The sequence below is a fragment of the Carassius auratus genome, chromosome 25 (assembly GCF_003368295.1).
Source record: "Carassius auratus strain Wakin chromosome 25, ASM336829v1, whole genome shotgun sequence".
In the NCBI taxonomy this organism is placed as follows: Eukaryota; Metazoa; Chordata; class Actinopteri; order Cypriniformes; family Cyprinidae; genus Carassius; species Carassius auratus.
The window spans coordinates 16,805,759-16,949,937 of record NC_039267.1 but is presented as its reverse complement, the minus strand read 5'-3'; the positions used below and the strand labels follow the sequence as shown (position 1 = coordinate 16,949,937).

Sequence of the window (144,179 nt, the reverse complement as noted above, 5' to 3'; positions counted from 1 at the left end):
GTGTCGATACAAGTGGACCATCTGACAATATCCTCAGCAGTGGATTGTATTCATAAATCACTCAGCACTTGAATGTAGAAGAGCTGTTTCTTGCAGATCTAGTTGACATTCAGTATGGTGCAGTTCAACTTGCAGCCTATTCTGGCCAAGAACTTAGACAGGAAGACTGCTGTCTGACAGCAATGTATAGTTACACCCAACTAAAAAAGTGCAAAACATATAATCAAGAGTAATCTTAAGGAAATGTTCTTTAACTGATTTTGTAGAATTTCAAGATCAGCCATTTATTGGTTATCAGCTAAAAAAAAAGGGAAGATGTCCGAGTGGTTGTGTATCGCTATGGGAAATTTCAAAATTCTCGAATTTGTTGCATTGATGTGCTTTGAACGAATAGGAACCATGGAGGACAACAAGTTAATTCTTGACTATTTTATGTGGAAATCTTTTTACAGCCAAAATACACTGAAGATCGACAGTCAAATTTCTGACGGATTTTGAATAAATGGTTGCATCTCATTTGATGACGACAATGTAAACTTTAGCTATGCTTTACATTTACTAAACTTGATAGCCAGTAACATAGACAATGATTCACTGATCAACATAGTTGGCATGCTGATGATGTTTTGGGCAAATAAAAGCAGTTTTTACTGAGCAAAATACATACATATAAACATAACTTTCCTTTACCATGTTTAAACTTGGAAACTTGGGTATCAAAATTATTCCTGGTTTTCCATTTGTAAATACGACTTGAGAGGCTGTTCAATGTCTAAGTTGTCTACATCGGCTACAGAAACTCGAGAGTGCTGATTACCATCAGTGGACAACAGGTGGAGGAAGTGGCGATTTTCACTTATCTTGGTAGCATCATCTCCTTGGCCATTGACACAGAGCTAGATGCCATTTGCCAAATTGGAAAGACATGTGCTACGTTTTCAACAACTTGCCCAATCTAGAGTTTTCTCTCCCTGCAGATTAAATTGTGGTTCCTGAGCCACGATCGTTATGCGAAACCTGGAAGCTAGATGCCATTTGCCAAATTGGAAAGGCATGTGCTACGTTTCAACAACTTGCCCAATCTAGAGTTTTCTCTCCCTGCAGATTAAATTGTGTTTCCTTAGCCACGATCGTTATGCGAAACCTGGAAGATGACGGAAGCGGTCACTCAAAAATGTAAAAAAAATTTCTTTTTTTTGCGAAGCCTTCGCAAGATCATTTACTGGGATGCCGTTATCCTGGCAACCTTCACAATGCAGATGAAAGGATGACCGAAAATTACATGACAAAGGCATTTAATAGATGGCTTGCCGGCTGTTGACATTTCATGGGATGAGGCTGAAGCAATCACCGTTAGGGAATGCTTGCCGCCCCATGAGCCAAACAGCATCAGTGGAATAAAGGTTAAGGTGAGGTATACAGTGCAAATGGTCCAAAGGCCAAAGTATACTTCATTCAAGCTAGAGTATGCATAGCCTACAGACAAAAACATAGCCTGTCAAATTCTACACAAAGAGTTCATTTTTCTTGCCCATCCTCTTCAAAGACATGAGCTTAAGTGGAGCACCCAGAAACTCACAATTACATATGCACACCTGTGTCTGCCACAAGTCCACAGATAGCATGTCAAACCCCACAAGCACTCTAGAAAAACATCGCTCATCTTCATGATGGTACCATTCCCACCTGCTCCTCACAGATCTCTCATTTCAAGACAATGTTGTGAGAGGGTTGGAACAGCCAATAGAAGCATGCATTGAATCCAAAATGAAGAAGCTCTTTAATCCTATTAATTCTCTGTGCTACCTGTGCTGACTAATGTAAGAGAAAAAAATGGACCTTTTTCCAGTATATACCGTGCAGATGGATTTACATTGAAGATCAAATACTCCAGTGTTTTCCAACCCTGTTCCCTTGTCTGACCCATGTATTTCAGGGCCATTTTGTATCCAAAATCACATCCTCTTTGCAATTACCACAAATATGTTCTATATAGTATGAATGTGTGTGGTATGAATGTACACCAATGTAACCAATACGCCATGTTGTCACATGACCTACAACCATCAGTTGCACTGTGTCACAGCCATTCATAAATCCTCTCCTGTGGCCACATGGTTTAGTAAATTATAAATTGTACTCCCACTTCAGAACAATGTTGTAAGTTGTAGGTCATCCAGATACTTTTTTCCCTAGTCTTCGTGAGTACTGTGATTTCTGACATGCTACTTTGGTAACGTACTGTTTTTTGCCTACTACATAAAAGACAGTTATGCAATTTCAGATGTAGCCCAGGGGCTGGTTGCTAAAACCATTAGAATTGTCTTAAAAAGTTAGTCGTCTATTTTTCTTTTTCCAGTTTTGTCAGTTATGAATAGGGAAAATTATCTAATTTGAATTCAAAAAGTAAGTCTGATTACCTCTTGGCTTGCTACTAGGTGGTCAAACTAGCTCATAAGACACAATCTTAACATAGTGATTACATTTATGGAACTGGTTCCAGGTCTTAAAATAACAAGCTAGTTAAATCAGGTGTGTTTGTTTCGGAAGAGTTCGAAAATGTGTACTGTTGGTGTGCCTCTAGGAACAAGATTGGTAAAAACTGGACTTGCTCTTTCCATCATCAACCCCTGCATGGGATTTCTAAATGAGTCTCAGGGAATCACAGTTACCTACTGACTCCACCTGAGGCTCATTATTGCCAGATTGTACCCAGCAACACAACTTTATTTCTAGGGATTTTAGTAATTTAAGAAAGTCTAGTATATTGGGCTGGAGTCAGGTTTACCTGATACTCATTGTCCAGCTACGTTTCTTTGGAGTGTACAAGTGTACAGCCAGTTTTTATCATTTACTTTCAAATTTGAGAAGACTTTTCTATATTCTAGAGAACTTCTCTCAGAATTTCACAGTTACCTATTGACTCCACCTAAGGTTAGAATGGGATCCCAATCTCCCATTTTCTTGTAAGCATTCATTGTAGATACCCAATGCCTTGCAAACAAAATATTATTTAAGGACATGCAAAATCCGTTTTAAGCAAGTTTTAGTTTCACCTGACTTAATTGGACAAATTTCTTAGGGGATGTTTGCAAGTGTACAACCTATTAATAAGTTCACATACGAATGTATTCAAAAGACTGGTTAAACAGCACAGTCCACTATTCCAGAGTCATCTGAATGAATTCCAAGAATGGATTCTTGACTCTGCCTTGGGCAACAAAGGGTATGCCAGTCTTCCAGCTCCTCTCAAATGCTGATTGTAGCAGCCCGGTACATTCCTGGGATGTACTCTGAAGATCGACTCGACAGCATCTTCCACTACAGCCACTTCTGAATGAACTCTCTGAATTTTACAGTTACCTCTTGACTCCACCTCAGGCAACAAGGAAGATTCCAGTGTCCCAGCTCCTCTCAGCTGTAGACTAAACTAGGCCACCTCTAGGCCAACGCACCTCTGCCCCAGCTGTGGACCCATTTGTCTGCCACAAACCCACAAGGTCATAACAGCCCCCATCATTTACGATACACACACCTCAAAACTTTTTGCATTTTTTTTACAAGTTCCTGGCATCCCTCTAGCAAACTACTTACCTGTCAAAACTGGTGGAAATGATGAGTTAGTCCTGAGAGTCATTTTTGTCTGTGACTACACAGTTTACTCTCCCTATTTTTGCACGGTGAGAATGTTGTCGGCTTGGCTGACTTCTTAAGAAGTCTCTATTTTAACAATCACCTTTAACGCCCAAAATGATCTGATCTAATCTCATTAAATAAATAACTATTATTCTTTGTATTTAACCAAATAAATTCAGAAAATAACTACTCCTGGAACTTCAGCAGCTGGTTTCCTTTGGGAGAAATCACTTCTTGGCAGAAGTGGTTCGTGTCAATCTCTTAGATGACCTTGGTGAATAATTTGTCAATTCCTTCTTTCAGAAAACGGTGAAAAAGAGCAGTCCTCCTTGTACTGCCTACTTCAAGTTTTCCTGCAGCTTTTCCATTAGGTTCATTTCTGAGCTTTTGCTTGTCCTTGGTCAGTTCTTCATTTTTGCTGTTTGAGATATTCTTCTGTAGGTTTGCTAGAGGGTTGTGCGTGATTGTCTTGCTTCGGGGTCACATACAATTCAACTTTTATAAACTGATAGCATTGCGTACAGGTGTGGTACAGTGTGGAAGTACATGATGGCTAGCTTGCGTGTGGCAACAGAAGACCTTTGACCAGCTCCATTGAAGTTGGTATAATTTTTTTTTTTTTTTTAATAATACAAAAATTAAATAAATAAATATCTGATATTGTTTTAGCGGATTGAATTTTAAACTCGACCTTGGTAAGAATGATCAGCAAATATTTATTCAAGCAATCTTAAAGACGTCCTGAAGGATATGTTGGTTAAACATGATGAAAAAGCAATGGATGTGAATTGCGTTCTTTATTTTCTGTATCTCAATTTTACTTTCTTTTAGTGCTGTCAAACAATTAATCGCGATTAATCGCATCCAAAATATTTTATGTTTTATATATATAGATTTAATATATAAGCATACATATTTTTCTTAAATATATACATGCATGTATTTGTATGTATATATACATAAAAATATACACAGTACACATATTATGTAAACAACAACTTTTATTATGAATGCGATTAATCATGATTAATCGTTTGACAGCACTAGTTTTCTATACATTTGATAGCATAAGTATTATGGGCTGTTCAAACAAAACACATTTTTCCATTGCATTGCACTAGATTGCATTGTGCATTGTGTTTTTAGATGCAAAGATGCATTCAGTAGCTCCCTTATAGAGTGCATTAAGATTATAGCAGAACTTTGACTGCTATAAAATATTATTTTACTCATAATTTTAAATGATGGTTTATTGACCAAAAAGATGGTAATGACTGGTAATTTTGCCTCCAATTGTAGGTGGATGAAAGCATGCAATTACTTTAAATATCAAGTTAATGTCGTGTTAACAGTGAATTCAATGATGGATAGAGGACATTTGGTCCTGTCATTGCCCGAACGATATCTTATCATTTAGATGTACCTGGTACAAATGGACTTCCTTTAAAGACTTGTTAGAGACAAAGGACATACCTAGTTATTAAAAATGTATACAAAACCATTAGTAATTCACATCACCTGCTGTAATGGGATTAGACAAGGTTAAAATCCTTCCTGTCTGCTCAAGTGACTCGCGGTACAGACTCATTGATTGTTTTATTTACGAGGTTAAGGCTCAGTGTTGCTCTGTAATCGGATGTGACAGTAAAGGAAGCGTGCGGTTACTTTCGCCCGCCACACATTTCATGCCTCAACAAACCCCTTAATATAAGCTCTCCTCCAAAGCTTCATGAGCTCCCTACATAGAACGTAAAGGACCAGAAGTGCACTTCCAATGATGGCTACTCAAGAAAATCGATATTATAATGATGCTTCATTTTCACGTGTTTAAACCTTATGACGAAACAATCCCAGAATGCATCACATTAAGTTTATTATAAAATTTCAAAGCAGATAAACCACAGTTTTAGAAAATCGTCTAGTAAAATTTTACCCACGCCTTTGAAAAACAAGTGCACTCTAATAAAAAAAGTTATTATTTTAAAATGATTCACTTTAAAAGTAATGTTTTCAGACACTTAGTTGCATGTTATTTACAACTAAATGGAAATGTATTACTTTAAATTTATATTAAATGCAATTAGTTAAGTGAACTTAAGAGTGTTTTTGACTCAACATAGTAGTACATATTTATATGTGATTTCATAAAAATTTAAAATATGGTTAAAGTGTACTACCAAATATACCGGCAAGCATTTATGGTAAACTAAAATATACTTAAGTGTAATTTTTTTTAACTTTTATTTAAATATATTTCTAATGACATATTTGTAATGATGAAATTGCATTTTGTTACGTGTGTGTGTGTGTGTGTGTGTGTGTGTGTGTATATATATATATATATATATATATATATATATATATATATATTTTTTTTTTTCTCTTCAAAAGAAGAAGAAGTCTCTTAAAAACAGTCGTAAAAGTGAACTTTAAGTACACTTAAGTGGCCTTTTGTTTCATTAATATGATCTGCAAATACAGATTTCTTTTGAAATATATCTTTTTATGATTTGAGGTACACTAAAAGTGTGATATTGTTGCATTAAGCATTCATGCAGTATTTGTGAGTAGGCTACTATGAACTGATTGCGTTTATTAAAGTGTCATGTTAGCTTAGCAACATGCTAATGTCAATCTTTATTGAATTTAACTCTGTTAGCAGGTGTTAGTCAGGTCTCTGTTGCATTTCACACGAGCGGCGCTATTTTTATTACATGTGGAGTTGCTGACAGCTCACTAGCTTTAGGCACAGAGCTAAAAACCTCATAAGTGACTGATTTGGAGCACTCTATAGGCAGCGACACGAATAGTGCTCGAAGTGAGAATCGAGTCGCATGTTGACTTCAAGCTAATGCTACAATAAGCATATACATACATAGCACACAAAAATATTGGGTAAATCAGTCCTGAACTCTTTCATTTATATGTTTTTAGTATTGAATTAAAATGTATTTAAGTTTATTTATTCACAGATTATTTTTAAACTGCAAGCTAAGTTTTCTGATGAGGGAGCATTATTAATTTGACTTCTTTTTATTTATATAAAGAATATAAATTATACATGAAATAAATCTTCTGTGCTTGCTAGTGAGCATTAAATACATCAGAGGCACAGAAAGCTTGTTTTACTGCAGGTTATGTAGACACTCTCTCCTCCTTTGTCTTGCGTTTGCGATACAGACATCCATTCTTCATTCTGACAGTTGCTCGGAGCAATCTGAGGTTAAATGCCTCGCTTGATGGCACAATTTTTGATATCTCAGTGCCAAGACCTCAGCAATTCTTTGCTTTTTACATTGGTGGCCCAGATCCTCAACCATCATGCTGTCACCACATCAGTGATGCTGTTACTGCTGTTAAAACACATATCTACATAAAGCCATTTCATCATTTTCCTTCTGACAATGCCTCACTTTGGGTCACAAAAGCTTCCACCAACAACTGTTAAATAATGCATCGCTATAAATGATTCAAACGGCAGGACACAACCATGGTGTTTTAGAGGAATGTGAATGCAATTACAGCCAATTAGAAGATAATTGTGATATTTGTTGGTTTATCACTTTGTTTAGTTTGTTAAGTGGCAGGATTCTTGACCAATGAGATTACAGAATGGGCGGGGCTATTAAAATCAACTTGAAGTCGGATGTTTTTGTAACATTAGGCATTTAATAATCATTAATCAAGAGTGCTAGATATCAGAAATCACATTACTGAAGGTTTTTGATGCTCGTCATGTGTCACTTTTACTAGAAATTACAATGTTTTTTTCCCGATTTTATCGTCTTTCACAGAGACATACAAACGATTTTTTTATCTTTGTGTTAAAATACAGTGATAAAATCCTATTTTTAATCATAAACAGTATTTTAATCAATATCATTTTTTTAAACATTCTAAGCTGAAAAATGTGATACAATATAATAGTAAGATTTGTTTTCAGAGAATTTATCTTAAATGTATGTTTGTATTTCCATTTACTGACATTTCAAGTGTTTTAAACAAAACAAAAAAAAATCATTATAATTAATATTAACTTATATAATAATAAAATTTTCTTACAAATCTGAGTGAAATCAAACTGAAATTCAGAATTCTGGCCTTTTTCTCAAAATTCTTTGTTTACATCTCACAATTCAGATTTTTGCCACTGAATAAAAAGATAAATAAAAGTTAATTATGGGCATAATTCTTAGTTTCTTCCTCGCAATACTGACTTTATATCTCCAAATTTCATCTTTTCTTGCAATTATTTTATTTTCGTGAATTTCTGACATTATATATCACAGTTTTGACTTTGTCTCTCAGTTCTGACTTTTTTCTCACAATTTTGACTGCATCTCAAAGATTTTGTCTTTATATTGCAATTCTGAGTTTATATATCATAATTTTGACTTTCTCTCGCAATTCAGTCTTTTTTTTTTGAATGTCTGACATTATATCTCACAATTTTGACTTTACAACTCGAAATTCTGACTTTATATCTCATCATTCTGACTTCAAGCAGTTCTCAAATTTGACTTTATATCAAAATTTTGTTTTTTTTTCCTTGCAATGCTGAATTAAAAAAAACAACAGAATTTTGAGATTTAAAGTTTTTTTTATTTTTATCACACGATAGAAACAAACATCCATAGTTTAGCTTGTTTATACAGTATTCACTAATATAAAATGCACAAGCCATACAATGATTCATACAAGTCATTCAATAGAAGAATGTAATTATAAATATTGCATGTGTTTGCTGCGGCTGCATGCATTTTTGCATGTGTTTATGTGTGAGAGAGGACTGGGAAATACAGTGTGTGTGTGTGTGTGTGTGTGTGTGTGTGTGTGTGTGTGTGTGAGAGAGAGACATCCTGCTGTTATCTCTATTCCCCCCCCCCCATTCACACTCTGAATGGGCTCACGACCGGGTTCCTGACCGCCGTTGCCACAGCGACCGTGTCAGACACATGCTACTTTCTCAATAATTACTCAACAAGGGAGAGGAGGTGAGTGGAGGGCTGGAGAAAGGAGGGGAAAAAGGCAGAGGAGAGGATGAGAGGCAAAGCATGTGGGCCACGAGCCATTTGCACAGAATGGATTATTAAAAGAGAGATATGAATGGAAAGAAGAGAGATGATGGGAGGAGAGGAAATGGAAATGACCCTGTGCATGTCTCAATAAATTAATGTGCCTATGCATCATAATAAATCATATTCCATACATTGTGCACAGGTGGAGGAGCAGTGATTTTATGTATTTATTTTTATTTTATTTTTTATTTTGCATGCATAATCTCATCAGAAACATGTTTATGATCTTATGCCATGATCGTTATGGAGGACCAAGCCTTGAAAAATAAATCACACACACACACACACACACACACACACACACACACACACACACACACACACACACACACACACACACACATATATATATATAAATGACCGGATAAATTCAGCATAACTTTCCACATAAAAAGTAAACAGTTTAATTAGTTAATTTAAAATAAAAGTGAAATGCAATTAAAATACATTTATTGCTATGTTTAATAGAACATTTATTTTGATAGTTTATTTTCACTTGTTTTTACATTTTATTTCTTATTTTTATGTATAATTTTATTTATTTTATCTTGGTAAATTCATATTAATTAATTTAAAGATTAACCTGAAAACAAATGTAATCCTTTTATTTATCTGTTTAATATTCAGGTTTATTTTATTTATTTTTATTTTATTAGGGTTATTTCATTATTTAGATAATTCAATTTTTTTTGGAATTGATATCTTCAAATGTATTGCAGTATTTTATTTCATTTCCTAATTTATTTCTTCATTTTATGATAATATTTAATGAGAATATATGATAATAGGAAGTGACTTTCACATTCAGACATGGCTTTTAAGGCCAGATTAGTGCATTTGGATAATAAAATAAAACAATTAGTTGTCTGTTTACTTATTATTCATATTAACATGCAATACCCAAGCATGCATATTAGCAGATGTGGTCAGGACAGCGAGTCTGATTATGTATTTCAGTGAAGAGAAATGCAGCAGGTCAGTGTATACATTTAAAGAGGAAACCCATTGTCAGAAGAACAATAAAAGCATGAGCTGAATTATATATGCAAACTTGACATGTTCAAAAATACAATAGCATTATTATACGAAATAAAAAGGAAGCTGTTTGAACTGGTGCTAAAGAGGAAACGGCCCTAAAGTGGCATCAATAAATCCAAAATCTGTCAAATGTATGTCAGAATTTGTACAATGAAGCTAAAATGAGAGACAATGTAAAATAAAGCAAAGGTTTACTTTGACATATGAATATAAGTGCAAAAATGACATGAAATGTTACAGTTACAAAGAGCTTTTAAGATGGTGGATACATTTGCAATGCTTGATATTATAAATATTAACTGGAACAGGAAAGACTTTGATGTTGACTTGATGAAGACTTGTAAAAAGACTTTTAAAGCATGAAGTCTGATGACTTTTTTAGGCATACAGTTAGCATTAAGGGTTTAGATATATACATATATTCTGTGAAGGCCTCCTCAGACCCATTAGATCTCATCTGACCACATCTGACAGACAGACAGACAGAATAGTAACATCGGTTAAATTTGTCAACAAACAGGTCCGTGTTATTTCCTATTTAAACCAGCGACTTTTCAAAACCAGAAAATTGTGGCACAAACACTTTCTTGCAGTCATTTTCTACCAGAATTTATTTTCATTCGGACTCTTAGTATCAAATATTATAATTACACATTGTTTTCCAGTTACATTGCTGTTACTGCATTGAGTTTCAAATTTGCACATAGTGCACTGATCAATTATTTGAACCGGAAGCAAAGGTTTGAAATGAAAGACATCTTAAAGATGGATTTGTTTCTTACAAACACACAGATTGTCGCTTCACAAGACATTAATTGATGGACTGGAGTGGTGTAGATTATTGTGATGTGTGTGTGTGTGTGTGTGTGTGTGATCTGAGCGTTTTGGTTTGGACCAAGGTCAAAGCAGTGAGGTGCATAAATGCATTGTGGGATTGTGTTCCCGCTGAGTAGAGTTAAATCATGTCAGTTCCACACACACACACACGCACACACACACACTTAAAAGCAGCAGAAGCACATGTGCCACCCCACAATCCTTCCTTCCTAGTCTCTCTTCATCTTCCTCCACTGTGTGTGTGTGTTTTACAGCTGCAGGTGCCTCGGTAATCAGTTAACTGTCATGCACACACACACACACACACACACACACACACACACACACACGCACGCACGCAACAGACACAGATTAGGCTGCAGGTAGCGTTTATACCACACACATAAAAGCATCCTCTTCTCCTCACCATTAGCACTGTGGTGTGTCATTTGATCACACATTAGACACACACACACACACACACAAACATGCATACTAACTCAAGGATGCCCTGCAGGTGTGTGTGTGTGTGTGTGTGTGTGCCCAGAATCAGTTGGAAATGGAGGCTTATATAAGCTAGGTTTTAAACACTTCCTTGTCTTGTTTTTTTTTTCTGAAAGAGAGAGAGAGAGAGAGAGAGAGAGAGACTGTGGTATCAATCTTAAGGGAATACAGACGTACAACATCATTTTTACATCTTCATTTATTTTTCATAAATTACACTGCATTATTTACCGTACAGAGAGCTTGTTTTTGTTGTTGTTGTTTTTCATTTGGGATTCTGTTGTTTAAGACCCGTAAACTCGAAGTCCTTGAATGTTGTATTTGTTCGAAATATTATTTTGATATAAAGTATGTAATATTTATTTTAAATGCAGACAATAGTTTTAAGCATATACTTTACTGGATGCTTTTTTATTTATTTATTTTGCATTTATTGTGGTAGCAAATCTTGTAAGCATACTCTAATTAAAGGAGCTGTATGTAAGAAATCTATTTTAATTAATCATAAAATGGCCCTGATGTGTCACTAGACATTAAGAAAACATGTTCATTTCATATACGTATATCACTGACAACAGTAGTCCGGCCAGGATATTGTCATTTAAAAAGTGGACTTGCAGCCCTCAACTGATGTTGTTGTTGTCATTTTGTGTTTTGGCCTGACGCGCCTCCCTCCTCCTATCTACCAATCACGAAGTCAGTAGTGTTTCGGGATCCGTGTTGCCAGCTTTGCTGTAACTTACTCTAACTCCAGTCGGATAAAAATGTCTGTTACTAAATCAAAAAGACCTCGTTATAATTCTGAAATTCGTCGTGACAAAGTCCGAAATAAAACCAGAATTTGTATTGGAGATGCTTTTGAACGATGGAGACGGCTGAAAACGGAGAAGAATTTGAACACAGACGCCAACGTTGCTAATTTTCTCCTGGACAGGTAAGATTCATCTATGCTTGGCTAGCTTGTACTTGATGTCGATGGACATTTGATATATTAATGACAGTCGAACAAAGTTAGGCATGTTTGTGCAAAGTAAAATAACGTTAGCTCACATGGACGTATGCTAAGCAATGCATTACAGTAGCCCGTTTTTCTGTCATTATGCTGAGAAGCTGAGGAAAACAACATTAGCACGCCCATTATGGCAATTTGAAACATAATTGAGACAGTAGCCTAATGTTACCTCAGTAAAAATGATTCGTCATTTCTTCTTCACGTATATCATGGACCAAGTTACACATGCTGAAAGTTGACCTTTATGACCATTGCTAATGTAATTTAGTTACTATAACAATATTTTCTGATGGAACTGAAAACAACCCTGTGATAGCCATTGGTGATATTGAATTTGGCCCGCATTACAATTGCTGTGGAAAATGTTTTGGTTATTTGTTAGCGTACTTATTACAAAAACTTTAGTACTTGTAAATCGATTTTTTTTTTGTTATTGAAAAAAAAGGAATTTTTATTTTGTTGTTTATATGTTTTTTGTTTTGTTTTACTATTATCTTTTTTTTCTCAAATTTTTTTTATTGTAATTGTATTTATATGTTAAAAAAAGAAATCAAATCAAAAACGCTTATCTCTTCAGCTATTATGGCCCCAGCACCTCAACACCCAGTAAGAGAAACTTGAAGAAACACCACCTGACTGCACCATCACTTTCCAGTATCGTATGTGCATCATCTGAAACACTTTCAAATCGGTCAGTAGTCAGTACCACTTTTATTTCTTTTTTTTATTTTCATTGCATATTTTGAAACAATTTGGGTCTTAAACAGCTACACCATTTACAGAGAGGACCTGTCGCCTATTGAGGAAAGACTGGAAGATGATGAGCGCACCATGGATGCCTCTGAGGTTCTGGAGGAAAGGTAGATAAAGCCTCTCAGGCTTCCTAATATGCCAAATGATAAGAAATGTTTTGTAAGTAAAAATGTACTTAAAAAAAAAAAATCTTTGTGACCTCTGTATTGTTTTTGTTCTTAGTCTACAGAACATGAGCATCCAGGATGCTGAAACCCAGGTCATGAATGAGCAGGAGATAAATGATCTAATGAACAGTGTGTAAGTTCCACTGGGTTTTACTGAACATTGAGTAACAAGATGTTCTGCTTTGTATTAACAAATATAATTTTCTATCACATTTGCCAGAATTGATTGGGGGGACAGTGAAGGTGTTAGTAATGAGGAGATTGAAGCAGATGACAGTGAAGATGAGGACTATGTCCCTCGTATTTGTATTCGGTATGTTAACATTGGATCCTCTAAGATTATGCACAATACATTATCGAACATTGATTCAATTAAATATGTAAATATAAAAATAAAAGATGTAAGATTTTTTTATATTTTCTGGTCCCTGTATTATCTCAAAGATAACCCCGTCTTTGTATATGCCATTTTTATTTTATTCATCTGATTGGATATCTATCTGTAAATGATATATACAGTATATATCTTTCATGTCTTTAGGTTGGGTGGAGCATTGCAGGCACCACCATGCATTGATAATCTGCCTGTGATAGATGCCAGTGAGACAGTACATGACATCCCGGATGTAGAGCCTCCATCAGTCACCTTACCTACACTTCAACAACCTGGCTTTCCTGATACACTGGAGGTCATGACTGAAGATGACCTAATCGGGAAACGGGCCTCCATCACTTATGAGGACTGTTTGAGGCAGCTTGCAACATTACTTGTGCTTCCGGTCCAAAAGTGCCCATACACATGTGACGTCAGTAAAATGGAGTGTCAGTGTCGCCCTCCATTTGAAGTTTCCATTACACGCAGGGGTACTGCAAGCATCATGGAATGGGTATGTGTTGTAATCATACTACATTGCAAATAAGTGTAGATCGGTGTTGGAGGCAATGTCAATACGTTGACAGTGGTTTTGTGAAACTCAATCAAGCTTCCTGAGTTGTAGTTTCCACTTAGTGGAAGCAATTCTATGTTTGTATTTGATAATGCTAAATAGCCTAAGTTGTGTCCCATTTATTGTCAGACCTGCCTTGTTGGCCACACTGTATGGAGATGGAGCTCACAGCCCACTTTGAGGTACGGGATGCTAGCAGGGGACTTTATGTTGGCAAGCAACATACTACTCTCCGGAAGCAACTACGCCAAAGTCTCGCTTCTGTTCCAGTTTATGAACTTGGGGATGGTGGACCGTAGTTCATTTTTCACAATTCAGGACACATACGGTGTAGACACTGTGAAGGAGTTTTGGGAGGAGAGGAGGGCTGAGGCAATAAATCGGCTAAAAGACAGAGATGTGGTAATAGTAGGTAATGTACATTTTTTATTCATTTATGCTACAGTATGTTAAGATGTAAATTTTATGTTCTGTGTTAATCATTGATTCTTGTTTACAAATTGAATAGCGGATGGAAGAATGGACAGTCCTGGACATTGCGCCCAGTACTGTACATACACTGCCATGGAGAACGAATCCAGGGAAATCATCTCTGTCATCACTGTGGACAAAAGGGAGACTGGGCGAAATTCTGTGATCATGGAGAGAGAGGCATTTGTGCGGACAGTCGACACTCTTTTGAATGAAGTGAAACTAGTAGAGGTCTGCACTGATGCCCATGTCCAGATCTCCGCACTAATGAGTAAGTTGCCACTGAAATTTTGCGTTACTTGTAGAATTACAACAACTTTTTTGGAGGGGTGGGGGGACCATTACTGTACTAATTATACATATTATTTTTTCAAATAAGACAAAGGAAAGTACAAAGACCTTGGGCTGCAGCACAGCTTGGATATGTGGCATGGGGCCAAGAATTTGGCAAAAAGGATCCATGCTGTAAGTTCAGCTGTCATTACTATGGCTTCCTTTTCTGCATGGCAATCTACCCTAATTTGAGCGGTGTAATCATGATAACTGTTATGTCTATCCCAGGCTTCACAGGTCAAGGGTCAGTCCAGTTTGAGCAGTTGGCTAAAAGACATTGTCAACCACTTTTGGTGGTGCTGCAAAACAGCAGATTCTTACCAAGAGTTCCTTGTAAGTTGATATGGTTTGAAAAATAGTTGTCATCTAAAAATAATATGCAAAACTAACATGCAGACTTATTAGACATGCCTTGCTGGTAAAGAGAATAAGTTAGGATGGTTCGTTGATGTTGGATATTTGTTGATTTAGTAGCTAACCAGACATGTCATTGTGGTAAATAATGTGACCCACTTAGATTATAGTACTTACAAACAGAATCATCATTAAAAATGAATTATGTACAATATGCATGCTTTTTTTTCTGTACATTATATTTCTATATTATTTCTAGGAGCTGTGGCTTGGTCTCCTACATCATGTGACAAATGAACACAGGTGGGTCCTGGGAAGCTGCCAGCATGCAGACTTAGAATCTGGTGGAACTCAACAGTGGCTTGAGCGAGGCTCCATGGCACATGAGGCCCTGAAGAGCATCGTTAGAAACAAGCGGTGGCTTAATGAGGTCCACAAATATCTAAATTTTAGGTAATATTTTGAGTATATACACATACTGTAGATAGAAAGATATTTTCAAAATCCCACTAAATGTCTCTTCTCACACACACCCCACAGGTCCACTGCTGATCTGGAGTCCTTCCAGAACCATATTTTAATGTACGCTAGCAAGCGCACAGCATTTAGCCCTCCTGTCTTTGAGGCCAGGATGCTCCTTGCAGCGATGGACTATAATTACCACAAGGACCGCCCAGAGTTGTGTAAATCTGATGGAAGCAAACAGTAAGTGACTTGCTCACATCTACATGCTATTGTTTTATACCAGATTACAACACCATGTAAGGGATACTCCACCGAAAAATGAAAATTCTATCAACATATACACCATGAGGGTGAGTGAGTATGTGATGATAGAATTTTCATCTAACACTACAGAAGAACACTACAAAAAATGTCCCTTGGAATGTAAATGTCTTCTTCCCTCCCCTTTTTGCTTTTAATACAGGTACAGGAGGCTGTACAAGAAGAATGCTCGCAGGTATATGCTATACACTCGGAAGACATCCAAGACGTATGGCTACATCCCAGAACTGCAAGCTATGATCCTTCAAAAGAGATTAGCTGGTAAGGGGATGCCCAGACGGAGGACACTACGACCTGATGACCCCAGAAGGTACGGCCCACTTCCCCCTGTGCCGGCACCAACCATTGAGGAACTCCTGCACACCCAAGTCAGGAGAGGTCTTGGTAGGTTGAATGCAAATTTATTTATTTTGCACCTTGGGCTACATGCCACACACCAAGTCAGATGTTATGCATAACACTTCCAAGTTTGAAATAAACTAACTTCAGGTTGTATTTTGCTCTCCTCAGTGTCAACATTCCAGACTAAAGACCTGTGAAGCCCAGTTTCCAGAGCCTCACAACCCTGACCATCTTCATGGCCATGTAAACTTTTGTGTCACAAGCTGCTTATCAACAATTTCAGACAAAAATTTTAACAGTACAGAACAGCTGAGTCTAGTTTTCTATTTATACTGTGTAACATTTATCATTATACCATTTTATATACTGTTTCTCTACATTGTAAAAAGCATAGTATTGTTATTATAAATAAACTTTTTTTATTGAAAAAATGAGGAAGGCTCTTTACAAACAAACAAACCAAAAAACTGAACAAATCAAAAAACAATTAGTAAAACTATATATACAACAATAAATAACTTGAATTTAACTGTTCACGTTAGAATGGTATCAAATGGTGGGTACAAAGCCAGTGTACTGGCCTTGGGGGTCAGGGTATTTGTCCCTTATTTTCCATATACAGCAGCTGGGAATAACACGACGGTTACCCAGACCCAGTGACCCATGCTGCCAAAAGATGTATTGACGATAAGCAGCATACCTAAATTGTCTGTTATCATCTCCTGGCTCTATAACTTCAGCTACCACCAACATATCATTTCTGTAATCTCTGTGAATACGCAAATAACCATCTTCCAGACAATACAGATCAAAATGTGCCAATTTGCTGATGCAGTAGTCAGGCCCCTGGCCACAGCATTTCCTTTCAGCGTCTGTGGCCATTTCCCTGCAGTTCCCACAGGTGCACCATGGAAGAGCAGCGTTAGGTGGGGTTGTGCTGTCCAATTGAGGAAGTGCATCAAAAACTAATCCAGGATTCCGGGAGAAGACCTGGGTTGCTAGTGCTCGTAGCCTCACTTCACTCATGCCCTGAATGAGTGCCTAAGTAAACAAACCATAATAGAAAATGTGATATTTACATTTGATTAAAAATAACAAAGATGCTAACATTGATTCAAATGGTGGCTACTTATCACAAGCCATAATTTTACTAGAATCTATCAATTGTGTAGCTAGCATATTCTGGAAACAAACCTCTGTCCGGACCCTTCGGTCAATTTGGATCATCTTAACTCTGTTCTCTTCCTCTGCATCTCTGCCTCCTTTCCCTGTCCTTCCTCTGCTGCCAACTCCAGTACTTGGACCTGCATTATCTCCTCTTCCACCTCTCTGACCTCTTCCACCTCTCTGGCCTCTTCCACCCCTCTGGCCTCTTCCACCTCTCTGGCCTCTGTCACCTGGTGCAGGGCCCACACTCTCTCCTTTTCCACCTGAAACATCTGCACTCTCTCTTCCAGCTCTCTGGCCTCTTCCACCTGGTCCATCTCCTCCCTCTAAATTCTCTCCTTCTCTCTGCTCTTTGTCTCCTGGACCAAGACCTGCACGCTCTACTCTTGTCCCTCTCCCCTTTGCTCTTCTTTTCCTTTGTCTGCGCCTCCTCTCGCCTTCCCAGCTCTCATCAGCCTCACTTAGGACAGCGGGCACCTCATAACTGAGGTCTAAATCAGGCTGCAACAAGTGAGAGCAGTACAAGTGCTAACTCAAAATAAACATTCTCTACCTTTTAGGCTATGTACTATATTAGTATTGGTTTGGAAGCACTACAGTAGGTACAATTCCAAGGAAAAAATACTTTTTCTAATGTCCATAACACTAATGAAAAGCACAGTGTAGCCTATGATGTGAAAAATTTGGGCCATTTGGAACGTTTTGTAGCCTACTTGTTTTTCATGCAAGTTCTACAGCCAAAAATAATAGAATGTCATGTAATCCTTCACATCACATATTTTAGCGTTATGGACGTGCTGCAGGGTAAGTAAAATAAAAATAAAAAATACAGCTGGCCACTTTCACTTATATCATCAGCTAATTGAATAACTGTATCTTTGATATTGGTTACACAGTGACAGGCTTGTGCTTGTATTTACATTAATGACAGATAAATAACGTTACAAGTTAGACTAACAGTTACCATTCTGTCTGTCACATACGAGCATACATGTTTACGATTATACTGTCACATACGAGCATAAATCTTTACGATTATACTGTCACATACGAGCATACATATTTACGATTATAATGTCACATACGAGCATAAATCTTTACGATTATACTGTCACATACGAGCATACATCTTTACGATTATATTTAACTAATGACAATTAGTAAAATTTTTAAATACATAATTACTTATCAAAATATCTCTCATGAAGCATAAACATAATTAACAGAAAACGGAAAAACTTACTGTGTACGTCTGTTCGTCACCTGCCATTGGAAGCTCGATGAAGCAGCCTACGTTTCTGCTGAATCCTGCAGCTTATCTGGCAACCTCGAGTCAGGGGGAAGGGGGAGGGGATACACCGCTCTGCAGTATTTTTATAGTGACTGCAGTACCAGTTTAGGCCACAATCCTACACACGGTTCCTTTAAGTGCATGCACTCTCTCCGGACGAGAGCAGCATGTCCAGTTTTGTGTAAGAGCAATTAAAATCTGTGTGTGAATGGAGAGATTTGCGCTTGCACATTATATTTATGTTCTTTCATGCTACAATAGTGTGCTCTCTACATTTGTCATTAAAATATGCCATAGTTGTTGCAAGCAGGGCCGGCCCAAGCCTTTATGGGGCCCTAAGCTGAATTTTACCTGGAGGCCCCCCAGTGTCGCCAATATGACTGATTATTGTCAATGCTTGATTATCCGCACACCTATTATCAATTTTATTCGTTGTAGCTGTGTTTCTTACATCATTCCAATGTCTGCCTGTTATGTTTTTACCCTTCTACGATTTTTAACTGTAACAGTAGCAAACCCACAAAAGTGGTCAGGTGTTAATTTGCTATTTAACATTCAAAGTCTTACAGTACTAAGTGGCGTACTTATCGTGGTGTACCGAAAGTAGCACAATTAACCAGCTGACAATGCATTTATGGAAAAGAATTTTATTTTAACAACATAAATTATTAAACACACATCTTAAACAACAACTCTTATTCTATAATTAGCTAATTGTGGCATAATGCTATTGGAATATAGCAAGACTCAAAAGGTAGGCTCAGGTAAAAAAAAGTATATACACAGAGAGTGATTTTTACACAGAAGAAAAAAAAATATTAATTGAAAACTAGCCAAGTAGGATATTATAATATATTATGATATCAAGGCTAATTACGGATGAACTTTCCTGAAACAAGAAGATACCCTATCTAGGTTACAATTAACTAGTCAGTCAGGACCCTCCTACCCAAGGTTGAATATGTCCCCCCTCCATCCCCGAAATGCGATAGATTTTAACCCTTTTACACTTCGTGCCCCTTTGGCTGGCGCTGAGCCAGAGAAAGACAAGCTTGGTGTTTTACATATATCAAAACTGTTCAATGTTTTCAACCGCTTTATTTAATTTATTTGAAGATTTCAGACATTTAAATAGACATTTCAAGTAAGTACTAGCAAAAAAGGAAATTTATAGTTTGCTAAATGCTCGATTTCTATGGAAAGCGTCAATAATAAACCTTTACATTAAAATTTGACTACGTTTTATTCCTATCAAATACACATTGTGTAGGTATGTAAAAGAGTCTCTATATGTGCTGTGAATTAACTACTGAGAATCTGCTGAGAATAAAGTACAAACTCTAAGTCCATGTCCACATGTACACGTATTTTTATAAACTGAGTTTTTCCTTCTTCCGTTTTTTAAGGGGTCATATGATGCTGGTAAAAAGAAAATTATTTTGTGTATTTAGTGTAACGAAATGTGTTTATGCGGTTTAAGCTTCAAAATACACAAAACAAAACATAACATAACAAAACATAAACATTAAACCCAGGGAGTACAGAGTGTGCATAATATTAAACAAGTTGATATTCTGATCGTATTTTTTTCCAATTCCAAACCGCAGCAATCTTAATAACCTCTATTAATTTTGTATTTAAGTTGTGATTTTAACGTGTCCACAAATTCCTTATTGGGAATTGGAGTAAGTGTATAAATTAAACAGGACAGAAATTGATAAATATTATAAATATCTATAAATAGATATTACTGAATTCACAACAAAAGCAACAAACTTGATAATGCATTTTTGTCACATAGAAAAGCACTTGACAGTAAAGCATTTTCATCATTGTTTCATTCATTATTTCTTGACATTTGTATGAATCAAATAGACACAGCTGAAAATACTTTTTTATATAATAAAAGAGAAAAATTACAACATCACATAACATCACAAGACTGCTACAAATAATAGATTTACAGCTAGTATTTATAGATAAATGCATAGATAGCTGCAAGAATTACAGCTAGTATTTATAGATAAGCTTCCTGATGTGATCTGTGAATGTAACCACTGCCTGAAGCCTGAGACATCATCAATAAATAACCAGCACCTTTTGATCAGATTTTCTCACAAACACAGAGTTGCAACAGAAAAGAATATCAAGGATCAAAGGCTCAACTGATACAAACACTTATCTACATAACGGTGACTTCAAAGGTTATTATTTTTATTAAAACATAATCTTAACCTCAGTTAATTGTTAATAAAGTTTAGTATGAAAGAAATAAAGCCAGACTGAATTGTAATAAGTGAGATCTGTTTGTGTTTCATTTATTTTATGTTTTATTTTTATTGTTTTATTTTTTGCTGCCAATCATGTGACGACAGCAAAGGCAACAAAATAAAGGCCACATTTTGTAATTACTAGCTAGCAAGTTAGTCTAATTAACATACCAATTCCTTTCATTTAAATTTTGCGCATACAGTAGAAAATTACATCCTTAAACTTGATTTCATTTTATGAATGCTAGATTATAGTCCTAGTCATGGTCTTTTGTAAAAGACATTTAGAAACTTTTGTTTTTGGTGAATTAAAGTCAGTAATGTAACTGAAATTAAAATAACATTACAGAAGCTTCAATTTATTATAAAGTAAAATTAAATAAGCAGTTAACTCAAGCAAAAACAATCCATGGTGTCAGTGTTAAGATACATAAACATCACGGGCTGATACACAGTCATTAATGTTCCACTAAATTATCCGATCATATGATGAGTTTCAAGCGGGGAAGAAATGCCATCACAGTGATTAAAAAAAAAAAAAAAAAAAAAATTTAATGAGTTTCTGTTTTTTTTTTTTACATAGCTATGCCTACGATATAGGACTTAGCCTATCACACAAACAAGAGTCTTGTTTTTTCTCTCTCTCGAATATCTGCATGATCGCAAATGTACAATATAAACAACAACTCACAGAGCAACTTTCACACTCACAGAACCGCTGGATCTCCGAACAACAATGTTTACACTTTAACCTTTGACTATAGCCTAGACGTTTTGCATATTAATTATACTATTTATGAACCTCAAAACATATGTTTGTGTATTTTGTGTTACTTCATAATGGTTTTCTATTTGAGGGCATTTTCTAGTGTAGGTTTAGGCCCAAACATAACATTGTCCTGCCCTGGGTACTCTCTAATGTTGTGCTGGGAGAAACAAGATTCGAATGCTTCGAATCAATTGAACCAATTGCTTCGCAAAATGATTCACTGTGTCGAAAACACCACACGATGGTGACTCCTGCTGGTCAAAACTGTGTAAATGCAACAAAATCTCAGACCAAAACGTGCATAAAACATTTTTTTTGAAAGTACAATATATGAAATGCAATCAAAATAATAAAATACTATTAAAATGAAGTGTCTGTAAAATAGGCCTATGAATAATAATAATAATAAATTATTATTATTAATTTGCAAGGGCTTGTTTTGTTTGTTTTAAGGAGAGCTTGTCTAAACAGGTCAGTAAGAGACTATTAACTACTACTCATTCTTTTAATTACACGTCTATGTAATGCAATGATTTCATCTAAAATATCTTAACTTGTGTTCTGAAGATGAACGAAGGTCTCACGGGTTTGAAACTACATGAGGGTGAGTAATTAATGACAGAATTTCATTTTTGGGTGAACTATCCCTTTAAATTAACCTGACAATAGCGTCATAAGAGACAGGTTTAATTTTGTCTGCATCCATACCACAAGGTGTCAGCATAATCCAGCACTAAATATCCAGCCAGCACAGTAAAAGGCAGCATAATAACATCAGCCCTTTATTAACATGTGACTTTAACAAGCTAAAACAATGTTTAAACTTACACAACCTGTATATCATTTACATCAACAATTACCATTACATATATTATCAAAAGATATTAGGAAATTTGACTGTGATGGATAAAATCACCAGACAGCTGTGTTATTAGTGACAAGTGGCATTATTTAAACTTCAAGTCCTGAATGGAAGATTAATGACATCACTTCACTTTTTCTTCAAAAACTGCCGTCAGTCAACACGAGCAAAAGAACAGTTTGTGACACTCAGTTAAGGGTGTGATGTATACACTGAATGTTTTTTACCCTGTAATTTGCCGAGGTACATAGCTCGTAGCTGCCCTTTATATCGCCGGGAGCTATTTGACGTCGAGGTCAAAATAATGTTAAACATGGCAGAACTGAGAAAGGCATTGTTGTGATTCAGATGTCACCGATGCATACTTTTACTCAATATAAGAGTCTATGATTTAGAAATGTTGAAAATGTGGCGGCTTGTGAAGAAGTCATTGGGTTTTGCAGTAGGGTGTGGCAGATGATCGTTCATGTCGAAGCAGAGAAAGTATGTAAATAAGGGCGGGCCGACATGAGAGGAGGACAGAAACAGTAGCAAAACGCAAGAAAAAAGGACAGGCTGGGATAAAGACATTTTAACCGTTTTTGCTGACTTATGACAAACACAAACTGGGCTGAAATCAGCATGGTTTTTTTTTTTTTACTTTAAAGCAAAACATTTTTTTTTTTTGTGTGCTGTCTCTTTAAAAGACATTTTCCTTTCTGGAAAAAAAAAACTAGTTTGACAAAAACAAACTCTTTATTTCCTTTTTATTGCTTTTTATATGAACATAGATCTATGACACTCACGCACATGCATTTTACAATGAAATTGCGACTATATTAAAACGATATTAAAAAATATTCTAGACATTCGATCATCAAAGACTTTGAAAAGAGAACATTCAATGCATTCTTAAAGGTCAGGAAGTTCAAGACCTCTCTGCAGAATCAAGTCTCCATCCGGTGAAAAAAAAAAAAAGCATGTCTCAACTATTTAAAGACGGCAAATCCCTCATAACAGTCTATTTCATACACACCAGATTAACTATCTTCTGCAAGCATACCAACCTAAACCAAACATTCAACATCCATAATAAAAGTTTATACATAAAAAAAGAACACTACGTGTAAGTAGAATTGCTTACTATCAAATGAATGCACATATTGCACCATACACAATTATGAAAAACAGAATAATTCATAAGTGAACAGAAATTATCCATATGTATTTGGCATATCTTGATGTTTCTTTGTTAAAACATACAGTGGGTTTAAATGCAACATTTCCATTCAAACATTCAGATGGTATTTCACCAAGTGTCCTCATATCATTAGAGTTAATATTTTTACACTTAATAATGACACATACTATCTGTACATAGCAAAACACCAAAAAAAGAGAGAAGAAAACCCACTAGATTTTAAAACAGACTAGTAAGAAATAAGCAATTCTATTATGACAAGAAGGCTGATTAACAGCCCAAATCTCCCCAGAGACATTTACAGCATTTCTGTGTATTATAAAACATATTACAATCTCCTTATATCATCTATCCCCTCACATTTCCAATGTTCCAGCTAAAATGTCTTCCCTACCATCATAATACAGATATTTTTCTACAAATATCAACAAAAAAAACTGTTTTTAAAGGATGGATTAAATTCCCAAGATATAATTATTATATCATGGATATTCTGTGTTTCTGTATATTAATAGACAAAAATATATATATATATATACAGGCTACAGCCAGTATATAAATAAAAGACATATTGCATTAAATCCCTGAGGATTTTTGGGGAAAAATATAAAAAATACTAGGCTAAACAGGAAGTGTTCATCCTATACAGTAGCAATAAAGTCTTGTGTGTGTTATCCACTTTTCAGAATATTTATTTTGCTGGTGATCCGGTTATATTTTCTTTATCCATTGTCCTTATTAAATATCTTCTTGTTTGACATTATAATCCATTCAGAAGCCCAGGTCTGAAAAGTCTTCTTTCAGGAACCCTTTCTGTAAAACAACAAACCAAAAACAACACCATGAGTGAGTGACGCTTTTAATCTTACAGGCACATAGTTGTTCCAGGTAGCACACTGGCTAGCCTCCCAGATTTGAAGTAGAAGACAGAACACGTTTTTTCTTTTTCTTTTTTTCACCCATTGGCGTTGTATGGTGTGTTAGGACATGCTCACGAGGAAATCACCTGCAATCCACATCTTTGGGTGTGGCTGAACCTCTCCTTCCCATATCAACACGCTTTAGCTGTGTATGTTTGTGTGTTTTGGAAATAAGCAACTCAAATATGACTGTGTTAGTTCCCATCTGATTATCCAGTGTGATACGTATTCATTCGCGTGTTTGTGTGTTTATATGGGCTTTTAAACAGTCTTCAAATAACTGGAAAATGTCTAGAGGGCAGAGCGGACTGACGGCCATCGTGACGTGCAGCTGTACTAGTTTGTAAAGACACAACACAAAGAGACACATTCTGAGGGTTTTATTTTCTAAGCTGAATAAAACTAAAGTCAAAATGGTAACAAATATAGATTTGTAAGATTTATGAAGTAAATGTGAGTGAGTCACATCAGGTATAGTTGCTGTATGGTTGCGAGAGTGGTCCCTAGATATGGCTCCAGTCAGTGAGTTTCACTTATTTTTGTAATCGATAATTTGACCATTTAGAAAAGTGAATGAGTTTGCCAGTCTGCGTGATTTGAGGTTATTTGTGTTGGTAGTACAAACTGTGTGGGAACAGCTATGTACTGAAGTTTAATTAGTCTGCAGGTTGAAGCGAACCCCAAGGAACATGATTTTGGAGGGATTTTTATAGCCCCTTCTCCTTGGTATAGGATTGGGCCAGTTTTGGCTGGATTGGGTTAATTTTGGTTGCGATCGGGAAAGCTTGGGCTGCGATTGGGCTAATTTTGGCTGCGATTGGGCTAGTTTTGGCTGCGACTGGGCTAATTTTGGCTGCGATTGGGCTAGTTTTGGCTGTGATTGGGCTAGTTTTTGGTTGCGATTGGGTTAGTTTTGGCTGCGATTGGGCTAATTTTGGATGTGATTTGGCAAGTTTTGGCTGCGATTGAGCCAGTTTTGGCTGCGATTGGGCTAATTTTGGTTGCGATTGGGCTAGTTTTGGCCGCAGTTGGGCCAGTTTTGGCTGCGATTGGGCTAGTTTTGGTTGTGATTGGGCTAATTTTGGCTGCGATTTGGCAAGTTTTGGCTGTGATTGGGCTAGTTTTGGTTGCGATTGGGCTAGTTTTGGTTGCGATTGGGCTAGTTTTGGCCGCAGTTGGGCCAGTTTTGGCTGCGATTGGGCTAGTTTTGGTTGCAATTGAGCCAGCTTTGGCTGCAACTAGGCTAATTGTGGCTGTGATTGGGCCAGTTTTGGCTGCGATTGGGCTAGTTTTGGCTGCAATTGAGCCAGTTTTGGCTGCAACTAGGCTAATTGTGGCTGTGATTGGTCCAGTTTTGGCTGCGATTGGGCTAGTTTTCAGTTCCAGTTGTTATGCAGACTGGACAACCCTTGATTCAATTACCCATACTATTGAACACACACACACACACACACACATAATTAACATGGTCCTAATACTTACGCTTCTGTAATCTTTGTGTAGTTTCTTATACTGGAACATGTTGCTCAGCACTGTTGCCGCAGCTTTAGCAGCTTTCAGTTTAGCAGAGCTAAAATGTAAAATTGAAATTGCAATGTTAGTTTGGAAGCAATATAATATTCTATTCATTTTTGTAGTAAATTTGGATGTCTTTTAGTTTTACCTGCTGTCATGAGACGTCTTGATGCCCATCAGCTTGGGCAGACCGTCGAAGAAGGTGATGTCTCGTGCAGCCACCATGCTGCTGGTCACCAGGTTGTTGAGGGCTCCACAGATGTTCACCACCACATCACTGGACGGCTCCTTCTGCCGCCCATCGGCGGGGAGTTTGGAAAGCAAGGGATTTACCACCTTTGTGGCTAAAACAAAAGACACAGTACAATGAGCTCCTCTAAGGCCACAGAGATGAGATGGACTGAAGTTGTGTAGCTGAGGAAGGAAGCCTCACCCATGTCATTCTTGTCCTTGGCGTGACGGGTCAGGTTTCTGAGGAAGCCGGTGAGAGAACGCAGCTCGAGATCGTTGTTGGTCCTCAAGAGATCCAGAATGACAGGCAACATCCTATTCTGCTCCAGTGCCACACGACTCAAGATGGACGGCCACTGAAACATAAGAGAAGTTTTGTTAAAATAACTGCTTTGTAACTAGCTGCAGTTGTGTGATTGCAGGGGAAACTCTTACCCGCTTCTCTCCAGCTGTGATGTTCTGCAGGGCTCCGGCCGCGGCCTCTCGCGTTGTGGAGTTGATCTCGCACTTCTGCAGCACCTGGTTATACACGTCCACTATCTTAGGGTGCCAGAGCCACTCAATGTCTTTGGGCTCCCGTGACACTTCTGTAAATGTGGAGAGGTCCTGATTTTGTCTCTGGAACAAACGACACAACATGAGATGAAGCTGAAGTTTGAGAATAAGAAGTGAAATATGAATTTGAATGCAGCTTCTTACATCTTTGGCCTTCTTGCTATTAGGGGTGAAGCAGCCGATAGCTTCTGCTTTTGAGGAGCTCTGAGCTCGATTCGGACCCTCCAGCCGCAGAAGTGCTGAAGGGGGCATCTCATTGTACAGCTGAAAGGACAGATTCCTCAAAACACACACTGCGTTCTCCACACCCTGAGAGAGGAACACACTCATGAATGGCCATGTGAACACACACCTCGCAGGCGGAGGCAACAACAGAAGCAGAATATAAAAAAGAGGGTGTTACACAATTACCTTTTCCTCCACTCTCTTGTCCAGCAAGCATTTCTGAATATAGCCAACCAGAGCATTTATAAGGCCACTTGTCCCTCTCATCTTCTCTCTGGTCTTCTCGTTCACCGAGCTCAAGTTCCTGTACAAGAAAACAGAAAGATATATCAAAGGTTGAATCTCACAAAGACCTGGTTTTACAAGAGAAAAAACGTGTATATAATATGTACATTTAAATAAATAAAAAATATATATTAACTTAAAAAAATAATAATTGTTAAGATACACTGATTGTCTAAATATAATTGCTGTACATTTTATTTAATCTTTAACAAATTTTCATTAAATAAAGTATTTTCAAAAATAAAGTCACAATGAAATAAGGCCTAATAAATAATCCTAAAATCATATAAATATAATTAATTTTCTATCATTTTTAACAACTACAAAATAAAAATTATTTTTATACTTTTTCCAAAACTAACAGTTATAAAATATGCATAATTTTCAAAAAAATGTCCTAAAAATCTAAAACAATTTTTATAATTTTCTAAAACTAATAGGCCTAAAAATTTATTTTCTTTCTACAATTAACAAAAATATTAGTCCTAAAATATAATAATTTTTATATAATTTTCAAAAATATGTCTTAAAGAATTATGAAAAATAATAAAAAAAATTATGTCTTAAAATATGTCTTAAAAATATAATTAATTTTCCATAATTTTCTAATAACAGTCCTAACACAGGCTTAATTTTCTAAAGAAATAGCATCCCTAAAAATATAATATTTTTTGTTTTTCTAAAAACAACTGTCCTAAAAATAGATGTCTTTTTATATTATTTTTTAAAACTAAAAGTCCTAAAATACATTTTTTATATAATTTTTTTCCCTAAAAAATCCTCCTAAAAACAGCATTAATATATTTTTTATAATTTTCTAAAAATGACAGTCCTAAAAAGGTGCTTAATTTTCTATAATTTTTCCAAAAATAACATTCCTAAAAATAGACTTTGTGTGTGTGTGTGTGTGTGTGTGTGTGTGTGTGTACCTGAGACAGCCGGTGGTGTTGAAGAAGATGTCGGACTCGGAGGGGTTCAGCTCAATGATGTCGTCTTCCCCGGTGCCAGAGAGGGGAATCAGAATCTTATCTGTCAATTCGGGAAGAGTTTCTTGTGCCAGCCTTTGTTTCAGGTTATCCTTAGAAGACAGATTCCACAGAATACCTACAGGGAATTCGAGCAAAGGGAGAGAGAGATCAAGAGAATGAGGAAAAGAGCATGGGAATGTGTCGTGGGAAATAGATAAGAATTTGAATAAAGATAAAGGAAAAAACAAAGTGGGGAAAAAAAAATCTGTAGCCTTTCAACCAATTTCACAAATCGAACTTCCGTGCAAAAGATTTACAACTTCCTTTGCTTTTGTTATGATGTCATCTTCTTAAATGCCGCAATTTTTAGTGGTGGGATTGGTATTGGTAGATTTATTTGGTTTATTGGAGCTCCTGCATATCCAGACACGCACAGCCGCTAGACCGGCATAAACCTGACACACCAACCTTCGCTACAGGAGTCCGCTCATTCCACTGCACATGTCAAGACAGCGTCGAGCAATAATTAAATAGTTTGATGCAATACTGAGAGATCAGGCAACGCCCTGCGTACAACACATGCAGATCCACATGCACACATATAGTCCGATGATGAAAAGCTCTTCGTACGTCATATCCCGAGTCATTTAATGGTCTACACTCACTTCTTCACAGCAATGCCACAGAAGAACCATTTCTGGTTCCACAAAGAACCGTTCAGTCAAAGAACCATCTCTTTCTTATCCTTTTGTAATCTGAAGAACCTTCTTTCACCACGAAGTTCCTTTTGTGGAACAGAAATGTTCTTCAGATGTTAAAGGTTCTTTTTTGAAATCATTCAGGGAAAAAAGGTTTTTCTATGGCATCATGAAGCACCTTTATTTTCAAGAGTGTACATGGGCACTGGAGCTCATTAGCATGAATTAAAAAATGTTCTATATTTTCTACACGTTATATACTGTTGAACTGAATAAAAACGAAAAACAACATCAGCTGTATCTTTGGCAGAGATGGCCCAGTACGCATTGGAAGACGTGTATTTGTTTCTGAAAATTTGCATAAATATCATTCTGTACAGCAAAGTAATGATAAAAACTGTATTTAAGATAATTCAAATGTAATGTTTCATAGAATATTTTTGTGTTATGTTTTTTTTAATGCTAATTAGAACAATAAGGGCCAGATTTATAAACAGGTTACATCACCACAAATCCAGTTTAGGCGTTAAAAACTACTGTAAGGATTTACTAAAGACCCACAGTGGAAAATTAGTAATTATACGCCCCAAAAAAAAGCATGTCTAAACCCATTTTGTGCCTGTGTAGTTAGTAGATTTCACACACCCAATTATGTTTGCTATTTGATCAATTTTGTTGCATCTGTGTTCTTTAATACGTGCATTGTCAGTAGATCAACCGCATAACTTTCCACTCCCATCAGTACTTCTGCGGTCTCACGTTAACTTTCTCCGTTTAGTAAATCTGCGACCCAAATCATTAGCCTAGCTACATGCAAACTTGAAACTCCACAGCAATTTCATGGTAGGAAAAAACATTTCCCTACGCATATTTCGCAATGTTTTTACACTGATTCACCACGTTGACCAACCGTAAGCAGCTTGGTTTAAAAGTAATAAACTTGCACCCCCTGCAAAATCAAAGGGAAATCTTTCGGCCTTTCGCGTGTAACCCAATGGTGAGTGAAGTTAACCAGAACAGCGTGTCTGAAGAGCCCCACCTGTGATGTTCTTGCGGAGTTCGTCGTCTTGTTCTTTAAGGGCGTCTATGAGTTTGGGGATCCCGCCGGATTCAATAAGGGCCACTTTGTTGTCCATGTTCTCATAGATGAGGTTTCTGGTGGCGCCAGTGGCGTAGCGCTGCACCTCTTCACTCTGGCTGGTGAACAGGTCGACCAGGAGGGGAATGCCCTTCAGCTGATTCACCTGAAAGAAAGAGGACTTCTACTTATATCCAAAACACACGTTTAAACATTTCACTTTTCTTTGCACGTGTAGCGAGTACAAACCAGTTTCTTTGCATCATTGTTATGGTAACACTCATGCTGAATGTAGGCAGCCCCCAACATCTGAAGATTTGGATCGGGATCGTCAAGATAGGTAATGGCAGTCGGCATGTCCAAACTGTTAAGTCTATGGAAGAAAGTATGAATAATTAGCTTAGTAGCATGCTAACATCAAACTTTACTGGAATTAATTGTGAACCTATTCGTGTCTTGAGCTGTTGCTAAACCTAAAGTGGAGCTTAAAAAAGGGCTGTTTCTTTGTCAAATAATTCATATATCATCTTATCTCAATTTCTTAACTAGTACTAATTCATTGTAGGAGTCTTTTTGCTCAACGGGACATTCCTTCATGTGTGTTTATGTGTGCTGGTGCCTGTCGCTGGAGTGCTAGGAAGTGTGTGTTTCTTTCCCAGGGCGTGTGAAGTGTGAGGTGGCCGGACTGGTTTGGGTGTGCCTGTGCAACAGACTCGCTCTTCACTTTTAACACACATATAGGCAGGACTGGGCAACATCAAACAATACACAAGTGTGCACACACACACACACAGTGCACAGATAAGCTAAGTATGGGTGTACTGACAGGCTGTTAAACACATTATGAATAATTTTATGCTTCAAAGGTCAGTCCTGCCCTCACTGTTATCCAAACTTACACACCAAACTAAGCTTTTTTATGAAAACAGCTAACAGAATTATTTGCAATCAGTAACATGCAGTGTTTGTGGTAAAACATAGTACGCCTCAAATAGCTACGGTACATAATTCAGGGAATTTTTGACCGACAGTAATAAGGAAGCGTTTGCTTAGAAACATGTAATTTGTGGTGGAACATGTTATTTGTGCATTTCAAGCAATTAGGCCTATGTTTGAGTGGTGTTTTATGCTAATGGTGCTAGCATGCTACTTTTGTGCACATCGTAAGTCATTCAAGCAAGATGTTTTGACACCAGACATCCTTAGATAGCAGTCACTGCAAAGTGAACAAAATCTTATTTGTATATGTGCCAATTTCAAAACAATTTTGGAATAATGTAGTGAATAAAATACTGGAAAATAATTGATTAAATAAAAGGTACTTGGTATTTGACTGTTTCCTCGCTTAATAATCATTAACTTGATGGGTGCAAACCAAAAGATAAGATTGCTCATAAGATTTGAATGCAAGTCTGGTATGAGCACAAAAGAAAAATACAACTTCATGAACCTTATGTAACACCAGAGTGGAACAAAAAACTGCAAACAATAAAACCCATGCTGAATTATGATTGGATGAGTCACAATCAACAGCCTTTACAATAGCCAATATAAAAGCACATGTGACTGCGCTTCAGTTCAACATTTCAAATTTAATTTGGCAAGTTTCTCTCTCAAGTTAAACAAGTTTCTGCTATGTTCAACAACACCCTTAAAGAAGCCATGAAATGCAAATTAATCTATTTTCTAAATGTTTTCAATGTTATAGTGACCAATTCATCATTGCAAATGTTCAATTTCTTAAATATTGTCATTTTAAATAAAAAATCTTTAACTTGATCTTATTCATCAGTTTTTTTCCTGGTGACACATGCTGGACTTTTCCAATTAGTTTGTCCACATAAATTCCGCCCTATTCTTACAATCGGCTTCAGATCTATTTCCATCCAATCAACAGTTGATGGAAAGAACCAAGTCTACACCCTACTTTTTAAATATTTACGATCACAATGTACAATACAAGATCTGCCGCTACTTTCTTCTAGTGCTGGTGAAATAAATCGATGCATCGCGAATCCAGAAATGATTCTGCGCCAATTCTGATGTTTTCTAAATGCATCGCGATTCTCTCTCAAATCGATTCTGAGCTTTGTTATTCACAACAGATGGCACTGCATGCTTTAGAAACAGCTGTACTCTGCTTGATTCCTGTTACTTACATACACTTGAACCTAAAATAATAATTCATAAAGTTCATAAGATTAGAAGCAAATTACAGGGGTGTTCACAGTGAGCTTAATCTCATGTAATTAAAGTATTCTGAGCCGAAGTGTAATTACATGTCGCTATTCAGCACACTTCTTCATAAGCATTAGAGTGTGCAGTTAAAAACTAAATTAGAGCGCCATCTGCTGTTAAAAACTAAGCTCAGAATTGATTCCAGAGAGAATCGCGATGCATTCATAATTGATCCATGAAACGCGATGCAACGATTTATCGTGACAGCCCTACTGTCTTCCTGGCCTTGGCTCATTTGGGATGCATTTCGCTCAGTATTTTGAAACACTGAAAGCACATGTGTTCTTACCCGCTCAGGTTGCCCATGCTCCCAGCCATATCCATGCCATCAAACACATCCTTGCCTCTCCCGACGCTATGCATGCTCCTGACAGATCCAGCGCGTGACAGCCGTCCCTGCTGCATCATGGCCAGGTTGCCCTGGGAGCCACTGAATCCAGCACTTCCGTACATGCCTGATGATATGCTGGCCCCGCGACTCGTTTGCCGGTTGTTGATTCGGCTGATGGTGCGGTGGGCGGGGCCTTTAAAGGATGTAGACTTAACGTAGACCTCCTGCTCCATGCTACCTCCTCCGCCGCCAGTGGCCAGCGTCCCACTGAGGGAGCGTTTCATGGCCGGCAGCGTCATAGAACTGGCCTGCTGCTGTCCGCTTTCGAATCCGTTCACCCTAGAGGTCGAATACACGGACTGACGTGGGTAGGTGTTGGCGACGTAACCGTTGCTCATGTTCTGCATGGAGGCCTGTTGTATGTAAGTGGCATCTCGTTCTGAAACCAGGCTGCCGTCGCTGTCATCCTGCGCCGCCCATGAGGAAGCCACGTGGCGTGGTATGGATGCCACACGCATGGAGTGCACGGACTGGGTGTCCTGGTCGCCCCCCATTCGGCTGAAGGATCGAGTCATTGCGTTGACCTGCTGCTGTTGCACTTGGCCCACACCACATTGGTAGCCACCACTTTGGTAGCCACCACTTTGGTAAGCACCACTTTGGTAACCACCACCCTGGAAACCACCACCCTGGTAACCTAAATCTTCTTGGTAATACGCCCCGCCTCCACCACCACCACCACCTCCTGTGTAACTCATTTTGGTTCTTGGGGCAAAATCAATGGCAGAGCGGGATGAGTAACCACTAGAGTACTGGGATGGACGCGGGGTCTAGATGAAAAGAGACATTGAAGAAAAGAGACACTAAATATATATAGAAGAAAAGAGAAATTGAATATGTAGAACCCTATCAACAATAGCTATCGATTGATTAACATTTTTTATCAAATTGCATGTGTCAATGAATTAATCAATGCAACTCTACTTTTGACATGGTATCAACAGGTATACACCCTATCTGGAAGTGCTTAATGCTTAGACATTTCTAAACTTGTGATCTTTCATAAGTGGCTGTTGGTTAGAACTTACCTGTGAAATTTCACATCTAACTAACACAATCCCCATTACTCATTTTCAATATTTGGACAAGACAAGATGGATGTCCATAAAGCCACACACACACACACACAAGTACAAACAAGACTTCCTCAACTTGTCTCAATAAGTGCTATGTGTTTCAAACATGTAAACTACTGTAAAATATTTATGAAGAAATCGAAAGACTCCTACCGTCATTGGTCTGCCGGAGGAATAAACAAAGGATTTAGAGCTGAAATTTGGAGTGAAATTCTGGCTCGTTGTTGAATATTTTGTCATGGTTGAGTAATTCCCAGACTCTAAGAGAAGATACATTAAATGCAGAGAATTAATATAAATGCACATATAATCTTGAAAACCAGTGAAAATGAATGAGAAATAACATGGACTAGTTTTTACGGCCTGAGTAACCCTCCCAGTGAACTTTCTCGATGTGCCATCACATTCAACACGTTACTCACAACTGACTAAGAGCTCAGCAACAATGTATTTTAGTCAGAAAAACAAAACTCATGATGTCAACTCAGTGACTGATCTGAACTAGTGACTACAACCAGCTAACATTAAATCAAAGATTCTCATTGTAAAAATATGGCCTTTGATCTTGTACTGTTTTCCATCAGTTAAAATATTTAAAATATAAAATATATAAAATATATAAAAAATATAAAATATATAAAATATATATAAAACATTTTCTTCAAAAGATATATAACCAATCAGTTAACAGCAAAGAACTAAAAGAAAATAGAAATTTGGTTTAAACCAATAAATTGCATTTGTTTTAAAACACAAAATTATTAACTACCTACACAACTCAGTAATTTGAAAACCTATTGTAAGCGCTGAGTGTTGTAAACATACAAACTATGCAGCAATTAAACAAATAACAAATTGTTTATTGAACAATTTAACATAAAAAAACATTAAATATCCTCTTTTGTTCCACTTTAGTTCTTTGGTGGAACAATTAAACAAAAAAATGTTTTATTTTGTTTCACTTTAATCATGTTTACTACAGCTTTATGTGAAACATTTTTTTTTATGTAAAGGTCCATGTTTGTTTTCTGAACCACTAAACAAATGTGTTGTTTTGTTTCCCTTTAGGTATGTTTATAAAACCTCTCTACAAAAATGCATGTTTCTTGCTTTAAACATTAAAAACACATTAAATGTGTTTTTGTTTCACTTTAATCATGTTTATTATAGCTTTGTATGTATGTTTTGATGTAAACATGCATGTCTTCTCAAATTAATTAAACAACTTTGTATTGTTTCATGTTTGTGACACTTAGGCTTGTACATAGATTTTTCTACTTTGTGAACTTACTGTACATGCAAGTTCTTTTGCTTCCTTGTAGTCAGGTTTATGACACATTTGTATGCAAGTTTCTGTGTCTTATTTGAATGTAATCTAGTTGCTGAATGGATGGCATTACAGAGTGCCTGCATTGTGGGAAATAAGTTACAGGTGTTCAGATGTAAAGCCGAAGATTTACTGCTCCGTAAAGTCGTCAAGTCTGTAACTTAACAGCTAAGCCAGTATGCTCGGCATGTGTCTTTGATGACACTGCAAGTATAAAGCGAACTACTAGAGTTACATGAATTACCGCAGTGCAAGTTTACCACAGGTTTACAAGGTTTTTTTTTTCTGGATCAGAAGCAGACTTGGGGCTAAGACATCCAGGTTTGTTTCATCAAGGTCTTATTTATGTATCTACGGGCATGCAAGTACACGCACATTAGTGTATGTGTGTGTGTATTTGTGTGTGTGTGTGTGTGTGTATGAATAAGGGAGTGGTATAAGCGTTTCATAAGTGAATAAGTGTGGAGTGAGTTGAAGACAACAGCCAGCAGAAAAGACAGAACCGGTCTGATGACTGAGACACTCCCAAAGTCCCTACCCAAAAAAACACACACCCTGCCTCACCCTGTCCTAGTGCATTGCTTCAAACTAGTGGAATTAAACACAAGCAATCACTAAGTCAGGACTAACACTTTAAGTGTTCAAATGAAGTTTTGTTTTAAAACAATCCTTTTGGCATACATCTCTATCAAGCTCCTAACTAATGCTTGGTATTTTAATGTCAAATCTAATTTTCAGACTTACAAACACTTTCAAGACACGATATTGATTCCTGAAAGCGAGCTTGTAACAGGGAAACACAGGGATTTTCTAACTTGTCAAACACAGGTAAACCTCATAAACTGGGGTCCGGTTAACGTGTCCGCTATAAGCACCAGAGGTTAAAACCCTGGAAACAGTAATGGTAGACCCTCATAAAGCCAGGAATTCGATCACTTCTGGCCTTAATCGCTCACAGTAACCACAAATTCTTGAACACTTTGAGGATTTAAGTAATTTCAAGAGCACACTAATGTGTTCTAATGTGCTTTACAGTAGTACAGTAGTGCAAGTTTCTTTTGTCTTTAAAAACTAAACTTTGAGTAACTCCTGGCTATAATTCTGAGGATTAAAACAAGTAGTTTGGATTTCTCTGAGGTTACATTCTTCAGCTTTTCTGTCACACCAATTGATATTTAAGCCATTATGATTGACAGATCTAAATTCCCTTTCTTTTGTGCAATGCTAAGCACTTTTTTTTGTCTCGAGTGGGTTGGGTTTTTCTAAGCAGAGCTTTGAAACTTTCACTCTCACTCAGTCATGTAACAGGAACTGAGATTACACCTGAACCTTGCTCAACTCACTTAATTATTAACACAAACCACAAACCAGAAGTCGCACTGTGCCACTGCCACATAATATATATCATAAATGATACAGAAAAAAACATTCATATCCGATTGTAATTCTTCATTTAAATCACCACTGCTAAAGTTTTGTTAAAAAAACAAAGGTAAATGCAAACTAGTTTAGGTCAAGTCACACTAAAAAAAATAAAAAATAATAATAATAAAATAAAAAAGATACATTATCTACCATTGACGTGGGATATTTAGTCTTACTGTATATCCAAATAACAGAAACCATTTGACCACAATTTTGCTCCTGGCAGTTTGTTTCTGATAACTATGTTGTTTTGCATACTTGCCTGAACCAGTACAGTACTAACCTGTGCGTGTGAACTAAATAATAATGCTTCTTCTATTGATATCTAACAAATAATGACGTTCCCAAAAGTCAACCTGGCAGATGATGAGTAGATTAATAATTCAAAGCTGTTGTGTTATTGTAGATGTATTACAATGAGATCCGAGCGAACAGTGACACACACACACACACACCTGAGGCTGCGTGTTGTGCCGACGAGCCGTTCTGGCGCGGGAGCGTGGATTTCTCCGCCAGTCTCAAAGTCACCTGCTGGTGCACGCGCTTGAACCTCGCCTCCTCCTTGGCGTAGGTCCCGCCGTGCGCGAGCTCGGTCTCGGAGGGAACCGCATAAGTGCTGACGGACGTGTTGGGCTGCAGCGCCGAGTGAAACACGTTCTCCGAGGTCATACTGACACTCATGGCGAAGCGACGATTGAACCACCGAGATTAAAGAGTTAAAGTTCCTCCAGAGAGCGGGAAAGTAGATCCCCACGGTGCGAATCAATAAAGGCGTCTTCAGTTAGTCAGCTTGTGTTGCTCTGCGCTGATGCTGAAGTACTGACGGCTGCTCAGAACCCCTCGGCTTTTTCGCAGGTGGGAGGTAAAGTGGGCGGGGCTTCGAGTTGAGTCATCAGTTACCTGATCCAGGTAAACTCAAGAAGGCACGAAGTAGGGTCTTTTTCATGATTGTTTGTTCTATGTAATTGCGTTCTGAGTTAATAAATAGAAAATTATGTCCACTTTTCATGTTTTTCTATTTCCCGCCTGTCTGTTTCTGTGATGTTTCTGGACTTAACTATTATTATTGGAACCTTGAACATCGATGGCATTTTTCAAAAGCAGAAAACGTTCTTTATAGTTTTCAAATGTTCTTCAAAATGGTTATTTTAGGAACTGTTCGCTGAAAGGTTCTTTGGGCAACCAAAAAATGGTTCCTAAATGGCAACACAGAGTGTAGACTTTTTGGTAACACTTTATTTTAGTGTTCGTTAGACGTGTTACATGTACTTACTATAGTCATAACAATAAATTATGCAGAATTACGTGCAGTAGACTCCAATTCTAACCATAACCCTGCTGCAAGTTGTTATTACTCAGTCCTTAAGTGTAAAAAATCACTGTAAAAGAAAGTGTAACAACGTAATGGGATTTACAACAAATTGCTGAGGTTACACTTTATTTTAAAGTGTCCTTTTTACCATATAGTTGCAAATCTAAGTATTGAGAAATATTATTTAACTATAAACCTAGGTTAGGATTAATTTATTGTTAATGTTATGGTAGTAAATAGGCTACATGTAGCGTGAAACAAGGACACCTTAAAATGAAGTGTTACCATTATTTATTATACAGTATAGCAAGAAAAAGAAACGTTTTTAACGTTAAACGTAATTAATGAAAGTATTTGAATAGGCTGACAAATTTTAGGACATGACAAACATTATTTACAGTGTGGATTTTGAAAACAACCAAAAAAAAAAAAAAAAAAAAAAACTTAAAAAAGTATCACTTTTATCGTGAATAAACAATATACTTTTGAATAAGTCACACAAAATTCTTTCATTATTGTAGACATCTTGTCATCGTTTCGGCGGGAATGTGCTCTGACATGTAGGTGACGTGTGTTTAAACAGCGTGTTGTTATTGTATCTTAGCGTCGCCTAGCAACGTTAGAACCGCGCAAGATCATGCTGTATCAAGTTTCACCTTTTTCTAAAAACTCATGCATGGCTTGCTTTCTATAAGACACAAAAACTAATATTACGATACTTTCCAGCTGTATGTTACCAGTGCCAAATAAACTCAGATTTGTTACTAGATTTCAAATAGCCAATAAACTTAATAAATTGTGATAATTTTTAATTAAGTGTAATTCATCTATCCACTTACAACTGTTTGTTAATACAAAAAATGTGCTTGTAAATAATCTATTTATTTAAAACCCCGAATTGTGTTCATTTTATTTCTTATAATTATTAGGTGTCATCATTTATAAAATATGCTAAATTAAGGATCTCAGCTGTCACATGCACACAAAAAAAACCCAAATCAGCATCTTTCTCAGAAAGTTAGTTATCAAACTCGCTCACTCAGCACTGAGTCACTGTGACTGATACTGATTTCTGTTCAGACAACATTTGCATGCTCACTGACCAAACTGAATCATGCATTGTTCATATGCCATCAACAGTGTTAATTTATTCTGAGATGAAAACAAATAGAAAGTGTTTGGCTGTGTCTTTACTCACCTGTAGGCCTATCAGGATTTAGCGTTTAATTCCAGAGCTGAGAAAATGTATTGAGCGTGCTGTCTCGCAGATTGCTTGTGGAAATCTGACAGGTGTCAGAGAGAGGCAAGAAGTTATAGAATCTGCAGTGACGACGCCCTTCATCACATTAAAGAAGATACATGTGTGTGCATTGCTGGATCCCTTTCTGGTTACCAAGCCCCTGAATTAAGAAGGTGTGTGTGATAATGTGTCAGATAGTTACAGCAGAGAGAAAGAGAGAGACACAATGGGCGAGTCTGCAGGTGGAGGTGTGATGCAGACGTCAGGAGGATCGCAGGGTGCGAGCAGGGCTGGACAAACCTACAACCCCCACAAATACTATTACGTGCACTGACCAGCCAGATTAATCTACGGACCCTAAAGCATTTGAAGGGTAGAGCGTCCTATAAAACAATATATGACTTTATACAACGTCAAACTAACCTTCGGCTGGTGAACTTTAATCTTTTTAGGCATGGTTTTGTTAAGTCAACATGCAAAGTTTCCCATTTTATTTGAATGTGTTATAGTGTAATCATTGCCATTAGTTAATTGGAGCACAGAGTGAAATATTTCAATTGAAATCGTCCACTGCTGTTATTTAAATCATGTTTGTCACAGCATCAGGAGCTCGGGTGGCATCCGCTGCAGATTACAGTAGATGGTAAGTCCTGAACTTACACGTGAGTCACTTTGAGAAAGAAAGTCACATATTTAATAGAGATTTCCTGAGGCCAGGGCATGGATTCGCTTTCAGTCGAAAGCAGAATCACTTGCCCTTCCCTATGAGAAAGCATTTTCAACGTACAGTACCACCTTAAACGTGGTGTGTGGCAACTCTTCTTTCTTCAGATACGAATAGACCAGAATGCCCTGTGAAATGTGCTGTAGATCCAGTATGCTAATATAAACTGCTGTCACAAATACAAAGCATAAAGACACTGTCTGAAAATCGTCAACTACTTATGTATGGCTGAACAAATTGACAATCTGCCATTATAAAAGAAGTAATTAGTTATGGTATACATGTCTTTGTACACTGGGGGAAAAAATGGCGTGGAAACCATTTTCACTCACAAACTGCTAAAAAATTTATGAACAATTACAAAGAAATGGCATGGCCTTGAAAAATCATTTCAATATCATTTACCTCAAAATTTATTTCATTTAAATTGATTTAGCTATTTGATTTTTTGTTTTGTTTTGATATTTGTTGCAGGTTTGTGTTTTTGATAGATTTTTTGTGAGATCATGTATTATTTTGTTGTTTTGCTTTTGTGTGTGTGTGTGTGTTTTTATGTTTGTTTTTTGTTTAGCATCGTTTTGTTTATCTTTTGTTTTTAGTTTATTTTTTCTTGTTAGGTTTTACATTTTTTGTTTCGTTTTTTTGTTTAGTTTTTATTTGTTGTTTTGTGTTGTGCTTTGCTTGTTTTTTGACTTATCTGTTTTTTTTACTTTTGTGTTTGGTCCTGTTTTTTTGTTGTTTTTTTATCATTTTGTGTGTTTTGTTTAAGGTTGTGTTCTGTTTAGCTTTTTTGTTTTACTAGTTTTTGTGTTGTATTTTTGTCAGTTTAGTTTTTTTTAAAGATTTTTTTTTATTTATTGTTTTTGTGTTTCTGGTTGTCTGTTTTGTTTTGCTTTTTTTTTTATGTTTTTGCGGATGATATTAGATAATCTTAATTTTTTTTTTTCAGGGATATGACTAATGCCATGATTAGTTTCTTCAGAACTATATTACAGAACAGTAACCACAGAATTCCTTCACCACCCTAGTTATGGCACATGATTATTGTGGTTACAAAAATTAATTCGACATTAGACAATTTAATGTGAACTCTCTTTGAAATTTTTGTGTTAAATAAATCAAGAACAATGCAAGCATTAAAAATAAAAATACATTTGAATAATAAATCAAAATAAATGCACATGGACTTTATGTGCAGTTATTATGATTACAATATGCACATGTGCAATTATGATTAACGTACACATTATTAATTGAAATGTCTGATAAAACACATTTCATTTTTCAGTTGTGACCAAGTATTATTTTTTACCGAATGCTTTGAGAAGAGATTGTATGGCAGTGTCTATCAAGACAAAACATTAAACTACTAGGCCAGAGATCCAGACCAAGATAACCGTTTTATGATCCTGAGTGATATGAGACATGTGGTTAACAAGGTGCAGTGAAGACAGAAACTGTAAAACAGTTTATAATGAGTAATTAAAAGGGAATATAGAATTAAGCTAAATTTTGCAACAATTATGAAAAGCAGTAGTTCAGAATGTAATAATTTGGAAATACTGGCAAGTCCAGTTGTGTCACCAACTCCAAGTCCAAACAACAAAAACACTGAGTGGACAAACGAAACTTCCTAATACTCACATAACCTCTTTTATTATTATTATTATTAATTAACAATAATGATGAACTCACACCTAGCCTGGGGCGTTTTATGTAGATTTAAGCTGTGATTAATTCTCAATAACTGTTTTTACAGTATGTTCTGAGTGTGTTTGTGTATTTACCAGAACTTAAAGCAGTTTGCGTGCTGTTTCCACGGGTTTCACTGGGTGTGGTTCTGTTAAAACGTCAACAAAACACAACAAATACAATGAAAGGACCTTGCAAAACCCATCACATAATAATAATAATAATTCTAAATGTTAAGGCAAAATCGTCATTAAAATACATATTTATCTTTAAACGATATTGATCAATTAATAAATTGCTTAAGCGTCAATAAGGTCTTGCCACTCCTCGTTGTGAAATTGAGTGCCATGGAAAATTATAAGCATGTTAATCACAGTGATGAAATCTTATTTGAGCATTTGTATGAGTCATATTTTGTCATTGTCACGTACAGTACAGCATTTGGCATTTCTACCAGTGACATTCAAAGAACTAAAAGAGGGAGTAGATGCTGATTGTGACATCAAATTCAAAGGTTACACACAGGGAGGGGTTTCCAGATTGGAAAGGGGGTGTGAGAGTGATTATACACATCTAACTGAGAAGCCTTGGTCAGCTCAAACAACTAGATACATTACTATCAGCTACAGAATAAAGAAAGTCTTGGGTTTTAAGAGGCTTCTTACCTGTAAAGCTTAAAACAAAGCTTTATTTTTCGTTTACACAGGTTGTGTCTGTTTAGGTTGGCCACATGGGCTTTGACTTCTACCCTGGATAATGCTTTATTATTATCCAGGGATGGTTGTTTAATAGCCATTACATAATGTTTGCTTTTGATCGAGGAACAATGGTGTTATGACTGATGGTAATTTAATCCACTTAAGTGTTTTGGGTTTTCAATGGTGGTTACTTGAAATCAGATGAAGTCGTTCAAGTGATCTTATTAGATGTACTGTCCTATCCTCGGTCACAATACAGGAAAACGTTTTAATACGGAGTCATTTAATGTTATTAGTCAAACGTTTAACCAAAATAATGATCGTTTAGGGTACCTTTCCCAACGTTACTGAAAAGTTGGTTTAAGTCTACTTATTTAATAATTTGTTTCGCTGTATAATAACGCCCTCTAGAGGCTTTTTCTGACTCTTAAATTTAGTTTTTAATTCATAACATATTTGATCAAAACAAAAATAAACACAGTGATAAATAACAATTATGTAAGTAGGCTAATATTATAATGTAACGCAGGTTGTTTCTTGTTTCCACTAATAATAATATTAATAACAATAACAACAATAATAATAATAATAATAATAATAATAATATATTGCATACGGGCGATAAAATAAAATATAAAACAATATTAGACTATTCACAATCCTTTCGCGTTTCACAGTTTCTTCAGATAAGGAATCGGAATCGGTAAATTAATCTCTTTAATTTACTTCCCCTTTGATGATCCTATGAAAACCATCCCGGAAATAGACCGTGTGACTCAAGCTGAGCCAATGAGAAGCCAGCTCTCCTCAGATCAGGTGAACAAAAACACTGTCCTGTCACATGACTCGTGTTTTGACAGTCTCAGCGCTTTTTAATGTTTTCTCGTTGTGTAGCTGCAGTTCGCTGTGAAACACGAGCGAGGTGTCCGGTAACATGTCCCGCTCGGTCTCGCAGTCTCGTCAGGTGCGGTGGTGTTTAATAGTGGCTGTGGTGGCTGTGTGGGTGCAGCAGGTGGATGGGGTCTGGCCGCTGCCGCAGCAGCTCCATCAGTCCCCGGACAGAGACCCTCTGAGTCCACGGCTCTTCTCCTTCACTTACGGGAGGGACTCGGCTGCGCAGACCGGATGCTCCGTCCTGGATGCCGCTTTCAAAAGATACTTCTCCATCATATTCCCTGACTTCACGACAGGATCAGGTCGGTTATGCCTGAGAATGAGTCAAACAGATACTTCCGTGTAGGAGGATGGATGTGTGTACTGTGTAACAAGTAAACAGGACGGCAACGTAAAACTTGTTTGACAATATAAAATGATAAAGTTTTTAAATAATATGTATTACTAATAAATGCAGTTTGTTAAAAACATCACCCAAAACAGTCGTTAAATGTCATTAAATTGGAGCTGTTACAGTATACTGATGCTGTTTGCAAATGTTAACTTTTTCATTTAAAAGTATAATGGAAAGCCAATACATTTTTTTAGACCAGTAAGTTTTTATATATTTCCTATAACGTTTTCTTTTTATTTATGTTATTTTATTTAGCTTGTAAGTCATCATTTATTTATTTTTTCGTGTTATAAGAGGAAAATAAAATGAATCTATAGATGTGTTTTTAAACTTTATTAAATGGAGAGTTTCTAGCGGGAACACAATACTTTGGAGAAATATCACAAATGTATCGCAAGAAAATGCAACATTTCAGTGATGGAAGGCAAAGTTTCTTGTAGGAATAAAATCATGTAGCAATAGAACACAAATGTTTAGCAAGAGAACGCAAAGTTTGTTGGGGGAACAATACTTTTGCTATAGAATGCAAATGTTTAGTGAGAGAACATGAAACTTTAGCAATAGAACAAAAGTTTAGCGAGAGTACGTAAAACTTTTGCTATAGAATGCAAATTTTTATTGAGAGAACATGAAACTTTAGCAATAGAACAAAAGTTTAGCGAGAGAACACAAAACTTTTGCTATAGAATGCAAATGTTTAGTGAGAGAACATGAAACTTTAGCAATAGAACAAAAGTTTAGCGAGAGAACACAAAACTTTAGCGATAGAACGCAAATGTTTCGCGAGAAAACGCGAAACTTTAGCGATAGAACACAAATGTTTAGTAAGAGAACGCAAAACTTTAGCAATAGAACGCAAATGTTTAGCAAGAGAACACAAATGTTTAGCGAGAGAACCCGAAACTTTAGCGATAGAACACAAATGTTTAGCGATAGAACACAAATGTTTAGCGAGAGAACCCAAACTTTAGCGATAGAACACAAATGTTTAGCGAGAGAACCCGAAACTTTAGCGATAAAACACAAATGTTTAGCGAAAGAACCCGAAACTTTAGCGATAGAACGCAAATGTTTAGCGAGAGAACCCGAAACTTTAGCGATAGAACGCAAATGTTTAGCGAGAGAACCCGAAACTTTAGCTATAGAACACAAATGTTTAGCAAGAGAACACAAAACTTTAGCGATAGAACGCAAATGTTTAGCAAGAGAACACAAAACTTTAGCGATAGAACGCAAATGTTTAGCAAGAGAACACAAAACTTTAGCGATAGAACGCAAATGTTTAGCAAGAGAACACAAAACTTTAGCGATAGAACACAAATGTTTAGCAAGAGAACACAAAACTTTAGCGATAGAACGCAAATGTTTAGCGAGAGAACACAAAACTTTAGCAATAGAACGCAAATGTTTAGCAAGAGAACAAAACTTTAGCGATAGAACGCAAATGTTTAGCAAGAGAACACAAAACTTTAGCGATAGAACGCAAATGTTTAGCGAGAGAACACAAAACTTTAGCAATAGAACGCAAATGTTTAGCGAGAAAGCACAAAACTTTAGCGATAGAACGCAAATGTTTAGCGAGAGAACACAAAACTTTAGCAATAGAACGCAAATGTTTAGCGAGAAAGCACAAAACTTTAGTGATAGAACACAAATGTTTAGCGAGAGAACGTGAAACTTTAGCGATAGAGTACAAATGATTAGCGACAGAACACGAAACATTTGCTATAAAACACAAATGTTTAGTGAGAGAACACAAAACTTTAGGGATAGAACACAAATATTTAGCAAGAAAACACAAAACTTTAGGGATAGAACGCAAATATTTAGCGAGAGAACCCAAAGTTTGTCGGGAAACACAATTCTTTAGCAATAGAATGCAAATATTTAGAGAGAGAATGCAAAACTTTAGTGATACACAGAGCTCAGGGGAACAAAATACTTCTTTGAGAGAAAATAATTTATTTATAAATGTATATTATTTATATATATGTATTTTTCAACCAGGAGAAAAATACAACAGGAAAAATTAAAAAAATGGCAAATACAGTAAAAGAAAATTTTCCTTGAAAATATTATGGCCGTCTTAATATCTCTTCATAATCAAATGAAACAAATTTGCACTACAAAACAATCTGTGTTGATATGTTAATGTTTATTGGAACAGAAAATGTGCTTCAGTACATGTGGTCGGAGCATTCACCCTTTGTCGTATCGGTGAGCGTCAAAACCAGAGGATGTGACGGCTACCCTGACGAAGATTCAGATGAGAGCTGTGAGTATCTCCTGATCATGCGATCTTAGTAACCCCTGGTGACCTTTGACCTTTTAATTGCTCCATTCATGTCACAGAAAGTCCACTAAGTTATAAGGCGTAATTACTGTACACTGTCCACATCCAGTAGGGGGAATCATTCCTGTTCTTCAGTGCCTTTTGAATCCAGTCATTTAAAATTTGTCATTTGTGGATGTATTTTGACATCTAATATGCTATAAGGTTTTCTAATGACGTTGTACTCCTGTACTGTTGTTGCAGATACACTGAGTGTGTCAGAGGGCCAGGCTGTTCTGAGATCAGTGTCTGTATGGGGCGCTTTGAGAGGTGTGACTTCACACTTATTGTCTCTTTTATTCTTTGCTCGAATTTAAACTACTAACCCTAATAGTTGTGTCTTTTTCAACCTATCAAACCTGAAAATCAGGCCTGGAGTCCTTCAGTCAGCTTGTGTACCAGGATGATTATGGCACTGTAAGTATTGTGTGAAAAGTATTTTGTCATGTGCTTGTGATAAATAATGCAGCAGTATGTTCATATACTCTGTTAAATTAACTCAATCTTTCCATGCAGTATTTTATCAACAAGACAGAGATTGTAGACTTCCCACGTTTTGCATTCAGAGGACTTTTACTGGACACTTCAAGGCATTATTTACCTCTCCATGCTATTCTGAAGACTCTGGTATGTATTTACTGTTCATTATAAATTATATAAATATGTATAGAATTGTATTAATTATAAATAAATATATATATATATATATATATATATATATATATATATATATATATATATATATATATATATATATATATATATATATATTTTTTTTTTTTTAATTGTAATAATTTTAAAGAAGTCTTGCATGCTCACCAAGGCTGCATTTAAAAATACAGTAATATTGTGAAATATTATTACAATTTAAACCTAACAGTTTTCTGTTTGAATATATTTAAAAATGTTTCTAGAAACCATTATGTTTTTTTTCTAGATTTCTTTTAATTAATAGAAAAAAAAAAGCATTTAGATTAAATGTGACTGTCCCTTTAATTTACTGTCACTTTTGATCAATTTAATGCATCATTGCTAAATAAAAGTATTAATAAAAAAATTTTTTTAATCTTACTGACCCAAAACCTTGAAATAAAATAAATGATTATTATTGTTTTTCAAAGGATGCAATGGCCTACAGTAAATTGAATGTCTTTCACTGGCACATTGTGGATGATCCTTCCTTCCCGTATCAGAGCCGCACTTTTCCTGACCTCAGTAATAAGGTAGAGATGCTGTAAAATCACCTCAAAAACAGCTACATTTCTAACTCCTTATTTTATACACAGCAATTTTGCTTCTATTCTTCTGAATGATTAACGTTATATGCGTGTGTTGTTTATATGAATTGTAGTTCCATTAAAGATGCTGTATATATATAAACGTTACACCCAAGGCAGCTTGTATTTTATTATAATTTTTATCAATATACTGTTATAGTATTTTTTTTATTTTTCAGATAAGCCTTTTTTTATATATATTTTTAGTTGTAATTTAATTTTGAATTTTTTTTTTCACTTTTTAATAATAACATGACAATTGTGTTTTTTCTTCTAGGGAGCTTTTCATCCGTTCACTCACATCTACACACCGTCAGACGTGATGAGGGTGATTGAGCATGCCAGAATGAGAGGCATTCGAGTCGTTCCTGAGTTTGACTCTCCTGGACACACTCAGTCATGGGGGAAAGGTACACACACACACGCACACACACACAGACACGCTGGTATTCTTATCATTATGGGTTCATTCTATAGATGTAATGGTTTTTATACTGTAAAACCCTAACCCTAACCCCCAGTAATGTTAAAGAATAATGACGTTTGTTTCTTGTTCTCAGGACAGCCAGGTCTCTTGACTCCCTGTTACAAGGGCAGTGTGCCGTCTGGTTCATTCGGACCTGTCGATCCAACAGTAGACACTACTTATAAGTTCATGGAAAGCCTCTTGAAAGAGGTGAAGTTTGTCTTTCCTGACTCTTATGTTCATTTAGGAGGGGATGAGGTCAGTTTTGCCTGCTGGTAAGCTTTTTTGACACTTGTTTTGAGGGCCTCATTTGAGCTCGACTGCATTAGCAAGAATGGTGGTGTTTTTATTTCTAAGACAGCAGTGTTATTCTCTCAAACAGGCAGTCGAATCCCAATGTGCGGAAGTTTATGGAAAAGATGGGTTTTGGGAAGGATTTTACTAAACTGGAATCATTCTATATGGAGAGGTGAGTGGAAATGTTAAAAAAAGCTAACTTCATATGTACAGAAATGTTTGGGGTCTGTAAGATTTTAATTGATTTTTTTGTACCTTTTAAAGAAAAGAATTCTTTTACACTCACAAAGGCTGCATAAACACTAATTTTGTGAAATATTATTAAAATTTTAAATAAAATAGTTTTCTATGTGAATATATGTTAAAAAGTCATTTATTTCTGTGATGTCAAACCTCAGTTTTCAGCATCATCACTCGCGACTTCAGTGACACATTAAGAAATTATTCTAATATGCAGATTTGATTCTCAAGAAACTGTGATGCATATTTACTTTCAGGCTTCTTTGAAAAATAAATAGTTAAAAAAAAAAAAAAAAAAAATGTGTATTTAAAACCGTTTACGTCTTTTTTAATGCATCCTTGATTCATTTCTTTAAAAATTAATACATTTTCTTAAATTCTAATTCTTTTAAATTTCTTTGAAAAATGATTCACATTTTAGCATAATTGGATAGTTTTTTTGACTGCTTTTCCTTCATGATACTTTCCAACTGATATATATATATATATATATATATATATATATATATATATATATATATATATATATATATATATATATATATATATATATATATATATATATATATATATATATATATAAATTAATTTATAAAGTTTGTTGTTTTTGTTTTTTTGTTTTAATAAATATAAGTTATTTACATTTTTTTTTTAAATAATTTACTTTTTTTTATTATTTGTATCTAAAATCTGTTTGAAACCGTCAAAATTCTGTTTTAATATGTGAAGAATCTAAATGTTTTGTCTTCTGATAATAACAATGGGGGGGGGATGTTTACTGTTTTTCTGCATAAACATAAGAACTGGCACATTCATGAACACAGTGTTTCTGGTTTTCCACTATATGTCTCTCTTTATGTTCTTCAGTATAATGAACATGACCGCCGCTCTCAACAAAACCTCCATTGTTTGGCAGGACGTGTTTGACTACCATGAGCGAGTGAGTAAAAACAGTGAGTCTGCTTTACCACACAGTCACACTGCTTGCATTTAAATGTCAAAAAGAGCCGTGTGTGATTGTAACGGGAATGAGACGCTTCTCTTCTAGCCCAGATCTAAGTACGTGGTGGAGGTCTGGAAGCAGGGCTGCTACCTGTGCAAGATGCGCCGGGTGACTAAGGCAGGGTTAAAGGTCATCCTGGCGGCCCCTTTCTACCTCGACCTGCCGATACCCACTCACAGCTGGGCCCGTTACTACAACGTGCGGCCCTTAGCATTCAGGGGTCAGAGCATAAGTGCAAAACACTAACAAACACTAGAGACTGCAGTGCTGTGTGTCAGTGTAGTGCTGATCTCTCTTAAATATTCGTTCCGTCCCGTGTGAAAGTGTGTTGTGCTGTGAGAATCAAACAAACGTGCATCGATAAGCATGACTTAAATAAATATTTACATAAATATTTATTTATGTTTGTATTGTTTTTTTTTATTAGCTTTTTTAAAATATTTCGATTTAGCGTTATAATTATAATAATAATTTTTTTTTGTTAGAGTTTTAGTACTTTAACTTTACACTATATAAAAACAAAACAAAAAATAAATAAATAGAAACTAATTTAGAATATTAAGGAAAACTATAATAGTATCTCTATTCTAAAATAACACTTCAACAAAGTAACTAATACAGTGGGGAATGAAATGCGAAATGCCTCAGAATGCAGCATGAAACCCTGTTGTCGCGATCATTGCACTTTGTAACCAGAAGGTGTCGATCAAGAGCCGACTTTTTATAGTGTGAGGTAAAACACTGTCATCAGATGGCACGTTAGACATAAGTAGGTTCTATCAGAAGATATGAAGCAAAACCAATCAATGCAAGTTATTTAAAAGTCAGAACTGTGGGCTAGCAGTTAACGCATTGAGCTCTGGTGCTCTTTTGGCATTTTTGAGTTTGAATCTAGCTTGCAACATTTTTAAAATCTTCCTTCTTTAATTTTTCTGGTCCTCCCTTCAAAATATGCCCAGTAAAACCCTCAAAGCATTGCATTAATGCAGATAAGTAAAGCAGAACTGGTTGGGAAATCCCTAGAGGCCAATAATGCGTGGAAAGTGTCACCCAGTGTTTGCTGCTGTCTCAGATTCCACAGGATACTGTTCTGGAGATCTGGAAGGGTGCAAAATACCAGGCCGAACTGAGCAGGATGACCCAGGCCGGGCACAGGGTCCTGCTCTCTGCGCCCTGGTACATCAACCACATCAGCTACGGCCAGGACTGGCGTGACTCCTACGCAGTGCGGCCGCAGAATTTCTCCGGTGTGTGGAGCAGCATGCTATGCTGGGTTCAGACGCTCTCCAGCGCTTGCACTTGATGTGTAATATTTCAATATTCAATATAAAATATCAGTCCTTAAAAGCAAACAGGCGATAAATGAGAACTCATGATGCCTTCAGGTATTTTAAATAATGATTCATTTCTCACCGAATCAACCACTGCTTGATGTTGTTTGTAGTGCAGTGCCGGTGTGTTTTTTCAGCGCACGTCTGTTGTGCTTGTTTAAATATGTGCCGTTTCTTTCTATGATTTAGGCACAGATGAGCAGAAGAAGTTGGTGATTGGTGGAGAAGTTGCCATGTGGGGTGAATATGTGGACGCCACCAATCTGAGCCCACGCCTGTGGTATGACTAGAAGAGCAGTCCAGATCAGAATGAGTTATTGCACTGTTGTAGATCTTTATGGTTTTGTGTGTTTGTGAAGGCCGAGAGCCTGTGCTGCAGCGGAGAGGTTGTGGAGCAATGAAGAAAAAACCCTGAACGCCGATCTGGCCTTCCCACGTCTGAAGGAGTTTCGCTGTGAACTTGTAAGGTATTGGAAATGTGTTTGTTTAATATTCTTTATCAACTTCTGATCTCTTCCAAGTACAGTGTGCATACAAAACTAAACATTTATTGTTTGATATAATCATTTTATTATGAACCTGTGATACATTTTCAGGATTCTTTTGATGCACTTTTTTTGATCTACTTCAAATGTTGACCATTGTATATATATATATATATATATATATATATATATATATATATATATATATATATATATATATCTGCACACAAACATATTAGAGCCCGACCGATATATCGGTTTGCCGATTTTATCGGCCGATACGAGCCTGCATGTATGTGCTCCTTTGTTTGCTACTGGTGACCTGGATGAAATGCTTTAAAGCATTTCTATGGAAATTAGGAAAACCATTGAAACTTTCAACGCCCATATCTCCGTAACGGTGCGGCAAATTGGGGGAGTCCCTTCAGCTCGAGGAACCCTCTCGACTGCTGAATCGAGTGTACGTCTAAATGCCCTCTTTCGAATGAGACCACCTCCACGGCAATAGCCCCCGGGGTTCAGGAATTAGGGGTGGTTAAATTTGCAGTCTTAATGATCCCGGGGGATACCGATGCACGCAGGGTGGTGTTCGAGAGGGCTCCTCAAGCTGAAGGGATCCCCCAAATTTGGTGGAAATCCATAGTGACACCAGCCAACACTTTCATTTCAGTAAGGAGGTCTAGTTCAGGCAGCAGCATTCAAGCATTGTCTTATTCAATTGTAAGTGCCCTGTCAAGTGAACTTCACATGAAATTCTGCCATACACATGAACGGGAAGGTGTCCAAATTTTGACTGTTACTGTACTATAATATACACAAAGAATATTTGTGGATATCTATATATTTTTACTCCCTATTATCGTATCCCCCCCCACCAAAAAAAAACACATCGGTTGGGCTCTAAATATAAATATATTCTTAATTAGAATAATTTAGTTTTAGTTCAATTGTTTTTTTAGATAACTTTACTGTTTGTGTTGCTGCAGGCGGGGTATTCTGGCGGAGCCTCTGTTTGTTGGCCATTGCAGACATGAGTATGATGGCCTGTAAGTTCTCTGATCAGCCACTAAATCTGAAGAGCGATGTGTTTGGGCACTGAGACACTGCTTCGGAATTTGCTCAATACTGTATATTTTGATCAGTTTATTATTTATCATGTAAACTGACTTTAACAACAAAAAAAATGATTTTTTAATAAAGATCTATTCAACAATTATTTAGTTGTGTATTAACTTACAAATATTTTTCTAATAATAATATATTTAAAAATTATTGTTAATATATAATCATAATAATAACAATAATAATACATTTATCCCTAAATGCAATGGTGCTAAATAATCACACTTAAAAATGTATGAATAACAAATTATAGGATATAAAAAAAAGCTGTTATCGAAGGGGCATATGTAAAATGCACAACTCGTTCAGTAAGTTCATCATTTCATTAACAAAGGTTAGGTTTGGTCCTGATTTCCCACATTTAGAAAGTAAGATGTAAACTAGGGTGACCAAACGTGCCTAGAGAGCAGACGGCTTCTTGTGCTTTTGAACATCGGTCGAACCGATCGGTCTGCTCAGTGCTGCTTCAAGTCCAACACTAATATGTACACGTATTTGCATCTCTTTGACCGTTCTCTGTAGATCCCACCTTCACACACAGCATGATTGGTCAATTACGTTCAATGTCTGCATGTTATTGGTCAAACGATCATTACCTTCATTAAGTATGAAAAAAGGTAACCAAAGCCAAAACCTGGATATTTTAGGCAACATAGAATTCCTGGCCAGGACGTGTCCTGGGAAAATGGCACGTTTGGTCACCTTATGTAAACGGCTGATGTGAAGTATCTACACATTTAATAAAATCTCCTGGCACTACGACACAGATCCCGTCTCACAGCCGCTCAGCAGCAGATCCTATTAACTGATGGGGTTAATATAATTATATATTATATAAAAGTTTATATTATATGTATATCATAGTTATATTATATGACATTATTAAAATATTAAAGAATTTCAGGAAATTAAATTAACATCTAAAAATATTTAAAGATATAATGTTATTTAAAAATGTAAAATGAAATGAGAAAATTGCTATTTATATTTTCTATAAAGACAACATCCACATATGTAGCAACCTATTTATTTATTACAGCAGTAGTTATTACTTTGGGTTAATTTTTTGTTTTCTCAGTTTATAACAGCTTGATCCTTTTTGGCGATTCAGCAACAAGTTGCACGTAATGAATAATCCTCCCGATCCCTTGCTCAGCACTAACATGCTCTTTTAACTTAAGTCCTCCTAATGTTTAAGTTACTTGCCAAAATGAGATTCCAAGCCTTTGATATTTACTTAGACAATTGATTTTCTCATTGACTGGATTATGCTGCTGCTAACAGATGGCAGGGATTGGCTAATCCCAGAAGGCAGCTGTGCCGCCCCTTTTCCATTGGCCCTTCTCTGTCCCCCTAAATCCACACGACCAGACTGCCCCTGATACCTTTACTTTATTACGGATGTGGGTCTATAATAACCTGGAGTGACCTGGAACCATTTGAGGAGTCAGAAATTAGATATATTTATTTAGATTTAAAAATGTAATTATATAATGATATACTATCTGTACAATATCATTATATGCTTAATATTTGTACTCATGAAAATTACTAAAGTAGTCAAACCTGTTCAGTAGATGTGGGTGTCCCAATACTTTTGGCAAATAGTGTATTTTATTGGCAATATAGGGTATATATCCATCTCCATCCAACCATCCATCATCTCCATCCATCCCCTTCAATCTCCATCCATCCATCTCCATCCATCATCTCCATCCATCCATCTATCCATCTCCATCCATCCCCATCCATCCCCTTCAATCTCCATCCATCCATCATCTCCATACATCCCCATCCATCCCCTTCAATCTCCATCCATCCATGTACCATCTCCATCCATACATCCATCATCTCCTTCCATCCCCATCCATCCCCTTCAATCTCCATCCATCCATCATCTCCATACATCCCCATCCATCCCCTTCAATCTCCATCCATCCATCTATGTACCATCTCCATCCATACATCTATCAACTCCATCCATCCCCTTCAATCTCCATCCATCCATGTACCATCTCCATCCATACATCTATCATCTCCATCCATTCCCATCCATCCCTTTCAATCTCCATCCATCCATCATCTCCATCCATCTCCTTCAATCTCCATGCATCCATCTATCCATCTCCATCCATACATCCATCATCTCCATCCATCCCCTTCAATCTCCATCCATACATCCATCATCTCCATCCATCCCCTTCAATCTCCATCTATCCATCTCCATCCATACATCCATCATCTCCATCCATCCCCATCCATCCCCTTCAATCTCCATCCATCCATCTATCCATCTCCATCCATACATCCATCATCTCCTTCCATCCCCATCCATCCCCTTCAATCTCCATCCATCCATCCATCTATCTATCTACCATCTCCATCCATACATCTATCATCTCCATCCATCCCCATCCATCCCTTTCAATCTCTTTCCATCCATCATCTCCAACCATCTCTTTCAATCTCCATGCATCCATCTATCCATCTCCATCCATAAATCCATCATCTCCATCCATCCCCTTCAATCTCCATCCATCCATCTATCCATCTCCATCCATACATACATCATCTCCATCCATCCCCTTCAATCTCCATCCATCAATCTACCCATCTCCATCCATACATCCATCATCTCCATCCATCCCCATCCATCCCCTTCAATCTCCATCCATCCATCTATCCATCTCTATCCATACATCCATCATCTCCTTCCATCCCCATCCATCCCCTTCAATCTCCATCCATCTCCATCCATCTACATCCATCCCCATCTATCCTCCATCCATCCATATCCATCCATCCATCCATCATGTTACCAATATCAACACTGACTGAAACATTCTTTTAGAATACACTTATTCACAATCATTACAAATAAAAAGATAAATTATGTGTAATAATATGAAATATGTAATACATTAATGTATTAACATTACATGCAATTCTTGTTGTTTTTTATTTTATTTTTTGCCTTGACATGTTTTGTGAGGTTCATGCATGACTTACAGTTTTGTTTATTACAGTAAAACATTCTCATAAACATATCTTGTATATTGATGATAAAATATCATCCTACAGAACTGAATATTATGTACGTCTTGTCAGCAAAAGACTGTCTGCTATCGCTATTGTACTAAAGCAAAGAGATTTCCCGCCAAATCGTCCTCACTTGGCAAGCGACCTGCAGTTTCTCTGTTGGTTAATGAATATTCGGAAATCTAGTTAATAATCTTATTAATTAATTAGTGCTAAAGCAAGGCGTGTTGCTTTGTGCCAGTTTTCATAACAGCTCGCAGCATATGTCCATCAATGTGTTTAATCCCAAACAGAAAGATTAATCTCGATGAGTCACCGATTTATAAATCTCTGGCTTTCTTCCACCATGCCAGGCATTAGGGCCTCTTCTGAATATGATAAATGGCCCTAATTACATTTCAGAGCCTATTAGTTACTAATTTCCTGATTATAAACTATTATTGGCAACTGTATGCCATAAGCCGTAATGTAAGAAGGACAGCTGCATTGCTTCACTCTCTAACTGTACTAAAACTCATGCATAAGTACATAAATCATATAGAACGATTTTTCTGAACTCAAATAGAGTAGGTGGCTGTTCTGGTTTATATACAGATATAAAAGTATGTTAGATGTCTTTTGTTTCATAAGCTCGTATACAGAAGGATCTGTTTGCATTTGTTTTGTTAGAGACTCGCATCCGTATCGTCGAGCGGTAATCCCGTTGCTTTGCTCAGTGATCTGTGTGTTGTTTATCAAGGCAATGTCTTCAGAAAGCTGCTGTAAACTGAGAGCTGTGCACATGATTTCACAGGAGCCATAGCAGGTCCAGGTTTCAGTCATTAAGACATGATTTGATTGGTTGATTGATTTAAAGAAATTAAGGCAAATGTACCTTGTTTTTATAATGATTTATTTTGTTTAATTTTACTTATTTTTTATATTTATGCAGTTTAATTATTTTAATAGAATTTTTAAGCAAATCATCTGCCATTTTCATTAACGTAATGCCCAAAAATTCTAACAATCGCTTTGCTATTAATATAATAATTTATATTATTTAAATATGTAATACTGAAATTACAAATATTATATTAATTTACGGAAATTAATTTATTATGCCTTCAATGTGTTACAGTAATGTAAACATTTTAATACAGTAAAACATATGCATATTTAGTCTAAGAATCAAATTAGAGTCAATATGTTATTATTAAGAGTCACAAAAACTACATTTATTGATGGATGGATAAATAAAAACTGTAAATGTTTTTTGTTTTTGAGTAAATTATCTTAATTTCCATGATAAATAAATACGATTTTATTGGAATTAGATTAATTAGCATGAAAGTAAATAACCATTTTTGGGGAAATTCGCTTAATTGCCATTAACGAATGCATAAGGTAATGAAAACTTTGGGGCAAATGAGCTTATTTGCAATGAATGAGTGAATGAAGGTGGCTTTAATTTCTTTATTAAATGTAGATATTTTTGTTTTGGTGAAATGTGATCTTGTTCTGTGAGGTTCTCAGAAATATTAATCAGAAAAGGGTGAAAAGTAAAGAAAATAAATATTGTTTTGAATGTGGGGTTCAAGCAGTGTGAGTGTACTGCAGTGAAATCCTAATCAGACGTGAATGATGCCGGTAAATATACACACTAATGTCTGTGATGCAGTCGCCGTGTTTCATCAGGCACATGTTGTTGCACGCTGTAAAAGTTAGCCGCACTCTTTGACAAGAGCTGACATTCAGAGAGATTATAAGCAAAGCGTCTTATGTGATGCACGGAGATGTGAACTTCTGTCGATATAGCTTCAAGGACGTTCAGATCAGCTGCAGAAAACACGCGGACTCCTCTACTGCACAGGTGCCTCTCACTCTGCTGTATATTCCCATACACATAATAAAAAATATTGTGTCTTTTATATCTGCATTTTTATTATAGTTATGACATAATATGTATAATAACTTTTTGTTGGGATTTGCAGGATGCATCATACATTTCTTTTGAGTATCATTTTCTATGAGTGTGACGTAAATACCTTGGTACAAGAATAGGATAATCAATCATGGTATATCAAAGGACCATGGTAATGCATCAAATGCTTTTAAAATATGATATAAGGTTTTATTACACATGGTTCCAGAACAGTGTTGTATTTTTAATAATTAATTATTTGAATTTATTTATTTTATTTCTCTGTATGACATGTCTTTATTGATTTTATGCTTCACCAACCAATAGTCACTTGTCATGTATTTTGGGTGTTTTCTACAATATTTTACAATATTTTTACATTAATAATCAAACATATTTACACTGTATTATTATATTATATTATATTATATTATATTATATTATATTGCTTTTTTTATTAATTTATCTGTATTTATTTAAATACTTTTGGGATTTTCATTATTATTATTTTTTATTCATCAACTTTTTAATACGGTGTCTATCTATCTATCTATCTATCTATCTATCTATCTATCTATCTATCTATCTATCTATCTATCTATCTATCTATCTATCTATCTATCTATCTATCTATCATAAGAATATTTAAAAATGTTCAGGTAATCGGTTCTTGTGTAAATACGACCCGTCTCTATTGATGTTGTGCTTTCTTCGGCTCGTGCTGGCCGGTAATGCGCGGTGATCCGTCGAGCGCTGAGCGCTGCTGCAGCAGCATCTGTTCACTGTCAGAGATCTGGGTCACGAGCGCTCTGTGACACGCGCGGAGCGATCACTGCTCACTGCACGCCGCTCTCGCGCCAGAACTCTCCGTGAGCCGAGCACTGTTCTCATCCAGCGGCACGATCAGTGACGGTTTTCATTACCCTAAGCCATCGTTTTGTTTAGATAGTTTGCAACTACCAAACTTTCAAAATGCACAAAATGCAAGAAAATAAATCAATATATATATATATATATATATAATTTTTTTCATATAGGTGTGCATAATGTATCGTGAAATGCATAATATAAATATAATACAAAACACTCTAGTGACATTGTAAAAATAATAATAATAGTAATAATTTTCCACTATTTACTGCAATATCTTTCCATGAAGGTATGCATAATGCCTTGTAAAATGTACCATATTAATATTATATAAAACACCAAATCGTACATATCTGATAAAAACAAGCAAGCAAACAAAACACTATTTTTTAAATGTATCATATACATATAATATCTAATATATAAATATATAATTCTCCTTAATTCTCCAAACTCACTGTACATTATACTTAAGAAGTTAACCTTTTTTTCTTTCTTTTTTTTTTGTTTTCTATTAATATTACAATTTCTACAGTTCATTTGTACAGTGTAGGTAAAGTTAAAACCAAAAATGTTTCTTCATAAATATATTTCCCCATTGTTAGGTATATGGTCTAACCCAGCTGTAAATTTTTTACATAAAACGTTTAACCCCAAAGTTGGTTTAGTCCATACTTGACCCAAAGTTCACACCTCAGCATTTTTAGAGTGTACCTCACAGCACTAAAAACAAAAGACATTTCAAAATATGTTCACTTCCCTATTTCCTCAGTTGTTGGGCTAATGCTTTAAGTCACAGTTGCCACAGACGTATGTGTAATGTGTTGTGCTGCAGCTCATGATCTGGTCAGACGAGAGACGTTCAGCGTACGGTTATGTAACAGCTGCAGAGTTACACTGTCAGCACTGAACAGATCAGACTCTAAACACATTAAATGAGCCTCATGACCACTCCACTATCTTAGCAATCATCTAAATGTCTGATATCTAATCTAATCTAAGTTATAGATTTACGGGGAGTTGTCATTTTATTTGAGTTATTTTATCATTTCATATTATTTTATTTGTAGTAATTATTAGTATAATTTTCATATTTTATGTTATTTCATATTAGTTTTAATTGTTTATATTATTAAACTGATTGTTGTTGTTATGGCTAACTAGTTTCCAATACAGAAGTATCAAACTAAAATTAAATTAAATTAAATAAAAACATCATCATCATCTGGCCAAAATATATGCTGTTTATGTGAATGTTTATATATATATATATATATATATATATATGATAAAAAGTAAATAAAAATAAATACATTTTAATAGATTGTTTACACCTGTTATTTATTTTACAATTTTATTTTAAAATAAAAACAATTTAATGTTTAATAAAATAATAAAAATGTTATTGAATTATTAGTAATTTTAGGATATTATAATTTTTTATTTTATATGCTATACATTTTATTTTTTTTAAATAGTTTTATATTTTGGGTTATGACTAACTAGAAAAAAAGAAAATAAGAAAAATACATAAAGGAAGGATTGTTTGTTTGTTTGATTGTTTTTTTTTTTTTTTGTTGTTGTTGTTTGTTTAATCACCATTATGCCCATATGGGTTGTATTGATACAGAACCTGAGCACTAACGATGTTTATGAAATACCATTTGAACACTCTTAACCAGCATCCTAATAAACTGAACTTAGAGGGTTACTGATAAACCTTATCAGTCATAGTGTATAATATTCCTGCTATTTTTAGGCCAGTCTAATCTCTTTGTTTTATGGTAATATCTGCTCTGCTCATCTAAGCAAGTCTTGTCCTAAAAAGCCACTAGGAACATTATACGTTATTGCCACCTGCTAGTTACATAAACGCAGCTAATGCCGGCTGTGAAGCACACACTCGCTCAGGTGTGTCACTCACACATGACATCCGCAGGAATGTGTCATGAGCCCAGCTTTCCTTCTGGAAGCTCACAGTCACATGTTGTGACACTCCTGTTTTCAGCGCTCGCTCTCTCAGGCAACACGCTGTCTGAAAACAAACAACAAGACACAATGAAGTGAGTGCTTAGGTCGGGTAAACACTGCCATTCAAGATCAACACGGCAAAGTCGCTTTTGTTTGCTGTCTTGTTTACCAAATCACTTGTCATATGAAGGCCTGCAGTATTTATATTTTATTTATTTATTCATTAATTCGTTCATTCATTCATTTATTGGTTGCACTTTATTTTACAGTATGTGTACTAACATGTACTTATAGTGTACTTACAGTGTATTTATCTAAGAAAGTTCTGGTAACACAAGGTAACTACATGGGATAGGGGTAGGTTCAGGGTTAGTTACATAGTTATTGTAATTACTATAATAAGTACATAGTATGTACATGAGGAACAGGACTGTAAAATAAAGTGCTACCCATTTATTAATTTAATATAATTTTATTTTATTTTCCAAAATGTTTTTCCTATGTAGTAGGGTCTCATATGTTTTAATTCATAAATTATTTTATTTATTGTTTGTTTTAGTTTAGTTTAGTTTTTTTTCAGTCAGTTGTCTTTTGTAGGGTTGTGAATAGTTTTTTGTTTGTTTGTTTTGCTTTGTTTTAATAAATTTTCCCGAGCACTTGTCCTATGTAGGGTCATGGATGTTTTGTTTTGTTTTGTTTTTTTCTGTTTTTTTTTTTTTTGTTTGTTTTGTTTTGTTTTGGTTTAGTTTAGTCTTCTGTAGGGTCACGGAAGTTTGTTTAGTTCTGTTTTGTTTTCCAAAATGACTTTATTTATTATTTGCTTGTTAATTTTATTGTTTGTTCATTTTATTATTGATTTTAGTTTTATTTTGTATTTATTGCTATTCGTTTGTATGTTTGTTTTATTTTAACTATTTTATTTTTAAAATCTGTCTCTTTCTATTTTTTTATAAAGCACTTTATTCTTTTTTCTTCTTTATTAATGTATATCAGTGCATCTTATGCAGTGATTTTGCTCACTTCCACTATTTATGAATAATTAGAATTTGTCAAGCATTTATACCTTTGTAAAGTAAAGATGAGGAACCAGTGGAGAAAAAAAAATGGAATCACTTAATTTAATTTAGACAAAAAAAAAATGTTTGGTTTCAGTTTTCTATTTTATGTCAGTAAATAGCAGGGAAACACCCAGATTAAATGTTTGTATATTTAAAAATATAATAAAAAAAAGAATTCTACATTCTAAATGCTGTATTGTGAAAACAGTCACTCTTAACAAAAACAGAATACACTACATCCACACAACACTGTTCTGTTAATATTACCTTCAGTAACAAATACAATCTCTTCTTTAAGAAATCAAAATGTTATTACAAACTATTCAAACTCCTTTGCACGTAAAAACAGCACTGTCTAGTAAACATGCTGGACTTTGGCAACACTCTCCCAGGACCCACACCTGCCCAACACACTCCAGCACACACCTAACTTATGCCACATATGCCAATATGCAAACCACAAATACACAGGCATTCTTGTTCACACAGGTCTGCGTTTCAAGATCTTCATGCAACAGAACTACATTCCAGTCTCCAATTCATAGTTCAAACGGCTCCGTCTGCTCCTCGAGGGGCCGTAATCTTTTTACACACTCGTTTGGGTCAACAGAGAGACCTCTGTCAGAAGGACTGAGACACCAGCCGAGCATTAAGGAGGATTCTTGGTTCACAGAGATCATCTCCTCATCAGACGGCATGCTGTCTGCCCATCATTCATCGCTTGAGTTTAACCAAACCAATTAGAGAAGAGTTCGCATCAGCCGACTCAAGATATTGATTTGTTTTCAGTCAAAACAAAGCGTTTTGCATTTAAATCATCACTTTATGGTGATTTACGACGAGCGATCAATGAAAGAAACAGGAGAAACGTGTTTAAGATGGCATGTGTTGCTGTCTGGCTTCTGTGTGTGACCTTGCACTGCTTAAGACTTTAATAAGATAGATACACAAATCAAAAGAAAAAAAAGCAAATCACTGACTTCAGCCCTCTAATTACCAGTAAATCACACTGGGGTCAGTAATTAGGCAGAGCTGGATCCAGAGAGCAGCCACCATATGGCACCGGATCCGAGGCGTTGTCGGGCCCCGCGCGGCTCCCACAGACTCACAAGCGGCTAATTGTTTTCTTCCCCTGCTCCCCCTCTTTTCATTCGAGGTCTTTGTTATCTTGAGAGGACAGGTTTTATGGTAGGTTAAGCTCCTTAGCTGATTTGAAATGGGTGCTGGTGGACGCTCGAGGGGTGCAGGAGCGGACGGGACGTGTGTTTGTGATCTGGAAGTCAGAGAGAGTCCACATTTGTGGATCTGAGAATAGATGTTTGGCCTGCGATGCATACAAATACAATCTGGGGAATAAAAGTGTACACTAGTGAAGAGAAATGCAGTGTGTTGGGAAAGTTACGTTGGAAATTTAACATGTTACAGGTTACAAGTTACCCTATTTAAAATGCAGTAATTAGTATAATGTAAATAATTATATTTGATTACTTTTCCTAACCAATGTTTTCAACGGTTAGTCATTTTAAAGTCTTACAGTATTCTCTACTGAATACTGTACGTCTATCCAAATCACTTGAATTACGATTATCATAATTTAATTTTGAAGCACAGCCATCGCAAAATCAGACGTTAGCACCTCTTTTTACTTTGAAATTGTTTTTAGGTTAAATACAAATTTAAAATCATAACATGAAATATTTTAACAGCTATGATACTGTTTTGAAATTAAATCTTAGCATATGACAGGACAGACTGACATCCAACAATGCCTTGGAAAAAATCAGTTAATCTTATCAAATAACGTATATACTGTACATAAACCCAATAAGGAAATAAAACAGTTAAAGAATTAGCATGTGTCCTAAACTCATAAAACATTGTTGTCTCATGTTTTAGAGAAATTTGGCAAAGAAATCAAATATATCTGTGTGTGTGTGTGTGTGTGTGTGTGTGCGCGAGAAAATATGAATATTATAGTAATTGTAATTTAATTACAATTTTTTTTCTCTGTAACTAATTGATAAAAATGATATTTATTATGTAATTAAATTGCATTAATTGTAATTACACTGCATGTACACTGAAATAATATTTTAATAAACGTAGCTAAAAGAAATTGTTTGCAACCACTTACCTTAAAAAATTTAGTAAATTCAGGTAAGTAAAAAAGAAATTATACAAGAGATTGCAAGAATATATATATATATATATATATATATATATATATATATATATATATATATATATATATATATATATATATATATATATATATGTGTGTGTGTGTGTGTGTGTGTGTGTGTGTGTGTGTGTGTGTATATATATATATTCTTGTACTTTTCTATATTACTTTTTCCCTTAAAAGTTCATATATATTTTAACATAAAACAGTGATGTTGAATAAACATCATGACCCACAAACATGTTTTTTGAATTTCATTGTCCTCACAGGTAAACATGCCACAGTCAATCATTGTTGGACACATTACTGGTCATCATTTTTATGAGTACGAACAAGATGTAAATCCAGCAGATTTGGCTAACTGGAGCCAGCAGAGATTAGCATTGCCTCATCATTACTGTTGGACAGTTTAAGATTAAACTGATGAAATACCACAAAACTTTAGGGAAGAATCCCCGAGCAGATGTTCACTATAGCCTGTGTACTGTAGTAAATAAATATGATTTTCATACGAAGAGATAATTACACCTTAAAAATCGCAGATATAGACTGATGTTAGCATTCCATCATATCTGGTGTTATGTGTAGTCAAAAGTAAGTACTGTCCTTATGGATCACTGGTCATAACAGAAACATGTGTTGACCCATGAAATCAATATTGATTTCTGAAACATAGAAACCACTTGTAGCCAAGTCACCCGGCTAACCAAAGTCTTGAAGTCAAGTGGTTTTGTGGGAAAACCTCAAAAGATAATAGATGAGAACGAGAGAGAGATAGATGGGGAGTTATGACTCAACCCCAATCCTTCGTTTGTTCATTTTCTCCACACTTGTTGTGGATGGAGCTAATGCTACTAAGTGTGACTGATTGACCCACCCCTAGATGGACAGTAAAGATTAAGAGGATGGCAAATAGGCACTTGCTTACACAGCGCTTGCTGCTAATCCCTTTGTCTTCTTTTAGGGAGCCCACGGTAGCCTCAGAGTCACTCACTGTCCAGCGCCAGGAGGAGGTGACAGACCTCACTGCTCTTCACAAGAGCACCAAACAAGAAGTTCTAGACGTTAGAGACACCCAGAGTCAAAAAAAGGACCATCGGGATAGAGACTGAAGGACTTTGAAGAAACATCTAACATTGGCACAATTCTTAGGACTGGACGGATCTCTTGGAGGACTCTCTAGGATTCCAGTCAACCTATCTGGGGAAAAAATTCTTCTGAGGCCACACTTCTACACTAAATTGAATGGAGGATCCAATGTCAGAAATGTTCATGATACCATTTGCATCACCAACAGAGTCTTCCAGGAGCAACTCTACGGATGACAGCCAAGATGGTGAGTAACCGCTTCTTCAATTCAGCAATTTAGTCGCGGACATGCAAGAAGTCGTAAAGACTCTTGCAAGCAAGTCCCCTTCAAACTTTTTGGTATTCTTGAATTTCTGTTTGAATATCTTACAGAAAGTCCTAAAATACTATATTCTCAAGCAAGGTTTAGTTTAGCAAGCATGCCAAGTAAATGCTGTCTGGTTATTATCACCTCCGAATGATTGGATTGGGAATAAGCAATTGTGACCTGGAATAACAAAGAGTTGTTTTCTATGCTTTCCCAGGTAAAAGCCCCACTCCTGGCAAGATCCTGAACTCTGGACTTCTTTGTAAAGTGTGTTCTGACACCAGCAGCGGGAAACACTATGGGATATACGCTTGCAATGGTTGCAGTGGCTTTTTCAAGCGCAGTGTGAGGCGCAGACTCATCTACAGGTGAGAAAACACCTCGTATATTCACTCTCAGAAAAAAGCTGTCAATGGGACGGTACCCTTTCAAAAGCTACACCTTTGTGCCTTCTTTACCCATAAAGGGTGCATCGTAGTACCTTAATAGGAACATATTTGTACCTAAGGTTTACATATTAATTCATTTTTCTGAGAGTGTTCAAAGTGGTGAGCAGAGAAGGTTAAAGGTAGACACTACCCTAACCTTCCTGATACTTTTACAGGTGTCAAGCTGGTACAGGCATGTGTCCCGTAGACAAAGCCCATCGGAATCAATGCCAGGCCTGTCGCTTAAAGAAATGCCTTCAAGCGGGTATGAACAAGGATGGTGAGTCAACTTCAAAGAATCCTCTTCCTCTTCATTGCCTTCACTTTCTAAACCTTTCCGTCCATGTCCTCTCAGCTGTTCAGAATGAGCGTCAGCCCCGCAGCACTGCTCAAGTCAGGTTAGATGCACTGGATATGGACAAGGACAAGGAGCACCTCACCACCACCCTGGAGCCCACCTCCTCGTCCACCTGCTCTGTCATAAACCGCCCACTGCTGGGCTCCTCCATCAGTTCCAGCATCAGCTCCTCAGATACTAGCCAGCACTCCAACAGCCCCAAAAATGGCCATCGCTTCATGGCCAGCCTGATGACAGCTGAGACCTGCGCCAAGCTGGAACCAGAGGACGGTAAGAAATGAGACCACCTTGATCAACCTAGAAAATGACAACAATACCATGCTTATGTCCAAAACCTTGGAGATCCGAAGATACAGCAAATAAAAACCTCTCTAGAAAGTAATGCATTACAATGTTGTGTTACGCCATAACAAATGAATTAATTGCATTATGTAGTTACTTTTTATGGAAAGTAAAACATTACTTACCTTTTGTGTTACGTTTTTGTCACCTGAGCTGGGCTTGCTTGTTTATTTTTTACAACAAACAACACAAAGTTATATTTTAGGCAATTATAAAGGGCCTTTCATGCCAAAAGTGAAATTAATAAGAAATTAATACTCCCGATTTCTCTCAGCAGAGGACAGGAGAGGTGTCAGTGAATATATGGGAAAACAAAGTAACTTGTGTTTCTTATTTGCAAAAGTAACTATTATCTTGTCAATTTAAAAGTAATGCATTACAAGTTATTTGACAAAAGTTATCAGATTGCATAACTTAAGTTACTTGTAATGACCTATCCCCAACACTGCATATTAGTACCTATGGTGTACCTATGGTGTATTTTAGTACTTAAAAGGTGCAATTTAGTACCTTGTGAAAATGTACAGTAGAGTGACAGCTTTTGTAGCTGAGGGTGTACCCTTAAAAGGGACACCTTTGTAATTTATTCAACCCGAAAGGTGCATATCAGTACCTTAAGAGTGCTCTAAAGTATTGTGTACCTAATACATAGAATATTACTGTACCTTTTGGAGTACAACAACTTTCTTGAGGAAAGTACCCTTAAAAGGACATCTTTGTACCTTATTTACCTCACAACTTTTATGGGTATTTAAGGTACAAAGATGTCCCTTTAAGGGTACTTTCCTCAAGATAGTTGTATTGTATTCCGTATCCCGGTTGTATTTTCACAGTGTATAAAATACCTGAATCCACAGAATGCTAACTGATAAATCACTGACTTACAAGATAGCGAGGCAATAGTGCCTTAGGTTTCGGACAGTGTCTATGGCTATGCTGGTCTGCCAGCACGACCAATGTCACTGTACTTGCCTGAAGCAGAAGTTTATGCAGGTCTAAGCTGGTTCTTTCAACTGTGTTTGCAGTGGATGAGAACATCGATGTGACCAGTAATGAACCTGAAAGGAGTTCTCCGGAGTACGGCAGTGCTCTCTACCCCTCACGTGGACCGGAGAGTGTATATGAAACCTCAGCCCGCCTGCTCTTCATGTCTGTTAAATGGGCAAAGAACTTGCCGGTGTTTTCCCATCTACCATTCAGAGACCAGGTGAGAGTCTATTATTCCTTACACTACACTACTACAATCATTTTCTGATTTGCTAATCCAGAAACAGAGGGATTTCGAGCCAAAAAACATAGTTACATTGTTTTTTTCAGATATACTGTATAATAATCTGCAAGTGCCATTCAAAATGGATAATATTTTTGATTAATCTGCAGCTTTCTGATTCATACATTTTAACCCAGTGCTCTTTGTGAATTTAGGTGATTCTACTTGAGGAAGCATGGAGCGAGCTGTTTCTTCTGTGTGCAATTCAGTGGTCGCTACCTCTGGACAACTGCCCCCTGCTGTCCCTGCCGGACCTCTCACCCTCAGGACAGGGCAAGGGAAGCCCCCTGGCCTCGAATGTGAGGGTCTTGCAAGAAGTGTTTAGCCGCTTCAAGCCCCTCCAAGTGGATCCGACTGAGTTTGCATGCTTGAAAGCAATTGTCTTGTTTAAACCAGGTAGGTTTTTCCCTCTCTTCTTCCCATAAGGGGGCATAAATGATAGCCTGTATTACAAGAACTGAACTAGTGGGGTATAAATGTTGTTCTGGATGAGTAATCTTCACAATCTGTAACAGAAACAAGAGGACTCAAAGACCCAGAACAGGTGGAGAACCTACAAGATCAGTCCCAAGTGCTGCTAGCTCAACATATCCACACTCTTTACCCCAGTCAAGTCGCCAGGTGAGCAAATATACAAGCATGCCTTTGCATGAAGAAGTTAAACCGTATTTTTTAGAGTGGACACAGCCAATGCAAATTATTCTTATGAATCTCTTTCCTTAGGTTTGGGAGACTTATGCTTCTCCTTCCATCCCTTCACTTTGTGAGTTCGGAAAGAATCGAGCAACTTTTCTTCCAGAGGACCATCGGGAACACGCCCATGGAGAAACTCTTGTGTGACATGTTCAAAAACTGAGGAGCTCTTTCTGAAAGACTGTTTTTAGAGGAATGAAATCCACAAGAATTTAGGTGCTGTGCTTTACTGCCATGCTAGTTACGATGCCGATGAATCTGCCTGGATGCTAAAAAAGCGCAAATGCATGTAAGCCACATTATTCTTTTGCATAGGTTGCTTATTTTGTCTCATTATGTAATTTTATATGTCTCTTTTTATTTTTGTCTCTGTAGTTTTTATACCTATAATATTGCTATGCATCTCCATTATTTGGAATCTCAGATATTTGGCACAGCCTGTTTATGTATATCATGGTGAGAATGCAAATTGCCGGTCAAGGCCATTATAATGCAATGTTATCTAGAATATGTTTAATGATCAGTTTAAAAGGAATTGTTAATACCCCTTTTGAAGGGGGCACTTTTGTAAAAGCTGAAAGATATGCCTCATATTTGTAGGACGTATAAATAAAATATATTATTAATACTACTGAATTAAATTTTATTTGCAGAAGCAATCCTTTTTAATGATGATATTATCTTTCCAACCATGATGCATCTCACTTCAGGTACTCTAGAGCCCTCAGCACATGACGTCACATTAGACGTGGAAACAATATAACAATAATATCAGGTCACAGGCATCACAGAGAGAGCGGTCTCTTCTGACACGGCGTGGCAATGTTTGGGAAGTCTTCAGGCTATGAGTATCAGTGTCTGTCGCAGAGAGATTCAGTGTACAGTGACACTCCTGGACTCTTTTCATCTCATGCTGCATTCACTCACAGTAATATGATCAGAGAGGACTTTCGTTTGATTATGTGCCTAAAGTCTCTCAAAACAAACTTACAGTGCACATATTAAATAAGTAACTATGACTATAGCTTAGAACAGTATCTCTCTCTCTCTCTCTCTCTCTCTCTCTCTGTGTGTGTGTGAGAGTGATTAATACTTAACCAATGTAATATTATAATGCTAGATTGTAACGTTATGCTATGACATAATGTATATATATATATATATATATATATATATATATATATATATATATATATATATATATATATATTCTGAAAATATATAAAAAATATATATATTTATTATTCAGTAGTTATTCAGGTTCATCAGGTGCGAGCCTGTTACCGCTTTCAGATCACCCCTGACTCTGGAGAGCACAACAGCTACTATGTGGACCTGACACAAGGTGAGACTGAGAGAATTAAAAACACTGTTTACCATAGAAAGTGTTGCATTACTTGAAATAAAATAAACCGCAATTAGAATAAAATGCAATATAAAAACTTGATGTACTAAAATAACTGCAGCTAAAATAACTGTTCAATAACTAAACAGAATTAAAATGAATTAAAGTTGAACCAAACCAATCGGCTACGAGGAGAATCACAACTGTACAAACTTTGATGTGAAGCAATACAAATTTTGAAAGTCAGACAAAGGTACTACACTTGTGCTCAACGAATTTAATGAGGGGAAGAACTACAATCCCATGAAGCATTGTGAAGGACATAAATTAAAAATAGAGAAATATAAAACTATCCGTTCCAAGTTGTTGATTGCATGTATAGAAGCCATATATATTAAGTTAATTGCCAAATATGTCTATATATTTAAATATTTAAGTATTTTGAGAGCGCGGTTGCAACATTTGCAGTGTTTCATGGGAGTGGGCGGAGCTCAGCTCGCTGATTGGTGGAATTGTCTGCACCGCATCATGGGTAATGTAGTTTTTAACCATATATTCCGTTATTAAATGATTAATTAAAACATAAGTTGAAACTGATGGCTTCAACAAAAGTATACCATCAGTTAGCACCCTCAGTGTTCACGGCAGGTCTGTTTAGGTCTTTGCACACCTCTCATCAGAAATTTTTGCTCGTTTCAGGAAACAAGGTTTAGGTTAAATTTTGCAGTTTAGGTAACAAGTTTTCGCAGCAAAGCATTTTGATAGGAAAGTATGACAAATATGAACAAACAACAACAAACAAAAAAAACACACATAATTATGAACCTTTAAGGTAAAAAATCCCTATGTTAAAAAAATTCCCTAAGGAGAAAATGAATGCAGTGGTTTCATTTCAATTTAATCTTTGAGATAACAGAAATATGTTTTCAAATAAATGTATATTTTAGTACAATGAGTCTTGCATTACTGCACACACACACACACACACACACACACACACACGTAGCAACATCCTTGAGGTTTGTGTTTGTGGGTGATTCGTTCTCTTATCCAAGGTTGACTGTCTCTCGACCTTTGACCCGCTAATGTTTGCCGCCCTTGGACGACTGTTTACACAGAAAACCACACAAGGTTCTTCCACTATAAGCCTCTTAGTGTATATATTTGTTGTTCACTTGAGAAATCAGTACTCTTAATACACACTTCTAAAGACTGAAACAAAGTGGATAATATTTCCCTCACATTTGTACTTTATTCAAACAGAAAACAGTTCTTTTAAATTGTAATAATATTTCAATATTTTCTGTATTTTTGATCAAATAAATGCAGCCTTGGTGAGCAGAAGAGACTCCTTTCAAAAACACTCAAATCTTACAACCCAAAAATTAGATTTTATTAATAAAGAATATTCTGTAAATGATTACACACACACACACACATATATAGTTTCAAGTCTGAGTAAGGCGGTCCCGGTGAATTTTGGGTGGTCTCTTGCAGATGTCCTCGGGTCACTTCATCATCATTATCAGTGGGAAGTGTTATAAAAACACAAGGGCGCTGATTGAGCGTGTGCTGGAGAGGAGCGTCAGAGCGGGACAGTGAGAGAGGAGATGTCCCGCTGCAGTCTGAGGGCCCGTCTGGCCCCGTGTCTCTCCGGACAGGTCAGAGCCACTCACACGGGACAGGTCCCTGCCGTCAGACAGGACAACTCTGCCGTACGAGCCTTCAGTGAGATTCCCGGACAATGGAAGAACAGCGTGGCCAATCTCTACACGTTCTGGAGGATGGACGGCCTCAGGAATATCCACCGGATCATGCTGCACAACTTCAATATGTATGGTCCTATTTACAGGTGAAGAAGACTCCTTCATTACGACTTGCTACATGACTGTCTGTGCCATATACACAAGATTATTATACCGCACACTTTCCATAACAGTTTCAGTTCAACACTCAGACTCAACATTTGCAGTAATTTATTTTTAACTACTATGAAAACAATATATAATTACAATATAAATACACATATACTGTATACTATACAATAAATATACAGAAGTATTAATTTATTTATTTAGTTAACATATGCTTTTGTATGTGTGTGAGTGTGTTATTTCCAGGCCTAAAAATTATAGAAATTAATCAAATTAATAGAAGTAAAATAAAAGTACATTTATTTTGGGAAATGTATTTATTTATTAATCTCAGATATTTTACACTGACAACTGGAAATGTAATAGAATTTATTTAATTTAAATAAAAGTAATATTTTTTATTTAACCTTTTTATTATTATTTTATTCTGTAAAAATGGGTTTAATGACATAAACAGTACTAAAGTATCCCATTTGACCTGAAAAAAAGTCCTTAAAAAATACATTTAAATTAATAACATAATTAATATTTAAAATAATGAAAATGTATTACTAGTTACTTCAAATTACTAATATTTTATTATAAAAATAATTGTATTTGTAATTATATAAAATATTTATATAATTAGAAAATAATCATTATATAAAAAAAACTGTGAGGATATAAAGTCAATGTTTTTATTTTATTTTGTTATGTAACACCCCAATGGTCATTTGCATGCTGATTAATAACAATTTTGCCAATTTTTTTTACCTATATATTTTTATACCACCACCACCACAAAAAAATAAATAAAAATTATGTAGAAATTAAAATTAAATAGTATATATATATTATATATTATATATTATTATTTTTTATTTTATTTTATTTTATTTTATTTTTTGCATTTTACTAATACTACTACTACTCATAAAAACGAGAGTATAACGATGCTTACCTTTAACAAAAATACATTATGTATTAATGTACCTGTACAGGGAAAAGGTTGGGTACTATGAGAGTGTGAACATCATCAAGCCGGAAGACGCTGCTGTCCTGTTCAAAGCTGAGGGTCATTATCCCAAGAGACTCAGGGTGGAAGCGTGGACCTCCTACAGGGACTACAGGAACCGCAAATACGGCGTCCTGCTCAAGTAGGCACCGTCTATCCACATCTGCTAGAACACACTTACTGGAACAGTAACACATGTTGATTTGTTCCTCAGAGACGGAGAGGACTGGAAATCCAACAGGATCGTTCTGAACAAGGAAGTGATTTCTCCAAAGGTGCAGGGGAACTTTGTGCCTCTGCTGGATGAGGTTGGTCAGGACTTCGTGGCCCGTGTCTACAAGAAGATCGAGAGGACCGGACAGAACGAATGGACCACAGATCTGTCCCATGAGCTCTTCAAGTACGCACTGGAATGTAAGCTTTCAGACAACTGTCTTATTTTAAATCATTGTACACTGAAATGTCAAAAAGTGACTAAGAATTTTAATAATTGACTAAGAATTTATATTTATATATTTATATATAATTTTTTCGTTTTATTTACAATTTTTATAACATGATACATAGTTTTATAGTTACTCCAATTACATTTAATCCAAAATGACTTACAAATGATAAAACATTTCAAATTTATATGTGTACGCTTATGTAACTATTCATTTATGTACTTAATTTATATACAAAAAATGTATGCATATAAAATATTTGAATTACACATTATATAATATAATTTAGTCATTTATATATTTCCATGCATACATTTTGTAAAATATATCAACTACTATCTATTGTTTTATCATTTGTATTTTAACTATTTTAATAAATAATATTTACATTATACATTATATAATAGAAAAATGTATGTATTTTATGCATACATTCTGTAAAATATTTAAATCACTATATAATATTTTAATATTTATTAAATTCTTATTATATTTAAATAATTATTCAAAAATAAACTGTCAAAATAAATTATAAAAAGTTTTTTATAAAATTTTATAAAATTTTGTAAAATATTTAAATTATTAATAATTAAATAATATTAAAAATACATTATATCGCATTTACATAATGCATCACATACTATAATTTATGTATTTTATGCATACATTTTGTAAAACATTAAGTACTACGTACAATTTTAATAATAATTACAAAATAATATTTACATTAAAACAGCATCAGCTTACTGTGTCAGTTTTAAAAGCTGTTACTTGTCAGTTCTCCACTGTAATAGGGAATTTAAAAAATACATTTCCCATACCTTATAAACCAATTCATGATCTGAGACAGTAATATTTTTTCAAATAAGATATATTTTGGCCTTTGAGATTTGAATGTATGGAGATCTTCATTCATTTAGGAAATTATGATATATTTCATGACAAGACACTGTTGACGAAGAGTGTTTTTTGTTGTTGTTGTTATAATGTACATGCATTATCTGTAGCAGAACTGTGTAAATGTGGTGTGTGTTTCTGTCAGCGGTGAGTCATGTGCTGTACGGCGAGCGTTTGGGTCTGATGTTGGACTACATTGATCCAGACGCCCAGCACTTCATCGACTGCATCACCCTGATGTTTAAGACCACCTCGCCCATGCTGTACCTCCCGCCGGCCCTGCTCCGCCACACAGGGGCCAAAGTCTGGAAGGACCACGTGGAGGCTTGGGACGGCATCTTTAACCAGGGTAACACCACACTGTTAATTAAAAACGCATGCTAAGATTTTGGCTGGAAACACCTCCACTGATTTCTCACCACTCGCTGTGGTTTTCCAAAGCCGACCGATGTATCCAGAGCATCTACAGACAGCTGAGGAAAACTCCAGATGGTGATCAGAAGTACCCTGGTGTGCTGGCCAGCCTCCTAATGCTGGACAAACTGTCCATCGAAGACATAAAGGCCAGCATCACGGAGCTGATGGCCGGCGGCGTGGACACGGTACGAGAAATAATCAACGCTAGAGGAACAGTCCATTCGTAATTAATGCCATCATTCACTCACCGACAGCATTTCAAACCTGTAGGACTTTCAATCTTCAGCTTAATACAAAAGAAGAAGAGATTCTGAAGCATGTTGGTAACCAATGACTTACAGTTAAGGCCAAAAGTTTTGAGCCCCCTTTCAGAATCTGCAAAATGTTCATTATTTTACCAAAATAAGAGGGATCATACAAAATACATGTTATTGTTTATTTAGTACTGATCTGAATAAGATATTTACTATACCGTATGATTTTGAGATCCATCTTTTCAGACTGAGGACAACTGAGGGCAAAACTAAATGAAAAAATAAGATTTTTAGGCAAAAAAAAAAAAAAAAACTGTACACATTTTGTTCAAAAGTTTTCACGCCCCAACATTTAATGCATGGTTTTTCCATCTGGAGCATCAGCGAGTGTTTGAACCTCCTGTGATAAATGTGTATGAGTCCATCAGTTGTCCTCAGTCTGAGAAGATGGATCTCAAAATAATAGTCATTGTTTGAAAGGGGTCAAGTACACAAAAATGCTGGAAAACCAAAGAATTCGCGGGACTTTAGGGATTTTTCTGAAGAACAGAATGCAGTTTAACTGTTCAGAACAACCAAGGGACTCATGAACAACTAATGATGTTTTAGTAACAAGATTCGGGAGGAGCGTGTCAGATACTTAGCCTAATCAACACCAGTGGACCACAATCAAGTAATCAATACCACAGTATTAATACCGCTGACTTACGTTTATCCACTGACGGTTTATCAGCATCCCTCCTCCACCCCATCTCCTCACCTGAGTACACTTTATAAATAGACGGGGAAGGGGGGTACTCTAGGTTCGGGCCATTCCCGAGCTCGGAGCGCTTCCCCAGACAACACGCCAAATACGCATACCATACCTCAGCTAATTAAATGTAAGCGTGAACTCGTGAATCACTATACAAAAAAAGCACAGCTGTGGATCATTCAGCTAACAACACAGTATTAAGAATATTGAACTGGGTAATTTTTTTTAATTCAACTATTATTTTCTCTTGTGGACTATTTGTAAACATCTGTTATGTGAAATATCTTATTCAGGTCAGTACTAAATAAACAATAACATGCATTTTGTAAGATCCCTATTATTTTGGTCAAATAATGAACATTTTGCCGATTCTAAAAGGGGGATGTAAACTTTTAAGTAAATAGCTAATGCTAACTTCTTGGTTAACAACATTCTTCAAAGTATCTTCTTTTGTGTTCAGCTGAAGAATGAAAGTCATACAGTTTTGGAATCACATGCAGGTGAGTAAAGTATTTCCACATAGCATTTTTTCCCAATGGAAGTCAATGGCTACCGCTAACTATTTGGTTCCCAATTTTCTGTTCTGTTCAGCTGAAGAAAGAAACTCATGCAGTTTTGGAATGATGACAGAATTTATGAACTATGCCTTTAATTGCAATATTGTTATGCATCAGACATCTATCACACTGTTGTGGACGCTCTATGAATTGGCGCGACATCCGGACCTGCAGGAGGAGATCCGGGCCGAAATCTCAGCCGCGCGTATCGCCTGTGAAGGAGACGTGGAGCAGATGCTCAAGATGGTTCCTCTCCTTAAAGGAGCCTTGAAGGAAACTCTGAGGTACACAAAACACTTTCTGTTCAACTATGGGTACTGATTTTTATTAAAACACATTTGATCATTTGTCATTTTCTTCTAAGTTAAAGTAAAAACAAAATCAAAACAAAAGCACGCACATCACTGCAAAAACTCTTAAACAGGGTGCTCAAAAAATATATTGAAAACAGAAAAAATAAATAGGATCCCAAAAAGAATTAATAACACTATTACATAGGTGTTATTACATTTTTATATTTTGGTAGCTTAGGTGCGCCAACATTCTTCTGTTTGAAAACATTTTTATTATAAACTCTATACTGTTTAAAAGTCTGGAGTTAGGGTTAGGGTTAGGGTTAGTATAAGTGTTCATATAAATGAACACTTATATTCAGAAATAACACATTAAATACAAATGTAAATGCATTTCTATTCAAATAAATGCTGTTCTTTAGAATTTTCTGTTCATCAAAGAATCCTAACCCTAACCCTAAACTAACTGGGGAAAAAGACGAGTGCAGAAACAATTTTCACTCAGAAACTTATTATAAATTTCACAAATAATTACAGGAAATGCCAAGTAACATGTTGACTTAAACGTGAAATGTTGACGTAGAAAGAGTGAAACATTATTTACTTGTAAAATGTACTCAAATAATCTTCACTGACTTCATATGAAGACTTCTAAAGTGACAATTAGTCACTAGTTTAGTTACTAATGACACAAACAGTGTCAGACAGGAGAGAATCCTTAAGATTATTTCAAAAGCCTGAAATATCATATAACTGCATGTGTTTAGGACTAAAAACAAAAAAAAGGACATTGTAAGAGACTTTACAGTGGCCTTTACAAGGCCAAAAGTACCCATCAACTCTCTTTTGAAGGTTACATCCTGTAGCAGTGAGTCTACAAAGATACATCACTGAAGACATCGTCCTTCAAAATTATCACATTCCAGCTGGGGTGAGTTTGATTTAGAGGATACTGTACTGAGAAAATACAACTGTCTGTGTACCTGTTTTCATGGGTTCTTCTGTCTGTGTGGATCAGACCTTAGTTCAGCTGGGTCTCTACGCTATGGGTCGGGATCACCGGATCTTCCCGCACCCGGAGCAGTACCGTCCCTCTCGCTGGGTCCGGTCCCAGAGCCACTACTTCAGGAGCCTGAGCTTCGGCTTCGGCCCACGCCAGTGTCTGGGCCGCAGGATCGCCGAGACCGAGATGCAGCTCTTCCTTATTCATGTATGTGGATGTCTAAAGGGAGGGGTGTCAAATCCTCTATACTGGCAAAGTAACGTTGCATGGATTTTCTTTATATTGTTATTTTGTGATCTGTATAGATGCTGGAGAACTTCAGGTTTGAGAAGCAGAGGCAGGTGGAGGTCAGGAGCACGTTTGAGCTCATCCTGCTGCCCGAGAAGCCCATCATGCTCACCATCAAACCGCTGATCGCCAGCCGATAGCAGAGCTGCAAACAGGAAATGATGTCCAAGACAGAATTATGAAGAAGTGAAAATATTTTTTGACTCGAAAATCTTCTCATTTTATTTTTTAAACAAATTTTTATTGGCTATTCTACTCATTTGTTACAAAGATTTTGAGTTTTCTATTATTCTAAAATTTCCTGGTAATAAATGTCTAAAATAAATTCATCTAAATATTCGAAAAGATATTATATATGAATTAAGGGTGGGAATCTTTTGGTGCCTCGCGATTCGATTCATATCAATTTTTGGGGTCATGATCTGATTAAAAATCGATTAACCTTTTTCAAATTTTTAACCAATTTTTCATTTACTTTTTTGTGCACATTGGACATCAAACACACCAGTATTTTGATTCAAAAACACACCAGTCTATAGTATGGGTAGTCCTAGTCTCACGGACCGTTGGCTAAATTTCTGATGCATATGATATACAAAAGTGGAAACACTTCAGGAGTGTCGAAGTCGTTATCAGATTGGTTGAATTCTACAGGTTTCAGCGTTCCAAATGGAAACAAAGATGACGTGCCAAAACCCCTCACAAAAAAAGAAAGCCATCGTGTTTACAACTCTGATGACGAGCTCTTATCAGGATCAGCTTAACGCTGGATTTTCAAAAGTATTGAAATATAGAGAGTTTTACACACTGGTCTGTTTTTGTGGTGACATTTCCATGTATCGAAACGTGTCGATGAACGAAACAAACTATGATTGGTTGTTTGACATGTCGGTCAAACGGCCTAATGGGCGGGACTTGGACAATGAAAACTGCCATACGTGAGACTAGGGTAGTCCTGACTCAAGTAATCAGTGTTTCCTATTAACTTTCTAATAAATCAAAAACATTTTACTCTTCCCATCAGAAGTACAGAATTCTCTTCTGCTCACCAAGCCTGCATTTCTTTGATCCAAAGTACAGCAAAAACACGGTTTAAAATAACTCTTCTATTTGAATTTATTGTAAAATGTAATTTATTATGCAGATTTTTTTGTGATTTCAAAGCTGAGTCATTACTCCGGTCACGTGATCCTTCAGAAATCATTCTAATATTCTTATTTGCAACTCAAAAAAAAAAAAACTTTATTATTATTATGTTGAAAACAGCTGAGAGGAATGGAAATGAAAAGTTCACAAGACCAGCATTTATCTGAAATATAATTATTTTATAACATTATAAATGTCTTTATCATCACTTTTGATCAATTTAAAGCATCCTTGCTCAATAAAAGTATTAATTTCTATAATTTCTCGAATAAATAAATGATATAAACTCCAAGCTTTTGAATGTTATATTGTATAATCTTACAAAAACATTTTCGCAGATAAATGCTGTTCTTTTTTATCTTTCTATTCATCAAAATCTTTTAACATTTTGTAAAAATGTATAATAATAACAAAATCAGCGAATAAGAATGATTTCTGGAGGATCATGTGACACTGATGATTAGAGTAATGATGCTGAAAATTCAGCTATGATCACAGGAATAAATTAAAATTGTAAATATATTACAGTAGAAAGCAGTTATTTTAAATAGTACAATTATTTCACAGAATTAGTATCAGGAAGCCATCGCATTTGAATGCATGCTCACTTTTTACCTTCGAGATTTCGTGATCACACATACTGTGCATAATACAGAACGACGGTGTTTACCACAAATTTTACGAGATTATGCTCAGGATCTGCAAATCATCAGTCATCATTCTTTACTCTGTTTATGTGGTAAGTGAACTTTGATGTAGGCCAATTCTAATGTAAAAAGGCAACCGTTAGCAATGGCTAACCATTTCCCTTTAGCGTTCCGTCGAACACGTTGTGCGTTTCTGTGCTTTTCTGACTACACCACTCTTGCAGAGGGGTTTTGCATTTTTGGTTTCCAACAGCATGTTATTATTATTTAATATCATTTAGTTATTATTAGTTTTTATATAATAATTAGAAAATAGTTGTTGTTGTTGTTTTTTATTTGTGAATCGATGCGAATCGCAATTCAAATATACAGGTAAATCGATTTTTCACCCCACTGTAATATAGCTATATAATATAAAAATGACTTACTATTAAAAAAATTCCAAGATTTTCTGCAATGTAATGAATTAATAAAATAAAATAAAATGTCATTACTATTAATGTAATTTACTAACACTGATGGGATGTGGTCACTTAAGAGGTTCCAGTTGCCTGTGTCGAGTATGTCCCAGTACAGAATCAGTCACACTTTTCTGTTAGAAAATAAAAAAAGAATGACTTCTTGAATAGATGATACCATTAACATTGTATATTTCAATCATGACAACTCTTGGAACAGTTGTAGCATGTTAATGGATGTGATCATGTTTATTTATTCGTTATTGGCTGACTAGATCTGCTACACATGAATGTATAGACACTTTAAAATTTAATAATTTAGCAGACGCTTTTATCCAAAGCGACTTACAAATGAGAACAACAGAAGCAATCAGACCAACGAGACAACAACAGTATACAAGTGCAATGACAAGTCTCAGTTAGTCTAGCACAGAACACGTAGCTATGTGTTGTTTTTTAATAGAATACAATAGAATAGAATAGACAAGAAAATTAAAGACTTGTATAGGCAAGTATAGACTTGATACTTCTGGTAGAGGCATGTTGCTGTGAGCAAGTAAGATTTACTGCTGTGAATAGGCATTCATAAATGCAGTAGCAGAACTAGACAGGTGGTGCTGGGGAGGTGGAGGGTTTCAAAGGAAAACTGATTAGTGTTACAGGACGAGCTTACAGTGAACAACATGATAATTAAATGTTAAGAAAGGATGATCATTGGACACAGAATCAGACAATCATACCAACTTTTAGACAATCATACCAACAAAACTTTTATACGCACACAGCAGTCCTACTCACCATGGGTAGATCATGAATCATCATGGTTGATGTTCGAGTGAACCCATGTTCATATTCACTGAGTCTTGTCAACATCTCTTGTTTCTCTTTCCCCCACTGTCTGGAGTTTTCTTTCAGCTGCATTAGATGTACACAAAAACATAATTTATTATAATTCATTGTGTTGATTGTAGTGCCTTATACATGCATCCTGTGGAGCTACACTAGAACACTATGAGAACTTAGTTTTAAAAAGGTTCTAGTGTAATTTTTTACAAAAATTAAGTGATGTAAGGGAATTATTGGGAAAAGAAAGTACAAATGGGAAAAATCACTGGTCAGACTTGAACGTCGATCACTAACATGAGCACCATGCACCACAGCCCTGACCCATAATGAATGTCTTCTGAGAGCATTAAAGATCAAACCTGTTGTTCCAGTGTCTGGATTCGATCCTCGGCTCTCGCCAGCTGTGTCAATAACTCCAGCTTCTCACTGTCTGAGAAAGGCTGATGGTTCTGACATCAGAAATCAAGAGAGTTGATCATGCAGCATGTTTGAGGTGTAACTAGTGGTGGTCTCAGGTTTACCTGCACAGGCTGCTGAATGATAACAGCTGGTGGGAGATTACGCATTCTGTGCAGCTCTTCTCTGAGTCGAGAGTTTTCTGCCACCAGCACAGACTCGATCTCTCTCCTCTTGAGCTCCTCTGCATCTGTATACAAACACTGCACGTTTACCTCTAATTTGTTGTGCTTTTGTATAGATTAATATAGTAGAAAGAGGACTAGAAATTATGCAAAAAGAGAGTAGAAATTTAATTAGGGAATGTTGCAGGCCAGAATCAAACCCACATTTCCAGGATGAGCACCACAACCACTAAGTCAGAACTCTGACTAATTAATTAAAGCATTTTATGCATAATTAATGAAATTGAGTTCCTATGGTTTCACCAAAAGTAGATTGAAGACACACACCTTTATGTTTCACAGCAAATTTATTCTTTTCTGAATTCTCTTTATTTCTTTCCTTTAGTTTTGCATCCAATATTTTCTCCATCTTCTCAATGACCTGCTCAGTAAATTAAAACAAATACAACACATTATATATTAGAGATAAGATATGTAAAGGATTAGTTCAAACAACCATTCCTTTAGTTATCAAGCACATGCGAGATTTGTTTTTCATGCACTACATAAGTGAGCAAAGCAGAAGTAAATATACTTAGTGAAAAATAATTATTTTTTATGAGATGTTTTATTTATTTTAACTGAAAGCTGTCATATAGATTAGTCATGGATTAAATCGCTTAAATTGCATGGATTAATTTCATCCTACCTGTATGTTTTTTAAGAGTTAATTATATGAAGAAAAACAGCTGAGACATGCTTCAAAATATCTTCTTTATATTTCATAAAGCATTTATCTTTTTTTAATCTTTTTTTTTTTTTTTGGTAGAACATCATAAAGGTTTTGGAATGCAGTGTTCTAAACTAAAACAATTACAAATAAATAGAAATATTGGATTGAAAAAAATTCTATATTGTAAAATATATACAAAATGTTTCCTTGGCAACTAACTAAAGTTCTAAAATGACTAAAACTGAAATACAGAAATATCAAAAACTGAAAAGCGCATAAAATCACCAAAACTAAAATTAAAACTGAATATATAAAAGTGAATTCAAATATTAATAATATTTCAAGTTTATATTTTTTTCCAAAATCATGAATTTGGTTCTTCCAATGGAGACACTTAAACAATGAGAAGTGTATTCATTGCTTGATTGTTTAATAGTCCAAAAAAACAATAACAACATGTATTACAGAACAGCTAAATACCTTTTCCTGTTGGCGAACTGTATCCTCCAGGGCTGATATTTTAGCACTCCGGGCCTGATATTTCTTTAGCACAGCCTGCTGCTGCTGATGAGCTCTTTGCAGCTGGACAAACTCTTTCTCAATATCGTTCTTCTGCAATAATTTAAGAAAAGAGATCAAACTCTCCACACAGCCCTAATGAGTTCATGCAGTGGCTTAACTCAACTGCCATGGGTCTATTGAGACTCATGCTTGCCTTTTTATATTTTTCAGCTTTGTATCAAATGCAAGAGACAGATTCAATGATCTGATCCAATCAATGATCTCTGGAGGAAATCATTAAAGCATTTGATACAGCATTTCCTTACTGCCAGCAAACATCACAAATGAATGCCAGTCAATGGACCTCTTGAGCTTTGAAAAGGAAGCACGCAGTCTCTGAGCACTGCTGCTGCTTTTATGAAAAACTTTTAATGATCTGAGGGAAAGCGGCCTTGATTGACCCACCCTGATGAGCTCGTTTTGGAGCTGTTGGATTCTGTCCTTCTGGGCGGCTGCTTTGCTGCTTTCACTGGACAGCTTGAACTTCAGAGAGGCTGCAAAAAAGTGCCAAAGAAAACTAATGAGTGCTATGAACCAGCAAACAATAAAAATATATTTACGATATATATATACAGTTTTTATTGTTTGCTGGTTATTTAATACATTTATATTCATTATTATCTCATAAAATTAAAATTTTACCATTCTGAGCTCAGCTTGCTGTCAAAATCTGTTTTAAAAGCTTTCTGAAGACTGCAAAAACACCAACCAATAGTGTGACCATGACACTGTGGAGCTATTTTAGGAGAAAACATTCCCGACATTATCTAAACCCCTGAAAGCCAGGCAGTGCATTCACCATAGAGAGAAAATTAAGGTCTGCATTTGCTTTGAAGGCCTCAAAGGTCTTTGACGTGTCCTTGAAGCGGAGCGTGGTGTTTGTGTTTGAGCGTGTGAGGGACACGAACTGTCCTTCAGCAGATAAGGCAGTAAGTTCTTATCAGATTCCCTCAGCTAAATGAGAAGTCTTATCAATCCTCAGCACAGCTCAGTGAGGACATGACACCTGAGCAAATCACGCTCACAACTATTAACATCTGAAATGGGATACTTTCCAAAGTGAGCAAAACTTTTGCCTGATGGCCTTTAATTCTTCTGCATGCACAAATACACATCATAATGTCAGTAAGAGAAACATGGGTAAGGCGAGCTAACCACTGCTTATTTCATCATGTGCTAAAATCCCCTCAGAAGAACATGTTAGCTGAATTTGCTAAGTAAACTTTTGCTAAAGCCTAAGCTGGTTGGTAAGTCTTAGCTGGTTTAAGCTGGTAGTAACTGGTTTTAGCTAGTTGTTCCAGTTGGTATCCCAGCCTGACCAGCTAAGGAAGTGGCCAAAACCCCTCTAAAACCAGCCTGCTGACCAGCTATGACCAGTCTAGACTAGGCTGGATGGTTTTAGCATATTTTTTAAGCAGGTAATACTTTTACTAATACTTACCATTAAGTATTAATCTATAGAGTGTAATTAGCTTATGTTATCTACATGAATGATAACTAAAATCTCGTCTTGCAGAGTTTGCTAAGTAAGCTAACTATTGCTAATATTTACAGTTAAAGGTGCTGTATGTAGGATTGACCGAGTGGCTGAACTAGGTATTGCAGTCCAAATTCAAAATATTGGAGAGGGTAAAATGGCAGTGGATGGGTTCACAAACCAAAACAAAGACTGACATTCCGGCCTGGAGCATGTTTCTTAAATATCTGCAAACATATTAATGTGTTTTATGCTTTGGTAGAGTCAAAACCTCCAGTTCGTAATTTATACATGGGTTCTGCAGACATTTAAAAAACTCGACGCACCATAGAAATCAATAAAGGGGCACTCCCCCGGAAAATTAACATTTTGTCATTAATCACTTACTATAGCTATATCATACACAAGCTAACTATTGCTAATACTTACCATTGAGTACCACTGAGTGGTTGTTATTTGTTAATTTGTGATACATGAATATAATAATACTGCAAACCTTAGCAGTGTTTACTAAACCAACTATTATTAATAACATTCAGAGTAGGTTTTTAAGTTTGTGCTAGGAACTTGCTAGCATTGGGGCGACAAATTTAGAAAATGTAAAAATCTGAGTGATAATTTTATGATATTAATTTGGGATGATTATGCAAAAAAATAATAATAATAATAATTGGACTGGTTTCCAGCTAGGTGTAGTTAATATTGGTTGTGGTAAAAGGGCTGATGAAATGGCAGCATTGCCTGTAATCAGGTTAACTGCTGAGGTGTATACTCGTAAGAACAAAGCCTGGACTAATCTTTATATGCTTAAATGAGATTATAGTGGGAGGAATTATACCGATCCGGTCAGCCATCTCGCTCGTGGTCATGACGTCAGTGTCGGTGTCGTCCAGCAGGTCCTGATGTCGAGACAGATCCCGGCGCAGCTGACTCTTCTCAGACTCCAGCGTGCTCACCTGAGAGCGAAGCACCAGGATGTCATCCGCCATCTTATGCATCGCCACACGGTAGTTTTCCAGCTCCTGCAGGAGAAATAAAGATGGATTTGTATATACAATTTGACCTGCAAATATGGATTTCAATAACTTTCCATTTAGGAGTTTCCTCTAAGTGGGCTATATACAAACCTAGCCCTAGAAAATATGATGGTATCAGATGGAGATAGCATGGTAGGCTACTGTATTTTGGTACACACAACAGTTTTTTTTTTTTTTACTCCATGATGGATCAAAGAATATCACTGTGTTTATCTCAACATTAAGATTAGAACAATAGATTTTGTATCATAATCAATTATTAATTCATCCTGACAATGTTTGAAAGCATTTATATACTCCAGATTCATTAATAAAGTTGTGCACAGGGTATGTAATTATATATACTTTATAATGTTTTACGTTGGTCTCCCAGCTAAAGAAGTGGTCAAAACCCCACTAAACCAACAAGATAAACCACCTATGACTTAGATGGGAGACCAGGTAAAACCAGCCAACCAGTTTAGGCTGGTTGTTGCATATTTATTTTTTTAAGAAGACCCCTAGCACCGCTTGTGTCTCTCTCCAGCAGAGGGAGTCTAAATGGATTTGTATACATGTAATGTTTACATAAAGCTGCCTTTATATCTTGGTAAAGGTGTAGGAACACAAGGAGATCGTCATATTTAAGGGTCATATTGGCATGAACAAATTTAAAGATCCATCCTGTATTCGTTTGACCATTAATAGACCTTGATCAGGTTTGGTATTATAGTTATGGTTAAGGTCTGCAGAGAGTGACAGTTGTAGTTTGCCGCCACAAGGTGGAATCAAAGTCACGTGTTCAGTCGGGACTCGATGCTGGGGCTTCACCGCGCCAAAACAGGTTTAACATCTCTCTGACTGTGTGTAGGAGACATTTGTCTGAACTCGACTGTCTAATTAACATTCATTTGAATGCTTTGCTTAAACCATTTAAAAAAAAATTTTAATCCAAGACAAATAAACTGTTATAAAGCGTGTCTGGGTTGAACCAGCCGCTGTCACACAGTCAGTCAGTCAGTCAGGCTTCGCTGTAGCGCTAGTACAAAGCAGTCAATCCTCGGGCTCTAGTCTCTGGAAGATACTGAAACTGGGTACACAGAGGATATATCCAGGGATTACGATGAAATCCACCGAGTGAAAGGTATTTTCTTCCAGAATCCCTTTTCTGAAGACATTGATCAAATAGTGCAAGCAGACATTGTCACCTAAAATAAAGCTAGACAGAGCTAAAATTATACCGTCACGGTCATGTACCCTTGTGAAAAATAAGTTATTGTACTGAATGTGGACTTGTAGTGTAAAAAAGTATATTTTTAAAAGCTGTACTTGCACATAGAAAGCGAAGTGTACGTTTAATAGACTTCACGACACACTTAAGTATGCTTCCTAACACACTTAAGTGCACTCTGTAAATGTCAAAGTAAAAGTTTTACTAATTTTTTTATTATCTTTTATTGTGCTTTGAAAAAGTAAAGTTAATTTGATTTGTTTACTAACATACTAAAGCATACATTATAATTTTAAATGTTATTTAAAATTATAATTTTAAGTGTTATTAAATCATGACATACACATTTAGATAGAAATGACATGAAAGTATAATAATGTTTACCATAAATGTTTGTCGGTACACTCAGCAGTAAACTTTAGGACAATAAAGTAAATATGTACTTAAGTCCTACTTAAGTATGTTGAAAAGCACTTTTAAGTTTAACTATTTGCATTTCATATAAATTTAAACTCTAATATATGTCGTGCAATTACGTGTCTGAAAACATTACATACAGTTAAGTATTCTCAAAGTATATTCTTCCTATAAAAAGTGCTCTTTTTAAAAGTATGCTTACAGTAAGTGTACTTTTTCAAAAGGGTACTTAATTAGGCTGAATGGGTCACTTTGACACGTTTAAATTTGTCAACATGTCTTAATTTTGAATAGTTGATTCCATAGCACTGAACAATAGCATTGAGACATTAGCATAACACTAAACAGACAGCAGACCAGGGGCATTGTGGGATGGACAACACTTCCAGGCCTCCTTTTGTGCCATTGTGTTAGTCGTATGTCGCACGGCATGTAACATGCCACAAGGCGTCTGCTTTTCTCTCAGGGTCACTGTGTGCAGGATGGGGGTCCGTCGGAGAGTCACATGGGGGGTCAGGTGGGCAGAAACGGGAGGGGTGGGAGAGAGACCGATTAGGCGACTCCAATCTGGGCCAGTGTGCTTGTGGCTCCCTGGGGTCGTCCAAAAGAAATTGAGCGCTTAATTGAAAGGGCACACATGCAAGGTGAGAATGATGATCGGTGATGAGATGGGGCCCACAGAGGGGATGAGACGGAGGGATTCATCTCAACCCAATGAAAGAGTGAATGGAGAGAGAGATTGGTCCCCGCAGACCATCAGTAGTCTGTACTTTTGCTCCAAACAATCACATTATAAAAGCACATATGGGCCGGCCTCTCTCTCTTTGTTTCTCTGCGGGATGATTCAGTCATGATGAGAAAAGAAAAGCCAACAGTCTTTTCCATCTCAACAGACCTTCATACAGTAGAATGAACACTGCAGACATATAAAGGTCACCTTGAGATGGTCCTTAGGGATTTTATTTTCATTCCTGTGGTGTGAATATTCATAAAGGATAGCAACAAAATAAAGAATGCTTTGTTTTATGTGTACGCTCCGATATTTTCTGGCCGTGCATACTCTTTTTGCTTAGCTTGCTTATGCACCTTGTACTAATTAATTTGTAATTTGTAACACTTGTGGCCCACTGTTTTGCAACCAAAAAAGCAATGAAAGAGGTGGAAAGATAATAACAAACTACAGGAGATGCAACAATAGACGTCCACTTTGACGAATGGCTGTGAGAATCAGTTGAGAGGTTATTTTTATTCTCTAATTGAAACGAGTACAAAGACATTTTTATCGCTCATAACTGCTGAAGCGAAATAACGCGAACACTTCATTTACTTTCCATCTTAAAGGAATGGTATATAAAAAATGAAAATTTACTGAAAATGTACTCAATATCAGGCCTACTATGATGTAGATGAGTTTGTTTATTCAGATTTGGAGAAATTTATCATTGCATCACTTGTTCACCAGTGGATCCTCTGCAGTGAATGGGTGCCGTCAGAACGAGAGTCTAAACAGCTGATAAAAACATCACAATAATCCACAAGTAATTCATACCACTCCAGTCCACCAATTAATGTCTTGTGAAACCAAAATCTGCACGTCTTTAACCAACAAATCAATTATAAAGACGCTTTTAACTTCAAACCATTGCTTCAGGCCAAAAAACAAGTCCTCTATCATAATATTGGTTTCTGCAATGAAAAAACTCATCTCGTCTGATTCAGGAGAGAAATCTGCACAGCACTGTTTACAAGTGAAACCTGTCCAAAACTGTGATGAACAAATATGTTGGCAGATTTTGATTTGATGGACTTTTTCACTGGAGGAGTGTTATTTTAGATTATGGACTTTTGGCTGTTTGTATTATCATTCTGACGGCACCCATTCACTGCAGAGGATCCACTGATGAGCGAGTTAAGTAATGCCATATTTCTCCAAATCTGTTCTGATGAATAAACAAACTCATCTACATCTTAGATGGCCTGAGGATGAGTACATTTTCAGTCAATTTTCATTCTCCGGTGAACTATTCCTTTAAGATGGAAAGTAAATGAAAGTCTTTTTGAGGAAACACAGAACTACTTCTTCTGAAGAAATCTTCAGTTTTGTCACTCACTTTAGTTTGATGTTCGGTGACTTCACCTGCGTGAGGGTCATCTTGGAAATCAGGCATTGGTGGACTGAAAAAAAGGAAGTATTTTCAGCAAAAAATAAAGTAATTATTGGTTCAAACCAAAGCAGAAAACTGTTACCTTTTGAGCGGTGATTCAACATCAAACGTTCGGTTGAGCTGAGACTTTGACTTTTTAAGAGGGACAGGTTCTGTCCTGGTCTGAGTTTGAGGCTTTTTGAGGAGGTGAAGATACTCCGGCAGGATTTTTGAGAGAGCGTCATGTGACGGCAAATCATACGAACCCCTTTCCATCTGAGAGACAAACAAACAGCATCTTTAATAACTATATATCAGGCCATTTCTACAATATGGTTGGTATACGGTTACCTGTGCACTCGCAGGTTCATTCGGTGGTTCCTCTGAGTTCTGCATGAGGCTGGACAGGAATATTAAACAACTGAATGAAGGGACAGCTCTGATTGTGTTTGCAACCTGAACTTGGGTTTCCACAACACAGATCCTGCCTGGCAACTTCATAGTTGCTAAACAGAAAGCATTCATGCAGATACAAGTGTCAGTATAAAGTCAAACACCACTTGTATTTACTAGCAAAACATCAAATTAGTTTCTGCACATTCGATTAGCTTTCTAGCTGTTTTGTGCTAAAAGAGCACCATCCTGTTTCCTGAAAGGCTGTGATAGATCGATACTGCAGATGAAGAGCAGGGAGTGCTAATGGTTTGTTCTCATACTGTGAGGAGCTTGTTTCTTATTCTGTGAGTGGCTGTCAGCTCAGCATGACACCTGTACTCCTCCAAATACAATGTGTTCCTCTCCCCACGCCAGAGGTTACTGCATATTAATATTCATTAAGCAGCGCCATGAATCATTAGACAATCATCTGACACCATGTTTTAAAGGACATAATGGAAATAAGGGTTTTCTGAAACTACTGTAGGCCACAAAAGCTGGTTGATCAGGATATTATGTCAGAACAAACAGGAAATTAACACACTGAATGGTTAGCCAGTCATAACGGAGGTCATTTACATATAGAGGTTTTAAAGTCTCTAAAAGTTGGCAAGGGGGTAAAAATCCTGGTAAATAAAATAATAAATAAATGATAAATATTTTTTTAATTATATCATTATTATAGCCACTGTAGTTTATAGTATTATATTTTATCTATATTATTTTTAACTGTTTTCTATTTTAATATATTTTGAAATGTAATTAATTGCTGTGATGCAAAGTGGTTGTTTTCATATTTTAGAAAACATTTATTTTAACTGTGTTATTATTGATATTATTGACATTTTATGTATTTTTATATATGATTTATTTTATATAATTTTTCTATATATTAAAATTATTCTCTCTCTCTCTCTCTCTCTCTTTATATATATATGTATGTATATAGTTTTTATTTAGAAGATAATATATTTATTATTATTATTATTATTATTATTATCAACATTGAAAATACTTGTGCTGCTCAATATATTTGGGAAAACCAGTATAATTTTTTTTTTTATTCAAATAATTTTTTAACATTTTAAACTTCAATTAATACTGAGTAAAAAATATTGAATGTTAAATTAAATAAATGCTGACATTAAATAAATACAATTAAGGGTTTTAGCTTAAGGCTGTGTGTGTGTGTGTGTGTGTGTGTGTGCGTGTGTGTGTGTGTGTGTGTGTGTGTGTATGTGTGTGTGTCTGTCAATCACGTCCAAATGAGTGTGTTTATCAGCGCTACAGAGACACCACTCTCATGAGACAAAAAGCAATACTGCAGCAAACAGTCCAATAACAATATATAATTAGTTTGGAATCAAAACGACTTTGTTTGGGGAAAGAAAAATATAATTCTCGAGGCAATAACTCCTATTGTTCAGATTTTTTCAGATTTTTAAATGACTTCCATTTAAACAAATAAGAATTCATCAAAATGATTGGTCCCTCTAACTTGCATTGCTATGGCAACACGGCAGACCAAAGCCCATCAGGAGCGCTGTGGAGAATCCCTCAACCGCACAAACACTCGACCGCGTCAAATCTGCTGCCACTCAGACATTGTCCAAATGCAACAAAGTAGTCCAAAGATAAGCCTTATTCTATTCATAGACAATGTGCCTTATTTATTTATTTTTATTAATAAACATAATTACACATTCGCTTGTGGAAGTCTGAGAAAAGTATTTGGGTGCATTTTAGACCTCAGACTTTCCTTAAAGGCTTAAAATATGAAACATCATAAGCAAGATCTAATAAGTAAATATTATAACGAGTGCTTTAATTCCTAATGAATAATTCACTCTGTCCTTGCAGCTGTGTGCTCTGAAAGAGACGCCGACTGCATCCAGTGGCGCAGAAAGCCTTCATTTCTCATTCAGAGCAGCAGAACTGTCTCTACCTCAGGCTCAGCCCAGATCTGACTCGTTTCCATCAGTCCGGGGCGGGCCGGGATGAAGATGTGAGGGGAGAGAGACTGACAGACGGGGTGAGAGGCCTGTGACTCCTGATTGGCCGGTGATTGCGGTGAACTGAACGCTTTGCGCTGTCTTTTCATCCCCGCATCAGTATTCAGCACACAACCTGCTAAACACAGCAAATAGGGCTTCAGAAGACTGACAGGACTGAGTCTGCCGCCACACAGAGCTCAATTACCCCCAGAACGAGGCGACGTCTCCTGAGACTTCTTCACCGACACGCTCTCTCCGTCTCCTTCACCTCATCTGTGTCCTTTCCCGCTTCCCGTTTTGGCTCACTTTTTCCTGTTTTTAAAATACATGACATTATTTGAATTTAATAATTGAAGAGCTTTAAAGCATGTACGATGAGAATGTTACACAGCACAATCTAAGTTAAGCTCAAGGGTGATATCAAAGGGAATTGGAAAATAACGGTTGTTTCCAAACAGGTTTCCCTGTATGTCACTGGTTGAGCCAGAAAATGTCATGCTAGACCTTTTAAGATTTTAAAATGTTTGTTTTATTTGAATTTGAATAACTTTGATCAATGTTTCTCATCCGAATTTAGCTTTGCATGACTATTTTCCTCCGATTTAAACCAGCTTTTAATTCTGTATCTTTAAGAGTTGCGTATGGAAATAGCCTTCGTTAATTGGCTAACGTCTACAAGTAAACAAGTAACCCTAAGTCTGTTGAATATGCATTTGCACCAATAGGGTTAATAACCTAAGGCCATATGAAAATTCTGTTATAATTTCTTCAAATTAAACCAAACTTTTATTTTGATGGGTAGTTGTGAAGACCTTTGAGTGTATCAGTGTGTATCTGATGATAGTTTTTTAAATGAAACCGTGATTGCATGATTCTGTCCGCATTTTCCATCTCAGAAATCACAGGGCCCTATAAATAACGCAAAACTCTACAAATGAATCAGCTGAATTCGTTTTTCTATTCACCGTTCATTTACTCTCTTTCAGTGTGAACTGGAAGACCTTTTGTATCTTAAAAACGCACCCAACAATTTTTCTCTCTCGCACTCTTCCTGTCGACTCTCGCCCGTCTAGTGATGGCTGGATGTGTTAATGGAGGTACGGGTGATGGTGTGTGTGTGTGTGTGTGACACAAAGATAAGTGTGTGAAGAGAAATGAAAGGATGGATTTTTTTAATACACCTGCTGTTTTTGAGTTTCTTAAAGGAAAAGTATCATAAAAATCCCATCTGATTATATTCTACTGCAGTCATATGATAGCTTTGTGTAAGGAAAAGGCTGAAATTGCATTGTTCCACCTCACAAAACTTGACACACATACAATATCATCAAGGATACAACAGACATACACATTTATTTGCCTGCATAAATAAAAGTCCCATCGATGTCCATGCGAGCACACGTAAATGAGACAGCGTGAAAAAGCAATCTGTTCCAAAGTGTCTCATTCATATTAATGTTCAATATAAAGAATCACACCCCCGCCAGGCGATTCAGATGAGGGTCTGAAACAGCCAAGCACCAGTGTGTTTTCCTGTGTTTTCTCTGTGTGTGTGTGTATTGTCTGAAAGCCAGATGAATTTTTAATGCATCGGTCAGATCCACATCCTCTTCCTTCAACAGGAAGCAGAGATCTTCCTTTATTCCAACTCTTCATTTCCTCAAAAAAAAAAAAAAAAAAAAAAAAAAATATATATATATATATATATATATATATATATATATATATATATATATATATACAATGTGCGAATATATGTACTTTATATGTTATGGATTAAGATGATATGGATATAATATATGAATTATATTATAATGTATATTATATGTTCCACTAACATGTATTATTGTTTTATTTTTATCAGAATATAAAATATATAACTACATTAAGTAATTTAGTTTGTCATCTAAATTTTTATATATATAATTTACAAATTGCAAAAAATGCATTAAGAGGATATAATATGCTAAACTGTAAAATGTGTACAAACACACACACACACACACACACACACAAAAAAAATATAGACATATACAGACACACACACGTTAATATTTCTTTAATATACATGATATTTACATGTGTCATTTATGTTATATATTATATTATGTTTAAATAACATATTTTGATTATATGAAATATAACTATTTAGCTAATCTAGTTTATTATGTCTTAATTTTGCAATTATAATCTATAAATTATGCATTAAGATGCTATGATATATAAAATATATATTAAAGGTAAAAACATATGAATGTACTTTAAAATATATAATATATACGACTATATTACAAGTATGATTATATTATATTATATTCCAAAAACAAATACATTTTATCTATATTTTATTATTAAGAAATTAAATTTAACAATATATACAGTAAATGCATTTTTATTCAAATATATAATATATTTGACTGTATAACATAATTATATTATATTATATTGTATATTGTATTATATATTATATTGTATGTACATTTGTATATATTTACAGTGCATTAATATACAATTAATTTTAGCTGGTCCAGAAGGTTACATCGCAGTGTTTGGTGAAATCACGTTTATTAGTTGTGGTCAAGCACATATGAGCTTCAATGATTGATCCTAATTCATATCTAATACTCTAAAATGTCATTATCACTGCTTAAATCCATCTAGGTTCCATTGTTTGCCCTGGGTACGGGAATTAAATCAGTCGATCCCCAAGTGGGCTGGACGGGCTGGCCATGATCTCCGTAATGCCTCGTCAGCAAAGAGAATGAGCTTGAGTGTGTGTGGTGTGTGTGTGTGTGTGTGTGTGTGTGTGTGTGTGTGTCAAGGACAGCAGCTTGTGTTGAAGGACACGTCGAGTCCCCTTAAGCGATTCCCACTCAGCTCAGAAATACCAAATATGAGATTTAGAAAAGAAAAATACCTTGGCATAACCAGAGGAAACCTAAAACCTGGAATTTTGATTTAAATACTAACATATATAGGACTGTAATACACACATTTGTACACATTCAGAGCACTAACTACCCACGATCCAATGCAAATCTCTCAAATCCCCAACACGCGATACTTCTTCATGTTTAAAAGCAACTGTTGCAGTCTGCATTTCCCACAAGGCTCCAGTGACCTTTCTAGAGTGCAAAACATGCAGCACTTAATGACGTACAGCAAATCTGACATTTACACGCGCCTGCCTGCTGATAAAAAAATATATAAATAAATGGTTAATGGTTTTCATGCCCAACAGGCAAAGGGTTTCAATCTGAGAATGGGTTTAAAAGGTGCTTTTTACAGAAATCTGTCTGTTATTTTCAGTGTCTAGATATCAATCTATTCGAGCCGAGGATAGCTTTCACAGCCTCATACAGTTTGTGAGCCCACTTGCTTAAAGAATTCAGGTAGAATGGATCTAGACAGTTTCTAGATCAGTAAATCAGCGTAGTATAACTCAGATTCAGATCAGAGCTCTCTCAAAGCCTGTGGCTGTAATGAAACACATCTTTATTAGAAAATACATTAGCGGGCACCTCCATTAAAGCAGGAGATATCCCATCATTCACTATCAATGCTGTCTGAAGACAGCTGATGCTGACTAGATGCACGCTCATGTCAGAGTCATGCAAAAATCAAATCAGATGTCATAATCTCAATGTACTGTGCCTTAATGAAGTCACGCATTAGTGGAATTGGTTTGTGAGATTTCATTTCCATTCATGTGGATGTGTGAACAGAACATGCATGTAATATTGAATTTTACAATACTGAATTCATTATTTATTATACAACATTTGGTCCTCTTATTTAATCCCAATCTCTGATTGAATTTAATTGTTAATAAACACATTCAGGAACATAACAGTTGACTGTCTTTATGAGCATGTCACAGAATCACTCTTTCAACCAATTCATTAACAAACACTTATTTAATCAGAAAGAAAACAAGTGATTGTTTTTAACAGTGAATAGTTGAATCATTCAGTTGACCGATTCATTCAAAAATCGGATTCATTCTCACTTTTTGAGTGAGTCATTAAATCTTTCACTTTACTTCATTAAACAAGAGATTGTCTTTATCTGAGAGTTGTTAAATCGTTTCATCGATTCAGAAAAATAAAACAAAAAATTCATTCAGGAACAAAAAAAAAGTTACTGTATTTATGAGAAAACCAGTGAATCCATCACTCATCAGATTCATTCAAAACACAGTCAGGAACACGACAAGTGAATATTTATAAATGAATAAGTGAAGTGACTATTTATGAGAGACTCAATAAACACTCGTTTTAAAAATTAAAAAATATAGATTTATTCAGGATTGAAACGATAACAGTATATATTATATCATAGATTCACTGGATCATTCACTTTGTTAAAAACATTGATCCATTCATGAATTAAACAAATTAACCTTTTTATGAGGTCGTGATATCATTCACTCAACCAATTTGCTCAAAAACAAGATTCACTAAGTCATTATATACATTATATATATATCACACTTATACTCTCTTTTTCAGAGGCTTTACTTGATTATTTATATGATATGAAACAGAAGCCCTGTTGCAGAATCTGAAATTATTTAGCAGATTTATCGTCTAATCTGCCCATCTTTAAATGGTCATGTGAGGTTAGTGGAAGCTACCAGCACAGTCACACTTACTAGAATTGGTTTCAAATGAACGACTGTGCAGGAGTGCATTACACTGATTGCTGCCTCGTTTTACTGACTCTATGCACATGGTCCAACATGCGTGAATCAATGCTGCATTGTGCTGCAGTGCTTCCTCAGCCGTTTACATACAGATACCCATCTGAACTATACAGATAATGTGTATACATTCAGTTGAGTACGTGATTACAGTCAAAGTCTATCTGAGACTGCAGACATGGAGTGCATGGACGGAAATTGATTTTTCGAGGTTTAGAGTGACAAAACGAACCCCTGGCAGCATAAAACGGAGGGAACAAAATGCAGATTAAAAAAGGATCACTGTAGGAGAGAAACGGGCGACCTCTGACCCCGCTATTATTCAGCCCGTGTTCAACCCCATGATTTATATAATGACAGCTCAGTGTAAGGTCTTTTCTAGACAGGGCCATTAGTGAGCACTGGGTTCATAAAGAGAGAACAAAACATCAGAGACTAAACAAACTAAGAAGGATTAGTTTGAAAAAGTCAAATTACTCATTCTCATGTTAAACCTCATTCTTCCCCCTATGAAAGAAACACAAAAAACATTTGAAACATTTTTCAAAGTATCTTCTTATGTGTTAAGCAGAAGAAAGTGCATTATTGGTTATAGTTAGATTATTGAATATTTTTGAAAATAGTCTCTTCTGTTCACCAAGGCTGCATTGATTTGATCAAAACTACGGTCAAATCTGTAATATTGTGAAATATTATTACAATTGAAAATAACGGCTTTCTGTTTGAATATGTGTTAAAATTTATTTTATTTCTGTGATCAAACCTGCATTTTCAGCAACATTGCTCCAGTCTTCAGTGTCACATGATCCTTTAGAAATCATTCAAATATGCTCAAAAACATTTTTTTATTATTATAAACAATTGGGCTGCGTAATATTTTTGTGGAAACCGTGATTCTTCTTAAAGAAAAGCAAGTTCCGAAGAACAGCCTTTATTTGAAATTTTTATTTTTTTAAATGTCTGCATCAGTGCTGAATAAAAGCACCAATTTCTTTAAAAAAAAAAGAGAGAGAGAAAAGAATGGAATTGATACAGGTTAGTGATGGTGACTGACATGATGGTGAGGAAATAATGACAGAATTTGTATTTTTGGGTAAAATATCGCTTTAAGCAATGGACTGCATGGGAAAAAAGACTAACACAAAAAGTCTCAGAATATCTCGTATAAAAATGTTGCCTTATCTGACAGGATCCAGAACAAAAGAATGAAGAATGTAATATTTGCTTATCATTCTGAATCACGCTGGTTCAATGAGAAACCTAACTTCTATTCCTCTCTTTCCTTTCCCTGTCTGTCTTCCCGTATCGCTCTCTCTCTCTCTCATGCATCGAGCTGCTGTAAACTCAAACAGCTCCATTCCCAGTGTTCAAAGCCTCCCTCCTTTCCATCCTTCTCTTCTCCTCAGCGAGCCACGGGAGTCTCTTATCAGAGCTCAGCAGGAGCGTCACTGAGCCCGTAGAGCTCAGAAACAGTAAATAACCGCTGATAGCGCAGGTGCTAATAAAGCTGTCTCGGTCTGCAGAAATTGAGACGGTCACAGTTTATATTGTGTATGCAGGTCCAAAAACAGGCATGACGAGCCAAAAATGTGACCTTGTGAGTAACACAAATGTTTTTACATGCAACAAGAGCTCAAGAGGCAAGTATCCTGTCGACTTTACATTAGTATTCCATTCAAATGCTACGAATTAGCAAAAACGCAGCCTTGAATGCTTCAAAGCACCTGTTGTTGGGGAAAACGGCCTGAATTCGCAGAACATCTCTGCGGTGATTGCCCATCTCAAGTATCCACCCACACGCCGCCTACATAAACACACACGCCATCCAATCCCGACAGCCTGACTCTGGCTTTGTCTGTCAAGGCCGGCAGGGCGGCGTATATACGCCTGCTGTGGAGGTCTACAGGTTGGAATAAGCTGGTGAAATCCAGGGCTGGCGGATTGCGGAGGCTGTTATTCATGACCTTGACAGTGCAGTGAAGCAAGTCAAAGAAAGACCTGTATGTGAAAGTGGGGTCAGAGTGAGAGTTGTCGCCTATAGCTGGAGAGAGAGTGTGGCAGTGTGCATTCAGTCTAGCTCAAGCGTGAAGCAAACAAGAATATTCAATATAAGCACTAAGATACATTTTTTTTCTTATTGTGATAGGAAACTATATATATAGACAGGAAGCTAAGTGGGAGAGAAATATCAGGATCGGGAAAGGTCTGCGATCTGAGACTCAAACTCAGGACACCCGAATTGCAACGGCGTTTTATGTCAGCACCCTGCTCACAAGGCCATTGTCAGTGCCACAGTACTAAGTATTATATATGCAAAAATAGGCAAAGTACTATACATTTATGATATTACTTCTATTTGATGAAGTTGGCATTAAGGATTCTCTGTTCAGTACTGTAAAGCAAATTATTCTTTAAAACAAATGATACTGTACAGAGTGCTGTAAGAATAAGGGTGACTTTGCCGCTTTGCTCATTTATACATTTCTGTCATGACAACTCTCGGAGGGATTTGCATTTTTATGACAATTTTAGTGTATTTGGGACACCAATACATCCACAGCATGCTGCTGTGAGCATGTAAGAAACACTGCTGCTGCACATATAACATATGAATAATCCCAATAGCATAAATAATCAACCAGTAGCAGATCTATACAGGTGGAGCTGGGGAGGGAGGAGGGTCTCTGCAGTGCACTGTTTCTGCTACAGCAAACACTATAATATATGACTAAATATATAAATGATATTTGAATGTTGAGTAGCGAGCTCATTGGCTACTGATACAGAAGAGAACCAATCAGCTGTGACGTGATAATGATGTCATTACGACGTATTGAATTAGATCTATTGGACTGCGCCATCTAGAGTTTCATGCCAGAACTTTGTATAAAAGCAGACACCGACTGGGCTTATTATCTTTTATTTAATGAGAAATATTAGAGATGATGTGGAACAATGAGGAAAACCAAACTGAGATACAACGCAGGCCAGATACAAAATTATACAGTGGTGGCCAAAATTATTAGAACCCCTGGCATTTTTAAGAGGTTTCAGTTGTTTTTGTTGAATTGGCCGTTACAATTCCCATAAAACAAACTATTCCTGGAACTACCTGCAATGGAAGGAATCTGCTGAAACACTGCAAATGATTTGACAGGCCCCCTCAAAGCCTTGATCTTAACCCCATTGAGCAAATTTGGTGGTTAGTTGGAAAATAAACTGGACAGATCTATTGTACATTCAAAGGAAATCCTTTAGCTTGAGTTGCAGAATGCATGAGATAACATTATTGTCTAATATTAAGTTCTCAGGAAATATAGTGACACTATGACAGAGAGATGTGCTGCTGTAAATGCTGCAAAAGGTGGACACACCAAATATTAAAGTTAAAAGTTGAGAAAAACAGCATGACTCGTTTCATCTGATATTTGTTGTGCTCAGAGCAACCATCTGCATGTTTCAAGAATATTATAAAACTAAATCATATTTTGGAATATATACAGTACAGACCAAAAGTTTGGACACAGCTTCTCATTCAAAGAGTTTTCTTTATTTTCATGACTATGAAAATTGTAGATTCACACTGAAGGCATCAAAACTCTGAATTAACACACGTGGAATTATATACATAATAAAAAAGTGTGAAACAACTGAAAATATGTCATATTCTAGGTTCTTCTTCTGCTTTGATTACTGCTTTGCACACTCTTGGCATTCTCTTGATGAGCTTCAAGAGGTAGTCACCTGAAATGGTCTTCAACAGTCTTGAAGGAGTTCCCCGAGAGATGCTTAGCACTTGTTGGTCCTTTTACCTTCTGTCTGCGGTCCAGCTCACCCCTAAACCATCTGGATTGGGTTCAGGTCCGGTGACTGTGGAGGACAGGTCATCTGGAGCAGCACCCCATCACTCTCCTTCTTGGTCAAATAGCCCTTGATGCCTTCAGTGTGACTCTACAATTTTCACAGTCATGAAAATAAAGAAAACTCTTTGAATGAGAAGGTGTGTCCAAACTTTTGGTCTGTACTGTATACACACACACACAAACACACACATCTCATAATGTGTGCCAGGTTGGGAAAGTAAACAACCACCACCCAAAACACTGTATCCGCCAAACAAAAACACCTGGAAACTATTCAAAACACATTATCAAAAATTACAGCAATTCTACATTATACAAAAATGTACAAAAACAAAATGGCTTAAATTACATCACTACAGCTAAAAAAGAAATGCAATACAAAAAAACCACTAAAGCTGAAACAAAACATGGCACAAAACAAACAAAAAGGCACTAAAACAAAAAAAGCACAAAACAAATATACAATTAAACAAAAGGCACAAAACAGAAATGCACTAAAACTAAACAAAACAAAAATGCACTAAAACAAAAAAGCACATATACACTATAACAAAGAAGCACAAAACAAATATATGCTAAAACAAAACAATAATGCACCATAAATAAAGGGATTCTAAATCAGAAAAATACTCAACACACACACACACACACACAAATCAATATAAACACGTACTCTGTCCTCCACTAGGTGTCCCTGTGGGCCCACTCTGCCGCGTGACCCAATCGTGGCTCTAAAACTGGAAGACCTTTCCCGGTGGACCGCACATCCTGTATAACGGAGAAGCACAGACTTACACAGAGCATCCTGTTATTCTGCCCAAAAGCTCAGGTGCCGGCATTAAGAGTCTGACTCTGAAACCCCCACCATCACAAAACACACACCGGAGCCCACGGCACGTCAGCATGTGTGTGTGTGTGCGTGTGTGTGTGTGTGTGTGTGAATTACAGCACATTCCTGTGCTGCTGGAGCAAGACTGCCTACATTATTTTATAAGAAAACCTGGGGCATCTCCTGATAAGAATAAAACCAGCCAATACATAAAGCAGTGTTTTCATACTGGAAGGTGGAGTTATGAGCATTAAGAAATACCCAGCAAGTCACTTTATTCATGGTTCAAATGTATTTTATAGTAGCGGTGTCTTACATTGGCTTCAACAAGAGCAAAACGACATGTTATCAAAGTGCAGAACATTTCGACCATCAAGATTTCTTCACTAACAAAGAAAAATGAACTTCAGAAACCAGGTCGGACGTTGAAATTGAGTTCACTACAAAAATAAATAAATAAATAAAATGTTTTCAAGCATAAGTAGTCAAGAGATCACTGGGGAAATATGGCCTTTTAAACAAGCAGGAATCTCATAAAGTGCTTTATCCTGCTATGTACTTACTGTATATTCACTGTCTGAGTTCCTCGAACGACAAAATAATTGAATTGAGCTGGAATAGCAACAAGAGCTATGACTAGTTCAGATTATTCTGATACATGTGGCCTTACACTGTTCTATCGATTACAAACCATATTGCATTGTTTTTACTAATGTTTTTAAAGAAATGATGGGAATAGTTCCTCTATATTTACAGTAAATGTCCTCAGTTACCGTATTTCCCTCCAAAAAGATATCTGAAAGTTAAAGAGTCGTTTTCTTAAAATAGTCCGTCATTGTTTTAGACTGCTGGTAAAGGGTAATAGATTCTTTTCAAAGCATCCAGAGAGGAAAAAAAATCAATAGTATATAAGCAGACTTGATGAATTAGAAATTTGTACTCGGTGTGAATATCGATCAGCTTCAATCTGGCGGGTTTTGACAGCTCGTGAGCAAAGAATAAATACAAATAAAATCAATACTGAAACTGAATTTTTAAGGAGTTGTCATACGGTATACTGCCAAGTGAAAGAAAAGATACCTGTAGAAGAGACTGAGGGTTCGGAAAAGATATGTTCCTGACATTTTAGATACACAGGCATTTCAGGTTTGACAGGAGAAACGATGTAGAAAGATGTAGAAAGAACGGTAGAGGAAAGAGAAACAGGAAGTGCCTCAGACGGGTGTGATCTGGGTGTTGAGGGGAGGTCTTCTGGGTGAAGCTCTCAGGTCTGATCATCTACAAGTTTGACAGTCTTTCATTCAGACACTGAAGATCTAGTCAAAGAAGCAAATCAATCTCAGTTAGGATGGAGTCTGGGCGCTGCAAGAATACAGACACAAATACATAAAAGCATATTAGAGTACAGTATGATTAGCAAGAAAATACTGTTTTAGTCTTTCTACTTCAAATGTCATAATTCAGTGTGTTACCTGTCATTTTTTAGAAATTGTAGTAGCCTAAATCTCACAGATAATTAAAGCGTGAAAATAGTTTAAAAGCCTTTTGTCAGTGTAGTAAACTATCAATTGATAAAACACTTGAGTGAATCGAGTTTGACTCCTCTGAAGTATCAGGAATCCTGTTTTAATTTATTTCGACCCAACAGGTTTAAAAGTGAGGGGAAAAATAATAAAATAAATAAAAATAGATTTTCTCTTAAAATGTAAAAGCAACAAATCTTTTAACCAGTGTTATTATTGTTACCTAAAACTATTAAAAGTGGGTTTCATTAATAGAGATAAAATAAAATGTCTCATTTTAACTATACTCACCATATGTGTTTTGTTTTGCTTTTTTTGCGTTTTATTTTATTATGTTGTATTGTTTTGCTTTGCTTTTTGTTTGGTTGTGTTTGTATTGAATTGCTTTGTATTTTGCTTTGATGATTGGACTTGCCTTGCTGTGCTTTACTTTGGGGGAAGTCGTGGCCTAATGGTTAGAGAGTCGGACTCCCAATTGAAAGGTTGTGAGTTCGAGTCCCGGGCCGGCAGGAATTGTGGGTGGGGGGAGTACATGTACAGTTCTCTCTCCACCTTCAATACCACGACTTAGGTGCCCTTGAGCAAGGCATCGAACCCCCAACTGCTCCCCGGCGCCGCAGCATAAATGGCTGCCCACTCCTCCGGGTGTGTGCTCACAGTGTGTGTGTGTGTGTGTTCACTGCTCTGTGTGTGTGCACTTCGGATGGGTTAAATGCAGAGCACAAATTCTGAGAAGGGTCACCATACTTGGCTGAATGTCACGTCACTTCATTTTATTGTTTTGCTTTGCCTTGTTTTATACTTTCATGATTTGATTTGCCTTGTTGTGTTTGGCTTTTCTTTTTGCTTCGTTTAGTTTTTAGATTCTAATAAAATGTATTTTTTTTATATATTTTATTACCTTTTAAGCAATCAAGAGCTGTAAATGTACCTTCATTGCAAAACAAATGCATGTCAGAGGAATTCTAATCCATGTTATTACTTGCATGACTGATTCAAAGCAAGAGTAGGAGAGAGAAAACAACAAGCACTCAGAGAGGTCGACCCAGGATAACCTCGAAATAAAAGCCTCTTAGAGGCTTGGGTCATGGTGTTTTAATTGACACATGAGGGCTGGAGGAAGAATTACCTCCTGGGACAGGAGATGCTTACCGGTCCAGCCAAAAAAAAAAAAAGGCCAATGGACGGTCTCCGTCAGCTGGCGCTCCCTGCTCCTGTAGACTCTTTGAGAGCCGGCGTGAGCTGGAAACGGCTCACCAGACTCCAAACTAATGTCATTAGCAGTGGATACACATCAGCAGAACTAATCCAGATGTTCCACACAATTACATTACATTAGATTTCTGCTTCGCATCTGATCTGACACAGACCCATGGCATAGAGGGGCGGAGCCACAGACGGACATGATGAGCACTTCCTGTGTGTGAATTCTTAATTAGTTTAGTTTGGAAAAACAGTAGTAAAAGTAGGGTGACTATAGGTAAAAGTTGGCAAACTGATGCAGTTCTTACATTTTTGTATTACATTTTTTATACAACATATAATGTGTACACATTTAGCTGTTTAAATGTTTTTGTGTATGTGGCTAAGCTATTTGACTTCATATTATATTGAAACAATACTAATAACAAATTATCTGAATGTGTCCCACTTTACCTGTAGTCACTGTATCTGTTTTGTTTGTGTTTTATCTTATTACATTTAGTTGTTTTGTTTGTTTTGCAAAAAAATAAAACAAAATAAAATGTCAATGAACTGTAATAAATAAGTTTAAACACTAAAATTGCGTAAGCTAAACTTTAAATGAATAAAAAATTAAAGATAAATATAAATATTTAAAAGAGCACATGACAGAATAACAACTTAAACTAAAATGCTTTGCTTATTTTATTGTTTTGTTTTGCCTTGTGTTTTTGTCTTTGTTTTTTCATCGTTTTTGTTGTTTAACTTTGTCGTTTTTAATTGTTTGTTTGTTTTGTTGGTTAATTGTTTTTTCAAATAAGTTTAGTTTCCACATTAGTCATCCAAATATGAAAACATAAAATTAGTCCTCAAAAATGTATTTTTTTGTTTGTTTGTTTTTTTCCTTCTTGTTTGTGTAGTTGTGTTTTGTCCTGTCGTCTGATTGTACTGTTTACGTGTCTGGAAATGAAAAAACACCACAAAAAATATAATATACAGTACAAAAAAAATAGAAGTTTTGTAAACTGTTGCTAAACATCAGTAGACAGACAGAAGAACTATTAACCACAAGACTTTGTTTATTGTTTGCAACTTTCTAAAATTCTTTCTTCAAATTAAATACTGTACAATACAGAAATGTAAAACACAACCCCTATTTTTTATATTTATTTTATGCACTATTAAAGAAAGACACAAGAAAGATACAACATAATTCAATGGTTCTCCAAATACAATTTAAATCTTAAAATAAGAAATAATAATGACAATAAAGACTAAATTGCTGTTACAGAAAATATGCATTCTGCTAATTACTGTTCAGATGTTTGCATTGCAGCGTCTTTTTCACTAAGCCCAGCAAATCTAATCAAAACTATTCAAGAATCCATTATATCTCTCTCCCTACTATTTAAAGGTCTGGGTGCTCATCTCCGCCCATGGCCAGGAACATGACTCTGTGATCGCTGGGGTAATGAGTGAGGCGAGACAGAGAGCACGCTAAACTATGCATAGTCACACACACACACACACACACACACACAGTCTCCCTTTACTTAAGATTTGATCAGTCCTAATGCATCCGCCTTCCTCCACCTGAGCGCTTCTCCCCAAACACACACAATTGACCTTCGGCACCAGCGCTGTCAAAAACAAACTGCCGCGTCGCAAAATCATTTATCACAGTCTGGTTGGTCAGGTGCTCAGATATCCCTAACAACACCGAACGTGGGCGGCAATGGCATGTAGTTATGCAGCTTCTCGCTTTATACTTCATTTCCATCCTCCCACACACATATCTCCTGATATAACTCTCTCAAACACACACACACACACAATTATCGCCCGTATAATGACCAGAATGCCTCTCTCCGGTGAAGGCAGGCAACCAGTTGCAGTGTTTCTGGGAGCTGGCCGTGGTGCTGAGACTCAACAAAAGCATCAAAGCCGGGCTGGACGGCTCTGGAAGGGTGTGGGGAGGAGGCAGCATGTGTACTTGATTCAATTAGTGAGTTCTAGAGGCCTCCCATGGGACTGTGAGTACAGAAGTGGGGGACGGTGGAAACGAGGTCTAACAAAGACAAGCTCCAACCCCCTCCATGCCCTGACCGGGTCCACCTCATTAGTCGAGCAAGTGGGTGAGCATTAAACATATGCTGCACAGACGAGCAAGAGTATATGCCTGTATGTATCCGTGAACTGAATGCATATATAAGAGTACAGTGTGTGCATACATAATAAAACATAATATACAAGACACTAAGACATTGACCATGGCATTTCTGCTGACGTTCAACAGAAATAGTCTCTAAAGCTCACTGGAACGGCTGAATTCTTAAGCAACCATTTGAAACATCTCAGCAATGTCAGATTCACAGGTTGAGCAAAATACAAGAAGCATATGATGATTTGAGACCTTTTAACTGAAGTCACATGTAAAGCTAAAACACTTTGCTTTGGAAAAAGGCACCTTAATTGTAAACGTAAAGTTTCAAACACCTCAAATCTACAAGGATTATCTATATACCCCTTGAATGTGTAAACAAGCCAAGAAACTATTTTAAGAGTTTTATTTGTAAATTCCTCTGGATAATGCCATAAAATGTAAAACACTTGAAAGACACACAATTGTCTATTTACTTAGAAAGAAAAAAAAATCAAGATATTTTTGTTTGTTTGTTTTATTCTGTGTTTGAGTGAGGTTTGCTTGTTAGTTGCTCTGTATAAGAACAGTATTGCTATTGTAACTAAAACCATTGAAAACTGTTTTCGTTAACTGAAATATAGCTGAAATAAAATAAAATAGAAATGCTAAACATAATAAAATTTAAATTGTAAAGAACAATCAAGCTAAATATATATATATATATATATATATATATATATATATATATATATATATATATATATATATATATATACCGTATATATATAACAATAAAATTGGCAAAAGCATATAAACTAACTAAAATTAAAGTGAAAGCTGCAAATATAAAAATAAAACCTAATGCAAAGTATGAATAAATTATATAATAGTAAACAAATAATAAGAATACCTCCTAAATAGTGTAAATGTAAATATATGTCCGTTAATAATTTCGTATAAATATCTGAGATTTTGTTCTGATCAGTTTTATTCAGTAATCAGAGCTAAAACTATGATAAGTGACATTTTGTTGATCAGTTTGTATTTTGGTGGCATCGTTGGGTAGCCCCTCCCACTCTGAAATCTCATTGGTCAAAAATCGCTGACCTAATACATCAAACATCTTCTGATTGGCCTGCAGCGTGGACAAACCAATCATGTTTGTCTTGTGTCAGGCTAGTGTCAACGTAACCTTTGAACACCTTCAGAGCTTATGGTTTGTTTATATTACTTTAAGAAAAAAGGTTTTTAATTTTAAGTTTCATTGTTTTGGAGTAATATTTGATGTTTATATTTTTACAAAGTTTTTTGTAAATATTTGTTCCGTTACACAACTGAGCTTATAAAACACTGGGGGGAAAACAAGCATGGAGGATTGTAGCTTTGAAAAATGGTTCATTTAGTTGTAAAAGCGACCGCAGGTGATCATCACACAGAGGAACATCTGAGCCTGTGCATCGTATCGCACGACCAGCACCTGTTCATAACCTGACATCTGTTCCAGCAGCCGAGTCCCTATCGCTCCCACCTCCTCTATCTCAAACCCCTCAGACCAATCCCCCGACTGCATTTCTGTCCTACTGTATCTCTAGTAAAACTGAAATGATGAGTTTATATGCGGTGTAAATCCTGACTGGTGCTTCACAGGACCATGTGGACGCAGACTTGATATCTGCTGGCTGACACATTCGCATTCGTGCCTCACCCTGCTGGCTACTTCACACACAGCAGATGTCTGTGTTTCTGCGTTTGTCGAGCAGTCTGGATCGGTTTGGAAACGACGGCTGAATTTCAGAAGGCATGGGAGCATCTGTTCAGCCACTGCAGCATGGCTTTATGCTGAGACAATTAAGATTCAACACCTACTGGGCTAAAATACCGACTTTGATCCATATAATATTAAATGGTAAATTTAGATGAGACCACTTTAATAAAACTAGTGTTTCTTAAAGGCTTTGATTAATATTATGTCTTATTTGTTCAATCATATTTATTTGTACACGTTTTTAAGGTGTTGCACGTTACAACCAATCACACACGATCCTGTTGAGTTTATGAACGCAGTGGCCAATCAGAGGTGTTCAGATGAGTCATCACTGAAACAGATGAGTTTTGTTGTTGTGTGTGCACGCACTGACTGAATGCAGATCTCTCGCAAATTAACAACCAAGTGCAGATGTACATACATGTTATTTTTCAGCTTCACTGATTATATCTAATCTAGTCAATGTTCTTATTTTTTTTTCTGTAGCTGCTTTTTGAATAGCATAACTGGGGAATGATATGAAAGGATGATATGAAAATTGACCATATCGCCCAACACTACAATGGATCCTCTGAAGTGAATGGGTGCCGTCAGAATGAGAGTCCAAACAGCTGATAAAAACATCATAATAATCCACAAGAAATCCTCAACAATCCAGTCCTTCAGGTAATGTTTTGTGAAGAAAAAAGCTGCATGTTCATGAGAAACAAATTCATAATAAAAGATGTTTCTAATTTCAAACTGTTGCTTGGAGCTAAAATATCCATAAGATTGTTTTCTGCAGCAGAAAACATTGTCTTGTCTGAATCAGAAGAGAAATATGCACAGATCAAGCATCAAGATGACAACAGATGATGGACTTCTTCACTGAAGGAAGCGTTATTGTGGATTATGGATTTATTTATGTTTACATTTAAAATAAAAATAAAACATCTCAATGATGGATTTTTTTCTTACAAACATGCCACTTTTTGCTTAACAAGATGTTAATTGATGGATTGAAGTCTTGTGGATTACTAGTGGATTATTGTGATGTTTTATCAGCTGTTTAGACTCTCATTCTGACGGCACCCATTCACTGCACAGGATCCACTGGTGAACAAGTGACGTAATGTCATTTCTCCAAACCTGTTCACATGAAGAAATAAACTGAGTACATTTTCATCTAATAAATTTTTTTAGCAGGTTATTTAAAAGACAAAAAACAAAAACAAGGGAAGTTTTAAAGGTGCATGAGGTGCGGCTGATTAAAAACAGATGTGCATTTAAAGCATCTGCTCGGTCCTCAGCAGGGTGATGTACGATTATTGGTCTCTAAGGAGGACACACGGTGCCATAACTGAATTTCTCATCAAGCCATGAATCCATCAGCGACAATTTTAGTTTTAATGAAATGCTGGTTTTGATTTGTGAGAGGTCTGTAGAGCTTGAAATAATTTGTGAAGCGTGTGCACACACGCAAACCTGCCCTTCCCCGGTCTCCTGGTCCAATCACAGCGACAGCAGTTGCCAAAGAGATAATTACATAGCGACAGCGGTGTGTTCTACACTGGATGTGCGGGGGGAACAATGTTATTACAGCGCAACAAGCCTCTTCATTTCAGCAACCAACTGGAAAAAAGGTTTCTGAAAAAAAAAAAAACATTTGCGTTTTCAGGCCCTCACTTTTGTATAATGGATCTCCCTTCCCCCATAATTCTCAGCGCTCTGTGGGTAGAGCCACGAGTATCGATTCACTGTGACCATGTGCATGCTTTTCATCCCATTGTGAATGCCACAAAATACATACGTAAACATTACAGAAGAAAATTGTGGCAAAAAACAAACAAAAAAAAAAAACAACAACACTGAACTATATATGAGTTATGTTTATAAAATAACATAAAATAATCAAACTTATATGTATTCTAATCTAATGTTATAATTATAGTATATCATTATAATAATAAAAGATAATATATAAATATTTTTATATTTCTAAAACTTTATAGTTATAGGAATTATATTTATATATACACTACTTATACAATATTTATTATGTATTATCTTGATAAAATGTGTGTGCGTGTATGTGTGTGAAATTAATTAATTAAAAAGTAAAATTAATTAAGAGAAAGATATTTTTTAATTGTTTAAATTGTATCATTTATATAAAAAAAATGTAAGCATCAATGAAGTTGAAATTTTTGATTTTGAGCAAATTATTATAAATTATAAATATAACTGAAACTATATAATTATAATAAAAATGTTATTTTAACTACTTGTGCTATATATATTATGTAATGTATTATCAAATAAAATCAATTAAATGTAATACAGTTAAGTTAAAAGTTCCGTTTCTTTCCTCATCGTCGGGAATACAGTCAGACATCTTAGAATTCAGAAATTCCCATGTGTTCCTTCTCTCTGTTCCTCTAATGATGAATTCAGTGATCATCTGTGTGATATCAGAGCCAGAACTCACGCGCAATTAACACCCGGCACCCAAACGCACCCTGACCCCCCCACCCCCCCAACACACACACACACACACACACACACATACTGTCCCGCTGGCAGACTTCCCCATTCACCCACTGCACTTGTGTGCTTGTTATTTTAATGCAAATCACAGCAACAATGATAGAAAGAAAGCGCTGCTAATTTGAAGGGTGTTTCTCTGCATGGAGCAGCTAATGAAACACATACTTCAATAATAATGAGAACTACAGTTTACATAGTGCTCTGGCTGGATGCTAAGACGTTGCTAGGGTGTTCTGCAGGGGTTCTGGGGTTTTATTAGGGTTTTTCTAGGGTGCACATAAAGTAAAGTACAGAATGAGTAGATTGCACAAAAATATGGTCATGTGAGACCGTCCTTGGGAATTTAAACCATAAAGCCTTAACCACTTCGATCTGGTTAGAAATGATCGCTCAGACAGAGGAGAGGGATGAGAGGAGGGAGGGATGACAGACAGATGGAGATGGATACTGCTCCGGAGAGAGCTACTAAACCATTCCCTGTCCCCTTCAGCCAATAAAAACAGCTGCATTAAGATAATAACGCTCTATGGCAATTATTAAAGGACAATAAAACCGCTTTAGAGCCTCTCCAGGCTATGAACTGTGTGTGTGTGTGTGTGTGTGTGTGTGTGTTGGGCTTCAGGTATGAGGACGAGATGGATTTTCTAACATACTAAGATATTTTGTAATCCAATAACTGCTTTAGGAAATCTTGTTATCCTGAGGTCTGGAGCTTTTATAAACCAGCTAGAGATCCTGCTCCAAATCCATCAGGCATGACTAAGATCCAGATATGCTTGAATATTGCATATGGGTCAGTAAAAAGGACTTTAGTGTCATAATGAGCTTATTCAGTGGTATGTTAAGCCTTGCTATTCTGGTCTCGTCATAAGTGCAACAAGTTGCAAATCCTTCATTTCTTGACTTTTCTGCAGAACTATCAAACACACAAACAGACTTTCAGGGGAAATAAGGAATCAAAGAGAGCTGTTCACTGATTGGTGGAGGCTGCTAATCATCACTCAGCTCTGAGCCAATGAGAGGAATCACCAGGCTGACAGTGGGCGGAGTTTCAAAGCAACAAAGCATGTTAGACTGCATCAACACAGCGTTGAAGTGTAATTATCAAGTGTTTAGGCATAATATAGTATAATAATAATGTAGTATCAAGTGCTTATGAATACGTAAAGACTTTTAAAAGAAAACAGTTTTATATTAGTAAAGACAGATGTACATTCAACCATAACAAATCATGAACAAACTGTTTAATTTCACTACTTTTCAAACAAACATGTTGGCTTTTACAATAAACACCTAACACAAAAGGGCAAACTGCTTTTTAAAGTCATTGCAATGACTGCTGAGTTAATCACACATTAATGTCTAATGTTCCTCAGGAAACCTAGACATCCCACTTTATGTAGGACTTTAAATTTACTGTGACTTTTATAAATCACATATTTAATGTAAAAGCAAATGTAATGCGAAATGAAATATTGTGAAATATAATGTGATAATAATAATAATTATTATTATTAAAAACTTTGAATAATTCCCTTTTTAATAAAAAGATACAATGTAGACAAAAAGTAAAAACTACATAAACATTTAAAGAAATAAATATATATAAAACAAAAGAAAATAAAGAATAAAACATAAACAAAGCAAAAACAGACCAATAAGAAAATATACAGTAAAAACAAAACACAAAACCAAAAAAAAATTACATTAAAAACTACATAAACAATTAAAGAAATAAATATATATAAAACAAAAGAAAATAAAGAATAAAACATAAACAAAGCAAAAACAGACCAATAAGAAAATATACAGTGAAACAAAACACAAAACCAAAAAAAAATTACATTAAAAACTACATAAACAATTAAAGAAATAAATATATATAAAACAAAAGAAAATAAAGAATAAAACATAAACAAAGCAAAAACAGACCAATAAGAAAATATACAGTGAAACAAAACACAAAACAAAAAAACAAAACAAAATGCATGAAATAAATTAATAACAAAAAACACAAAACAAAAAACAAATGCACAAAATGTACAAATGTGACAATGACAGAAAAGAAAGACCGGAAAAAAAAAATACACAATACGAAAAATAATGTACCATGAAATGGAAAAATATTCAAATTTAATTGAAATGTTATATATTTATATAAACTTTATATGTATAAACTATATATGCATATTTATGTGCATTCCAATTCATACAGACACATTCAGTGCATTGTATCCATATTTATTCCATGTAGACAAGTAGTCTAAGAATGTTTTGAAACAATAAGATGTGTTAGCAGTCGAGAATAAAATGTAAAACAAAAACAAACAATAAAACAAAATGTATAATAAAATAAAGACAAAACACGAAACAAATAAACAAAAAATACAATACAATCAACACACACAACAAAACACAAAACAAAACAAAAGAAAGGACAAATCCTTAAAACAAATAGAAGAAAGTAGACAATAAAAAATTAAACAAATGTAAAATATACAAAATAAAAGTACAACAAACACAAAACACACACACACACAAGCCTGTCTGTATCTACAACTACAGTAAACACAGGGCAGTGTTGTTGATCAGGGCTGAGGTGTGAGTGTGTGCTGTTAGCAGATGGCTGAACCCCGAGGACACTCACAAAACCTGGCAGAACACCCTGAAGATGAACCGAAGCAGATTATGAGAGCGGACGAGGAATAGCTCAAAGGGTATGAAATAAAAACAACATCCAAACCAAATAAATAAAAACAAACTTCAATCTTACAAAGGTATCAATTCATCAACAAAATAAATAATCATTCTTTGCATGCAGGATAAAATCAAGTTACTTAAAAAACATTCAAACCAAACGCATCTGAACTCTTGCGAGTGCTGCATGCAACTTCTTCCGCAAGCAGCTGAAATTGGCTTGCAGACGGCAGGAGGGAACGGGTGGCAGTCACAGATGAGCACATCTCCCCTGAGATGCTCAGTCCTAAAATGTCATTGGCACTTTGCTCCCTCAGTGCACACAAAAGGTCAATAGTGACACAGATTCCTCACGTCTGCATCGATTCAGTCCACAGAGCCATCACACGCGGCAATTACACAGTCAGCTGACGTTCTTATTATGGAAATGCATGCAGATTCAAACGATTAGACTTTAATACTGTGCAAAAATAACTTCTTTACATCAGCAACTAACACACAGCTCTGTCCCAATACCCATGGAGACGCCTACCTAAACAGTAGTTTAAGGTGCCTTACACACTCTTTTGACTCAAAAGTTGTTGTCTTATATAAAATAGCTTATAATTTTAAGGCTGCACTGCATGTTCTTTGCCGAAGAGTCAATCCCACAATGCGTTAGAATTAATTCCGTTGAGAGTTATGTAAATGTCAATTATTAAATGTATTTTTTATTTATTTTATTAGGCAAAAAAATAATTTTATAAAAGTGAAGAAGAAAAAATATGTTATCAAATATTTGTGTGCTATAAATTTTTATAACTGTAACTATTCAACTGAATCATTACTTATAATTAAATAAATGTGTCCTAAAATAAAGTTAAATATAAAAATATTTAGAAATGGGTGCATTTTTTCATTTTCATTTAATTTTAATTTGAAATACTATCATAATAAAAAACTAAACAAATAAAAAAAAAACTAATAAAAATGACAAAATCTAAATTGCTTAATCAACTCGAAAATATGAAATAAAATTAATAAATATCAACAAAACTATAATATTATATCAATGTATGATAATATTTGAGACTGACTGCTAACTGTATATACTTCCCGATATTCAAGATTTTTTCCATAATCAGATATGTAATATCAGATCCACCAACAAGTTAACCACACCACCATGACAATGTAATGTAACTTGCTGTTTTATCCCAAAATGTTATATATTTGTATAAACTATGTATTGTATGAGCTATAGTATATATGCATACATATGTGCAATAAAATTTATATATGTATGCATTAAGTTTAGGCTAAGAATATAACATGTTTTATATATTAGTGAGCGGATCTCTTTATGTAATCTGGTGTGCTATATGACTATCTATAGAGTGCTGCACATGGAGAAATGCCACCACACTGACTGGGCACAGATGGCACCATGACTGAGCTTTCTGCTCACCTCCACATGCACATGGATACACACACGCTGCACAAACACACACATGCATGTAAATACTGTGCAAACACAGAAGTCCTATAGGATGCATGTTTATATGGAAACCAACAAGATCATGTAAAGCAGAGAGAGATAGGCAGAGACTATAAATGCATAGAAGAAAAAAGTGTGTATTAGCAGGAAAGAAGATGGATGGGTGGATAGGTGTGATCGATACGGTCAGAGCAGCCCTGGGTCTCGGCGGGATACGCTTTAGCTACGAATGACTGAAGGAGATGACACATCTCCATTTACACCAGTCTGAGAGCTCCTTGTGTGTGATGGCAGAGGGAGAGCGTGTGAAAAAATTTGTTGGCAAAGACTCATGGGATGTGACAGCAGAAGCCTCTCCACAGCCAAGAAAAGCAGGAAAATGACACAGTTACACACATGGGCAAACACTTCACTGTCATCTAAAAGTTGCCAAAACCCGCTTCACTGGAGCCTCTGTGGCTTTACCTGACGTTTGGCTGTCCATCTGGCTGTTTGTGTGCATCTTTACTTCATGTAGAACTGAAATAAGCTTTACTTAGTCCATTTTGTAATACAGGTCTGTCCGGTAAGTTTAAATAATTATCTTCATGAAATTGTTCGTATTAAAATACAATGCTGTTGTGTCAAAGCAAAACAAAGCACAGCATAACACAGCACAACAAAACAAACAAAAACAAAAAATATATAAGAGCACAAACTGGAACAAAACAATGCAAAACAGAAAGCAAAACAACACACACAGAACAAAGAAACAAAGAAAACAAAATACGAAACACAATTTACCATAACAGACAAAGAAACAGCACAAAACTAAACAACAGCACAATAAAATAAAGAATAAACAGTGCAGTACCACGGAAAAAATAAGCAGCACAGTACTACAACAACAAGAAAAATTAAACAGTACAACACACACATAAAAACAGTACAAAACAAAATAAAAAAACAGCACTGTACAGCACAAACAAACATAAAAGAAACATAAAAAGAACTGCCAAACAACAACAAAAACTAAACGAAAGAGCACAAAACAAAATAAATAACAAAAATACACAAAATAAATAAAACATCATAAAAAATAAAATAAAAACAAACAACAGTTCATCTGTCATAATGTCAGTATCGGTTATCAGCCTATATTAAAGATTTTTAAATTTAGCATCACATTGGATATATTTTGGATTTATTTCAAGGTTTGTCATTTATGCTAAATTTAATATCTATTTTTTTATATCTCTAAGCCCAAAATAATGATTTATATGATTTTTTTTTTGCAGTGTAAGTATAAACACAGCGACATCTTTGTGGTGTGGATGAGGTTTGACCTAAGGAGTGAAGGTATCTTAGTCAAACAGATTTAGATATCAGTCAAAGATATTGTAAGGTTTGGTGAAAACATGGTGAGATAAGAGGTGAATGTGTCTTTTAACCCGTGCTCGGCCGAGTGCATTGAGGGGTGGAACTGTGAAAGCACCGTCAGGCGGTTCAGGAAATCAAACCGAGCTCATTCAGACACCTGCAGCACAAATCACAGAGCACAGTGTTGCTTCTGAAAGCAGAGAGAAAGACACTATGTTAAAAATATCCAAAGCATTTTCCTCTGACTGACAGAGACATGACTTCTATAAGTCTGGTGGTTTGTTTTTAAGATTGAGTGTCTCGGCATCTCTGCACACACATGAAGAAATGAATACATGAGAGAGGACAAACCACCAGCCCGCCGGTGATCACTCTTACAACCCCTTCTGATGAAACCATTTGGGGAAAGGTGAAGACGATGAATAAAACATGGACTGGCTCTTCCATTTCTTTTGCCTTGGCAACATCTCCACTATTATTAGCAGCACAGTGTATGTGCGTCGCAAAAGCTGCTGTAGGGATGGAGACGTCAGGGCCCACCTGTGTCAACACATCCACACTTTCTGACTCTACAGTGGATTGTGCCATTATTGGTTTAAGGGGTTTTGTGCATCAAAATGGATAAAACAATCTGCAACTGATTTCTTTATCTGTATATTAACCCTGAACATTGGCATGTTCACTGCGTCACCTACAGACACTGCTAACCATTTGACTTGTTGAGAGGAGAATGACAATTTTTCAAAGCAATCATACTTATGATTGTGACTTCTTTGCGATAAAATGAAAAAACTAAATAAAAAACATCCTGGATATTGAAGGAGGGATTTAAGATGTCTGGGGACTAGGAACTATATAGCAATCGGTCAGAAAATCCTATAACTGAAGAGAAGATCCTCACAACCAACTAGAACAGTTAAAAGGAGGAGGGATGACAGTCAGTGGTGCCAAGTCTTTGTGGTTTTGCTTATGTTTATGCAGAAGTGCGCCCTGTTTTGCAGAAGTGCGCCCTGTTTTACCTTGAGTCTTGAACTTTGTTAAATGCATACATTTTTTTTCAATCAACCTAGAAACCCATTTTTTATGTCAACTCAGAGTTTGAAAACTTGTGACGCAGACCATGCCAACAACTACTAAAAACTCAGTAACCACCCAAAACAATGTAGCAATCTTAACAACCACTAGAATAACCTAACAACTACTATGAGCAAACTAGTAAAGACAAAGGACACTGCAACAATCACCTAAAACATTCTACCAACCACCCACAGCATCCTAACAACCACCAACACAGTAACCACCTACAACATATTGACTACAATGGAAAAATTAGTAAGTACCAAAAGCATTACACCCAGAACAGCCAACAACCACCCAAAACAGCCTAATAACCACCAGAACAGCCAACAACCACCCAAAACAACCTAATAACCACCCAGAATAGCCAACAACCACCCAAAAAAAACAACCTAATAACAACCCGGACAGCCAACAACTACCCAAAACAACCTAATAACCATCCCAAACAACCTAATAACCACACAGAACAGCCAACAACCACCCAAAACTACCTAATAACCATCCCAAACAACCTAATAACCACACAGAACAGCCAACAACCACCCAAAACTACCTAATAACCATCCCAAACAACCTAATAACCACACAGAACAGCCAACAACCACCCAAAACAAACAGCCTAATAACCACACAAAACACCCAACAACCACCCAAAACAAACAACCTAATAACCACCCAGAACAGCCAAAAACCACCCAAAACAAACAACCTAATAACCACCCAGAACAGCCAAAAACCACCCAAAACAAACAACCTAATAACCACCCAGAACAGCCAAGAACTACCCAAAACAACCTAATAACCATCAAAAAACAACCTAATAACCACCCAGAACAGCCAACAACCACCCAAAACAGACTAGTAACCACCCAGAAAGGCCAACAACCACCCAAACAACCTGATAACCACCCAGAACAGCCAACAACCATGCAAACAACCTAATAACCACCCAGAACAGCCAACAACCACCCAAAACAGCCTAATAGCCACCCAGAACAGCCAACAACCATGCAAACAACCTAATAACCACCCAGAACAGCCAATAGCCACAAAAAACAGACTAGTAATCACCCAGAATAGCCAACAACTACCCAAACAACCTAATAACCACCCAGAACAGCCAACAACCACCCAAAACAGCCTAATAGCCACCCAGAACAGCCAACAACCATGCAAACAACCTAATAACCACCCAGAACAGCCAACAACCTAACAACAACCTACAACAACTGAATAACCACCCAGAACAGCCAACAACCACATAAAACAGACTAGTAATCACCCAGAACAGCCAACAACCACCCAAACAACCTAATAACTACCCAGAACAGCCAACAACCTAACAACAACCTACAACAACCGAATAACCACCCAGAACAGCCAACAGCCACCCAAAACAGACTAGTAACCACCCAGAAAGGCCAACAACCACTCAAACAACCTGATAACCACCCAGAACAGCCAACAACCACCCAAAACAGCCTAATAGCCACCCAGAACAGCCAACAACCATGCAAACAACCTAATAACCACCCAGAACAGCCAACAACCACCCAAAACAGCCTAATAGCCACCCAGAACAGCCAACAACCATGCAAACAACCTAATAACCACCCAGAACAGCCAATAGCCACAGAAAACAGACTAGTAATCACCCAGAACAGCCAACAACCACATAAAACGAACTAACAACCACTTAGTACAAGCAAGTAACTAACAAGAACATACTAACAAACTATTAACCACCAGAACATCTTAGCAACCACCCAGAATACCTAAATAACCACCCAGGAGATCCTAAAAGCCACTCATCCTCAGCCAAAACACCAGTAGCCAAATCTAGTTTTAAATATAAATGTTTTTTCCTCATTAGAATGGAAAAAAATAATTTAAAAAAATAACTAAACCTTTCTCCTGGCTCTGGGGAGAACAGCAAATACAGACAATTATCAAATGGATCATTCCAGCTCTGACTTGATTGGATCAGCCACATTCAAAGTGTGTATAAAACAGCACGTCTACTGAAAACATGCATATCTGTAACAGCACATAAATTACATTTTACAATTATGTGCCAAATTGATGCATTACCTGGCAACTATAAACTGCCAATAAATTATGCTAATGAACCACAGTAGATAAAAAGTTTATTGGAAATATTACTTATTATAAATGAATTTACTGATAAACTAGTTTATATGTAGCTGTTTTATAAAATATAATGCTCTGTGCCAAAAAAACAAAAAACAAAAAAAACAACACACCTTAATTGGTAAAATCACTGCAACACAGTCATTGTATATGTAAAAATCTTCAATGCCGATATACCACAAAAACATGTTAAAATCTGGTCTGCTACCTCATACTCACACATATTAAACAAGCTCACTAAAGTCACGTCCTTCCCTACTCTATCAGATGGAGCTTTAAAAGTGCTGTTTTTAGCATGTGGTGCGGTGAGCATTATCTCTGTTAACTAGCGGCATGGGTTCTTAAGTGCATTAACATATGACACCGTAACATGCACTTGATGCATCCCAGACTCCAACTCTTTTAGATGAAAAGCAACAATTTAGGTACAATGACTATAATTATACCACTTATGTATAACAGCAGAGCAAACCATACCTGTGTAAGTCATAACAACTATACGGGCCACAGCTAGCAAACGACCAACCGAGAGGTTTGTTAGTTGTCTGCAGCAACACCTGGAAACAGAGAAACAGACTTTTATCTGAACTGTTTCTTTAAATGTCAGATTGGAGACAGTGGCTCATTCTTCACACTGATCACGGCCACCCATCTCTGAGATGTATGCAGTGGCATGAACCAGCATTTTAAGCTCATCTGCTATTCAATACCTCCTGGCATGGAGGAGATCAATGGAGAGATTGGGTTAATAGGAAATTGTGCGAGGGCATGATTAAGTTAGATCTTCTATTGCAATAGCAGAGCCCGAAACAGGAAGCTGGAGATTGGGTGTCTCAATTAAATCAGATCTAATTAGCACAAAAAGCTTTCACATTCATAAATAAGTCTGGAATTCATTATTTTCTTTGGTACAACGCAAGCAGTTTAAGATAATAAACCCTCACACGACTATTCAACAGCTGACGTTCACTCTGTGTGCTGTGATATGATGAACTGTATCTCAAAGTCTGTGAAGGAGAAGCAGGGTTGTCTGGGAAGGATGCTGAGTTTACGCACCGCGGTGGCATAGAGACACATTCCTCTCAACACACACAAGGATATATTGCACATTCCTAGTGTTTGGTTTGTGTTTAAATAATTTGATATATTTGAAGTAAACATGTCATTTTTGTACCAACCATAGTACTATAATGTACAGAATTTCTGCTCATGTACCATGGCATTCTTTTATTTATTTTTATTTTTATTTTATTTTTTTAAGTATTATGTAAATACTATTAAATATATTATCATTAAGTACTACAGTATATGGACAAATCACACAAAACAAGTCAAGAAACTGTTCATAAAAAATGTTTAGCTTATGCTCTATCTATTATCAATATTATAATATTATTATAATTTTTATTTACAAAAAATATGTATAAAATATTTTTTTTTTCCAAAAAGTCTATTTTAATATGATGCAAACTAACAACATCAATACAAATAATAATAAGAAGAATGTTCAATTATTATTTAAATGAACTTTATATTCTAATAATAGTAAATCAATTAATTAAAAAATGTAAATAATTATACAAATATTTTAAAAATAAGTAGTTGTAACTAACAGCAGCAACAACAATGATATATTATTATTAATATTATAAAATATATGGAGGGTTTTAAATATACACTTTTATTATGGGTAAAAATATACTACTAATTTTTACTTTTTAGTAGGATGATTTACTGCAATACAGTAAAAAAATATTCAAATCATTTGATAAAATTACAAAATAATTACAAATAAAAATAATAATAAACCTAGACCCACTAAGGTAAAAAAAGGGTATTTTTCAAACTTTGGGGGAAAATGTGCTTGACTGTCATTAAATAATGTTACAATGCAAAACTAGTCAATGTTTATGCAAAATGTAATTTGTAATTCATAAAAATATCAAATAATCATGTTTTACCATACATCTGACAGCATCACTCTGCCATTATTCACTAGTATCACCACCAAAAAAAGAGACTACTTCTCTAAACTGCTTGAATTTGATGTAACTGATTTCCTAAAGCATCTTTCTCAGTAGCAGAACAGTATATAAACCCAGAAAACATTACCCTCCATGCAATAAAAATGGGTTGTGTTGTGATTCCTTATCTCATGTGTGTGTTGCAGGTGACACAAGTCCATTGAGCATGTGTGATTACAGCTCAGTGCTCTCCTGAGTGTCCTTCATTAAAACAACACTGAGAGGATCAATGTTTATGAGCGCCATAAAGCATCGCTGGTGCTAAAGCCGCTAAAGCACAGCAAATACATCAGAGTCGTGTTCTTGATGTTGATTCATGACTGGATACAGTTATTCTCAGATTCACTCATAATTAATAGAGGAAAATATGGAATAATACATTGTATGCATTAATAAAAATAGAAAATAACACACTGTAATTTCTATAATACAATAATGTATTACTATTATTATGAATAAAATAATAATAATTATTACTAGCATTACTAATACTAAAATTAATACTATTTTATTATATACTGTAAAAAAAATCACAAATAAAGTAAAAATATTGGAATATGTTTTACAAGAAAATTAGGGTTTTACTTGTTTTAAATGTCATGTTTGATTCAATGTTATCTGCCATTTCTTTGTGAAATTTACAACCAGTTTCTGACTTAAAATGGTTAATACACCATTTTTTTTAACAAATATTTTAAAATATACATTTTAATTAAACTTTATATTATATTCAAATATTAAATTATCATCACAATTTAAATTTATAGAAATTAGTAAAAATAACATTCTGTATCATTATTAGTCAGGGCTAAAAATAGGTTAATAATAATTAAAAAAAAAGGTTATGAAAAAATTAATATTGCAGTGGCCGCACTGGGCACTGTAAATAGTAAATGTCTTTCAGTCTACAGTCTGGGATGAAGAAGAAAGTGCAGCCCAATCATGTGTGAACACATCCACTCTCTCTGTGGGTTTTGGCTAGATGCTGACCTGACAGCTAAAGGGCAAAACTCAGAGAGAGAGAGAGGAAGAAATAACACCTTACAGGAGCTGTCTGTCAGGCTTCTCGCGTTTATTTTGAACCAGTCTGCATCTTTCTTTCTCATACTGTAACTTACAACATAGCAATATCTCTAAAACGCCTTGCGGAGAAAGTACATGTCTGTTTCCACCACCACCCTGCTCACTGCTCAGGTCAGACAGCACTGAAACAATGTCATCGCATTTTCTCTCTGATTATATTTAGATCTGCTTTTGGTAAACTTTGGAAGGTAAAAACGTGAAAATGTATCCTGCACAGGCCTCTAGAGTAAATACTGTGAACAAACATGTGCTTGTAGGGGTGATGGAGCGCTGCCAACACTCAACAATGTTGTAATAGCCTTTGTAACACACTGACGGAGGAGAAAAACACATTGTAAAAGGTGAAAACTGTAGTTTATGTTGATACGGTTCACTTAAAATTGATGTAATTTCTACAGATCGGATCAGATTCTGCACATCGGATGGAAAAAATGATGAATTAAGATGGATTGGCTATAGAAAATCTATACACACACATTGTACATTATAATTACCTGTAAATGTACATTATATTACATTATTTATTAAATCATAATATAAAGTCTTAATATATACAGTTATAGGTCTGATTATTGTATAAAATATAATTCAAAATAATTACAAGTCTGCAAATATAATTGGAAATCCGAATATGTTTTTATAACTTTTAATACATAAATTCAAGTTGTGAATATATGGATGTAAATCAGAATGTGATGCATGTCTACAGTATTTCTATCTATATATTTAGACTTAGAACTTCGTATTCAGATTTCATATACAAAGCCGATTTCATAAAAGTTGGGACACTGTACAAATTGTGAATAAAAACAGAATGCAATGGTGTGGAAGTTTCACATTTCAAAGTTTTATTCAGAATACAATATAGATGACATATCAAATGTTAAATCTGAGAAAATGTATCATTTTAAGCGAAAAATAAGATAATTTAAAATTTCATGGCATCAACACATCTCCAAAAAGTTGGGACAAGGCCATGTTTACCACTGTGTGGCATCCCCTCTTCTTTTTATATCAGTCTGCAAACGTCTGGGGACTGAGGAGACAAGTTGCTCAAGTTTAGGAATAGGAATGTGTCCCATTCTTGTCTAATACAGGCTTCTAGTTGCTCAACTGTCTCAGGTCTTCTTTGTCACATCTTCCTCTTTATGATGCTCCAAATGTTTTCTTTGGGTGAAAGATCTGGACTGCAGGGTGGCCATTTCAGTCCCCGGATCCTTCTTTTACGCTGATGTTGTAATTGATGCAGTATGTGGTCTGGCATTGTCATGTTGGAAAATGCAAGGTCTTCGACATCTGGATGGGAGCATATGTTGTTCTAGAACTTGGATATACCTTTCAGCATTGATGGTGCCTTTCCAGATGTGTAAGCTGCCCATGTCACACGCACTCATGCAACCCATTATACCAACCAAGGCATCGAACCCCCAACTGCTTCCCAGGCGCTGCAGCATAAATGGCTGCCCCCTGCTCCGGGTGTGTGTTCACGGTGTGTGTGCACTTTGGATGGGTTAAATGCAGAGCATAAATTCTGAGTATGGGTCACCATACTTGGCTGTATGTGACCTCACTTTCACTTTGTCACAGTCCATTTTAAATGAGCCTTGGCCCAGAGAAAACGCCTGCATTTCTGGATCATGTTTAGATATGGCTTCTTTTTTGACCTATAGAGTTTTAGCCGGCAGCGGCGAATGGCACGGTGGATTGTGTTCTGTTGGGACCGACCTGTCCCAACTTTTTTGGCATATGTAGCTCTGATGAAATACAAAATGAGCCAATATTTGGCATGACATTTCAAAATGTCTCACTTTCAACATTTGATATGTTATCTACGTATATTCTACTGTGAATAAAATATAATTTTATGAGATTTGTAAATTATTCCATTCTTTTTTTTTTGCCCTAGTGTTCATCTATATATGAATCTTATGATTATATATTTTGATTCATGTGTATATATTAGAAATATAACTTTATATTTAGTATTAATGCATATATTTAAAAGTGTATATAATTATGTATATAATTACATTTCAAATTTCATATAATTATGCATTACTATGCCTGAATTGTCATAAGTCTGAATATAAAAACAAATTGTGTAATTATACTGTATATGTGTGTTTAGATCTGTCTATTTGTATGTATTTGAATCTATATTCACACTTATAACTATACATTCAAATCACTGCAGCATGTTATAATTAAAACAAGCTCCTTAGTATAATTTCACAATTATTTCTGCCCACTATCTAATAATTATTCAGGATAATATTCTGAATATTGGATATTATCCTGATGTTTAAATGCCATTATATTACAGAACGTAATGCTGCAACAGAGCTCTTCTCTTCTGTCAGAGGTTAGACAGAGGAAATATGTTTTATTCGTGCTGCTCCCTGAGCCCCTCACAGACTGAGTTTGATGAATTGTGCCTGAGGCGCTTCTAGTCGCTCAATACTGACAGAGCTGCAGGTACTCTGCACCCTATAACCAGGACCCATAGCGAGGATGATGAGCTGTGCTCAAATCGTCTGAATGTTTTGGCAGCCTGCTGTTTCCCTTCTCTGTAGTGAGTGGTAGAGCTGGAGAGCCAGAGGTGAACTTACAGCTAAATGTCAAGAGCAAGGATGTGAATTGTTTTATGGCTATATTACGTCTATAGTAGGAACCGTCTTGCAAGCCAGACTTTTGACTATCAGTGCCAAGTCTGGTACATATTTCATCTTATTCTGGCTAAGAACCCACTTAGGAGCAGACCGTCTGACCGATATATACACAATAACAAACCACAACCAGTTTTTGCACTAGACGTACTGGGGTGTGTATCTGAAATCGATCCTACCACAACTACAGTATGCTGTGTAGTAAAGTGGTCCATTCAAGTAATGGTGCAACAGTCTCTGCAGGAGCTTAGACGAAAAAATAAAACCAGTAAAACCAGAAAGAATGTACTTTCATTCAAAAATAAACTCCGTAGAAGGTATCAAATGAGACTGGACTACTGGATGTCACCACCTGTCATAATTTACTCGCCCTCGTGTTGTTACAAACTTATTTTATTATTTTCTTCAGTGAAATTCAAAAGAAGATTTTTTTTAAAGTAGATCCATTAGGTAAACTTTTAATTGACACTATTCAATTTGTAGATTTGAACAATTTTGAAGAATGCTGGTAACACGTTTTGGTTCCCATTGACTTCTACTGTATTTTTCCCATATAACAGGTGCCAAAGTTGGTTACACCATATGACTCTGTTGGCCATTTCACATTGCTTTGTTGGTTGCACCACTTGACTTACAGTATTTGGTCTCACCAGATTGATTGCAACATTTTGCATTGTTGGTCACACCACATGACATTGTTGGTCACACCACATGACATGGTTGGTCATACCATATGACATCCAGTAGTCAGTTGCACTATATGACTTTTATATTCCACAGAAAAAGTAATTCATACTGGTCTGAAATGACATAAGGGTGATTAAATGATGTCAGAGTTTTCGTTTTGTTGTTGGCTATCTCTTTAGGAGTTAAACAGAATATTCTGAAAATGTATCTTAGACCTATATATGTAAGCTGTATCTGAAATCACAAACTGTCTGAATAGGTACATCATTTGATGAGGAATGACGTTTCCAGCCTTTAAAAAGTATCTTCTATATAGTTTGAATCTGTGTAGTAAGAGTGAAATGTGGAAGTACTACATCATGCTGGTCATGTGACCAGCTGCATCATTTCACTGCCATTTACAAATCATATTCTGTGGCCTTATGGAAAAATTAAGTGTTCATCAGATATGTACTTGAAATAGAAAAATAGTAGGCCATACAGTTCTTACTGTTTTAACACCACTGCAAATTTGGACATATTTTTCATTTAATCCACTTTTTTTCGGCTACTATATAGTAGGGAAGTAGGTATATTTGGATGCAAGGGTCAGCTGCAGTCAGTTGAATATTAGATTGTACCTCAAAGTTGAAAAAATAGCTGTTAAAGAGCAAATATTAGCATCAACAAAGAGTACATGCAAACTTTCTTTCAATGTCTAAAATATTTTAGGTAGCACAATGATGGAACCTACAATTCAAGAACAGGATTTATTTTAGTAGTGTATTTATGATGGCCCATAAGTATCCCTACAGTTTGCAAGGTAACTTAAAACAGGTTTTAGGCCATTGTGTCACATTCAATTTGCCAAAAAGATATGTAAATGGTTGTGAAAGGTGAAACTAATTTTGTGTTGACAGTTGTTAAACACAAGAGAACACACGTCTGCTACAGGAGTGGCTCCACCATTAATAGCTGCTTTCAGCTCTGTGTTTTTACAGTGTGTCAAACTGGCTTCCCTCGACGTGTTCTCTGAACTGAAAGTGAACTCTTGGTTTTGTAGCACTGCTATATAGAGCTCTTGGCTCCACGGACAGCTCTGGTCTTGTCTAAACCTTCTTTCCCTTGACTGTTTCAGAAAGTTGGTTGTACCACTTGACATATTTGATCAGACCATATGAATTTGTTGACATAGTTGGTCACACCAAATGACAATTTGGTTGCATGATACTGTATCACTTTGTTAGTTGCACCACATGACAAATTTGGTTGCACCATATCGTGCTGTTGATTTCACCTTTTTGCTTAGTTGGTCACACTACATGACATAGTCAGTTGCACCATTTGATTTTGTTGGTCAGACCATATTTTGATTTAAGGAAAATTAAAAACTTCATAATTTATTATACTGTAACAAAACTGCTTCATATAGAAGCCTGTTTCTGCCATTGATTAAAAAAAGGTAACTGTGACTTTTTATCTCACAATTCTGATTTTTTTCTTGCAATTGCATGTTTACATCTCACAATTCTGAGTTTAGAACACAGTAGCGAGTTAAGTCAGAATGAAGAGATATAAACTCAAAAGTGCAAAGAAAAAAATCTCAATTGCAAGATACAAACATGCAAAAAAAAAAAAAAAACCCTCAGAATTGTCTGTATATCTCACAATTCTGACAAAAAAATCACAATGACCTTTTTTTTATTCAGTGTCAGAAACTGGCTTCCATTGCTTTACTGTTTCTTTTTTTCTAAGAAATAAAAATAAAAGACTATACCAAAATAAAGTTTTCAAGAATTTCACTCTATTTCCAAGTTTTTGTCCTTGCATTTTTCTGGAACTTGGTTGTACCACATGACATTGGCATAAAAAAATGTTGCTAATTTTTTTTATTTTATAATTAAAAAATATGAAATAATAATAATACAATTATAAAGTTCTTGTTGCAAAGTACAGGTTATATCACCCTGATATTTCTGACTACATGGCCCCAGAAATATCAAAGCTAATTTTAATAAAAATAAAAATAAAAAAAGGGTCCCTGATTCCAAGTCATTCCCTGGTTTTAGCCTCATATCTTCCTTTGAAAAGAAAATCCAGGTCATCTTCTCTTCGTATTTCTTACATCCTCAACGACATCCTGGATCCAGACTCCACAGCAACATCTTCCATCTTCTTTATGCTCACCAATAACTGACTTCATAACCAGCCAATAAGTTTCCTCCTTTATCTGAGGAGGTTGTACACACAAACCCATAAGAGACTGCACTCACAAGCATTAGAGATGTTTCAGACTCCTCAGCAACTCACTCATAAGACACGATCAGAATTCCTCACGCATCCAGAGCAATCATTCAGTCCTCTCTCACTCTTTCTCTTCGGGAGAGCCATTAAGCCCAGTGTGTAATTATTCTGTCAGTTAACAGAAAGCATGTGGCTGGAATAATCAGGCCCACACTCTGCAATTATCATCAGCACACGGGCCCTTTCAAAACGCAGCCTCCCAGAGCCGGCAAAGCAATTTCACACCGATAGATTTTTCTGTCATTCTTCCCTGTTTTCTTTCTCAGTGCATGGCAGAAAGACAAAACACTTGTCTATTAGTATTCAGTAACGTCTAGACAAGCGCAAAAATAGTTCTGAAATAGCCACTGTATTTTAAAACACTAAAAAACTCAAATGTATTAATAAATAAAATTCTTGCTGTCCTTGACCTTGCACTTTAAAGACTTAAGGGTCAAATTATACTTCTTTCATTTTTTTCAACAAGTCTGCTTAAACTCTGATACATACTGTATGTATGTGCAAGGTACATTATTTCCTAAACCAACCTGTCCAAAAGAGCACAGAGCAGGGCTACTGCAGGCCACTTCTCTGCAGACTTGCTGTTTCTCTCAATCTGGCCTTTGGTCCTGTGGTGGAATATGCAGACTGCACCAAAGCCCACACGTCATTACACAATAATTTGATCCTATTTGCTGGTGTTAGCCCAGCACCGGCTCCCGTGGGCCTGCCCCGTCCTGGAGCTCCACGGAGGGTTTCTCTTTCTGTGAGGGGTTGTGTGTAAGTGGTGGTGGGCAGCAGGTCACGGTGTTTCTCCTCCTGTCACGGGCCACGTCCACTGCACTCGCACTATGGGAAGAAAAATAGAGATTATATTCAGCAATAACTTATAATTCAAACTATACATACAGTGATATTCACCTATTCACATATATTCAGTCTCTAACGACTTAAAATACATTTTAGTTTTACACAAATACTTCTTTTAACATCTCAAATATAATAATAATAATAATAATTATAATAATAATAATGTGATCAATTGTATAATAATAAGAATAATAAACATGAATAACAAATATTGAAAAAATATTTTTCATATAACTACACATTATATACAGTGTGTGTGTGTGTGTGTGTGTGTGTGTGTGCATATATATATATATATATATATATATATATATATATATATATTCTATTTACTACATTATTATAAATAGGTTATATTTTTAAATATTATATTATAATAAAATATAAAAATCTACTGTGAACAGAATGTAAAAATTATATATTATATAGTTATATTTTTTTATTTTAATAATTGATGATGATGATAATAATAATAATAATAATAATAATAATAATAATAATAATAATAATATAAAGAGACTTTTTTAAGTTCCATTACACTTTTTATACCAGTGATTTCCTGTCTTCCTACTATTTATTAATACTACTACTACTACTAATAATAATAATAACAACAACAATTTACTTATTTTTATATTCTATCTATATTATATTCTATCAATAAATTTAACAAAAATAAAAAAGAAATAGGAAAAAAAACACAACCTTAAAATGTATTTAAAATGAATGAAATAATGATTTTTAAAAATAATTTAAAAGGACATGTCTTTAGTTGCCTTTAAACTTGTAATCTTTGGAATTTATCTACAGTATTATATATAATTCAGTTTGAATTTGTAAAATGCTCCAGATTTTGGAGGATAAATGCCTAAAAAAACCATAATCTAACCTCATTCTGCACATTAGATGTCAATGCATTTTGACCATCATATTTGAATACATATTTCAGTGTATTTTAAATTTGCTATTACACAATTAGCCGTCTCAATCCTCTTTTGGGATTATACACTAAGATTTGGCAGGCAGAAAGTTTTATAAGCAACCCTTTGCCCTTTCCAGCTTGCCATGGCCACAAAAACAACAATACTTCTGTTACAAAACACGCAGAAAGCTAAATATGTGCGGCTAATGCTCGCTAATCACACAAATCCTTCCTCTGAAACCTTGGAGCTGTTTATTAAAGAAATAAACTCCTTCAATAAACTCCTTCGAAATGTCAAAGGAGACAAATATATAAATAAACTGTGTGACGAACCCATCCTAATTTCTCAAACCAGATATCATGAGCGTACACATGTGGTTGATCTGACAAGCACCGCAGAGGCCTTCGATAAAATGTCCGATCTAGAGATGAACACACCGGTGTGTGAGCAGCATGCAGAGGCTGGGATTAGAAACCACCCAACGCAGAGACAGCTGGGAGATTTAATGAGCCTGATTTCTGCCTGATCTGTTGGACTTAATGCAGGGCACACCTCTGAGATCAGACGAAGAAAAGAGAAAAAAGAGTCTAAGTCAGCATCCTTAACAAACAAACAACAACAAAACACAATTTACGACTGATTTTGAACTAACTGAGACTTGACTCATAATTGATTTCAACTGTCTGGTGGTAGCATGTTGCTAAGCTAACAACATTATACACAAAGGAGCATAAAAATACATAGATGATGCATATAATACAAATAGTTTTTAGTTAAACTCTACTTCATCGGTTAGTTTTCTTCTTCGGCTATGGGAGTCTATGGCAGCCCATATAACTGCTTGTGGGTAGGTTATCAAATTTGGCACATGGATAGAGGACAGTCCCAAAATTTACCACAGCAATTTTTGGGTCTCCATCTCAAACTCTGTAGCGCCACCAATAGGCCAAATTTCAAATTTCTGCTAATATAGCAAAAAATCGCATATTTCAGCTATTAACCTTTGAACTTCAAAACTCTTGTTTTTTTTTTTTTTTTTTGCTCTGATTTGAGACAATGCATACTAAAATGTTAATTTCTATGTGTCGAGAAGTTTGCAAAAAATCGACTTTTTGTATTTCGTCCTAGACGGTTTGTCCGAATTTCGCAAAAATACGCTCAGATCATCTTCTGAGCATTCTGTCATAAAGATATCAAAAGGTTTTTGATGTTCAAGAATCAAGATTCAAGATTTGTATTTGTCACATACACTATTATATATAGCGTATATAACCAGCAGTGAAATGTGATGTACTAAACTGTTTTTGTAAAGTGTTTTAACGAATTTTATGAAATTAACGTAAAAATGCACATGAGGCTATAGTATCTTCGCAAAGCTTTAGGGGATTCTTACCAAACATGGTATGTGTTATAACAAGCATGACCTGAAATCACATGAGTAGTTTCAGAACAGCACCACCTACTGGTCAAAATTTTATATAAAAAATACATTTCTGCTCATTACTTCTGACTAGATTAAAGGCTTTAGCACAGGTTATCCAGGTGGCATTAAGTGACTCTAGCTAATCCACTTTACACTGTGCAGATACCACTTGAATCACCCACACATACAGCAAAGAGGACGCTGTATTTCAGTTGAGCAGGTTCACTTATAACGTCTGAATTATCTGCCTCTTACAGCCCACTCTTTAGATTTGCATTTCTATGTCTGAAATAAAAAGAAAAACAACAGTGACAATACAAAGTTTTCTTTTCAAAGAGTATTTTAGTAGGACTTGCATTCCTATTACTATTTCTCATATTTAAAGTGACAATTCACCTAAAAAGAAAACCAGCTACCAATACTTAGCAAACATTCACGGAATCGTAGCATCCTGGCTAAAGCAGTTGTTCTCAGCCCAAAACTCACATTTTCTTAGAAACCTAGTAAAAAATTAAATTATTTGTGTCTTTTTGTAACTTTTATTGATGCACAAATGAAAAGATAGCACTGAGAGGGCTTGAAAAGTCACTTTTTGGTTTCAAAGTAGTGTGCTAACTGCTAAAGCATGGCTATGACACCAAAACAGACATTTTAATGCACTGAAAACGTTCACTTTAGGGACTCAGTGCCACAAAATAACTTCATTAGGACATTGTGGTTATATGCATCATGCTTAATGATTTCAAAATAAGTCAATAAACAGTCAAAAGCGCTCATTAAACGCCAATTTTCATGCTCCAGTTCGCTAGGCTAGGAAGATTCTGGATAACTACTCATTAAAAGTCTCTCAGGAGGTTGAATCAAATCTAAAATGAGAAGCTGCGGCAATTACTGTGCATATCAGAAAGAAAAGCAAAAGTTACCGACCAACTTTGTGAACCAGAAAATAAATACGTTTCTGAAATGTGGTGTTGCGCAATAGTTGTTTAGCTTACAACAATAATTACGAAGTCAGGTCTCGTAAAAACGACTTTAGCCGTGGTTCATATGGGAGCAATAATAAATCACCAGCAATAAAAGCAGCTTCACATCAAGCGCCGCTTTTTAATAAGTGTTTAATTTCTTATTCTTCCTCTGCTCCTTCTTGGTAATGCTGGTTGTATTAACAAGCCCGCAGCAGTCAGGGCACATTAGCGTCAGATCGAAAGCATCGCCTGGAGGATTCATCAGGACTGGGAAATCTCTCATTAAAAGTGCAGCCAGTCAGACGAAGTCCCACAGTGGGATCTCAGACTCTTAGATTTAGCCCAAATTCAACATGAGAAACAGGAGAGAGCACCATTATATATGAAAAATGCTATAAAATGCGAGTATGAATGAAAGCAGAGCAAAAATTAACTTTTGGCAGGCTGCGACCCATGGTTATTGACAATGGTTAGTTTAAATGAGTTTTGTACTTAATAAAGCTAAATGAGATGAGCTTGATGCAAGGTTCAAGAAAACTAATGCGACGCTGAATTCTCATTGGTAATAAATTATTTATGAATATCGACTTCAGCTCAGAATTGCATTCAGTGCCTTTGTCTGCAGCATTTGAGGTCGAATGCGGGGCTTTTTGCTCCTTTATCAAGCTAAAATGCTCTTTTTGGAGGTGAATTCTAGCATTTTATAGTTATGATATTATATATGATATTAAATATATGAGATATTTAGTTGTATTAATGAGAACTATGAACAAGAGATTATTCAGTAAGGCAAAATCAGGCAAAGTCATGGTCATATCTTATTGAGTCCCCCTACAGTGTGAATTCAAAGATTCATCATGAAAATATAGACGGTGTGATACAGTCTCTGAATCAGTCGGCTGAGTAACATCTTGTGTTATCACATATCAGTGTCAAAGTTCAAAGAATCTCGCTTCTACTGTCGGCAACTCCTCCACATTTTTTGCATTTTTTCAAATAACCATCATTAAAACTTAACAGGAAATATTCAATAAACATAAAAATGTATACAAATTATAATAAATAAGAATGAGATGTAAATAAATGTTTCCTTTGGTTTTATTCATCAGCGTAGGTTAATTTAGAGCTGTTTCTCTTGTAATAAAAATATTATACTTAAGGTTTCAATTAAAAAGATTCATTGATATGATACAGATGAATGTGATTTTATACGATATAAATATCAAAAGAAATACATAAATGTATAAAAGAAATACAGAAATTATAAAAAGTAAATGTATAAGTACATAAGAATGTCAATTTTCAATGTTTTAAAACAAAAAAACATTTACAGGAAAAATATATAAAATGTATTAACCAAATTCAAAAATAATAAATGAATGAATAAGGTAATTCATAAAATAATTGAGCAATAAAGAGTTTTCTTAGTTTATATATATATATATGCTGTTTCTATATGATGTTGCATTTACAAAGATTACTTTGTGTTGTGAACTTTACTTAAATAAATTCTAAAAAAAAATAAAGAAAGAAAGAAAATAATTAATAAAGGGAAAAAAAGTCATACAAAACTTAATTTAGAATTAAAAAAGAAATTGTATTTGTTTTAACGAGTAATTTATTCCTTTTTCCTTTTTTGTTTAACTACATTTAGCAACTAATCTTCTGTGCCAGCCGTTACACAAAGATACGTTTCTACTAGTGCTGTCAAAATTAGCGCATTAACGCATTCGATTAATTTGAAATATTTAACGCGTTAAAATAAAATAACGCAATTAACGCGGTTGCAGTTTTTTTTATTTCCAGTTGTGGCCTATGTATGTTCAACGTGCAAAGAAATATGGATAAGACCAAGGAAGGACTTTTAGACGGAAAGTTTCAGTATAAAACTCTGCCGGATTACTCTTCAGTCTGCCACAAGAAACATTATGACTGTATGACTGTAACAGTGCGTAAATAAGACCTTTCTGTAACGCTAACGTTAATAAGCTTAAACGAAAATAAAGAAATAATTGTGTAGCGGAGTATTTTTTGTACACAGTGCCGCGAACTGTCAATCACTCCTGTACGCGTGCATCACTGTCCTCCTCGCAGCTGCAGCAACTTGCGCTCTCTCTCTTCATCAAGCTTTAAAACAAAAAGGGGACAAAAAGATCATATTGTCTTTGAGCATAGGCTATAGATTAATTAGATAAATGAATATCTAAATTTGTGCCTTGCCGTCTACGGTATTTTTTAAGAACTTAGAAAAAAGATGCTGCAGCCAATGAACAGCCAGCGGGGGCTGCAGGACGACTCAACCTCCGCAGACAGTTTTTAATGTTTATCAGACAATAAATACTCAAGATTTTGCTTTAGTATAACTCACAACGAGTTTCACACACCTTCTCCGGCCACGTTGAGTTGTTGACACTTAACAGTGGGAAAAGCGACACATGCGCTATTCACTTGTATAACTTAAGGGTGAATGGGTAATGTAGTTTCTGCTCTGGGTGGGATGAATTAGGAAGCTTGCATTGTGAAGGGCGCTCTGAAAATCGGCAGTGCAGGTAAAAGATTAAAACCTCTATTAAAACAGATGTCCAAATGAGCGTACCGGTACGCTACAAGCACGTTCTGGGCGCACGGAGAGGTGGCGGTACGCTCAAGAGCTATATTTGGAAGTGGCGGTACTGAGTACTGGTGCATACTGGCCCACTTAAAGCACTGGCAATGACTATACTTTGGAATTTTTTTGCAGTCCACTTAGAATTCAATATGGAAATCATTTTTGTTTTTTATTGGCATTGATTGTTTTGAAATTCAAATGGTACTTACATGCCTGTGTTTTTATTTCTGTAATAAATATGGCTTTCAAGCCAACAGTTAATTTGGAGGATATTGATGGTTTATTGCAGGTATGTTGTTTACATGAGAAAATCTGTGTTACAAGTTAAACAAAAATTCCAATAAACAATCATATTTTTAATTTAAATAGTTGCTTTGTCTTGAGTTTACATTAATTATTTACATTTTACATTTACATATCCAAAAAGTTTCAGTCTTTTAATTGCGATTAATCGCGATTAATCGCGATTAATTTTAAAAAATTGTGCGATTAATTAGTTAATTTTTTTTTAATCGATTGACAGCACTAGTTTCTACATATATTTATACTTTGATTCTAAAGAAAACAGCGCATCCTTGTGGCGAGGCTGACACAGAAAGGCGTATGCTGTTTGCCTCACGGTGATGTGGAGTGATACAGAGGAGACGACTTGTTGAAGTCAATATGTTTTCTTCGTGTACAAAAAGTATTCTCATCGCTTCATAACATTACGGTTGAACTACTGATGGCAGATGGACTATTCTGATGATGTCTTTCATGCTTTTCTGGCCCTTGACACTGTTATTTATTTGCCAGTTTATGGGACAGTCACAAGCCTCCCGGTTTTCATCCAAAATATCTTAAATTGTGTTCTGAAGACGAACAAGGCTTTTACGGGTTTGGAACGACATGGGGCTAAGTGATTAATGACAAAACTTTCCTTTTGGGGTGGAGTAGCCCTTTAATGTGTTATATTTGAATGTATGCATGTGCAGTTGAGCTCCAGCACACAGGAAGATTTCAACTGGTGTTAATATTAGAAGATTATACAGGTTTGACAACATGAGGGTAAGGAAATGATGCCAGGATTGTCATCTTTTACAGCACCTCATTGAGAGCATCTGGCAGTCACTTTCTTTCTCTCTGCAGGACAAGAATAGCAGGATCCTCCTCTTGCTTTGCTGTCCCTGTCCCAGAGATCACCGCTCCAGCTCAAAGAGAAGAGACCAGGAGCATCCAAACAAGGCTGGAGTAGAAACCGCTCTTTGTTCCTCTTCTGTGAATAACAGTCTTGTTTTCTCTCCTTGCGTCAGCTCCCTCCCCCTCTTGTTTTCTTTCGGCTCCGAGAGCCCAGGTTTGTGTAGAATCTTTCGATTTGCCCCGCGACTGGCCTTCCCCTTCCCCCATATGCCTCAAAGCCAGATGCAGATGAAAAATTTATGGCAAAGTGCCTTGAAAAATCCCCCTTCCAATCTATTTGAAGTGAAGCTCTTCCTCTGAAGTTGCCCTCTCTGATGACGGCCATCGTTGCTCCTGTTTTCGACCCTCTGCGCGTCAGTTTCTCACTGATAAAAGGCACGTACTGTAGTGTCAACTAGCTGATGTAATTAGAGAATTGATCCAATCGACTATTGATTGGCATCTTTCCAATCAAGTCAGTCGTGCTTATTATCAGTTTTATAATTAGTGATGAAGTGAATCCCCAAGTACATTCACATAGATAACCCTTCCCACCTCTCCGATCGCAGCCCACCGATTTCCCCCGCAAGGTCAGACGAAACGATCTGGATTTATTATTCATAAGCGACTCATTATTTGGGCATCAGATCAAAATATAGAGAAACATTAGCACTCTCTCTCTCTAGCCTCCAGCCCCTAAAATGGAGAAAAACAGCGAGATGGATTTACAATTCAACCTCTTGTTGCAAACTGACTGCACTCCAGGCATTTAACGCAGCACTCAAAGAACATTTTTGCATGTAATGGCATGTAGTTTTGTCTAAAACTATTAGAAAATTGTAAAATATGGATATCCTGTGCGCTAGTGTTTGGAAAATCGCCTAAGATCCTTTCATGAAATAACAATCACAGGATGATAGTTATTTAAACAGCTGTACAGTAAGATATTTCATGTAAAAATAAAAAATTGGTAAAAGCAGATATATTACTCTTTGATCTAATATTTGCACACAAAAAAATAGATTTATGATATTTATGGGTTTTATGTTTTTTTCTTCCATTTTTAAGGGAAAATAAAATACTCAAAACAGCAGTGCCATATTTAATGGCAATACCAACTACAATTTCTTAAAATAGTGATCACATTTTGACTTCTTACTCAAGTATACAATAACATTCAAGTTTGGAGTATTTATTTAACTGAATTTAATTTTGTAAGAATTTTTTGAAGATATTTTTTTTTAAATAACAGAATAACAGAAAAAAACTGTTCAAGAATGAAGGTCCTTGCACAATGAGTCCACTGCATATTAATATTTATTCATATTCATGTTTACCGAATGAATCCAAATCCCATGATGGTTTTTGAGACCAGCTCAAGATCTGTTTTCATATCATTAAAGCAGACAATTAGAGCACAGATCAGGAGACCACGTGAAAGCTAACAGTTCCTCTCGTTGACTGTGAATCATTCGTTGTGTCTTTGCTCACACACATGTAGACGTGGCTGCATCTCTTTCAAGAATTCATGTGTCCAGTCTGCCGTGCAGATATCGCCCAGCGTGGCATGAAGCTTCACTAAAAGCACCATTACACAGATCAGTCCAGGTGCGTGGAGAGCTGGAGGTCAGGATCATCTCACCTCAACCTCAGCCGACACGCTTCACAAAGCTAAAACAATTACACCTAAATGACCACCAAATGGCAGTTCAGCAAATCGCTCATGCGCTGGACAACACAACGGTGTTTCAGACGGATCAGCATGAGTTTGTGTTTTTGGTGTAAGAGATCAGGCTTGTATGTAAGCTATATTACTAAACATCATTTTTTTTTGCCGGGGAGTGTGAGGGCTCATTAGCCAACCAGGTGTGAGGAAGATCATTTATATTACTTCAGGGTCAACAAGTTGATTCCAGCAGATTTACTATTTATTAATTCTATATTAATGTCCCATAATATTGGCATATGTGACCCTGGACAACAAAACTAGTCTTAAGTCTAAATTTGTCAACTGAGTTGAACAAATAAGTTTTCCATTGATGTGTGGTTTGTTAGGATCGGACAATATTTGGCCGAGATACAACTGTTTGATCATCTGGAATCTGAGGGTGCAAAAAAATCAAAATATTGTGAAAATCACCTTTAAAGTTGTCCAAATTAAGTTCTTATCAAGGTTTATTACTAATCAAAAATAAAATTTTGATATTTTTATGCTAGGGAAATTTACAAAATACCTTCATGGACCATGATCTTTGGCATGAAAAAAGAAAAACAATAATTCTGACCCATACAATGTTTTTTTTTTGGCTATTGCTACAAATATACCCCAGTGCCTTAAGAATGTTTTTTGTGGTCTAGTGTCACATATATGTGTAAAAATGTACTGTATTATTATTATGGTAATACAGATATTACCACAATACAATGCCCAACTGAAAATGGTATTATAATAACATAATATAATGGGTAAAAATATTTTCATGGTACCATCTGAAAATATGGTGTTACCATGTTATCATATTAAAAATATACCCATTACAATTACCATGTTGTAATTAATAATTTTATGTCAAAACAAAACAAAACCAAACAAAAAATCATGGTATTGTTGCAGAAAAAAACATGATCACAAGATTAAAATATCCACATAAATGTGTTATTATCATGACAATTGTCCAAATAAATGTTTTTCATGGCATCATAAAATATGATATTACCATGGTATTATATTAAAAACATATTATTACCATGTTGTAATGAATGGTTTCAGGTCAAAAAAAAAAAAAAAAAAAAAAAATAAGAAATACAATTAAGTAAAACAAAACAATTACAGTATTGTTGCAGAATTTTTTTTTTTTTTTTACAAAAATTTTAAAAGATTACAATATCCAAATGAATATTGTATTATGATGAAGAATGATCATGGACTTTTCTTTCCCCAAATAAATAAACAAACATGGCATCACAATGATACATTGTTCAAATTAATATGCCAATACTAGCCCAAACTACAAAATAGTATTATCATGGTACCATCATATAAATAAATGAATAAATAAATAAATGTTTGCCATGGTATCTTCTATTAAAGAAGAAAGTATTGCCATGATACAATGTCCAAGTAAGTACAGTATTAATGTCATGAGACTATTTATAAAATAGTACCTGGTATAACCATAGTATAATATAAAAAATTACAATTTTCATTGTACAATGCCCAAAACAAAACAGGCAGTAGTACCATGGATCTTTTTCAGTAGTTTCAATTTAAGGTTTTTAGTCCTTTACATGTCACATGACACAACTGTGTTCAGAAATCTAAGAGACAAAGAGCTTAATTATTCATGAGCAGCTTGTTAATTATTCTTTATATGGTTAGGCAGATGGCATTTCCAACAGAGCAAAACTCATTAGGACAAACACAACTTTTTCAAAACAGTTAACAAATGAAAAAAAGCAAGATTCGAAGGCTTGACTGTCTTTGAAAGATCATCAAGAGGGTGTTGTGGCTGGTTACTAGGTCTCAATTATATTTGGTCTCTAAATATGTCTTCAAGGGATAGTTCACCCAAAATGAAAATCACCCCATGATTTACTCACCCTCAAGCCATCCTAGGTGTATATAATTTACTTCTTTCAGATGAATATAATCTATATAATAATTTGATATGTAGAGAGTTATATTAAAAAATGGTTTACAATGGCAGTTAATGGGTGTTGAGATTTTGAAGTCCAATAAAGTGCATCCATCCATCATAAAAAAGTGCTCCACGCAGCTCTGGGAGGTTAATAAAGACCTTATGAAGTGTAGCGAAGAACAATATCCATATTTAAAACTTTATAAGCAGTAATGTTGGAGGATTTCGATATAGGCCAAGAGTAGACTGGTTTTCCTTTGCTGTAAACAAAACAATGGTTAGAGCAAACAAGAGATTAATATGGATTTAAAACAAATTTTTGACACAAATGCATTGAATCACTTTAGCAGGCCTTTATTAATCCTCCGGAGCCATGTGGAGCACTTTTTATAATGGATGGATGCACTTTTTGGCCTTAAAAATCTCGGCCCCCATTCACTGCCATTATAACGCTTGGAAGAGCCAAGACATTTTTTAATATAACCCTGATTGGATTCATCTGAATGAAGAAAGTCATATACATAGGATTGCTTAAGGGTGAGTAAACAATGGGGTAATTTTCATTATTTTCATTATAAAAAAAGTAACCCACACCCACTTTCAGGACAAATGGTGTGGGGAGACATACACGCTGAAGCTTAATACTTAGGGTTGGGGTTTGAACAAATGAAAGCACCGCTAATTAAGCTAAACCAAGGTTTCTTTATACAAAGAATAACAAGGAGACCTTGGCTAAGCAAGAGCCGATCCATCCAATCATAGCGGTTCCTAAGCAACAGGTAAGTTCACAATAGACGCAGCTGTAGTTTAAATGCTATTCACAGCAGGAGGCGTGCGCGACTCCTCTGGAAGTCAATCTACCGCTGCATCGCACTGCAACCTTGAGTCGTTCCCATTGTTCACAGCACTGGGCTAATGCCTGTCGCTTTCAAACGAAATAAAAGACAAGAAAAATTCAAGATAATGTAACTACTCTCATGTTTGGTTTTCAAGCACAAATCTGAAGTTCGCCGGAATCAAGGTTTTTTCCAGGTCTCCCTCACTTTTTTCATCTTCTTATGAAATAAGCTTCTTAAACATAGGCAGGGCAAAGAAGACCGCTCTAAGACACAACACCCGCACAGGGAAGTGTGACGCTGTTCGTAACCCAACAGCACCTTTTGAGGAGCAATTAAACCGAATAAAGTTTGAAATGGTACCACAACAAATACAATGTTATTCATAAAAGAACTGGAAATCTTTACAGTCACTACATTAATAAAAAAAATTATAATAATGCATATTTAATAAAAAAAAAAAATAGGGCGGGTTGGAGTTGTTATGTTAGTATAATTGATATACAGTACTATTATAGTTTTTGTTAATATTTTGAATTAAATTATGTAAATGGACCTCAGCTATTTGTCCAATTAACAAATTAGCAACTGTGTAATTGAACCATAGTTACTGACAAATAACCCTTGTGACAACTAGCCCCGGTTGCCCTAATTTACTTCTTCACCTAAAAAGTCATATTTCTATTGACAGAAACATACAAACACATCTCAAAAGCACTAAAATACGACTATCAAGAACTTAAAAGCAATGGGAAATAAAGCATTGAGGAATATAAAAGAAAACATAGTCACTTAAGTGACTGATATGAAGGACGGGTCTACATTCTCTTCAGCGGCTCAATACAACCCAACATTGACTCAAGCTACCCACGCTCTCTCATCTCCAGAGACGCCAGACTAGTCAATAATTCAGAAGCCGAGGCAGAAATGATATAAGCATGAGTGGACAGCTGGAAAACAAAGAGAATGAGGAGAAAAGCGAAAAGGGATCATTTTGAAGCAAACAATGCAATATATAGAGTACACGATAAAACCATCAGCATAAAACAGGTTCACAACTTTACCACACAAGTAAAACACATTAAAACACACACACACACACACACACAGTCAACATGATAAATAACCGTCTGGTTCACTTTCAGATGTTAAAGATTCTGCTCTCTAAACAATATCCTGCTGCCTGTAATTCTGCAGAAGACGTCAGTAGTGCAGTCGTTTCACACACCAGACATGGCACATGAGAAACTGAAGGTTCAGGCCAATAGCACTTATCAGTGATCCTGCATCAGTTATTAGATGGAGTGGCTGTGAGCCTGGCAGAATAACTTCATTTACTGTTTGATTATTCCACACACTGTTGTTATTAATCATGCAGATAACACAAGACATTTGTTTCCTTCATGTTGTGTTCTAGCGTGATCTGTTCTGCTGGACCACGAGACTGAGTAATGAAATCTGTGATGGTGGATTTATTGTAGTGAGTTTGTAAGGATCCACCCACTGGCCCAAAAAGCAGAATCCAGCGGCCTGGTCAAAGGTTTAATGCGTATTCGGTCTTTTACATGCGCTTCTGAATTTAGTGTACATTTATTCTAGCTCTAGATTTTACGATCACAAACTCGCCAGTCTGATGCTAGTCAGAGGATGTAGGTAGACTAATACATGTTTTGCCTGCTGCCTACTGCTTGCTTATGACAAAAGTGTAGTTCATTTAGTCTTTTCCCATACAACTTGCTAACATTAGCGATAGACAGAAATCTGAAGGTCTCCGATGATGTGCCTACCGCTCCAATCATTCTCCAGCCTTCAGTTTGACCTATCCTGGCCATAGATCTGCAGTAACAAAAGCCTTCTCACAGTTTACTAGTCATAATGATTTCAGACAAGTTTAGGATAAATCAAATATAACAATTTATTATTAGTCAAGTAAAATTATATCATGTCAATTACATAATGAAACAATTAAAAGCCAATTAAGAAAAGAAAAGTGCAATTGTGAATCGCATTGTAACCTCGTGGCAACCTTGCTGGAGACAAACAAATTTAACATAGTCACACATGTAACAGTTATCCTAATTTAAGACACATGGTCTAAAATGCATAGCAAAGCACTCAGGTGTTTTAAAGAATAAACTAAACTAGTCAATGTGCGCAGGTAGTAACACAATACAACATATTTACATTTGAGTAAATAATAATATACCTGACTTCAGAAAGATACATAGTATGGAGCATATGAGATATACTCAGTTTTGTCACTTCCCTTAAATACTCAGACCAGACAACAAAGAACAAATCAGTTGTAAAAAACATAAAGGTCATTTTTGGTTCAGGGTCACACCAGGCTGGAGTTAAAACATTCTTAAAAGACCCCTAAAGGGGAACACACCTCCTTCTCAGCAGAACACAATTCTACAAAAGTTCTTGATCTTTCTCATAATATAAATGACTCCTGTGAATTTGGGACCCTTTTACCATGTTTATCATAATATGTATATGACCAATCAGAAAGAGATACAAAAGTTTATCATGGTTTCTGCTAGTTACTGTTATAACAAATCTTAATATTAGAGCCAACAAAAAGTACAATAGGTTTCCTTTGTACCAGGGTAATACCATAGTGTTTTGAAAATGATACTATGGTAATTCCACGTTTTCAGACTCTACCATGATGGAAAAACCACAGTATTCATAGATGCAACTTACAAAACCCGATTCCAAAAAAGTTGGGACAAATTGTGGGTAAAAAATAAATGGAATAATTTACAAATCTCATAAACCTATATTTTATTCACAATAGAATATAGATAACATATCAAATGTTGAAAGTGAGACATTTTGAAATGTCTTGCCAAATATTGGCTCATTTTGGATTTCATGAGAGCTACACATTCCAAAAAAGTTGGGACAGGTAGCAATAAGAGGCCGGAAAAGTTAAATGTACATATAAGGAACGTCTGGAGGACCAATTTGCAACTTATTAGGTCAATTGGGAACATGATTGGGTAAAAAAGAGCCTCTCAGAGTGGCAGTGTCTCTCAGAAGTCAAGATGGACAGAGGATCACCAATTCCCCCAATGCTGCGGTGAAAAATAGTGGAGCAATATCAGAAAGGAGTTTCCCAGAGAAAAATTGCAAAGAGTTGTCATCATCTACAGAGCATAATATCATCCAAAGATTCAGAGAATCTGGATCAATCTCTGTGTGTAAGGGTCAAGGCCGGAAAACCACACTGGATGCCTGTGATCTTCAGGCCCTTAGACGGCACTGCATCACATACAGGAATGATACTGTAATGGAAATCACAACATGGGCTCAGGAATACTTCCAGAAAACATTGACGGTGAAGATTCTTACATAGTTTTAAGAAGATCCTATATCATTATATTTTAATTTCAGTAACAATATGTTCATGTATAAAAAGTAACATTGATATATTGGTGTGAACTACGGTCTTTATGGTCAGATTTGTTCAAGACTCCTGCATGTACAGATGTAAGCGCACCAAAGCAAACCCTAAAACAAGAAAGAACGAGACGCTGAGTCTTCGGTTGTTGATAAAAGCAGAACAAAGCCTGATCACGCTGAACACACTCGACAGCGCAGCGCGTTTGAAAACTTGCACAAACAGCCGAAGGGTCGGAGCGGCAGAAGGAGACTGACTGGAGGAGAGCTCCCCGCCTCACATCTCCAGAGGAAAGAAGTCGCCCAGCAGGATTTAAAAGCCTCGTCTTTATCAGGCTCCTCTCGGCGCTCCGGCTTTGAAATATAATGACACCCGTTTGTAAATCTCTCTGTGAGCGACTGGAAAAATTTCAAATGCCTCAAAATGCCATTGAGAAGATATCTTGTAGGGAGGGTTTTGGATTTGCACACAGAGCTTTCAAAAAGAATTGTGCTTCTTTTGTTGCGTTCCTCTGTTCATTAAAATCTGACTAGAGGAATGTGTTTCAGGAAGATTATAGCAAGTGTTAAACTGAACACTGGAACTGACTACAGCTTAAAGGAATAGGACAAATTGTAATTTGATAATATTTACTTATCATCAGGCCATTAAAGATGTTGATTCGTTTGTTTATTTATAAAAAAATGGATTTGGAGAAATGTAGCATTGCTTCACCAATGGATCCCCTGGAGTACATGGGTGCCGCCAGAATCAGAGTCCAAACAGTTGATAAAAACATCACAATAATCCACATCACTCCAATCCATCAGATATTGTCTTGTGAAATGAAAAGCTGTGTGTTTACAAGTAACAAATCCATCTTTAAGATGTTTTTTAACTTAAACCCTTGCTTCCAGCTAAAATATGAGTCCATTATTCATAATAACGCTTCCTCCAGTGAGAAAGTCCATCACCTGTCACCCTTCCACATCAAAACCCACTGACTGTTTTTATGTGTAAGCAGTGCCTGATCTGTGCATATTTCTCTCCTGATTCAGCCAGAATGACATTTTCACTGGAGAAAGCAGAGGTTAAAAATCCCTTGATGGATTTGTGTCTTACAAACACAGATCTTTTCACTTCACAAGACTCTCATTCTGGCGGCACCCATTCACTGCAGAGGATCCACTGGTGGACAAATGTTCTAGTGCTACATTTTTTCCAATCAAACTTGTGTACATTTTGGATGACCTAAGTTGCTTAAATAAATAAATAGACATTTTAAATGTGGACAAATTATCAAATAATGGTAGCGTTTAAAGTGCTAGAGGCTCTGTTGGTGAATTAAAGCTGCAGATTTCAGTGACCCCTTCGACCACAGCTGATCAACAATTTAAGCTGGCTTTCATATCTGAAATGATAGTGTTTGTATTATAACAAGCAAATTCATTTGATCATCACTGTTAGCAGAGATTAACCAAACTTCATAATTAATTCTAAAAATGATGCATTTTCCCCCCATTAAATATGAGACGCTTCTGATTCACTCATAAACAACAACAGAAGTGACCTCATCTCAATTAGAGGACATCACTTCAGACACTGAAAGCCAATCAACACCTCGCATAGCAATTAGCAACAACATGAGTGTTTTAACAATGACTTTCTCCCTCCGAGGCCTGTTCAGGATCCAGCATTAAAGGGTTATCATCCTCAACCCCGAAACACACACACACACACACACACACACACACACACACCACGTGTCTTCCTCTCACAGGGACCTAAGCATGCAAATGACAATCTGTTATGTTACTAATGAAGGGGGTGGTCATGTGACGC

The 144,179-nt window shown here is 35.9% G+C and overlaps 7 protein-coding genes across 12 annotated transcripts; 4 read left to right on the top strand and 3 right to left on the bottom strand.

Moving 5' to 3' along the window:
* Positions 1–11,542: 11,542 nt before the first annotated feature.
* On the top strand, positions 11,543–16,575 carry LOC113043551 (uncharacterized). Of its 2 annotated transcripts, none has more exons than XM_026203003.1 (14): positions 11,543–12,006; positions 12,662–12,775; positions 12,867–12,944; positions 13,060–13,137; positions 13,225–13,317; positions 13,546–13,891; positions 14,081–14,363; positions 14,460–14,693; positions 14,802–14,887; positions 14,984–15,088; positions 15,369–15,562; positions 15,650–15,814; positions 16,038–16,279; positions 16,406–16,575. In XM_026203003.1, the coding sequence occupies exons 1-14, from the start codon at positions 11,837–11,839 to the stop codon at positions 16,432–16,434; spliced, it is 2,217 nt and encodes a 738-aa protein (XP_026058788.1). In that variant the 5' UTR covers positions 11,543–11,836; the 3' UTR covers positions 16,435–16,575. The 2 variants fall into 2 exon arrangements, with proteins under 2 accessions (XP_026058788.1, XP_026058787.1); XM_026203002.1 differs by having other exon boundaries at positions 12,852–12,944.
* Positions 16,576–16,634: 59 nt separating this feature from the next.
* LOC113042859 (P2X purinoceptor 7-like) lies at positions 16,635–18,674 on the bottom strand. Its single transcript, XM_026201846.1, has 3 exons — positions 18,648–18,674; positions 17,432–17,932; positions 16,635–17,278 (listed from the first exon to the last, which is right to left on the bottom strand). The coding sequence occupies exons 1-3, from the start codon at positions 18,672–18,674 to the stop codon at positions 16,787–16,789; spliced, it is 1,020 nt and encodes a 339-aa protein (XP_026057631.1). The 3' UTR covers positions 16,635–16,786.
* A 4,651-nt stretch (positions 18,675–23,325) lies between these two features.
* On the bottom strand, positions 23,326–37,537 carry LOC113043550 (plakophilin-3-like). Its single transcript, XM_026203001.1, has 13 exons — positions 37,164–37,537; positions 34,110–34,216; positions 32,779–33,650; positions 30,501–30,624; positions 30,213–30,417; positions 28,437–28,611; positions 27,409–27,526; positions 27,142–27,306; positions 26,878–27,060; positions 26,645–26,798; positions 26,360–26,555; positions 26,179–26,266; positions 23,326–24,589 (listed from the first exon to the last, which is right to left on the bottom strand). Exons 1-13 carry the CDS (start codon positions 37,387–37,389, stop codon positions 24,548–24,550), a joined length of 2,655 nt encoding a protein of 884 aa, XP_026058786.1. The 5' UTR covers positions 37,390–37,537; the 3' UTR covers positions 23,326–24,547.
* Positions 37,538–43,172: 5,635 nt separating this feature from the next.
* LOC113043549 (beta-hexosaminidase subunit alpha-like) lies at positions 43,173–52,305 on the top strand. 5 transcript variants are annotated; one of them, XR_003275744.1, is made up of 14 exons: positions 43,175–43,570; positions 45,830–45,937; positions 46,199–46,264; positions 46,365–46,411; positions 46,511–46,621; positions 47,116–47,217; positions 47,549–47,681; positions 47,832–48,012; positions 48,120–48,206; positions 49,142–49,214; positions 49,323–49,497; positions 50,350–50,524; positions 50,798–50,888; positions 50,968–51,010. XR_003275744.1 is itself a non-coding variant. In XM_026202999.1 (14 exons), the coding sequence occupies exons 1-14, from the start codon at positions 43,309–43,311 to the stop codon at positions 52,141–52,143; spliced, it is 1,608 nt and encodes a 535-aa protein (XP_026058784.1). In that variant the 5' UTR covers positions 43,179–43,308; the 3' UTR covers positions 52,144–52,305. The 5 variants fall into 5 exon arrangements, 2 of the variants coding, with proteins under 2 accessions (XP_026058785.1, XP_026058784.1); XM_026202999.1 differs by lacking the exon at positions 49,323–49,497 and adding an exon at positions 52,080–52,305 and having other exon boundaries at positions 43,179–43,570; positions 50,968–51,075; XR_003275745.1 differs by lacking the exon at positions 50,968–51,010 and having other exon boundaries at positions 43,173–43,570; positions 50,350–50,583; positions 50,798–50,886.
* Positions 52,306–64,203: 11,898 nt separating this feature from the next.
* On the top strand, positions 64,204–68,320 carry LOC113043548 (photoreceptor-specific nuclear receptor-like). Its single transcript, XM_026202997.1, has 8 exons — positions 64,204–64,571; positions 64,849–64,999; positions 65,236–65,339; positions 65,415–65,687; positions 66,785–66,966; positions 67,185–67,425; positions 67,545–67,650; positions 67,753–68,320. The coding sequence occupies exons 1-8, from the start codon at positions 64,481–64,483 to the stop codon at positions 67,883–67,885; spliced, it is 1,281 nt and encodes a 426-aa protein (XP_026058782.1). The 5' UTR covers positions 64,204–64,480; the 3' UTR covers positions 67,886–68,320.
* Positions 68,321–70,614: 2,294 nt separating this feature from the next.
* Positions 70,615–77,072, top strand: LOC113043547 (cholesterol side-chain cleavage enzyme, mitochondrial). The gene is made up of 9 exons (XM_026202996.1): positions 70,615–70,919; positions 71,922–72,077; positions 72,150–72,349; positions 73,424–73,627; positions 73,720–73,880; positions 75,378–75,544; positions 76,406–76,484; positions 76,572–76,763; positions 76,862–77,072. Exons 1-9 carry the CDS (start codon positions 70,678–70,680, stop codon positions 76,982–76,984), a joined length of 1,524 nt encoding a protein of 507 aa, XP_026058781.1. The 5' UTR covers positions 70,615–70,677; the 3' UTR covers positions 76,985–77,072.
* Positions 77,073–78,485: 1,413 nt separating this feature from the next.
* On the bottom strand, positions 78,486–88,855 carry ccdc33 (coiled-coil domain containing 33). The gene is made up of 11 exons (XM_026203478.1): positions 88,432–88,855; positions 88,184–88,356; positions 88,048–88,111; positions 84,111–84,294; positions 82,201–82,289; positions 81,715–81,846; positions 80,850–80,943; positions 80,463–80,587; positions 80,301–80,390; positions 79,894–80,010; positions 78,486–79,229 (listed from the first exon to the last, which is right to left on the bottom strand). The coding sequence occupies exons 1-11, from the start codon at positions 88,603–88,605 to the stop codon at positions 79,167–79,169; spliced, it is 1,305 nt and encodes a 434-aa protein (XP_026059263.1). The 5' UTR covers positions 88,606–88,855; the 3' UTR covers positions 78,486–79,166.
* Positions 88,856–144,179: the final 55,324 nt, after the last annotated feature.

Excerpts from the sequence above, each read along its gene's own strand:
- LOC113043551 (XM_026203002.1), top strand. The coding sequence starts at position 11,837 with ATGTCTGTTACTAAATCAAAAAGACCTCGTTATAATTCTGAAATTCGT. Across the intron at positions 14,888-14,983 it reads TGGCAAAAAGGATCCATGCT|GCTTCACAGGTCAAGGGTCA; the intron begins GTAAGTTCAGCT and ends TGTCTATCCCAG. Across the intron at positions 15,089-15,368 it reads ATTCTTACCAAGAGTTCCTT|GAGCTGTGGCTTGGTCTCCT; the intron begins GTAAGTTGATAT and ends TATTATTTCTAG.
- LOC113042859 (XM_026201846.1), bottom strand. The coding sequence starts at position 18,674 with ATGGCAGGTGACGAACAGACGTACACA. Across the intron at positions 17,933-18,647 it reads GTGACGAACAGACGTACACA|CACTTGTACTGCTCTCACTT; the intron begins GTAAGTTTTTCC and ends ATTTTGAGTTAG. Across the intron at positions 17,279-17,431 it reads ACCGAAGGGTCCGGACAGAG|GCACTCATTCAGGGCATGAG; the intron begins GTTTGTTTCCAG and ends TTGTTTACTTAG.
- LOC113043550 (XM_026203001.1), bottom strand. The coding sequence starts at position 37,389 with ATGAGTGTCAGTATGACCTCGGAGAACGTGTTTCACTCGGCGCTGCAG. Across the intron at positions 33,651-34,109 it reads CCTCCGGCAGACCAATGACG|ACCCCGCGTCCATCCCAGTA; the intron begins GTAGGAGTCTTT and ends CTTTTCATCTAG. Across the intron at positions 26,556-26,644 it reads CAAGGACAAGAATGACATGG|CCACAAAGGTGGTAAATCCC; the intron begins GTGAGGCTTCCT and ends CTTTTGTTTTAG.
- LOC113043549 (XM_026202999.1), top strand. The coding sequence starts at position 43,309 with ATGTCCCGCTCGGTCTCGCAGTCTCGTCAGGTGCGGTGGTGTTTAATA. Across the intron at positions 46,265-46,364 it reads TGTATGGGGCGCTTTGAGAG|GCCTGGAGTCCTTCAGTCAG; the intron begins GTGTGACTTCAC and ends CCTGAAAATCAG. Across the intron at positions 47,218-47,548 it reads TTCCTGACCTCAGTAATAAG|GGAGCTTTTCATCCGTTCAC; the intron begins GTAGAGATGCTG and ends TTTTTCTTCTAG.
- LOC113043548 (XM_026202997.1), top strand. The coding sequence starts at position 64,481 with ATGGAGGATCCAATGTCAGAAATGTTCATGATACCATTTGCATCACCA. Across the intron at positions 67,426-67,544 it reads AATTGTCTTGTTTAAACCAG|AAACAAGAGGACTCAAAGAC; the intron begins GTAGGTTTTTCC and ends AATCTGTAACAG. Across the intron at positions 67,651-67,752 it reads TACCCCAGTCAAGTCGCCAG|GTTTGGGAGACTTATGCTTC; the intron begins GTGAGCAAATAT and ends CTCTTTCCTTAG.
- LOC113043547 (XM_026202996.1), top strand. The coding sequence starts at position 70,678 with ATGTCCCGCTGCAGTCTGAGGGCCCGTCTGGCCCCGTGTCTCTCCGGA. Across the intron at positions 73,628-73,719 it reads GGACGGCATCTTTAACCAGG|CCGACCGATGTATCCAGAGC; the intron begins GTAACACCACAC and ends GGTTTTCCAAAG. Across the intron at positions 75,545-76,405 it reads GCCTTGAAGGAAACTCTGAG|GTTACATCCTGTAGCAGTGA; the intron begins GTACACAAAACA and ends TCTCTTTTGAAG.
- ccdc33 (XM_026203478.1), bottom strand. The coding sequence starts at position 88,605 with ATGAATGCTTTCTGTTTAGCAACTATGAAGTTGCCAGGCAGGATCTGT. Across the intron at positions 84,295-88,047 it reads TCACCGAACATCAAACTAAA|GAGCTGGAAAACTACCGTGT; the intron begins GTGAGTGACAAA and ends TTTCTCCTGCAG. Across the intron at positions 80,011-80,300 it reads TCCAGACACTGGAACAACAG|CTGAAAGAAAACTCCAGACA; the intron begins GTTTGATCTTTA and ends CATCTAATGCAG.